We start from the raw sequence: 141,413 nt of genomic DNA on the forward strand, positions 1-141,413 counted from the left end.
CTCTTGCTCTTTTCTTCTGCTAGCGACAGACTAACACAGCTACCCATTGTGATCAACCTCCAGGTGGCAGCTGGAGATCTCCTGCTATTACAACTGATCTCCAGGCGACAGAGGTCAGTTCACCTGGAGAAGATGGCCACTTTTGACGGTGGACTCTATGGCATTCTACCCCATTGAAGTCCCTCCCCAAACTCTGCTCTCCTCAGGCTCCACCCCCAAAATCTCCAGGTATTTCCCTATCCATGAGTCAAGCATGGAACTACCTCGCCCATTTCTCCACTTTCTGAGAAAGTCCTTGTTTAACCTTTTAATTTGGCTAGTACATTTTAATCCCACATGTCCTCCTAGAAGCTCAGGCTATCTACCTGGTTCTCACCTCTTGTGTTTTATCCACACAAAAACCTGGTGAGGTAGGTAGGGTTTGAGGTAGGAGGGGGATTGGGAGTGGCAGTGCCATCTTAAGCAGAGTGGCACCCTTATAACCCCATTGACTTCAGTGGACTTAGAAGGGTGTGACTCTGCTTAGGAGCACACTGTGAGTCCTCAGTGTTAATATGATATAAAGGACTACACTACGGGGATGTTTTGTTGTTGTTTGTTTTATGTGTGTAAAGTGCCGTCAAGTCGCAGCCGACTTATGGCAACCCCTTTTGGGGTTTTCATGGCAAGAGATTAACAGAGGTGGCTTGCCAGTGCCTTCCTCTGCACAGCAACCCTGGTATTCCTTGGTGGTCTCCCATCCAAATACTAACCATGGCCCACCCTGCTTAGCTTCTGAGATCTGATGAGATCAGGCTAGCCTGGGCCATCCAGGTCAGGGCTGTTTGCTTTATACCTGTGCAGATTTACACATGTGATTTTTGTTCATGGACACGTCTATATGATTAACCACCATTGAAGAAGAAGAAGAAGTGTTGGTTTTTATACCCCATTTTCTCTACCTTTAACGAGTCTCAAAGCAGCTTACAATCGCCTTCCTCTCCCCACAACAGGCTCCTTGTGAGGTAGGTGGGGCTGAGAGAGTTCAGAGAGAACTGTGACTGGCCCAAGGTCAACTGGCAGGCTTTGTGTGTAGGAGTGGGGAAACAAATTCAGTTCACCAGATTAGCCTCCGTCGCTCATGTGGAGGAATGAGGAATCAAACCCGGTTCTCCAGATCACCCGGCAGGCTTCATGTGGAGGAATGGGGAATCAAACCCAGTTCTCCAGATTAGGGTTCTTAACTACTACACCACACTGGCTGATTAGCCACCAATGGCTACAGTCCTAGGTACACGTCGCCCCAAGGCACACAAAGTTTTACTATACTTTGTATGATTTAAATTTTAGAAGAAGAAGAAGCGTTGGTTTTTATATGCCGACTTTCACTACTGCTTAAGGAAGAATCAAACTGGCTAACAATCACCTTCCCTCCCCACAACAGACTCCCTGTGAGGTAGGTGGGGCTGAGAGAGTGTGACTAGCCCAAGGTCACCCCGCTGGCTTCATGTGTAGGAGTGGGGAAACAAATCCAGTTCACCAGATTAGCCTCCGCCGCTCATGTGGAGGGGTGGGGACTTAAACCTGGTTCTCCAGATCAGAGTCCACCGCTCCAAACCACCGCTCTTAACCACTAAACCATGCTGGCTCTCTTTAGAACTGCAAGCCACCTTGAGCCAAAAGAGGAAGGTAGGGGCATTCTTATTTCAACAACATAAATTAATTAATTAAAAAGCACTGGAAAGCTGAAATGCCACTGTACATTGTGTACGTAAAAAATAAACCTATCCCCTCAGAAAGCACTGCTCATTTTAAGCAGAGGTAGGCAATCTTTTGTCACCAGTTGTCAGAAAATGACCCAGCAATGGCTCTTGTTGGTGTGCCGGCAAGCAAAAGGAGGGTAGAGAGATAGGGATGTTTATTTATTTAATATTTAGGTCCTAATGGGGCCCTGGAGCAGCTTGCAATATTGTTCTCCCCCGTTTTATCCTCACAACAACATCCCTTTGAGGTAGGCATTGGCCCAAGGTCACGCAGAAAACCTCCACGGCATAGTAGGGATTCCAACCTGGGACTGCCAGATCCTAGTCTAACCACCACATTACTTCTTTATTTGCTTCATAAAATGTATATCTCACCTTTCCGCCCCCCACGAGGGCCAGCAAGGCAGCGAAAAGATTAAAACATACGTGATAAAAATCGCATCTTAACACCCTCACAACTACCACCCCCACCCCGAAAAGCCACACATATGTTAAAACAAAACCAGAGCTAAAATCCATACAAAGGCATAAAAACGTAAGAACATCAGGAAGGTCATGCTGGATCGAAAAAAGGCCCACCAAGTCCAGCAGCCTGTTTGCACAGTGGCCAACCAGGGGCCTCCAGGAAGCCCACAAGCAAGACCACCGCAGCAGCACCATCCTGCCTGTGCTCCACAGCACCTCATATAACAGGTGTGCTCCTCTGATCCTGGAGAGAATAGGAATGCAGCATGACTAGTATTCATTTTGACTAGTAGCCATGGATAGCCCTATATCCTCCGTGAACATGTCCATTCCCATTTAAAGCCTCCCAAGTTCTTCTGTGCAAAACCTGTGCTCTACTGCTGAACTAAGTGCCTTCCCTAAGCAGCTGGAAAGCATTCTGGTATCGCAGTTACACCACTCTTTACCACTACACCACGCTGGCTCTCACAAAGTGCCTGTTTGGGCCAACCAGGGGCCTCCAGGAAGCCCCCAAACAAGACCACCGCAGCAGCACCATCCTGCCTGTGCTCCACAGCACCTAAGATAACAGGCGTGCTCCTCTGATCCTGGAGAGAATAGGTATGCAGCATGACTAGTATCCATTCTGACAAACAGCCATGGATAGCCCTCTCCTCTGTGAACATGTCCGCACCCCTTCTTCCGGACATTGGTCAGGGAGAAGGGGGTCACCGAAGGAACGCCGAACATAACACAAAAGCCTTCACGCCTTGGCAGAAGACGGCAACAGAAGGGGACAGAGGAATCTCCCTGGGGAGAGAGTCCCGCAGTTTGGGGGCCGCGACCGAAATCATGACAGTGTTGTACTTGACCAGGCCGGACACACTAAGGGCCAGCTAAATCCCAGTAGCCCTGCCAGTGTCTCAGGGACTCACCTCAGTCCCTTAGGCGGAGAATTGGTGCTATGGGCTAAGCCAACGTGTGGCCCCGGCTGGCATGTGTCACTTGGAGCGGCCGGCCCTGCTCCAAAGTATTAATATACAGACTGGAAAGTTCGACCACCTCGCTCCTGCCCATGAAAGGGATCTCATAAGGGCTGTCGTAAGAGAGCCAGCATGGCGTAGTGGTTAAGAGTGGTGGTTTGGAGGGGCGGACTCCAACTTGGAAAACCGGGTTTGATTCCCCCACGCCTCCGCATGAGCGGGAGACACTAATCTGGCGAACTAGAGTAGTTTCCCCTCTCCTGCACATGAAGCCAGCTGGGTGACCTTGGGCTAGTCACAGTTCCCTTAGAGCTCTCTCCGCCCCACCTACCTCACAAAGTGTCTGTTGTGGGGAGGGGGAGGGAAGGGGATTGTAAGCAGGTTTGATTCTCCCTTCAGTGGTAGAGAAAGTTGGCACATAAAGACCAACTCTTCTTCTTCTTCTCGTTCTTCTTCTCCTCCTCCTCCTCCTCTTCCTCCTCCTCCTCCTTCTCCTCCTCCTCCTCTTTCTTCTTCTCCTTCTCCTCCTCCTCCTCCTCCCTCCGTATACCTGGGCAACACACCCAGCAACATGCCTGGCCGTTACCCATCAAAGACCTCACAGGCATCCCTGCCCTTGGCATTCAGGCTTCCCCGCCAAAAAGCCAGGGATGGCACGCTGGCTGTCGCCTGGCAAGACCCGGGTGCCGATCCCCACGCAGCTCGGAGGTTCATTTGGGGCCAGGGCTTGTCAGCCTACTTGACAGGGCTGTTGTGAGAGGGGCGGGAAATGGGATAACGGCCATGGACGCAACGCAGAGCTACTTGGAGAAAACTCGGAGTGTAAATGCCAGCAGTACAGTGAGGCCTCCCTTGATCAGTAACGGCTGGGCTTGTTGCGGAAGAGGAGAGGGAGAAAGAAGGGCTAAGCAGAATGGGCGCACGTGGTCTCTTTTTTATTATTAAAACATTTCTATCGTGCCATTCCTTTCACTGGAAAAGGCCCAAGGTGGCTTTTTTAATTCTCGGAAGCTGTTAGTCTTCCATTATTAGTCCAGCGACCGAAAGCAGATTTCGCTTCAGAAATTAGCCTCCTGTACTTAGAGAAAGAGGCAGATGCAGTGGGGAATTTTGACAACCGTCCCCGCTCAGTTCACCAGCATTGCCGTTGCGAGGAAAAGAAGGGACCTGGGATGACCACAACCCCATTTTTTCTCCTTTAATTCTTAACTGTTCAACACGACCATTTTATGAAACTTGGGGTGTTCCTGTGATCGGGTATTACATAGAAAATCCAAAAGCAGAAATAGATATTTCTGGGGAGCTGTCTCTTACAAACACAGACATCACTGACCTTGTAAAAACATCCTTTTCCCCTAAAAGTAAAACGGTTGCCAAGGTTTGTATCTCGATTCAGAGTTGATACGGCTGCCGGAGGCCAGATAAAATCGGGTCAGCCACTATGTTCACTGTTAACCATCTCGGGGGATCCCCCACGCACAGTGTTTGTGAGAAGAGATGAATCATGCCAAATTTCTTTTTAAAAATTCTCTGCGTTTGTTTCACAAGACTCCTGGGCATTACCTAGGGTTGCCTGGTCCCCCCCGGGCCATCAGCAAGGGATGGAGAGGATTAGGCTTGCCAGATCCAGGATGGGAAATTCCTGACAATTTGGGGGTGGCGCCTGGGGAGAAGAAGAAGAAGAAGAAAAAGAAGAGTTGGTTTTCATATGCCGACTTTCTCTACCACTTAAGGAAGAAGCAAACCGGCTTACAATCACCTTCCCCTCCCCACAACAGACACCCTGCGAGGTAGGTGGGGCTGAGAGAGCTCTAAGAGAGCTGCGACTAGCCCAAGGTCACCCAGCTGGCTTCCTGTGTAGGAGTGGGGAAACAAATCCAATTCACCAGATTAGTGTCCGCCGCTCATGTGGAGGAGTGGGGAATCAAACCAGGTTCTCCAGATCAGAGTCCACCGCTTCAAACCACCGCCCTTAACCACTATACCATGCTGGCTCTCTCACAGGGATCTCAGTGGGGTACAATGCCAAAGCATCCGTTTTCTCTGAACTCTGTAGTCTGAAGATGAGCTGTAATTCTGGGGGAACCCCAAAAACCACCTGGGGGCTGTCATCCCTGGCATAACTGCTTTTTGACTGGCAATTGCAATTTAGGGAAGAAATCCGGTTTCCCCAAGACAAACTATAGTGCTCCCAGTGCTGGAAAAAAAAAAAATACACACGCACAGCCTTCAAGGAAACACGTCCGGGCACAGCTGTGCAATGAATGAGTAACAGGCACATTCATTGCATTGGAAAAGTGAAAATCTGGAAAGGCCCATGGACAGCACATTTCACCATGGACAGTGTTCACTGATGCCGCGGAGTCAGGGTTGAACCAGAAGGTCACCAGGTTTACAGAGGCGGGGGGAGCCCCACGAAGACGGCAAAGAACTGCAAGCCGTTCTCTCCAACTGGATGAATGAGCCGTCGGGCAGCAAAGGACATTCAATATGAGTAAAATGCACAGTGATGGGGAGAAGAAGAAGAAGAAAAAGAAGAGTTGGTTTTTATATGCCGATTTTCTCTACCGCTTAAGGAAGAATTAAACCAGTTTTCAATCTCCTTCCCTTCCCCTCCCTGCAACTGACACCCTGTGAGGAAGGTGGGGCTGATAGAGCTCTAAGAGATCTGTGACTATCCTGGGGCACAGATCTGTGCCCCTTTGAGGCACAGAGTCCATACTTTATTTTTTATATATACATTTTGGATGTATGATTATCCTGGAAAGAGACTGTGGTCATGGTGTATCTCCCCCATTCCCCCCACACACGCACACACACTGAAAAAGCAGTGTGGGGAAACAGATTTGGAGCAATTAACAGGGTGGTTAGACTGGCAGATTAGAATCGACAATGGCCAGGTTCAAATCCCCACTGCCCTGAAGCTTCCTGGGTGACCTTGGGCCTTGGGTCGCCAACCTCCAGGTGGTGGCTGGAGATCTGCCATTACAACTGACCTCCAGGCGACAGAGATCAGTTCCCCTGGAGGAAATGGTTCTTTGGCAATTGGACTCTCTGGTATTGAAGTCTCTCCCCTCTCCAAACCCCGCCTTCCTCAGGGGCCACCCCCAAAATCTCCAGGTATTTCCCATCCTGGAGCTGGCAACCCTGCTTGGGCCAGTGACGCTCTCCCAGCCTAACAGCCCACTCACATGTTACAAAGACCTTGTGTCTAGGGTTGATAACTCTGGGCTCAGAAATTACTGGAGATTAGGGGGTGAATCCTGGGGAGGGTGGGGGTAGGGGAGGCACCTCAGCAGGGTATAATGCCATAGAGTCCACCCTTCAGAGCTGCCATTTTCTTTGGGGGAACTGATCTCTGTATTCTGGAGATCAGTACTATTTCATTCCGTCCTTTTGGAGACCTGGATACAAATCTTGCGGTCCCTATGAGACAACACCTACTAAGGCACTTATACATATATTTATTATTGATACAGGTCACCGAAGAAGCCATATGCGAAACGTGGTCCCGATCTAGACGACACGTCTGACATCTTTTTCCTGTGGCTTTGTTCCAATAACTGCAACCTAAAAAGAATTTGAAAGACTCAAAAAAAATTCTAATATCAAATGATACCTTAATTGGTTGAATACCTGAACTTACCTGTTGAATTAGGATCTTTGGCATCCTCTTGATCAGTCATATTTATTGGATTGTTATTGTAAATTTTGTATCTGTTTGTACTCCCTTTGTATATGCTGTATATATTTATTCACTTTGCACTTTATAAAATTCACTTATTTGCTTTATAGTGTTATAGTGCTGTTTTGGGTTGCTCCAACCTCCAGGTACTAGCTGGAGATCTCCCGCTATTACAACTGACCTCCAGCTGATAGAGATCAGTTCACCTGGAGAAAATGGCCGCTTTGGCAATTGGATTCTATGGCATTGAAGTCCCTCCCCTTCCCAAACTCCACCCTCCTCAGGCTCTGCCCCAAAAATATCCCTCCGGTGGCAAAGAGGGACCTGACAACCCTACCTGTCACACCGTGTTCCTAGTGCAAATCAGGGAGCCCTTCGCCTCCGAGAATTAAGTGCCGAGCACAAAACTCCCACAACACGTCTGACTGAAATGGCCCCGGAGGGCATGGGGGGACACAAATGAGGACCTTGTAACATGTCCATCTGCCCCTTAGTTTAGCCTACTTCATAGGGATGCTGCGAATGTTGGAGATATATAAATAGTTAAAAGGAGGGAAGGCAATATATATATGTCAGGCCTTTGCCTTTTAGCTAGAGCAAAGGCACTTGACATGAGTTAGGCCAGGTTCTGGCCCCATGTCAAGTCCTTGGTTCTCATGCCGATGAACGTCTGTGTACAGTTTCGCTCGTCCTGTTTTCTGCAGCTGTGGTAATGTTTAGTCTGTCTTCCTGGGAACCGCTTATCTCGGGGTTGCCTAGCAATGTTTACTTTTTCAGTCCGTAGAGTCTTAAGCATGTAACCTGCCTGTGTTCACCATTACTAGCCTCACCTGCCTGTAGGCAGTCAGTCCTTTAATCTGTCTTTTTGCTCCTAATAAAGTATTACTGCTTCAGAGCTACCTGCCTGGATGAGTTTTGCTTATGGGTTGCTAGGGACAGACGCCTGATCCTGACAGCTGGTTAGTATTTGGATGGGAGACCACCAAGGAAGACCAGGGTTGCTGTGCAGAGGAAGGCACTGGCAAACCACCTCTGTTAGTCGCTTGCCATAAGTCGGCTGCGACTTGATGGCACTTTACACACACACACACACATATATTTACTATGGGCGTATGGCCAGCCAGCCACTGAACATTGTGTACAGTTCTCATTGCTCCATCGTCCAAGGATATTGCAGACATGGGAAAGGAGAGGAGAAAGCGAAACCGAATGTCCCAGTGAATAAGGGTCAAAGTGCTTGGGCTTTTCTGCTAATGTGACTTAAGGGAAGGGAAGACGTGACAGAGGTTCATAGCATAAATGCTGTGGAGAAAGTGAACAGTGACATTTTTTCCCCCTTCCTCTCGCAATACCAGAACTAACCTTGGCCCTTTCATATAACTGACATGCCGAATGGCTTTGGCAATGGCCGCTTGCTTAGATGGCTTTTAAAAGGTGCACGTGGGGATCCATAACAAAATGCTGTGAATTTTTTTTCTGGCTTGCCTGAGGTTGGTATCTAAGTCAGGACTGTTCCCACCTTTACCTGAGGAGGGCTGCTCAGGCTGCCCCCCCATCTCAGTCTTCCCTCCAGCCTCCCCCCACTGCCACTTGCTCCATTAACCCCAGCTCTCTCTTGTTTTTCTCCCCACATCTTTTTCTTTCAGCTCTCAGCGGGCAGACGCCTCTCATTTCAAGTTGCCTCGCCAATCCAGGCTGCCTGCTGAAATCTCCTGATATCCTTTCACAAGATCTCACGCGGCAGGGAATTCTGTTCCTTGTGTTGGTTAAGAGTGGTGTCGTGGTTAAGAGTGGTGGTTTGGAGCGGTGGAGTCTGATCTGGAGAGCCGGGTTTGATTCCCCCACTCCTCCACATGAGTGACGGAGGCTAATCTGGTGAACCGGGTTGGTTTTTCCACTCCTACACATGAAGGCAGCTGGGTGACCTTGGACTAGTCACAGCTCTTAGAGCCCTGTCAGCCCCACCTACCTCACCCTGTGAGGGTGTCTTCCTTAAGTGGTAGAGAATGTCGGCATATAAAAACCAACTCCTCTTCCTCCTCCTCCTCCTCATTTTTCTTCTTCTTCTTCTTCTTCTTCTTCTTCTTCTTCTTCTTCTTCTTCTTCTTCTTCTTCTTCTTCTTCTCCTCCTCCCTTAGAAAGGCAGAGTTCTCAAAGGCAGATACAAGTAGCATAGCGTCATCTGGTTTGTGTGCTGCTATTAATCCAAGTTATACATGGAGCCTCTTTTATCTTTACAAAATCAATATGCTTCCTTTATTGTAAGGAACTCCATTCTAAACAGGATAGGGTAGAGATAGGTTTCTAATCTAGTCTAACTAACTAGGATGGATAGAGATGCGGGATTCTCTGAAGCAACAGAGAACAAGCTAGTTCCCTCATTAATGAAAGGAACAAAGGCGCAGGCGAGTGGGGAGTGTATGGAATTTCTCCTTTTGCACCGGGACCGTGAATAAGCATTTTAAAGGTCTCATTTTTAAAAAGAGCTTTGAGCGAGCGTCAAAATTGACCCTGCATAAATGGCCTATGGCCTTTTACTGGGGTCCCTGACCTCCTCAGGCTCCATCCCCAAATCGCCAGGAGTTTTCCCAACCCGGAGGTGGCAACCTCACGACGCCCCCCCCCCCATCTCTGCCGGTGGCTGTGGGAGGAGCTGGCAACCCTGTACTGAGTTTGACACCCCAACTGGATGTGATTAATTTAGCTAGACTGACTGCTAACCCCTCTATGGTTACGCGGGGCAGAATTTTGAATATACCATATCCAGACAGGACCTGTCCTTGCTCTTCTGGCTCTTTCGATTCATTAGCTCATGCCCTCTTGGAATGCCGCTTTTATGAGGAACTTCGATCACGTTATATCTCTCCCCTTTTAACATATAAATCTAATGCCTTTGTGTCTAACATAATGCCTTTTTTACTAAGTGCCCGGGATCCCAAGGCTACATTATCAGTGGCCAGATTTGTTTCAGTCCTTATATCCCTCCAACATTAGATATATGCTGCTCAAGATCAATGGATCAAGGAGCTTCTAAGGGATAAAGGAAAGGAAAGGATGTGATTAATTTCTGTTACAAAACCACGAATCAAATTGGAAACAGAAATTCAAAGGCGCGTAAAAAGGACGCTGGTCTCTCTGCACACTCAGAGAGGAATTGGAAAGCATTTAGGTTTCTTTTCCAGCAACGCCCCCTCTTCACACACACAACCACACACCCCTTTCCTCCCGACAGGTTAGAAAACACGCTCTTTCCTCGCTCTTGAATCTAGTCAGACCAGCCAGGCTGCCCTCTATGAGCTGTTGAGAAACAATGGGGCGGACAGAAAATGAATCATCCCGAGGGGTGTGAGGTTGCATTTTTTTAAAACAGTTCCAGGAGAGATGGACTGGCAGCCGGTGGTTCTCTGTGGGAAAGAGTTATATAACTTTAAGGACAGTTTATTGGTGCCAGAGTTGCAAAACAGGGTTTAGGCCTGGGTTGTGTGGATTAAGGCTCCTTCCACATGGGGAAGATTCCCCACTGTGGACAGAAATGCCATTGGGAACACAGAGGCGTTCACAGGGGCAATCGAGTGCCCACATATGGGGACACTGCCCATGTTTTCGGCAGGGTTTGGAGAGGGGAGGGACTTCAATGTCATAGAGTCCAATGGCCAAAGTGGCCATTTTCTCCAGGGGAACTGATCTCTGTCACCTGGAGATCAGTTGTAGCAGCAGGAGATCTCCAGCCACCACCTGGAGGTTGGCAACCCTACCCTCGGTCCATCAAAGTCAGTATTATCTACTCAGACCAGCAGTGGCTCTCCAGGTTCTCAGGCAGAGGTCTTTCACATCACCTACTTGCCTAGTCCCTTTAACTGGAGATGCCGGGTATTTCCCAACCTGGAGCTGGCAACCCTGGTTGGTGTCTGAGGTGTCTAAGGTGTCTAAGGTGCTGCCGGACTCGAATCTAGCTCTCTTGGCCTAATCTATCTCATAGGGTAATTGGAGGAGACGAGAACAATGTTGTAAACTCCTTTGGGTCCCCACTGAACGAAAAGGCAGGGTATAAATAAAGAATACCATCCTTAAACAACATTGCTGGTAATGCATATACTTTTGAGCTGATCGTTGACCGTAATTATTCATTCATTTCATCCTTAAACAAATAACTTCCTTATCCTGTTTAAGCAATCCTGCAATATTCACAGCCTAGGTTATTAGAGGGATTTTTTTCCAGGAATATTGAAGCAAAAAGATGATTGTGCTTATGCAAAATCTACCCTGAAGTGGAGGCGGAATAGTCTTTAGTAGGTCATGCTGGGAAGCTAAGTTGGAGGAGTAGAGAATACTTCCACTTTGGGTAGAGAGAGAACTTGCTGACACTGATTCCCCCCCCCAATAAAACCAGAAAATGTCCTATTTTAAAAAACAAATTATTTTTATTTACATGTCAGTGATGTCCCTTTCAAAAACGCCTGACGTTATAGTCTTTAATCATATTGTAAATACCCACTTGCAATTTTACATATACAGGTAGGTCTCATTGTGTTGTTTTGTTTATCAGAACCCAATTTGGATTATAACTGAGTTTGTGCATTAAGAAGAGAAGAAATGAAGAGAAGAAGAGAAGAAAAGAAGACAGGACAAAAAAATGTTGAAAACATCCAATAATTATTTTAATAGGCAATTTTTAATGTATTAGTGAGTTTACCACAACATATTATGTGTGACAAGGAGGGGGGGGGGAGAAGAAATTTTGAATGTATTGTATATCATTCTTTTTTATCTTTTCCTAATTTCCCCCCTCCCCTTTTCTTTTCGAATTTTTTCTCCAAAATAAAAAAAATATATAAAAAGAATGCCTTATATGGAACAAATCGGCGCTTCAGGTGGGATGGAGCTCTTGCTGTCCCTAGCCTGACTGTGGCTCCGAAAGCAGAGTTATCGGACTCGAATGGGATGGAGACCCAAATTGATCCGCTAGTTATTCAGATTCTTCAGACAATCTTAAAGGTTTGTTGAAATACAGGCTTTCTCTGACAACGGCTTTCTTGGGCAGGTGCACAAAACGGATTCTCAAGCAGCCGAAATACATGCACAGCAGAAGGACACAACTGTCGAAAACCTTTTGAATTTCAGAGCCCTTGTTCACGTTTGTTCACCTCTCTGTTCAGTTCCTCCCCCCTTTTCCTCTGATGTTCGCAGGTGGCGAAGAGGGACCTGGCAACCCTAGACAAAAGGGGGTTACTGCCCATGAAAGCTTATGCTTCAATAAATCTATTTTTAAGTCACCCATTTTTTTGTTCTTGCTGCAAGAAGAGTTCGCTCTTATACCCTGCTTTTCTCTACCTTTACGGAGTCTACCACTTAAGGCAGAATCAAACCGGCTTACAATCACCTTCCCTTCCCCTCCCCACAACAGACACCTTGTGAGGGAGGTGGGGCTGAGAGAGCTCTTAATAGAACTGTGACTTGCCCAAGGCCACCCAGCTAGCTTCATGTGGAGAAGTGAGGAAACCAACCTGGTTCACCAAATTAGCATCCGCCGCTCATGTGGAAGAGTTATGGTTGCCAACCTCCAGGTACTAGCTGGAGATCTCCTGTTATTACAACTGATCTCCAGCCGATAGAGATCGGTTCACCTGGAGAAAATGCCCGCTTTAGCAATTTGATTCTATGGCATTGAAGTCCCTCCCTTCCCCAAACCCTGCCCTCCTCAGGCTCTGCCCCAAAAACCTCCCACCGGTGGCGAAGAGGGACCTGGCAACCCTAGGAGAAGTGGGGAATCAAACCTGACCCCCCAGATTAGAGTCCACCACTCCTAACCACTACACCACATTGGCAACAAACTAAACCAGCTAGCCCACTGGAATCTGACTCCAAAAAATGGCTGTTTTTGATGAGGGAGAGAGGGGTTTCACTGGTTGGTTGGGTTTTGCCATCAAGACACAGCTGATTTATGACAACCCCATAGGGTTTCCAAGGCAAGAGACGTTCGGAGGTGGTTAGCCATTGCCAGCCTCACTTCACTTGGTATTCCTTGGAGGTCTCCCATTCAAATACTAGCCAGGGCTGAGCGTGTGGGACTGGCTCAAGGTCGCCCAGCAAGCTTCCATGGCATGAGTGGGGATTCGAACCTGGTTTTCCCAGGTCCTAGTCCGACACCTTAACCAACACACCACGCTGGCTCTTGATCACTGGTTAGCTAGGGTTGTCAACCTCCAGGTACTAGCTGGAGATCTCCTGCTATTACAACTCATCTCCAGCCAATAGAGATCAGTACACCTGGAGAAAATGGCCACTTTGCCTAATTGGACTCTATGGACTCTAGATTAGCGTCCGCCGCTCATGTGGAGGAGTTATGGTTGCCAATCTCCAGGTACATGGTTCCACATTTTCTGGAAAAAGGCCATAGGGACACTGACATGCAGTTTTTTGCAATCTGGCAACTACGTAAGGATAATAACATTGATGTAGAAAGGATATTATGCCAGAAGGAGGCTAGGTTCATTCACTTATTCCAATCGATCCATCCATATGGATTGAATTCTTCTTTGGATTTGTCTAGTATAGTAATTGCTTTATACAATCCTTCAAATAATACAGGCTTAAGCAAATAAGTCTTTAAAGAATTCTTACCATGACACATAGGTGAGAAGGTATTGGAAACACCTGTTATAGATACTTTCCTACATAGTAATCGTACTCTGGGTTAGTAAATTAATGGACCTATAAGTCACATCCCGGGAACTGCAAGATTGCGGTCGGGTGAGTGTAGGATATAATTGCACTTGTATATGATTTAGCTTTAATATTGTATGTGGGCATGTACTTTATTATATACTGTTGCTATTCCAGATAATATGGAAAATACATTCTGAGGAAGCCTACGAAACAAGATAAAACAGGAGTCTTGTCAATTGGGGCGTTTGCCCAGGCTATTATTAAATCAGGGCGTTTGCCCGAGCCATTTTTATAAGGAATATTGCAATGTTTTGGAAACACGGAGCTGAAAAGCGAAGATTTCAAAGAGCTATAGTTTGATTGGCTAAGGCTAACCAGCAAGTGCATCTTCTTCGCGGCGCGTAGGATCCACGCAGCCGTAGTGTGTTTACTGTTTGGAACAGTTTCACAAGTTTTCTTACAATATAGTTCCACTGGACAAGACGGGACTGTAAGAGTATAATCTATCACTGGAGCAAATTTTCCGTGCGTTTGCATTATCCTGTAATTTTGTACAACTGGTTTTTCATAATATGGTTTAACATAAATTATAAGAATGTTTCTTACACAATTCTATGGTGGTTTACCTTGTACTTCGTATATATATTAAGGTTTTTCCTCAAAAGTAGTAAAATATATTTGAATTAAGTGTATTAGTGGCTGCATACTGAATAATTAACCGGTGTTGCATAATCTCCAGGTACTAGCTGGAGATCTCCTGCTATTACAAGTGATCTCCAGCCGATAGATCGGTTCACCTGGAGAAAATGGCCGCTTTGGCAACTGGACTCTATGGCATTGAAGCCCCTCCCCCCCATACCCCGCCCTCCTCAGGCTCTGCCCCAAAAACCTCCCGCCGGTTGCAAAAAAGACCTGGCAATCCGAGGATCAGCTGTAATAGCAGGCGATCTCCAGCTAGTACCTGGAGGTTGGCAACCCTACATTGGACTCTATGGCATTGAAGTCCCTCCCTTCTCCAAACCCTGCCCTCCTCCGATTCCAACCCCAAAATCTCCAGGTATTTCCCAACTTGTTGCGGGCAACCCTAGTCAAGCAAGGCCTAGTCAAGCAAGACCTGGGGGACGGCCGTTTCCCCCAGCTTTTGGATTTATATCTACGATTGGATATCTTGCTGAATTAGTTTTGAAACTCAGAAGAGGACTTTTTTGCCTCCAGATATACACCAATAGATTGTTTCATACTTACCTGTATATTTGTATATAACCAATCACTTAGTTGCTAAGCTTTCATGTTGTACACTAGTCTGTTCTTTCCATCTTCATTACGTATGTGTTTTTTGCAACCTGTTTATGTGCATTTGTGTACCACTTTCCCGTGCTAATTTCCAAACCTATTCGGTATAGGCACGGAGGTGCCTTTATTTTGGTTTTGCTTAGTACCTGGAGGTTGGCAACCCTACATTGGACTCTATGGCATTGAAGTCCCTCCCTTCTCCAAACCCCGCCCTCCTCCGATTCCAACCCCCAAATCTCCAGGTATTTCCCAACTTGTTGCGGGCAACCCTAGTCAAGCAAGGCCCGTCCCCGGCTTGCGTTTTCTTGGTTTTTCAACCTATCATTCCTACTGTCGCGTGATGCTTTAGTGGGGGAATTTTCGCTCCCCGAACAGTGTACCGTCTCATGAGAGATTTCCCCCTCTTGCTGGACCCAACGTACAAATCCCTCGGTGCCCGTCAGCCTGGTGTCGGGGCTGGCCAGCGCGGAATTTTACTTACTCATCGTCATCAGCCCCACATTGCCGGCTGCAGAACATTAAGATCCTGCCGGTAAAAGGCAAGCAGGGGATATTACAGTCTCTTCTTTCACTTCCCCATTGCTTGAGATCTCTGGGCTTTTGTTGGTCAACAATGCAGAAAATGCGCCGCCGGGACTTCCTCCTTCGCAGGGTTCCTTCTGCACCACAACCCAAAGCTCCTCAAGGCCAGGCGTAGGGTTGCCTCTTCGCCACCGGCGGGAGGTTTTTTTGGGTGGAGCCTGAGGAGGGGGGGTTTGGGAGGGGAGGGACTTTAATGCCATAGAGTCCAATTGCCAAAGGGGAACTGATTTCTATCAACTGGAGATCAGTGTCACTTACCTTAATGTGGATTGTGTGGCGGGAATCTCTTGTGTGCCCCCCACCTTCTAGTTCGTTGTGCATGGCCCTCTCTGCCTGCTTCACTTACCAAAAAGCAACCCAGAAAGATTTGGATATAAAAGAACCTTTCATACAGAGTAGCATTCTTACACAGTCATTCTTAAACAGAATTCAAACCATATGAGCAGGAAACCATTCAGTTTTATTGAACTTACAAAAAGAATATGAAGCAAAGGAGAAAGCAATATTTAACATATATGACAGTACTTTAACAAACGTATACATACATTGACAGACACAGATACAGAGACAAACAGATACAGAGGCCCCTGGGTCACTTCCAGAGAGAGAGACAGAGATGGCAACCATTCAAAGGGTCTGTGGTCTCTCAGTGGAAGGACAAAGAACTGGGGTTTTGGGTTGTTCCTTTATAGAGAGGAGAGGGGGTCCCAATGACCCCTCCCTGTCACATTCTTAGGAAATGAGTTTTCTGCAAATCATGACTTAATTGTTTAGAAATATCTTGTTCCATAATAATTCTTTCAATGTCAGTTTTGATATCTGATTGTCCATCAATGTTCCAAAACAATCTTTTCCCTTGATTTGTTGTCTGTTTGTATAACCTTGCATAAATTTTGGGGCATCTGATGTGCTTTGGGTGGTTAATTGCTGGCGATGCAATTACTTATGACCCTTTTAGGTCAGAGTCCTGCTTGGAGCTTATGTCAGCTAATAGCTGCTTTCTGAAAGTCAGGTCTATAGGTGATAATGTATGTGGTCAATTTCAACCCAAACTCTTTTAATATAGATTACTAATATTTTTAATATAAACTAATGATCAATACTGAAAATTCTCGCGACAGATTGCGTATGTCAGCTAAGCACTATTTGTGCATATGTATGTTGGCTAATCATTATTTGTGCATATGAGCCACTAAGTATCACTTCCTTGTTAATTTGTAATAATTGAGAGTTATTGTCATTTATGACCTTGTTCCACATAGGGCAAAAACGCATGGTCGCTTTAGCCTCCTTTAAACCCTGTTTCAACCAGGATTCAGCCAGGATCGAACGCATGCGTTTCACCTAATGTGCGTTCGATCCTGGCTAAAACAGGGATTAAAGGAGGATAAAGTGACCATGCGTTTTCGCCCATAGTGGATTTTTTGATGTGCCCCGTGGCGCAGAGTGGTAAGATGCAGCACTGCAGTCCAAGCTTTGCTCACGACCTGAGTTCCATCCCAACGACCTGAGTTCGATCCCAACGGACGTTGGTTTCAGGTAGCCGTCTCAAGGTTGACTCAGCCTTCCATCCTTCCGAGGTCAGTAAAACGAGTACCCATCTTGCTGGGGGTAAAGGGAAGATGACTGGGAAAGGCACTGGCAAACCACCCCGTAAACAAAGTCTGCCTGGTAAACGTCGGGATGACCCAGAGAGCTTTGCAGCCCATTATGGGAGCAGCAGAAGGGTGATAGAGATCAGTTGTCCTGGAGAAAATGCCTGCTCTGGCCATTGAACTCTATGGCATTGAAGTCCTTCCCCTCTCCAAACCCCACCCTCCTCAGGCTCCACCCCCAAAATCTCCAGGTAATTCCCAACCCGGAGCTGGCTACCCTACCCAACCCAGAGCTGGCAACCTTATAGATAAGCCACTGGTCCAATCCAACATAGCCATCCTTATGCTTGCTTGCTTTCTTCTTCTTCTTCTTCTTCTTCTTCTTCTTCTTCTTCTTCTTCTTCTTCTTCTTCTTCTTCTTCTTCTTCTTCTTCTTGTAAATTTGAGGGCCGACTACACATAACACTGGGATTCTATGACTGGAAATCCTGGTGTATTATTGAGCCTTAAAAAAAACAGCTCCTATGGATATGGATTGGGGTCATTGGGTTGCCAGCAGGCCTGAAGAAAAATGACCTTCAGACTAGCTTAACGGGCTGTTTGCTATTTGCCAGATCATGTTATTTACTTCCATGCCCTGAAAAGCTTAAACTGTCTATTTCCACACATTAAGCCTGTATTAAAGAGACACAGCATTTTTCTGTTGGCTGGAGCTCAGTTGTAATAGCAATAGATCTCTAGCTAGTGCCTAGATCCTGTGCTGGGATCGGGGTGCGGGATAGGTTAACTCTCCTCTTTCCGTGCTGTTTTCCTGGCCAGGTAAAAGCGACATGCCTGGATTGTACCTTGCTGCTTCTTTTCACTGCTTGAGAGACCATGTGCAAAATCATTTTACTAGCTAGTGACCAGGGGGACCAGGGGAGGCTGAAGGCTCCCAGATTTACCCCTGGCACCTTCAGTTTAGGGATCTGACTGGTATCAGGTGTCGGGGAAGCCCTGTCTCTGCCCAAGAGCTGCTGCCAGCCTGAGTAGGCAGTACTGAGCTAGCTAGATCAAGGGTCTGACTCAGTACAAAGGCAACTTTGTATGACTCAAATGCAGTAGGGAGTTGTTTTAAGCGGAGGCCTTTCCTCAGAACACAAAGAAATCCCTCCTTTTACATGATGGAGAAAGTAGGGGTGGGGTAAAAAGGGCACTGAACTTGACATATTTCCTAGGGAACAGAGGTTGTGTTTGCCAACAAAACTGCACAGGCACGCAACAGTATTAGTGACACAACAGCAGCATCATGACCCGAAGCGAAGAACGATACGGATGCTAATGTTGCATCAGGCGTCAAAGTTCAGACCATGGGCTTGCACGTTTTAGACATAACCCAGAACCAGACCCTTCTCCCTTCCACCTTGAGTGAAGGGAACAGAGACCTGAAAATTTGCTAAAGACAGAGTTGCCATTTCGTTCTCTAGGCACACAAGTCACACCCCAAGCCAAGCTCACAACACCAGAATATGCTGTCTTAATTTGTTTAAAGCACATTTTTTTCAATGTTAGCAAATATGTATATATTAAAAGAAATAAAGGGGGCCTGATGTTGGGCACTAAAGAGAGCCAGCGCGGTGTAGTGGTTCAGAGCCGTGGTTTGGAGCGGTGGACTCTCATCTGGAGAACCGGATTTGATTCCCCTCTCCTCCACGTGAGCGGTGGAGGCGGCTGATCTGGTGAACTGGATTGGTTGCCCCACTCCTCTACATGAAGCCAGCTGGGTGACCTTGGGCTAGTCACACTCTCTCAGCCTCACCTACCTCACAGGGTGTCTGTTGTGGGGAGGGGAAGGGAAGGTGATTGTAAGCCGGTTTGATTCTGCCTTAAGTGGTAGAGAAAGTCGGCGTATAAAAACTAACTCCTCCTCCTCCTCCTCCTTCTTCTTCTTCTTCTAAATTCTGCTGTTTGTAGTGACGGATATATATGTGCCAGCTGAACATCAACACTTCAGGCATCAGACAAAGTTGCTTCTGGTTCGTTCAAGTCTATGGCGGTCTTTACGGTGTCACAAACCCCCCGTCAAGCAACAGAGCAACATGCCTACGTCCCTTCTAGAAAGAAACCTCAGTGTGAACTTGAAACCAAGGTGGGGGTGTTGCTGGATCTTACAAATCCCAATATTCAACACAGCTACCAGCTACCCATAATTGTACACAGGCACCCCTCATTTTCTTTCTATATTGAGCAAGCCGCTTACGATTTTTATGGTGTCACAAAACTCTCACCAAGCAACAGAGCAACATGCCTACGTCCCTTCTAGAAAGAAACCTCAGTAGTGTGAACTTGAAACCGAGGTGGGGGTGTTGCTGGATCTTACAAACCCCAATATTCAACACAGCTACCTGCGGGGGCTTGGCGTCACATGGGAGAAGCCGCAATTATACCACCGAAATCAGCCGGGCTCCTGTCTCAACAATGAGCAATGCCAGATTTCCCCAGAGATGAAGCTGGGGCCAGGCAGTGGAGATGGGAAATGCCTGCCCCGTGCGGGTCAAGAATATTTACTCCGGAGCCTGCTTGCAACAGCACAAGCTCTGACGAAATCTGTTCATTATTTTGCGGTTTCTTTTCCGCGATGAATCACAGAGAAAAAGAAAAGTCTCTCCCCTTCTCCCCCCCCCCTGAAATTTGCACTGAAATTCATCTGAAATAATGAGCCCTTCTCCTGGTGCCCAGACCCCCGCCTCAGATCCCTTCACTGGCCTCCCCTCCCTTTCCCTACATCGCACTGACTCTCTGCTCTGAAAGCTTCCTGCAGCAATGCCCCCTTTCGTCGGACCCTTCGTTCCTATGACGTCCCTGCCGATTGTGGGAACCACGCCAAATGGGCCCCGGACATTGATTCCAAAAAGTGTACGTGCAGGAGGAGGCTGGAGGGGTTAAGAATGAGGGCGGGAGGATGTTCTTTTCTGTTCTGAAGACTGAAACGGTAACCACAAGAATGCTGGGGATGCAATTTTTTCGGCGCACGCTGGTTTGGGCTCATCAAAAAAGCACGGTCTTTGAGTAACTAAAGAAAAGCCACCATGGTGTAGTGGTGAAGAGCGTTGGACTCTAATCCGGAGAACCGGGTCCGATACCCCACTCCTCCACATGTACCCTGCTGGGTGACCTGGGTTGCCAGCTCCGGGTTGGGAAACACCTGGAGATATTTGGGGCAGAGCCTGAGGAGGGCGGGGTTTGGGGAGGGGAGGGACTTCATTGCCATAGAGTCCAATTGCCAAAGCAGCCATTTTCTCCCGGGGAACTGATTTCTATTGCCTAGGGTTGCCACAGGTCCCTCTTTGCCACTGGTGGGAGATTTTTGGGGCAGAGCCTGAGGAGGGTGGGATTTGGGGAGGGAATAGGGTTGCCAACTGCCAGGTGACGGCAGGAGATCTGCTTTTACAACTGATCTCCAGCCGACAGAGTTCAGGTCCCCTGGAGAAAATGGCCGCTTTGGCCATTGGACTCTATGGCATTGAAGTCTCTCCCCTCCCCAAACCCCGCCCTCTTCCGGCTCCGCCCCCAAAACCTCCCACCGGTGGCAAAGAGGGACCTGGCAACCCTAGGAGAGGAGGGCCTTCAGTGCCATAGAGTCCAATTGCCAAAGTGACCATTTTCTCCAGGTGAACTGGTCTCTATCGGCTGATCAGTTGTAACAGCAGGAGATCTCCAGCTAGTACCTGGAGGTTGGTAACCCTACTGCTGGGTGACCTTGGCCAGTCACAGTTCTCTCTGAACTCTCTCAGCCCCACCTATCCCACAAGGTGTCTGTTGTGGGGAGGGGAAGGAAAGGAGACCGTAAGCTGCTCTGGGTCTCCTTAAAGGTAGAGGAAAGCGGGGTATAAAAACCAACTCTTCTCCTTCATCTTCTTCTAAGTTCTGAATGTGGGCAGTTCTCTGACTGAGCGTATTGGTTGGGTCTGAGTTTCTCCCTCTCCAATTGCTGCCATAAAAAAGAAAAGTACTTCTAGTGGATCTGATTCCAACTGTTATGTATCTGGTCTCTCGGAGAGAAGGGTTCATTACAAGTCCTCAGTAGCAGAACAACTACTTTATTCAGCCGTCTTGAACATAACCTTCTACCGAGTGAGTACTCTATTGTCCCCTCTGGTATACCAACAAACCGCACCTCTAAAATACATTACGCAACCCCCTGACCCGGGCTAGTATTTGGATGGGAGACCTCCAAGGAATACCAGGGGTGTGGCATGGAGGCAGGCAATGGCAAACCACCTCTGAATGTTTCTTGCCTTGAAAACCCCACCAGGGATCGCCAAAGTCAGGTGTGACTTGATGGCCAAAAAAAAAAAATTACACAAACACAAGGTAAACCTGTTCCTTCCACTCTATGAACTTCTCTCTTCCATCCATCACCTTCAGCAGCCCAGAGTCTATAAACTCATGACTTTCCCTGCCCACCCTTACTCCTCGCTGTGAGTAACGCCTTCCCGAGCACGTACACAACACCACACCTTCCTTCCTTCAAATCCATCCTCAAGCTCTTTCTGTGCAATCTCTTAACTCCAAGATTAAATCTATATAATGGCATTCATACTATTGCCTGCCTTCATTTTCGTTCCCCGTTGCCTGTTTTAGACTGCAAGTTAGAATCTTACAATAGAATCATAGAGTTGAAAGGGACCACAAGGGTCATCTAGTCCAACCCCCTGCACAATGCAGGAAATTTACAACTACCTCCCCCCCACACACACCCAGTGACCCCTACGCTGTTCCCAGAAGATGGCCAAGATGCCCTCCCTCTCATGAGCTGCCTAAGGTCATAGAATCAGCATTGCTGACAGATGGCCATCTAGCCTCGGCTTAAAAACCTCCAGGGAAGGAGAGCTCACCAGCTCCTGAGGAAGCCTGTTCCACTGAGGAACCACTCTGTTAGAAAGTTCTTCCTAATGTTTAGACGGAAACTCTTTTGATTTAATATCAACCTGTTGGTTCTGGTCCGACCTTCTGGGACAACAGAAAACAACTCGGCACTATCCAAATGACAGCCCTTCAAGTACTTGAAGATGATTATCATATCACCTCTCAGTCTTCTCCTCTCCAGGCTAAACATACCCAGCTCCTTCAACCTTTCCTCACAGGACTTGGTCTCCAGACCCCTCACCATCTTTGTTGCCCTCCTCAGGACACGTTCCAGCTTGTCTATGTCCTTCTTAAATTGTGGTGCCCAAAACTTCCTTGCAGGCAGAGACCCGACCCATGAAAGTTGTGATTATTAGCTGGAGGATTGCCTTTTCCCATCTGAATTTGCTCGTCTGCCAAGATCATTGTCCGAGATCCTGCTCTGGGTAGCCCCAACAGGCCTTTTTCTGTGGTGGCACCCCAAATGCAGAACTCCTCATCCCACTACATATGCCCGGCACCTTTATCTTTGTTGCTTCACACGTCAGTGTGCATTAACAGTTCCTTTAAGGAACAGCACATTTATCTAGATCAGGCCACCATGCACCCAACATATATCAAAGTCATTAGCCACTCTCTTTATTTGAAGATTATATATGTACTTACTTTATTTATAGCCCACTTTTCTTGCTGAAACTTAAGGTGGGCTACAGAACAAAAGCAATGCAAAAGACATTGAACAGTGCAACTGTACAGAATTCAAAGACAATGCAAACAACAAACTGCCTAAGGGGGTGCCTTGATAAGGCGAACAGGATTGTAGCCTATTGCAATTGTTATTGTAGGTATTATCTTGCGCTTACTGCAGTAGACCTTGTTAATTCTGCTTAACTACCCTGTCTTTAGCACACCTTGCCCTAGAACAACATTGGGTTGTTGGCATTTGGGGCTATGGAAGGGGGGGAGACAAGGTAAGCCCACTCCACTGATGGAAATCCCTTTTATCAGCAGCGATTTTCTGCAAGTCACAAACTATTGTATCTATCATAGTTTTTTAGAGATCACTGTTAGTTGCTTCGGCTCCTTCAGCCGAAAAGCCAGCGGACTCTAATCTGAAAACCGGGTTTGATTCCCCGCTCCTCCACATGAACGGCGGCTTCTAATCTGGTTAACCGAGTTGGTTTCCCCACTCCTCCACATGAAGCCAGTTGGGTGACCTTGGGCTAGTCACAGTTCCCTGCGAACTCTCTCAGCCCCACCTGCCTCACAAGGTTTCTGTTGTGGGGAGAGGTGGGGAAGGAGATTGTAAGCCAGTTTGATTCTCCTTAAAAAGTAGAGAAAATTGGCATATGAAAGCCAACTCTTCTTCTTCTTCACTGAAGAAAAGGCAGGCTAACATGCTCTCAGTCTTGCAAATGAAGGACTTTGCACTGTTTCTTCGCCTCAGACTTTAAAAAGAAGAAGAAGAGCTGCCCTGGATGATGACACCACCAAGGAAAAAAGAGGAACAGAAGCCATGAATGTTTACCCGAGTCTTGCCAAGGGAATTTTTAAAGGACGAGTGTCGCACAAGCATCTTTGCCTCTTGCTCCATGATAAAGGTTGCGTAGCAGAAGATGCCACAGGAGAGGTATTTCCCGGGGGCGTGGGAAACCAAACTGCTAAACTGCCCCTTTCCCACAGATTTCCACACAGGGACAGGCATGTGAAGTTTCCCTGTTGTTGTTGTGGGTGCCAATGCAGTCCAGTGGCAACAAAGGGCTTCCACACGCCAGGTTACCCCACGGTTTCCCAGTCCCCCGGCAGCTCCATTTGCCATCTGCAGTGCGCCACCGGGGCCTTTTTAGATTTTTAAAAAACTGGCAACTGAATATCATTATATTGATGTAACGTCATAATAGTCGGTGTACCAGGGCCTCCGAATTGCCAGTTTCCTTTAAGAAACAAAGTGGGGAAAGTAAGTCTCTAGCATACGTGGTGTAATGGTCAAGAGCGGTGGTTTGGAGCGGTGGACTCTGACCTGAGAACCGGGTTTGATTCTCCACTCCTCCCCACGAGTGGCGGAGGCTAATCTGGTGAACTGGATTGGTTTCCCCACTCCTCCACATGAAGCCAGCTGGGTGACCTTGGGCTAGTCACACTCTCTCAGCCCCACCTACCTCACAGGGTTTCTGTTGTGGGGAGGGGGAGGGGAGGGGATTGTAAGCCGGTTTGAGTCTCCCTTAGGTGGTAGAGAAAGTTGGCGTATAAAAACCACCACCACCACCACCACCACCACCACCACCACCTTCTCCTCCTCCTCCTCCTCTTCCTCCTTCCTCCTCCTCCTCTGTAATGAAAGGAGCCAGAGACTTACTTAAAAACAAACAAGCATGAAACCTGGGAATTTGGAGAGACTGTAAATTATATTGATATAACGATACTCAGTTTCTGTCTTTAAAAGTCTCCCAGTGGCAGGCAGGAGGGGAATGGCCATTGTGGAGGAACTGGCTGCTACGAACCAAATCTGAAATTTCCCACCCACACAGCAGTCATCCAGGCTTTGATGTGATTCCCCCCCCCCCCCAGACTCTGCAGCAAAGCGGGCTTGGGAAAAGATTGGGGGAAAGCCAGGAAAACCCCGGTAGTGCGTGAATGCGCCACGATGCCGTGGAGAAGCTGGGCAGAAAGCACCATCGCACCTGGACAAAACCTGAGAGGAAATGACCTAAATCAGGGGTGTCAAACGTAAGGCCCGAGGGCTGAATCTGGGCCCTCGAGAGCTCTTATCCAGCCAGCGAGTCAGCCAAGGCAGCCACCCACTCTCGATCTGGGCTGTAGGGTTGATATTGGTGGGCAATCCTCCCAGCTGCTCCAGAGCCGGGGCTGCGTGTGCACGCAGGGGCACGTGCGTGATGGCAGCACTTTTGGTTTTACTTCCGGAAGGGCCCCCATCACCCCGGCTGTTTTAACACTCAAAACCTCCAAATTTGGGGGTTTGAGCGTTAAATTGGCCACGGTGATGCAGCACTTCTGGAAGTAAAACCAGAAGTGCTGTCATCGCAACCTCGTCCAACTTTTGTTATAAGTCGGATTCTTGTACTGTTCCTGTAAAGTCCATCGCTTATTATTTTGTGTCATTACACATGGCTAAGTCCATCCTTCTCTTCATTTTTTACAGGAATCTGGTTATTCCCCTGTTTCGACAATATTTCTTCTTCAGAAAATACTGATGATGTGTAAGGAAACAGACCACAATCTTGCTAGTTCCTTCCCTTTAGAACTCATATGTTCCCATTAGAATTGTCTATGGTCACCATTGCCATGGCCCTCAATTTGCAAGATCTGAGCAAGGCTGTCAAAGATAGGACATTTTGGAGGACTTTCATTCATAGGGTCGCCATGAGTCAGAAGCGACTTGACAGCACTTAACACACACACGTGGTCACCATATTTCTGTAGAAGAAATACTGTCGAAACAGGGGAATAATTGGATCCCTGCAAAAAAGAGGAGAAGAAGGACGGACTTGGCAATGTGTATTTACACAAAATAATAAGCTATGGACTTTACAGGAACAGTACAAGAATCCGACTTATAACAAAAGTCGGACAAGGACTTTAATATTTATAAGGTCTTGCTTATTATTGGTTTGTGAGTTGTGATTGATTCTTTAAAGTGAATACAATTTCTTAGCATTGTTGTATGTAGTAGCCTGATTTGCTGTTTGTTTTCATAAACCTCCAGGTACTAGCTGGACATCTCCTGCTATTACAACAGATCTCCAGCTGATAGAGATCAGTTCCCCTGGAGAAAATGGCCGCTTAGTCAATTGGACTGTATGGCATCGAAGTCCCTCCCCTCCCCAAACTCTGCCCTCCTCAGGCTCTGCCCCAAAAACCTCCAGCCGGTGGGGAAGAGAGACCTGGCAACCCTACATCACACCCCTGCTGAGTGCTCCCCTCAAACTCTGCCCTATGCTGTCTCCAAATAACCAGGAAATTCCTAACTCAGTCAGCAACCCTAGATCTCTTCTGCCCCTCAAAACCATGACCCAAATTTCCCACTGTGATTTTATGTGGCCTCACATTTAGCAAAAATGAGGCCTCATTGACAGAGGTCAAGCAAGGACACTCACTGACCCCACCCAAGGGCACAATCTGCTGGGAAATCTTCCTACACAACCCTCAGGGAAGTGAACAGGAGCTATGCAAGCGCACATCTGGGAAAAGGGATGTGGGTGGGAAGAAACAGAAGTTGGGCGACTGCACCTGACAACTTATTCCCAAGGCTGCCATAAAAGGACAAGCAAGTTTCAAGGCCAGCCAGCCATCCCATTCTGTCTTTGAATACCTGCAGTCTGGAGGGTGTGTTGTATGCTGGAGTTGGCCTTGTTGGTTTGGAAGCCTACTAGGGTTGTCAACCTCCAGGTACCAACTGTAGATCTCCTGCTATTGCAACTGATCTCCAACCGATAGGGGTCGGTTCCCCTGGAGAAAATGGCCGCTTTGGCTATTGGACTCTATGGCATTGAAGTCCCTCCCCTAACCTTGCCCTCTTCAGGCTCTGCCCTGAAAACCTCCCACCAGCGGCGAAAGGGACCTGGCAACCCTAGTTTGGAAGCCTACTGAAGTCATCCAAGGCCACAGGAATTACACAAGGGACGTCAAAGATGCTGGGCTGCTCAGGCCTACCACCTGGTGGGTCAGAGAGGAACTACACATTGACCACCATTTCTGTGTATCACCCTTTTCCTCCAAAACGTGGAAAAGGCAGGCAACTGGCCTTTAGAAAGAACCTTAAATAGAAATTTTATTGCATATTATTTCTCAGCTGATGCCACTTCATGCAATGAACAGCATCAACTGCCCATTTCCACACATCAACCCCCTATTAAAGATACAGGACTTTTTTCAGGCCAACTTAGGGTTGCCAGGTCCCTCTTTACAACCGGTGGGAGATGGTTGGGGCGGAGTCTGAGGAAGGCGGGGTTTGGGGAGGGGAGGGACTTCAATGCCATAGAGTCCGATCGCCAAAGCAGCCATTTTCTCCAGCCGAACTGATCTCTATCGGCTGGAGATCGGTTGTAATAGCAGATCTTCTGCTATTACCTGGAGGTTGGCAACCCTAGGCCAACTAGAAACTCCCGACATGGAGGGTGGGGAAGAAAAACAGTTTTGCCAGTCCCTCCATGATGAAGCGATGAGAATGATCAGGGCCCCGGAGACCAAGTCAGGCGAAGAGGAGGTTGAAGGGGGACATGATTGCTCTCTTTAAGTATTTGAAGGGATTGCACTCAGAGGGCAGGAAGCTGTTCCTGTTGGCAGCAGAGGATAGGACTCGCAATAATGGGTTTAAATTGCAGGCGGAACGGTACCGGCTGGATATTAGGGAAAAAATTTTTATAGTAAGTTGTTCGACAGTGGAATCAGCTACCTTGGGAGGCGGGGAGCTCCCCCTCGCTAGCAGTCTTTAAGGAGACTGCTTAATAAACACCATTAACTGATTGGCAACAGAAGAAGACCACGAAAGCAGGAAGAAACAAGCGGCCTGTTTTCACCTAGTGTTGTTAATCACAGTTTGGCCATAGCATGCTGCTCATGTGGAGGATTGGGGAATCAAACCCGGGGAGCGGAGGCTCATCCGGTGAACTGGATTTGTTTCCCCACTCCTACACGTGAAGCCGGCTGGGTAACCTTGGGCTAGTCACAGCTCTCTTAGAGCGCTCTCAGCCCCACCTACCTCACAGGGTGTCTGTTGTGGGGAGGGGGAGGTGATTGTAAGCCGGTTTGATTCTTCCTTAAGTGGTGGAGAAAGTTGGCATATCAAAACCAGCTCTTCTTCTCAGCCAATCCCACCTAAGAGAGTTGAAATTAAATCAAAAGAGTTTCCATCTAGACATTAGGAAGGATTTTCTAACAGAGCGATTCCTCAGTGGAACAGGCTCCCTCGGGAGGTGGTGAGCTCTCCTTCCCTGGGTTTTTAAGAAGAGGTTAGATGGCCATCTGTCAGCAATACTGATTCTATGACCTTAGGCAGATGATGAGAGGGAGGGCATCTTGGCCATCTTCTGGGCATGGAGTAGGGGTCACTGGGGTGTGTGTTTGTGGAGGAGGTAGTTGTGAATTTCCTGAATAGTGCAAGGGGTTGGACTAGATGACCCTGGTGGTCCCTTCCAACTCTGTGATTCTATGATTCCTGCCGATCAAGAAGGGGGATCTGGCAACCCTAGGGTAGCTGGTAGGGCTGGTGCTATGGTCGCCAGGAGTGCCACCGTCATGACCCCCCCCCCCACATGCATTTCACCATCAGCTCCAGGAAATTAGCAAGGGTGGCGGAGCACTTGTAAGAGAACATAAGAACATAAGAACCCATTTGAATTTCACATCAGGGCTTGGCTCCTGGAGGAAAACCAGCCGCCACTTCAAATATCTTCCCACCCCCGCTCCTGCCAGACTGAGCTGTGCAGGCGACCCCCCTCCTCCAGAAGCCACATTTGTTAGTACTTATTCATCTAAATCAAGGGCTGCTTTCCCGGAGCTAAAAAAAAGCAGCTCACGGAACAACCTCCGAAAGCATCCCAATGCCTAATGAAAAATCAATTCCGACGGTTGAAAACACAGTCTCGTCTCAAGAGTGGCCCCGCGGCACATCAACTGCACATTAAAGAAACCACTGGCGTCACAGGAGGCGACGGAGTGGGTGGAGGCGCACCAGTCCTTTGACCACAGAAACCCGCCAAATGCTAACCGCAAGAGGAATCGTCTGAAGCCACCAGTGGAAAGCCACAGGAGAAGAACCTCCAGCCTCAGGTGGGAGAGGATTCCACAGCGGCCCATCAGAGAACACAATCTGGACTTTGATGGACCCACAGCCAGCTCTGGTATAGAGCAGCTTTAGCAGTTCACATTTTTTTTTTTACAATTCAGGACCTGGTTTTAATTCAGCATTTTTGTCACCTCTGAATTCTTTTTTCATTACCATTTTTATTTGGCTGTAAAAATCTATAAAAGATAATATCAACAAAGTACACCTACTTTTTTTGCCCAAGGCAGCTTATGGGTGCAATAGAAAACTAGGATATGCTCAGCAAGCCAGCCTGGTGAAGCAGTTGGTGAAATGTCGGACTAGGATCTGTGAAACCCGAGTTCTAATCCCCACTCTGCTATGAAACTTGCCAGGCCAGTCATTCTGTCTGTGCCTAGCCTACCTCACAGGGTTCCTGCAAGGGTAAAATGGGGAAGAGGGGACTATTTATATCACTCTTAGCTACTTGAAGGACTGGCAGGATAAGCATATGATCTCCTACATTTCTGAGGCTGGGATGCAGGTAATGGAGAATTCAATGGGGTTGTAATAGAGCAACTTTGGATTTTCCAAGGAAATAGCAAGAGACAAGATGCAGGCAAGAATAAGAAGAGTTAGTTTTTATACCCCACTTTTCTCTACTTTTAAGGAGTCTCAAAGCAGCTTACAATCGCCTTCACCTTCCCACCACAGACATCTTGTGAAGAAAGGAGGCAGAGAGAGTTCGGAGAGAACTGTGACTAGCTCAGGGTCACCCAGCAGGCTGCACGTGGAGGAGTGGGGAAGCAAACCCAATTCTCTGGATTAGAGTCCACCGGTCTTAACCACTCCACCACACTGGCTCAGGCAGGGACAGGGAGGAACTGTGGCTCAGCAAGTGGTCACCCCCATTGTATGCAGAAGGCCACAGGTTCAGAAGGCCAGAACCTCCGCTTTGAGAAGGCTTAAAAGTCATAGGTGATGTGAAAATCCTTGACCCGAGACCCCAGAGATCTGCTGCCAGCCCCCATAGATGATACTAAGTTTGATACACTTGAATAAAGCAGCTTCCCACCCCACATATGTGAACACTTTTACCTATAGTAGTCAAGGCTGTTGTGCTGCAGATCAATCGCAATACTTGGGCTCAACATGGGATATGAAGCATAGACAAACCCCAATGCTTGTACATGGTCCAGGCTTGTACGTGGCATATTGGCCTTCTTTTCTTACATTATTTAAATTTTGCTAATATTATTTAAATGCTATATTTATTTAAATTTGAATCAGAATTTTCCTCCCCAGGAAACCCACATAACTGTTTGCTCCTCTTAGTAGCAGTTGTCACAAAAGAGAAGAGTTGGTTTTTATATGCCAACTTTCTCTACCACTTAAGGAAGAATCAAACCAGCTTACAATCACCTTCCCCTCCCCTTCCCACAACAGACACCCTGTGAGGAAGGTGAGGCTGAGAGAGCTGTGACTAGCCCAAGGTCACCCAGCTGGCTTCATGTGGAGGAGCGGGGAAACAAATCCAGTTCACCAGATGAGCGTCCGCAGCTCATGTGAAGGGAGTGGGGAATCAAACCCAGTTCTCCAGATCAGAGTCCTCTGCTACAAACCACCGCTCTTAACCACTCCACCACGCTGGCTCTTGTAAACCCGACCCCGTCAAGTCATTCCTATTTCCTCTTTCAGTGCTTCTTTGGAAACTCAAAAAAGCCCCCCAGTAAGCCATTTTTAACAGCAGACTTTAGAGTTCTTCCGCCCCCCAACACTCCATTTCCCCCACACTCTCAAAGAGACAAAACTTTATTAACCCACAACAGACAAGAAAGCAAAGGGGGGTCACTTGGCTGCTTCGGCTAGCCGGTTGAAAGCCTGGGATAATGCCGTGACTGTGTCCAAGATCCGGCGGCGATCCCGCTCGGCTAAGCGCGTGCCGCAGCGCTGAACAAACTTGTCCGGATGCCACAAAGCTTGCTGGTGCCGGAGGAAGCGCCGGTAAGCCGCTCTGTCCGTGGGATCCGTGCCGTGGAGTGCCACCGCAGCCATTTCCTCGGCTGTCCCTCTCGGGCACGGCCAGGGGATGTCCGCATAACTCAGAGGGAGGGAACCGTCGGTGGTGAAGACCCGGCTGCAGCCTTTCTCATAACGTGCTCTTTTAGACGCCTTCAGCTCTTCTTCTTTGGCTCGGGCGCGCTTCTCGTAGAGCAGATGCTCCTCCTCTAGAAGCTGCAGCTTCAGGGCAGGCTTTGGGGGTTCATTTTTAGGCTTCTTCCGGTGGTGGTGGGGTTCTTCTGCTTGCTTGCGTTTCTGACTGTATTCACGGGCGATGCGACTAGCCCAATCTTCATAGGTCTCTGGATCGGGACTGGGAGTGTAAAAATCCTCTAGGAAAGGGTGAAAAGAAAGGGGATTATTAAAAGGGGGGTACTGTGTATCACACGCAAACTCACATGAGGCTGCCTTACACTGAATTAGACCAAAGAAGAGCCTTTCTCTTAGCTCGTATGAATGCTTTTCCATCGAAGGTCTTACTAGGTAGATTTAATCACATTCTGTATCAGGAGAGACTCTGCCCCTGTGGTTCAGGATCTCCAGACTCGCTTATGCATATTATGTTGGAATGTCGCCTGGGTGAGGGCCTTCGTAATGACTGTCTATTAGATTTGTTTGATACTGATTTAGTCAATAATAAAAGCCGAATGTTAACTGCTCTACCGTCCGATGGCAAGCCTGAAACAACTGCCTCGGTTGCAAAAATTTTGGTAATATTTCTGAGGCGGGGATCTATGAAGCCTGCCTAATATTTCAAGTTGCTGCTGTGATGTGCTTTATCTAGAGTTTGGTCAATGATGATGATCATCATTGTTTATTATATCACAGTCTGGGTGGATGGTTAGATTATTTTAATCCTTTATTTTAACCTTTTGTTTACTCCCAAAATATGGTACATTTTATATATTTCATACTTAATTGTGTTGTATACTCTGTGGGGGCCCTGGTTTGTTCATCAGGGATTTGTGTGATCTGTTTTCAATTGTGAGAATCTGTATGAGCTGTCTTTTGTACTATGCCTATTAAAGGTAATTGAATTGGACTCTCAATCCATCAAGGTCAGCATTGTCTACTCAGACTGGCAGCAGCTCTCCAAGGTCTCAGGGAAAGGTCTTTCACAGCACCTACTGCCTGATCCTTTTTAACTGGAGATGCTGGGGATTGAAAGTGAGGCCTTTTGCATGTAAAGCAGAGGTTCTTCTACTGAGCTACAATCCCTCCCCATATCAGTTTTGCTGTGACCTATCTTATCTTAGTACAGGTTGCGTAACCCTCATCCGAAAATCCAAAATGATCCGAATTCCAAAACCTTTTTGAACCAGGAAGTCCCTGCTCCGTATCACACCTGAGAACTCACTAGGCCTCAGGCAAGCTTCACACTTTATTGCCCTAGGAAGACGTGAAGTATGTGGAGTTCCAGAAATACGCTACATTGCGGCCGTCTGGCAGATCTGCTCGGTTAAGCCTCTAGGGGCCAACTCAGTGGTTACCCGCCCACCCTCAAGGTCCTAAGAACAGGAGAAACGTGGGCTGCCTGTTGCCGAACTCCTCTGCCTTTCAACCAGAGCCAGCCAATCAGACCAGCCTTCGTTCTGGCCAGCTTTAAATAGCCCAGCATAGGCTGTGCATTCACTGGCTGGTGACTGGGTGCCTTCCTTCTCCAGTCCCAGTCCTTTGGTTCTGAAGAGATGCTCCAGGGCTTGCCCATCTTGCCAAGGCCGGCAGCTTTGCTGGCTGTTGCCATGGAGACGGGCTGGCACGAACCACCTACTTCTGTATCCTTTTGAGGCTGAGGCAGGTGCGGGCAGGATAGCCCCCACACAGAAGCGTGATAATGATAACAATAAAGGTGAAGTGTGTTGTGGGCATTGATACATGTCCACCCAGAAGTAATATCCTCCCAAGATGGGCGAGTTTAGGTGCTTTCATGATGAGATTGTTGGCCATGGCATGATTTTAGCTTGTAATCTGTATTGTACTGTATTGGTATTTTATTGTATTCCTTTGATGTTAGCTCCCCTGAGCTCGGCTTTGCTGGGGGAGGGTGGGGTACAAGTAACTATTATTATTATTATTATTATTACTGCCAACTTGCAACCAAATCATGGTGATCCCATGAAGTTCCACCTTGTGGGGTTTTCCAAGGCAAGGAAGGAACAGAGGTGTTATGTCATTGCTTTCCTCTGCAGAGTCTTCCTTAGTGGTTTCCCATCTGAGTACCGACCTTTCTTAGCTCCAGGCTAGCATGGTGGTGGTTAAGAGCGGTGGTTTGGAGTGGTGGAATCTGATCTGGAGAACTGGGTTTGTTTCCCCGCTCCTCCACAAGAAGCCAGCTGGGTGACCTTGGGCAAGTCACACACCCTCGGCCCCATCTACCTCCCAGGGTGTCTGTTGTGGGGAGGGGAAGGGAAAGTGTTTGTAAGCTGGTTTGATTCTCCCTTAAGTGGTAGAGAAAGTCAGACATATAAAAGCCAACTCTTCTTCTTCTCCTTCTAGTCTGGCTGTTAGGGCTGCGACAAATTATAATACCTGACGACAACCCTGCACGATAGGCTAGTATCATTCCCGTTGCAAGGTTTGAGATAAGATGTGAACCGAGCCCAGTTCACAGCTCATACCTCTCAGTCCTCAAACTGCATTTGCTTCTAACAGCTGTGAACCAGGAAACTCTGGGGGTCCAGTTTCACCTGAGCTATAAATTCACTCAACCCAGCCGGAATGCCCTGCAACTCTAAAGCTTGCCCTCTGGCAACAAACACACTAGACTGCCTACTTGTGATTTAAACAGAAGCATTCCCACCTCTAGAAAAGATTTTGAAGTGTAAGGATGTGTCACTGGCCACCAAGACTAGATTAATTCATGCCATCTTATTCCCTATTACTATGTATGGGTGTGAAAGCTGGACAGTGAAGAAAGCTGATAGGAAGAAAATAGATTCCTTTGAAATGTGGTGTTGGAGGGGAGGGTTACGGATTCCATGGACTGCCCAAAAAAACAAATCAGTGGGTTATAGATCAAATCAAGCCTGAACTGACCCTAGAAGCTAAAATGACTAAACTGAAGCTATTCTATTTTGGTCACGCCATGAGACGACAAGAGTCACTGGAAAAGACAGTCATGCTAGGAAAAGTGGAGGGCAGCAGGAAAAGAGGAAGACCCAACAAGAGATGGATTGACTCAATAAAGGAAGCCACAGGCTTCAATTTGCAGGATCTGAGCAAGGCTGTCAAAGATAGGACATTTTGGAGGACTTCCATTCATAGGGTCGCCATGAGTCAGAAGCGACTTGATGGCACTTAACACACACACACACACCTTGAAATGGGGTGGTGGCGATCCACTAAAGGTAGGAACATGTAGGTTTGGCTGGGGAGGTTGTTAATCTTCCCACTGATCATTACTGTCCCTGCTCTTGTAGCATTTATAGCAGCCCGATATAGTTAAAAAAGGAGGGGGAAGCAAGTAAAGCTTTTCTGCCCTGGCTTGGATAGCCCAGGCTAGCCTGATCTTGTCCGATCTCGGAAGCTAAGCAGGGTTGGCCCTGGTTAATGTTTGGATGGGAGACCACCAAGGAAGCCCAGAGTTGCTACGCAGAAGCAGGCTATAGCAAACCCCCTCTGAATGTCTCTAGCGTGGTGTAGTAGTTTGGATCGGTGGACTCTGATCTGGAGAACCGGGTTTGATTCCCCACTCCTCCACATGGGCAGCGGAGGCTACTCTGGTGAACTGATTTGTTTCCCCGCTCCTACACACGAAGCCAGCTGGGTGACCTTGGGCTAGTCACAGCTCTCTCAGCCCCACCTACCTCACAGAGTGTCTGTTGTGGGGAGGTGAAGGGAAGGTGATTGTAAACTGGTTTGATTCTGCCTTAAGTGGTACAGAAAGTTGGCATATAAAAACCAACTCTTCTTCTTCCTGCCTTGAAAACCCTACGGGGTCACTATAAGCCAGCTGCAATTTGACAGCAATTTTTTTTAAGCTTGTCTTTGTCTGAAAAGAAACGATAGAGGAAGCTTCTTTCAGTGAACCTTGGTGTATCTGACGGCTGTTAATGGCTTAAGAAAAACCCAAGATTGTGGTAATCCTAGGAATTTGTACATCCCGTGGTGACCAACTGTACCTCCTCAAGGAAGCCTAGACAACCCTGTGGCTGCATTCAGGCATAACAAAAAACCACGGTTTGTTGTTATGAGAATGAGCTCTGGAAGTCTAGTGGTTTGAATACTCTTCTGATCACACAGGCTGGCGAGTAGAGGCATTCCTGGTTTGCCACAAACCGCTGTTTGCTGTTAAGCCACTAACTGCTAACTACGGTTTCTTTCTTATCTATGAACGAGGACTCCAAACCAGCATTTGAGCCTGAGGACTTCCAAGGCTCATTCCCACCCTAGATGGGGCCACGGCTCAGTGGCAGAGCATCTGCTTTCCATAGCAAAGGTCCCTGGTTAAATACTCGACACCTCCAGTTAAAAGGACTAGTAGCAGGTGATGTGAAAGACCTCTAACCTGAGGGCCCGGAGAGCAGCTGCCAATCAGAATACACAATGCTGACCGAGCCTAAGGCAGCTTCGTGGGTTTGTTGCTACAGCTGGATGCCGTCTATGGGAACCTAACATATAGGAAACCACACTCTTCTTCACCTTCATAACGCCAGCAGGTCTCCTGATATTCGTCTTCATATTCACCGAGGAGTTTGCGATTCCACTCTCTGTCAGCCTCGCATTCCATCTCGCGGTCCTCCAACATTTCCTGAGGGCACTGTGGAAAAGTGTGGAAACAGTTAAATTGTGGAACTCCCTGCCCCAGGATGTGGTGATGGCTGCCAACTTGGAAGGCTTTAAGAGGGGAGTGGACATGTTCATGGAGGAGAGGGCTATCCATGGCTACTAGTCAAAATGCATACTAGTCATGATGCATACCTATTCTCTCCAAGATCAGAGGAGCATGCCTATCATATTAGGTGCTTTGGAACACAGGCAGGACAATACTGCTGCAGTTGTCTTGTTTGTGGGCTTCCTAGAGGCACCTGGTTGGCCACTGTGTGAACAGACAAGCTGGACTTTATGGGCCCTGGTCTGATCCAGCATGGCTTTTCTTGTGTTCTTATGACTGGATTTCCAAGGTTTGGGAAGAGCACCTCAAATCCAACTCTGTCTGGCACATTCTTTTCCTACCAAGCCCTACTCATACCCATTTGTCTTCTGTCTGTCCCAAAAGGTCCCCCGGCGTCTTTCCATCTCTGTTCCTGATGCTCATGGCTGATGGGCACCGATTTCGCAAAGGAAGGAAAAGGTCTTGGTACACTATGGCACAAAGGAGGAAATGAAATGAGATTAATGATGCCACCTAGTGGTCACTGTGCTAACTGCAGGTAGCTTTTGTAACTCATGGAACTAAAAAAGCCAATGTTTTAACTGAGCAGGGGCTAGTATTTGCTAGCTACTCTAATCCCCGACACATTTCTCGGAGCTAAAAACAAAAAAGGAACCTGTGTTATCTTAAAGACTAACAGATTTATTGAAGCATGACCCTTTGCAAGCTAGAGCCCACTTCAGCCAATCTAGTAAGATTTCTGGACACTGTGAACCTCTGCCTTCTGTCTTCATCCGTTACATATAACGACCTAAACTGTTCAGGTCCCTGACACAAAGAATCACCCCGATTTACGACCATCAGGCCTCTCTTTTCTCAGCTCCTCCCCTTTCCCACTCCTGTTTTTTTTTATTTTCTGAATATGAGGGAAATGGTTTTCTCTCTTTCCATCCATTGAATCCGAAGAAGCGAACTCTGACTCACAAGAGCTCATACTGGATTAATGTTGTTAGCCTTTAAGGTGCCATTGGGTTTCTGTTCTGTCTTGCTACAAAGGCTAATGCAGCTAATGAAAACTGTGACGCCCTGGGGGAAAAAGCTGGAGAGGGAGCTGAGGAAAAAACCTGTGGAAACTTGAAATACATTGACTACATACATGTTTTGGACCTGGACTAGGATTCAGCAGCTTCCTTCAGCAATTCATGTCCTGCAATCAAGTGTATTCCTATTGGTAATATTGGTAAACTATGTGTACATATCCAAGAAAGGTCCAGAACTAACATAGTCTGGACTCTCACTGTACTTTAACATCTTTCTGTACACAGTATTCACCAAACAGGGTCGGCCCTGGTTAGTACTAGGATGGGAGACCACCAAGGAAGTCCAGGGTTGCATGAGAGCCAGCGTGGTGTAGTGGTTAAGAGCAGTGGTTTGGAGAGGTAGAGTCTTATCTGGAGAACCGGGTTTGATTCCCCACTCCTCCACATGAGCGGCGGAGGCTAATCTGGTGAACTGGATTTGTTTCCCCTCTCCTACACACGAAGCCAGCTGGGTGACCTTGGGCAAGTCATTCTCTCTCAGCCTCATCTACCTCACAGGGTGTCTGTTGTGGGGAGGGGAAGGTGATTGTAAGCCGGTTTGAGTCTCCCTTAAATGGTAAAGTCGGCATATAAAAACCAACTCTTCTTCTTCTGTACAGAGGCAGGCAATGCCAAACCACCTGTGTTCATCACTTGCCTTGAAAAAACTAAGGGGTCGCCATAAGTCGCCTGCAACTTGACAGCACTTTCCACCATATTCCTACTGTCACCTCCCCTTGGAAAGGTAAGGAAGAAGGACCGTGCAACCAGAACTCCACGCAAGCTAGGGAGTTCCCAGGTTGTAAAGGTCTGCAGCAGCCAAATGGATGAACCACACCTCCCCATCCCACCTAAGTCAAGTTGCGACAGACCAAGAAGCCATCTCTACGTGATGGACACGCCACCAAAATATGAACTGATAGCAAGGACAGAGAGCCAGTGTGGCATAGTGGTTAAGAGCGGTGGTTTGGAGTGGTGGACTCTGACCTGGAGAACCGGGTTTGATTCCTCACTCCTCCACAGGAGCGGCGGAGGCTGATCTGGTGAACCGAGTTGGTTTCCCCAATCCTACACACGAAGCCAGCTGGGTGACCTAGAGCTAGTCACACTCTCTCAGCCCCACCTATCTCACAGGGTGTCTGTTGTGGGGAGGGGAAGGGAAGGTGATTGTAAGCCGGTTTGATTTTTCCTTAAGTGGCAGAGAAAGTCAGCATATAAAAACCAGTTCTTCTTCTACCGCCCCAGTGCAAATTATCACAGATCCCCACTTGCAGAGTAAGTTGAGGCTTTCACATGCCTACAGGTAAACTGAGGCACGATTCCAATGTCATGACTTACCAGTGCCTCCTTTGCGGGCAACTTTCCGGGCAGCCACATGGAGGGCCGTGTCTCCCCGCTGATCCAAAAGGAAGGGGTCCGCTCCATACTTCATCAAGAGGACGGCGGTCTTGTGGTCCTGTCGGGCACAGGATCGGTGCAGGGGGGTCTGGTCCTTCCGCCCTGCAGCCTCACCCAGGTCCAGCGTTTGCCTGTGGCGCCGCAGCAGCCTGCGCAGCTTGTGGCGGCGGCCAGCCTCAACGTAGCGCCACAGGCGACGTTGGTACCCTGACGCCATGCGGATGGGCATTTAGTCCAAAAGGATGGATGTGGACAGGCTGTGGGGAAGATACAGGTTTAGCGCCGATTCCAGTGGGGGGCAGTAGGGACAGATCTCCACACCGCAAGGTTCCAGCACCTAAGGTTACCAACTCTGGGTTGGGAAATTGGTGGAGATTGGAGTGTGGGGCAGGGTTTGGGGAGGGACCTTGGCAGGGTATAACGCCATAGAGTCTACCCTCCACAGCAGCCATTTTCTCCAGGGGAACTGATCTGTGTCACCTGGAGATCAGATGCAACTCTGAGAGATCTCCTGGCTCCACCTGGTGTTTGACAAACCCTACCAGTGCCCCAGTTTGCTCACCCTTCTCTCTACCAATACCTTAAGTCAGCAGTTCCAAAACTTTTTGAGTCATGGAGCACTTTTCGGGAGAGAAATGTGTCATGGAACACTCATTTTCACCTAGCAACTATATACTAAATCGAATTACAGAAGCATTTTTCTTTTCAATCTCTTCACGGAGCGCTAGGAGATGTTTCACGGAGCACCAAGTGCTCCGTGGAGCACAGTTTGGGAACCACTGCCCTAAGCCCCTTCCTCATTACAGCAGCTCCCTGGTTTGCCTAAACTCCCCATCCTATTTGTGACTATGTTCTTTTTTCAGCCTACTACCTACTTCCAATAAAGGAAGCCACAGCCTTCAATTTGCAAGATCTGAGCAAGGCTGTCAAAGATAGGACATTTTGGAGGACTTTCATTCATAGGGTCGCCATGAGTCGGAAGCGACTTGATGGCACTTAACACACACACACACACACACACACACACCTACTTCCACAATCCTCCAGAATCCTTCGTTCCCGCTTGTCCCTCAGCTGTTCAGTAGACCCTTCTCAATACCTTCCCCATCTTTCCCTGGGAAGCTCTTCCCCGTTTCACGTTTCTCTGCTTCTTACTCTCAGCTCCTTAGTCTTACCTTTTCCCATGTAATCCAACCAGCCAGGCAGCCAGTATAGTTTCAGACTGGAATCTGGGAGACCCAGGTTCGAATCCCCACCCTGTCATGCAGTTGGCTGCATGACTTTGGGCCTTTCACTTTTTCTCAGCCTAATCGACTTTACAGTAGAGCTGCCATCTCTGGGTTGGGAAATACCTGGATATTTTTAGGGCGGAGCCTGAGGAGGGCAGGGTTAGGGGAGAGACTTCAGTGCCATAGAGTCCAACTGCCAAAGTGGCCATTTTCTCCAGGTGAACTGATCTCTATTGGCTGGAGATCAGTTGTAATAGCAGGAGATCTCCAGCTACTACCTGGAGGTTATTCCCAGTGGGTCGCCGTGTTAGTCTGTCTGCAGTAGTAGAAAAGGGCAAGAGTCCAGTAGCACCTTAAAGACGAACAAGAATATTTTCTGGCAGGGTAGGAGCTTTCGTGAGCCACAGCTCACTTCTTCAGATAAAGAAGTGAGCGGTGGCTCACGAAAGCTCCTACCCTGCCAGGAAATATTTTTGTTAGTCTTTAAGGTGCTACTGGACTCTGGCTCTTTTCTACCTGGAGGTTGGGAACCCTAACTTTACAGGGTTATTGTGAGGATAAAATGGAGGAGGGAAGAACCACGCAAAGGTGGGACTTTAAACAAAAGCACTCAATAATAACAATATAATGACTTCTTCCCTCACCCCTTCTCTAGCTGGCCGCCCCAACAGCCCCTCTCTGCCCAAATCCCTCTTTAGCATTACCTTACCAAGCTTCCACGCAGCATCCCGCACACCTGCGTTGCTCTGTGCAATTTGCATAGGGGAAGAGGAAAACGGAACACCGTTGAGTTGCGGGCGGAAGTGGCTTCATTTCACGCACTAAAGCGGAGCGATATTTTTTTTTTGCCCACACTTGGTGCTCAGGGTTTCAGGGCTCGAGTGGGAAACCGGAGCCAGAAAGGAAATTACTATCTTGGACGGACCAAAGAGGCCGTTCCTGCTCTTTTGCAGGGTTGTTGCCATGGTTGCTGAGGTTATGCATGTGCAGCGGTCGAAGGAGCGGCCTTTAACGACTTTTAATAACTGCCGAGCGAGGGAGCTCCCTCTGGGGTTCAGTTTCACTGTGTGTGTGTGTGTGTGTGTGTGTGTGTGTGTGTGTGTGTTAAGTGCCATCAAGTCGCTTCCGACTCATGGCGACCCTATGAATGAAAGTCCTCCAAAATGTCCTTGTCTTTGACAGCCTTGCTCAGATCTTGCACATTGAGGGCTGTGGCTTCCTTTATTGAGTCAACCCATCTCTTGTTGGGTCTTCCTCTTTTCCTGCTGCCCTCAACCTTTCCTAGTCTTTTCCAGGGACTCTTGTCGTCTCACGACGTGACCAAAATACGACAGCCTCAGTTTAGTCATTTTAGCTTCTAGGGTCAGTTCAGGCTTGATTTGATCTAGAACCCACTGATTTGTTTTTTTGGCCGTCCACGGTATCCGTAATACTTTCCTCCAACACCACATTTCAAAGGAATCTATTTTCTTCCTATCAGCTTTCTTCACTGTCCAGCTTTCACACCCATTCATAGTAATAGGGAATACGATGGCATGAATTAATCTAGTCTTGGTGGCCAGTGACACATCCTTACACTTCAAAATCTTTTCTAGCTCCTTCATGGCTGCCCTTCCCAGTCTCAATCTCCTTCTGATTTCTTGGCTGCAGCCTCCCTTTTGGTTGATGGTGGAGCCAAGGAATAGAAAGTCTTGAACAATTTCAATTTCCTCATTGTCAACCTTAAAGTTGTGTAATTCTCCTGTAGTCGTTACTTTTGTTTCACTGGGGAAGGGATAAAACAAGGCACCAAGTGAGGGCGGATGTGACTTCAAGGCCCTTTCTATAGGCTAGTGCCTCCCTTCTCATGCCAATGCTGGGTGGGGGCTGAACGTCTTAAGATGCAAGTCGGTTTTCCAAACTCAGCAGGGTGGTGGGGGAGAAGAGAAGGGGAGCGGGGAGACAGAAGAGGGCTTTTTTATATTATTTAAAGTTGCCTTTCAGTGAATTAGCTTAACTGAATAGCAGTTCAGCGCCTCAAGTCTTTCTTACTGGAGAATAAGCCCCATGGGAGTTGCTTTCGGGCAGAGTGGTAAGCTGCAGTATTGCAGTCCAAGCTCTGCTCACGACCTGAGTTCGATCCCGATGGAAGATGGTTGCAGGTAGCCGGCTCAAGGTTGACTCAGCCTTCCATCCTTCCCAGGTCGGTAAAACGAGTCCCCAGCTTGCTGGGGGTAAAGGGGAGATGGCTGGGGAAGGCACTGGCAAAACCACCCCGTAAACATGTAGTCTGCCTAGTAAACGTTGGGATGTGGCGTCACCCCATGGGTCAGGAATGACCCGGTGCTTGCACAGGGGACTACCTTTACCTTTAAACGTGTTTAAGATTGCACGGCACATCTGGAGTTGCAAGTGTGATCCTGTCCTTGTTTGGGAACTGGCCTCACCGAACGTGTTTAAGATTGCACTGCTCATCTGGAGCTGCAAGTGTGATCCTATCCTTGTTTGGGAACTGGCCTCACCAAACGTGTTTAAGATTGCACTGCACATCTGGAGCTGCAAGTGTGATCCTATCCTTGTTTGGGAACTGGCCTCACCGAACGTGTTTAAGATTGCACTGCTCATCTGGAGCTGCAAGTGTGATCCTATCCTTGTTTGGGAACTGGCCTCACCGAACGTGTTTAAGATTGCACTGCACATCTGGAGCTGCAAGTGTGATCCTATCCTTGTTTGGGAACTGGCCTCACCGAACGTGTTTAAGATTGCGCTGCACATCTGGAGCTGCAAGTGTCATCCTATCCTTGTTTGGGAACTGGCCTCACTGAACATGTTTAGGATTGCACTGCACATCTGGAGTTGCAAGTGTGATCCTATCCTTGTTTGGGAACTGGCCTCACTGAACGTGTTTAAGATTGCACTGCACATCTGGAGCTGCAAGTGTGATCCTATCCTTGTTTGGGAACTGGCCTCACCGAACGTGTTTAAGATTGCACTGCACATCTGGAGCTGCAAGTGTGATCCTATCCTTGTTTGGGAACTGGCCTCACTGAACAGCAGAATGGGGCCAACCTGCGAGGCTCGGATCCAGCTGCCGCGAAGGCATCCAGAACAGACCCTGTCCTGCCTACATTTTCAAAGACGAAACGAATGCAGCAATACAATCCTATGCACGTCTACTCTGATGTAAGTTTCATTAAGTATGACCGGGGCTTGCGGCACAGGGCACACCGACTGAGGGCTGCAGTTTTTAAAACGTCCAGAACAGCGATTAGTTCTTTGCTCAGAGTGGGTCACAGAACCGCAGAGGCAGCGTTGGATATTTGGGGGGAGAACTGCAAACGGAGATTTGCACATTTTTGCAGGAGATTTCCCCCACTCTTGTTTGGGCTGGCAAAGGTTATAAGCAGACCAGAGAGATCAATGCCCGTCGCATCTACCCCGGCTCCATCATTGCTCTCAGGTAGTGGCTTTGGAGAAAGGCGCTGGATTGCCTGGGATCTCTTGGAGGATCTGGCGTTGCCTTAGTCGATCACATGGTGGGAAGCGGAAAACAAGGAACGAGCGACTGTAGGAATTGGAAACCGTGCAAGGTTTTTTTAAATGTTGGGGTTTGGTGAAAGCAGTCCGATTTCATTTATCTAAAAAAAAAAAAAACTTGGAAATTGTACAAGCGATAAAAAAAAGAATCGGTGAGAATCGTCGATGCAGCATCAGCAACTGAGGGATCTGCTGCGCCGGGAAGCAAGTGATCAAATCTGCTGGTGAGAACCGGGTGGGGGAGCCAGAAAAGACCCCTCTCACCCTCGATCGTGCATGTTTCCGGGACGTCTCCCTGGTCATTTCCGTGACAACTAAGTGGAACCTCCACGTATAGTATGTCTCTGATGCTCATATAGGGGCAATCAGTGGGGTGGCCATTATCTTCATAATATGCTGGTGAGCTTCCAGAGGCATCTGCCCATTCTGTGTCCCATTTATTATCAAAAATCAATAAAAATATTTATATAAAAAAAGAAAGAACATAAGAAAGGCCCTGCTGGATCAGACCAAGGTCCATCAAGTCCAGCAGTCTGTTCACACAGTGGCCAACCAGGGGCCTCCAGGAAGCCCCCAAGCAAGACGACTGCAGCAGCACCATCCTGCCCGTGTTCCACCGCACCCAAAATAATAGGCATGCTCCTCTGATACTAGAGAGAATAGGTATGCAGCCTGACTAGTATCCATTCTAACTAACAGCCATGAATACCCCTCTCCTCCATGAATATGTCCACTCCCCTCTTAAAGCCCTCCAAGCTGGCAGCCATCACCCCATCCCGGGGCAGGGAGTTCCACAATTTAACTATGCGTTGTGTGAAAAAATGCTTCCTTTTATCTGTTTTGAACCTCTCGCCCTCCAGCTTTAGCAGATGACCCCGTGTTCTAGTATTATGGGAGAGGGAGAAAAACCTCTCCCTGTCCACTCTCTCCAAACCATGCATAATTTTATAGACCTCTATCATGTCTCCCCTTAGCCGCCTTCTTTCCAAGCTAAACAGCCCCAAGCGTCTTAACCGCTCCCCATAGGACCGTTGCGCCAGTCCCCTAATCATTTTGGTTGCTCTTTTCTCCACTTTCTCAAGCTCTGTAATATCCTTTTTTCGGTGTGGCGACCAGAACTGTACAGAGTATTCCAAGTGTGGTCTCACCATAGATTTGTACAAGGGCAGTTTGATATCAGCAGTTTTATTCAATATCAGCAGTTTTATTTATTAGATTCAGGATGCTGGACCAGATCGATACAGCTCGGCCTGCCATTCTGTTTTTACCTGAAAATGCCATAAGAGGCCAAATGGAAGGGTTTTTTACTCTGTTCTATCTCTTGCAATTCCCTGTTCCGTGTTCTCTATTTGACAGTTCCATAGTTGTTGTTTTTCCTTCTAAGGCACTGGTTTCCAACCGGGGGTCCGTGGACCCCCAGGGGTCCGCGAGAACTAAATTAAGGTCCGCAAAACAAAGTTATAAACCCATAATAAATTAATATTTTCAATTAAAAGTTCTCTGTTATAAAAATATATATTCAAATATTATTCTAAGTTTAATGTTTAACTAACAGTTATGATTAAAGTTTATTTTCAAATTCTCAGAATTTTTATTTTGAACCTTGGGGTCCCTGCACCGAACAAAAAAGTCCTAGTGGTCCCTAGTGGTCAAAAAAAGGTTGGGAACCACTGTTCTAAGGAAATGCACTCCACTCCCTGGACTTGATTTCTTACCAGTTGTCTTTTGTTGTGTGAGGGGAAGCAGAAAGGAAACTCACAAACAGGACAACAATCTGGGTTTGTCCCTGTCATGGACAAGGAGGTTTCACATCCTATCTGAATTTACTTATTTAGATATTTATACCCCAATCTACCACCTTCAAGGATGGCAGAGATCTATAAGACAGGTACCAGAAGATGCTGGTTCTGTAATGAAGACAATGCAGATTTTTTTTCATATGTGGTGGGGTTGCGTAAAGGCATCGATCTTTTGGAAACAGGTTATAAAAATTATGTCAATTGGGTTGAGGAAACAAATTCTGTTTAAGCCAGAAACCTTATTGTTGAACTATCTTCCTGAAATTCCGAGAGACCAACGGATAGTAGTGTTACATTTGTTAACTGTAGCTGGAATGGTCTTTTCCAGGCAGTGGAACCAGAAAACCTCCCCTAAGATACATGATTGGTTGTCAAAAAGAAAAGAGGTGTATATTTTAATGAAGCCAACCGCTTTAAAAAAATGATATTAATAGTGTAGACCTGTTATGAGCAAGAACCATTCAAAGAATGGAAATGTCCATTTTATAGTAAGATATCGTTTTGGTTAAGCGAGAAGGGGCTACGGATGCAGGTTGTAAAGTATTTTATGTGACTCTATGTGATTATGTGACTATTTTTAATTTATGTATATATTTACTGTTGACTGTCCATTTTTATTAATAAAACTATTATCCCCTGCGGGGACACAGAGCAGCTTACAACATTGGTCTCCTCTTCTCTGTTTTATCCTCACAGCAACCCTGTGTGGTAGGTTAGGTTGAGAGAGAGTGGCTGCCCTGAGGTCACCTAGAAAACTTCCACAATTTCACCTGGGCCTGGCAGATAACATAAGAAAGGCCCTGCTGGATCAGACCAAGGCCCATCAAGTCCAGCAGTCTGTTCACACGGTGGCCAACCAGGTGCCTCCAGGAAGCCCCCAAACAAGACGACTGCAGCAGCATTGTCCCACCTGTGTTCCAGAGCACCCAATACATTAGGCATGCTCCTCAGATCTTGGACAGAATAGGGTAATTTCATTCATTGATAAGAACATAAGGAAAGCCCTGCTGGATCAGACCAAGGCCCATCAAGTCCAGCAGGCTGTTCACACAGTGGCCAACCAGGTGCCTCCAGGAAGCCCCCAAACAAGACATCTGCAGCAGCACCATCCTGCATGTGTTCCACCGCACCCAAAATAATAGGCATGCTCCTCTGATACTAGAGAGAATAGGTATGCAGCATGACTAGTATCCATTTTAACTAATAGCCATGAATACCCCTTTCCTCCATGAATATGTCCACTCCCCTCTTAAAGCCTTCCAAGTTGGCAGCCATCACCCCATCCCGGGGCAGGGAGTTCCACAATTTAACTATGCGTTGTGTGAAACAATACTTCCTTTTATCTGTTTTGAATCTGTCACCCTCCAGCTTCAACAGATGACCTCGCGTTCTAGTATTATGGGAGAGGGAGAAAAACCTCTCCCTGTCCACTCTCACCAAACCATGCATAGTTTTATAGACCTCTATCATGTCTCCCCTCAGCCGCCTTCTTTCCAAGCTAAACAGCCCTAAGCGTCTTAACCGCTCCCCATAGGATAGTTGCTCTAGTCCCCTAATCATTTTGGTTGCTCTTTTCTGCACCTTCTCAAGCTCTGTAATATCCTTTTTGGGGTGTGGTGACCAGATACTAGCCTGACACTCTCACCTCTACACCACAGTGTCTCTGAGGCTCTGGAGAGCTGCTGCCAGCCACTAAGGCTGAGCTAGATGGTCAGGGGTCGGATTCAGTACAAGGCAGTTTCATACATTCACATATGCAGTCTCATCTGACATCTTCCACGTTCTTCTTTCTCCCCTCACAGGACATGGGGGGGAAAGTCTGTTGATCCCCTGTGGATCTGGGAAAGGAAAATGGAGGCAGCAGCACCGATTCAGGTATGGTGGTATTGTTGATCTGCAAATACGTTTGTGGTAGAGACAAAGTGTGTTTAGGTGTGAGAGAGAGAAAGTTGGGGAAGAAAACAATTCTTGTCTACCCCATCCCCTGGCCTGGTAGTTTCAAGAACACCGCAATTGTTATTTGCAGATTCTGATTGTGGTATCCGGGCTGTGGGACCGTGGTCTTGGTATTTTCTTTCCTGATACTTTTTGCAGGACAATGATTCAGCTCAAACCCAACCCCTTTCTGACTATATATTACTCTTCCTACACACTTGACACTGAGAGACACTGTCCTTCAGTGTTACTCCTCTGAAGATGCCGGCCACAGCTGCTGGCGAAACGTCAGGAAAGAAAATCCCAAGACCACGGTCACACAGCCCGGATAACCTACAAGAACCAATGAACTCTGACCGCGAAAGCCTTCGACAATATTCTGATTGTGGTATTTGGTATGTGGGAAGGGACAAGGTAGTGGGGTGATTCCAGTAATCTAAATTGCTTCTGTACAGAGAACTTAGATGTTACAGTGACTGATGTGCTGTCCCCCCCCCCCCGAGGTAGCAGCAACGGAGTTAAGACGAATTTGCTTTTCTCTTTCAGGCACAGGTGGCCTTTGAGGATGTAGCTGTATATTTCACAGAAGGGCAGTGGGCTTTGCTGGATCCGAGTCAAAGAGCTTTATACCGGGATGTCATGCAGGAGAATTATGAGAATGTGGCCTCCTTAGGTAAGGAGGAGGAAACGGCTTTCTAACTTTTGCCGTCCCACTGTATTCTCCCTAAGTAAGCCAGTGTGGCGTAGCAGTTAACAGCGGTGGTTTGGAGCAATGGACTCTGATCTGGAGAACCGGGTTTGATTCTCCACTCCTCCACATGAGCGGCGGACTCTAAATCTGGTGAACCAGGTTGGTTTCCCCACTCCTGAACATGAAGCCTGCCGGGTAACCTTGGGCTAGTTACAGTTCTCTCAGAACTCTCGTAGCCCCACCTACCTCACAAGGTATCTGTTGCGGGGAGAGGAAGAGAAGATGATTGTAAGCCGGTTTGAGACTCCTTAAAGGTAGAGAGAAGTGGGGTATAAAAAACAACTCTTCTTCTAAGTTACAAAAATGCTCATACTGTGGTTTACTCAAGGCCAAATGCCTGTGAGCCACCACCCCTTTGGTTCCTGCCCTTCACTTTGTGCCTCTAGCCACAACCGAGCTTTATTCTTGAAAGATGAAGGGAAACAGAAAGCTTAGCCTGGATCTTGTGCAGCGGGCATAGATGTTCCTCCCAAACTCCCACATATGCCGGTTTTTCAGTGCAATAAGCTTGTACACATATTCCAAGTGGATTTCATGGAATTGGACTAGATTCAGCAATCCTGATGTTAAATTTTCATTGCCTCTTTATTCTTTTGCTCTTGAGCAGGGTTTCCTGTTCTCAAACCTGACTTGATCTCCCGGCTTCAGCAAGGGGAAGAGCCATGGGTTTTGGATCAGCCAACCTTGGAAGGAAATGACCTCCCCTCAGATTACGATTTAGGTGAGGCAGGAGCAAGAGAAACAGCTTGCAAGCAAATTGGTAACACCTGGATATACACAGGAACCCAGCCTTATTATAGTCAATTTATTAATTTATGAAACGTTGGTTGCTATAAAAAGATGTACTCAATGTGATACAGGCTATAAAATCAACTAACAATGGAAGAGCAGCCTAATAGCCGGCCTATCCTAATCTCTTCAGATCTTGGAAGCTAAGCATGGCACAGTGATTAAGAGCAGTGGTTTGGAGTGGTGGAGTCTGATCTGGAGAACCGGGTTTGATTCCCCACTCCTCCACGTGAGCTGCGGACCCTAATCTGGTGAACTGGATTTGTTTCCCCACTCCTGCACACGAAGCCAGCTGGGTGACTTTGGGCTAGTCACAGCTCTCTCAGCCCCACCTACCACACAGGGTGTCTGTTGTGGGGAAGGGAAGGTGATCGTAAGCCGGTTTGATTCTTCCTTAAGTGGGAAAGCCAGCGTATAAAAACCAACTCTTCTTCAAATTGAAAACATGGTCTGATACTGTTCCTGATGACAACATCTGCTTATTCTCTTCTTTTCTATATGGCCTATGATCAGGGGTTTCTGATGCAGTGATCAAGGTGGAAACAGAAGAGGATCTTTGGGTTCCAGTTAATCCTGATTCTAAGGAAAGCAGGCCTTCTCCAGGTGAGAATTAAGTTCAAAGAACAACAGTTTGTTAAGCAGTTGTTTCTGTAGTCACACACGTCTGTTGCTTTTCCTTCAAGGATCATTCTGTGGTGGCTAATTTTATACCTGCAGAGGTATAATGCTATATTTTGAATTACACATTGCTTACACCTTTGTTAGAGAGTCACTTTACATGTAAAGTTGGATCACATGTTCTAAGATCAAGCTGAAGAGCTGTCCCTAGTGTCTTAATATTCTGGTCCTAACTATACTAATTTTATAACTGGTAACTCATGCACCATCAAAAGGTCATGATATTATTAAAACTAATTTTATTTATCTAAAATATAATTTGACAAAGAGCACAGGTGAACAATATTTACCAAAGAGCTTATTTTACAAAACTAGAAAAACATATAAGGGTTTGTTTTGCTATCCAAAAAGAGCCAGCGTGGTGTAGTGGTTAAGAGCAGCGGACTCTAATCTGGTGAATTGGGCTGATTTCCCCACTCCTCCACATGAAGCCAGCTGTGTGACCTTGGGCTAGTCACAGTTCTCTTAGAGCTCTCTCAGCCTCACCTACCTCACAAGGTGTCGGTTGTGGGGAGAGAAAAGGAAGGCGATTGTAAACCAGCTTGAGTCTCCTTAAAGGTAGAGAAAATCGGGATATAAACACCGACTCTTCTTCTTCTCTTCCTTGCCTCACCACCCCATGGGAAATCTACAGATGGAAGTCCAGCTGTGCTCCACTTGCAGATCTTTTTTATGAGCTAATACTATTGACAATTTCTAGTCTTTGCCATCTTAATATAACCATAGTTACTTGAAAGGCAGGTTACCCTGAATGTAAGTCAACTCTCTCTAAAAAAATTACACACAGGAAGTTTTTTGTTATTGAACATAACTAACTTGTATGTGAATTGGATCCCCTTTTTTGATGGCATACCTCGAAAAAAACCTAGTCTTGCATTTGAGTAAATACTGTATAATTCACATCCTGCTATTATGTCTCTGATCATGCTTGTGCCAGGAATCTGTTCTGTACTAATATTTTTGATTGTGTTCCCAACACAAAGGGCCTGTGGAGGAGGAGGATCTTCTGTCAGAAGATCTAAAGCAAGTGGAATGCAACGGGCTGTCATTAGGAATTGTCAAAGGGAGAATTTTCAGTTGCCCTGGAAAGGCAGATACCTATGAGGGTCTGTTTTGTGCCGAGGGGCAGGAGGGAATCCATGGGGTGAAGAGACAAGGGAAAATGTTACCTGAGACAAGTGATACTGAAGTTGTGATACAAAAGAGGATTAAAGAGTCTGGGAAGAAGTGCACCTGGGGCTCTGCCACCTGTGTACAGAAAAGAAATCATACAGAAGAGAGATGGTATAAATGCTTTCAATGTGGAAGAAGTTTCCACTGGCAGTCTCTCCTTATTGCCCATGAGAGAAGGCATGCAGAAGAGAAGCCGTACAAGTGTTTTGATTGTGGGAAGCGCTTCAGTCACAGAGCAACCCTCATTAATCATGGAAGAATTCATTCGGGAGAGAAGCCGTATAAATGCTTCGTCTGTGGGAAAAGCTTTAGCCAGACAGCACACCTAACTAAACATGAAAAAATTCATACAGGTGAGAAACCATATACCTGCTCAGTGTGTGGGAAAAGCTTCAGCCAAAGGTCCTACCTTACTAGCCATGAAGGAAGCCATACAGGAGTAAAGCCATTTTCATGCTCAGTCTGTGGGAAAAGCTATTACTGGAGATCGCTTTTTGTTGAACACGAGAGAACCCACATGGGACCAAAGCCATATACATGCTCAGACTGTGGCAAGAGCTTCAATTGGAGAAATCACCTGTTTATTCATAGAAGGATTCATACAGGAGAGAAGCCATATAAATGCTCCCACTGTGGGAAGAGCTTCAATCAGAGTTCAGCCCTTTTTGCGCATGAGAGAACCCACTCGGAAGAGAAACCATATCAGTGCTCACACTGTGGCAAACGCTTCAAAGGGAGATCAAACCTTCTTATTCACGAACGAAGCCATGCAGGAATAAAACCATATACCTGCTCAGTCTGTGGGAAAAGCTTCAGTCAAAGATCAACCCTTCTTACACACATGGGAACCCACACAGGAGAAAAACCACATCCATGTTCAGTTTGTGGGAAAAGCTTCAGCCAAAGAGCAAACTTGATGAGTCATGAAAGGGTACACACAAAAGAAAAACCATACCCATGTTCAATTTGTGGGAAAAGCTTCAATCAGAAATCAAACCTGATCAATCATGAAAGGATCCACACAAAAGAAAAACCACACGTGTGTTCAGTTTGTGGGAAAAGCTTCAGTCAGAGATCAAACCTTATAACACATGGAAAAACCCACACAGCAGAGAAACCATATATGTGCTTGATCTGTGGTAGACATTTCAAACACAGATCAAGTCTTGTTAGTCACGAGAGAATCCACACAGAAGAAAAGCCATACGTTTGTGCAGTCTGTGGTAAAAGTTTTAATCAACGATCAGGGCTGATCACACATGGCCGAATGCACACTGGGGAGAAACCTTATACATGCTCAATCTGTGGTAAATGTTTCAGTCAGAGATCGGGCCTGATTACGCACGAAGGAACGCACACTAGAGAAAAACCTTATATGTGCTTAATCTGTAGGAAAACCTTTGTGCAAAGATCAAGCCTTCTTAGTCATGAGAGAATCCACACCGAAGAAAAACCATTCAGATGCTCAGTCTGTGGTAAAAGCTTCAAGCAGAGATCGAACCTCACGACCCATGAGAGGACTCATACAGGGGAAAAACCGTATGCATGCTCAGTCTGTGGGAAGAGCTTCAGTCAAAGGGCAACTCATTTTAGACATGAAAAAATCCATACAGAGGAAAAACCTCACATGTGCACAGTCTGTGGTAAAAGCTTCAGTCGTAAAACAAACCTTGTTACCCATGAGCAAATCCATTCTGGAGAGAAGCCCTATAAATGCTCCGAATGTGGAAAGCGCTTCAGCGACAGTTCTAGCTTTATTACGCACGGGAGAACCCACACGGGGGAGAAACTGTGTAAATGCTCCAGGTGTGACAAAAACTTTACTAAAAGATCGCAGCTACTTTCCCATGAAAGAACCCATAGTGGGGAGAAGCCGTATAAATGTTCATTCTGTGGTAAAAGCTTCACGCAAACGTCAAACCTGAACAGACATGAGAGGACCCACACTGGAGAGAAACCATACTCGCGCATCGACTGTGGCGAAAGCTTCAGTCATAAGTCAAGCCTCGTTACGCACGGAGGAACCCATACGGGGAAAAACCCATATATGTGCTCAGTCTGTGGTAAAAGCTTCAGTCACAGATCCAGCCTTGTTGCCCATGTGAGAACGCACACTGGAGAGAAACCCTATGAATGTTCAGACTGCAGTGAAAGCTTCAATCAGAGAGCTAACCTCATCAGACACAGGAGAATCCATACAGGAGAGAAACCATATCCGTGCCCAGTCTGTGGGAAAAGTTTCGGTCAGAGTTCGACACTTAAAAGGCATGAACAGATTCACACAGGAGAGAGACCACATTCATGTTCCTCGTGCGGTAAAAGCTTTATTCGTAAAACAGATCTTCTTAGGCATGAGCACATCCACTCAAAACTGGACAGGTTGTAAAAGCTGAGAATGGGGGGGAATCTTCTATTTGAGCTAAAGGTTTTATGGATCATCTGTATTGTGACAAAAGAGGACACAGATTATGAGGAAGATGTCAGTCACACTCTTCTATAAAAGCAGAGAAATTTGTGAGAGAGAAAAATCAAAGATGGTCCCTGATAATACGTTCACGAGAAAGGGACAAATGTACATACAGTGGAATTTTTTTAAATATATATTTTTAGTCTCTATTGACACTAAAACCAAAAACTCCTCAGGATGAGGAGGAAATGAAATCATAAGTTATTTGAGACTCTTGGTGAAATAAATGGAGGGTGGCTAGTTCTGGGTTATCTGTTTGCCAGTGCCGTTGTGATTGATTATTGACTCATGGCCCATCCAAGTTTCTCCCTGGCATTTTTGCCCTTTTCATGCATAAATTCTCCCAGAAAGAAACCTCTGTTTCTCTACTTGGATGGTGATGCTTAAAGGAGGTGAGAGTTAGTTTAAGGCAGTTCTTCCTTATTTAATAGACGATGTTTACTCCAGTCAGGAAAGGGCCGGATAAAAATCGAATCAATAAATAAACATTTGTAGCAATAATGAAGTCCTCCTTTTGTTATTCGGCTATCGGTTTATAGACACTAATGTTGAACGTAGACATGTGGGCTTGGCAACTGGATTTGAGATGTTTACAATTTGGAATGGGATTATTTTATTCTCTATCGCGATAAAGCCATTGAGGCTGCCCTTTCACTTCAAAAAGGGTGCGGGCAGAATCGAGTGGGTGCAGAGGAGAGCGACGAGGATGATCAGGGGCCTGGAGGTCAAGCCCTACGAGGAAAGGCTGAGGGAGTTGGGAGTGTTCAGTCTGGAGAAGAGGAGGTTGAGGGGGGACACGATTGCTCTCTTGAAGTATTTGGAGGGCTGCCACTTAGAGGAGGGCAGGGAGCTGTTCCTGTCGGCAGCAGAGGATAGGACTCGCAGTAATGGGTTTAAATTGATATTACGAAAAAATATTTTACAGTAAGAGTTGTTCGACAGTGGAATCAACTACCTGGGGAGGTGGTGAGCTCCCCATCACTGTCAGTCTTTAAGCAGAGGCTGGACAAACACTTGTCAGGGATGCTCTAGGCCAGGGGTGGGGAACGTCAGGCCCGGGGGCCGTATAAGGCCCTCGAAATCATTTGGTCTGGCCCTTCATGGGTCCTGGTAGATCTCTAGCTCAGAAGGATGCTGCCCTGCCTGAATCTCTTGGGCCCAGCTGGGGACACCAGAGCTCAAAAGCGAGTCGCTCTATGTGGCAGACACTCGGAGCCGTCTCCGGTCGTGCCTCTTGGCTAAATGTTTGACCAAATATAGCAGGCTAATTTTTAAGTTGATAAATTTGTATGGCCCCCGAATGATATTATAAATATCCAAATGGCCCTTGGCAGAAAAAAGGTTCCCCACCCCTGCTCTAGGCTGATCCTGCAGTAAGCAGGGGGTTGGACTAGATGGCCTCTGTATGACTCCTTCCAGCTCTATGATTCTATGGTTCTAGGTAAATGCTGTTACTGTTTGCTGGCGTGCTCAGCAGCAATCATACGACAGAAGCCTCTCCGAGAGTTTTCTTACTGAAGAGACTTATGGAAACGGAAGCAGGAATGCAGGCCCGCAGTTCTCAGGAACGTCCAAATAGGAATTTCTTTATGATCCCACGATTCCAGGCAAGGCCAAAAGAGTAAGAGTTCAGAACCAGGAAGGGGGAAACCATCTAGTTTGTGGTACGCAGCCATTGTCTGATCTCTGGGCAAACTAAATGGGTAATCCAGAGGAGGGCAACAAAGATGGTGAGGGGTTTGGAGACCAAGTCCTATGAGGAAAGGTTGAAGGAGCTGGGTATGTTTAGCCTGAAGAGGAGAAGACTGAGAGGGGATATGATAACCATCGTCAAGTACTTGAAGGGCTGTCATGTAGAGGAGGGTGCCGAGTTATTTTCTGTTGCCCCAGAAGGTCGGACCAGAACCAACAGGTTGAAAATAAATCAGAAGAGTTTCTGTCTAGACGTTAGGAAGAATTTTTAACAGAGCGGTTCCTCAGTGGGACAGGCTTCCTCGGGAGGTGGTGAGCGCTCCTTCCCTGGAGGTTTTTAAGCAGAGGCTAGATGGCCATCTGTCAGCAATGCTGATTCTATGACCTTAGGCAGATCACGAGAGGGAGGACATCTTGGCCATCTTCTGGGCATGAAGTAGGGGTCTCTGGTGTGTGTGTGGGGGAGGTAGTAGTGCAGGGGATTGGACTAAATGACCCCGGTGGTCCCTTCCAACTCTATGATTCTAGGTCTGAACCCTGTACCCCCCACTCACTTCCCTCAACTTCTTCTTCGAGGCACGTTTCTTCCGATGTGGGCATCTGGCTCACAAAATACTGCCTTTAAGGCCCACATTTAACTATGATGCTGGTGGGACAGAACACCTATGCGGTGTTTTATGCCCCTGATGTCCCTACTTGTCCAATCTGTCTTCTGGGAAGGCCCCACCTACTTCCCAGGGTGTCTGTTGTGGGGAGGGGAAGAAAAGGTGATTGTAAGCTGGTTCAATCAACCAATCTTTATTAAAAAAAACCAGTCATAGACCAGCACAGCTCTTCACAATTTACCACTGAAACCCTTAGTATTACACTTGCAAGCTGGTTTGGTTCTTCCTTAAGTGGTAGAGAAAGTCGGCATATAAAAACCAACTCTTCCTCTTGTGTTGCGTGGCGGGCTAGCAGTGCCAGTGAAGTGGCTGAGGGCCGAACTAGATGTGACCGCCGTTTTAGAGAAGAATTGGGCCATTTAAAAATGTTGTGAGGGCCTCATCCTGGTTGGGCCGTGGCACGGTGGGAGCAGGCATCCTTGTCCCCCTTTCCCACACCTTGGCACTTGAAAAGGCACAGGGGCAAACAAGATCGAGCCCTCGTGGGTTTTTTAAATGGCCAAATTCTTTTCTAAAAGGGTGTCTAGTAATGTCTAGTTTGGCCCTGAGATCCCATTTTAAATAAGACACTGGGGTTTTTGGAAGGAATTTTTTATAAAGAAATACACAATTTATTCAGCTATTATTTTAATAAGGGGATGCAAAAGGGAAAAAAAGGGAAGGAGGGAAAGGAGACCATCCAAAATAGAAAAAGCATTTTTCCAAATATATAAGTACATAAACTGAGTTGGATTTGAAGAATTATTAAACAAGCAAATGTAACCATCCAATTTATTTATGTTTAACTAAATAAATGTTTATACTTCTTAAGATATGTTGATCATTTTATCATCCTATATATATTAAATGATTAGCATTTAAGAAAACAATTCAACATAAAAATCAACCAATTATCATTCTAACTGGACTTTATGTAAGTCGCATATGTTTTATGTAAGTCGAATATGTTTGTCTATATATTTTTTCTAGCTTTTTGTGTTACAATAATAATCAATCTGTTGACATATAAGTATAGAATGGTTCCCATTTCTCATTGAACTGTTCTATGGTTTCATTGTAAATAGGATTTGCCATAAAGGTCATTCTGGCCATATTAGCATATTCAAGCATTTTATCTTTCCATTCTTCTATATCAGGAATTTGCATTTGTTTCCAAGTTCTTGCCAATACTGCCCTTGCAGCAGTTGTGGCATATTTAAAAACATCTAAATTGTGTTTTTCTTAATGACAAGGGTGATATGATCTGACACCCCTCTGAGGCAAAAGAGCTGTGTGGGCTGTAGAGTCAGGAAAATAAGTGTAGGTTTATAGATGGCCCCAAAAGTAGTTTAGTGAGCTTATATTCCACCTGTCTGTATGTGTAAAGTGCTGACAAGTCGCAGCTGACTCACGGCGATCCCATAGGATTTTCAAGGCAAGAGATGAACACAGGCAGGTTTGCCATTGCCTGCTTCTGCACAGCTACCCTGGATTTCTTTGGTGGTCTCCCATCCAAGTACTAACCAGAACTGAGCTGACCCTACTTAGCTTCCGAGATCTGACAATATCGGGCTAGCTTGGGCCATCCAGATAGGGACGTTGTACCTCTTACTAGGACTAAAAGTGATAGCCTATGATACAGCCTCACCCAAGGTTCGAGAGTAACAGGATTCCCTAAGAGGGAGTGATGTATAGTAGTTAGGTCAGGGTTCAGGGGACTGCAGCAACATACAGATACCAGGCTTTCTTTCTGAACTTTATTTTTTAAAACACAGCCAAAAAAGGCAAAGAGAGAAGAAGTTAGATGCAATGCTTTGGCAGAAAGGGCTTTATTTTCTTTTTTTTCTTTTTTATTATTTTTCAAATTAGTTCACATTCTGTTGTATCATTCAATTCACATAGTATTTAATATAAACAGTTACTTTCTTATCTAAATGGATGTATATAGTTGACTTCCCCTCTCCCCTCCTCAGTCCATTTAATATCTTTATTTCTCTCTTTGTATTTGATGTCTAATTCATTATAATAAACCATATTTATCATTATCTTAAAATCTAAACTTTAACTTTGGTAACTTAATTACTTCAAACAATTTGAATTAGATCAAACCATATCCCTTAATATTTCCCAAATTAAATTCAGTTACACAGTATGTTATCCATGCCTCCCATTCTCCCATAAATTCAGTGTTTTCTTTTTGATTTATTAATGCAGTAAGTTTTGCCATTTCAGCCAGTTCCATCGTTTTATCTATCCAAGCGGTCTTATCTGGTATCTCGGATGTTTTCCATTTCATTGCATAGACCAGTCTTGCAGCGGTAGTGGCATGTATCAAAAATGATCTCTGAGTCACTATGGAGTCTGGTATTATACTTAACAGCATCATTTCCGGTGTTTTAGGGATATTATGTTGTACTATCAACCTTAGTTCGTTATAAATCATATCCCAGAAATATTCTGAAGTCACTTTTAGAAGAGGCTAACGCGCCATCACACCTGAGTCAATCTTTTTTTTTTATTTAAATTTTATTGGATTTTATAATACAAATTTCCCATATTAACAAACAACAATAATGGTGACATGTAATTCTAAATCCTAACTAGATGTTGTTGTAATTTCTTATATATGTTATAAACTACCAAATAACCGAAAATTTTTCGACTTCCCAATCACCTCCGTCCGCCTCTTAATAAAGTATTCTAACCCATCGTAATTGGCCTGATCTTCTTATATCTCAGTTAAATTTCATATAACGTATTCTATTAGTATAATTAATTATAGTTCTTAATATTAATAGTATCGTTTAGATCAGATTAAAAGGTAGTCTTCCATTTCCCCCAGTCCTAATTCATATTCACAATATTTCATCCAAGCCTCCCATTCCCCCATAAATCGTACATTGTCTTTTTGATTTAAAATGGCTGTAAGTTTTGCCATTTCCACCAGTTCAAACATTTTCAAAATCCAGTCTTTTTTCCCTGGGATTTCTGCCCCTTTCCATTTCACATCTGAGTCCATCTTAACCCACCACGAGTTGACCACTTCAAGACTGATCCCTTTGTTAAGCTAAAGGTTACAAAACTTTATGATAAGCAAAGCCTAGAATGTCGGTACCTGCGACAGCTCAGGAGAATCACAGACCCAGGGCCCAGGTACAGAGCAAAGCACTGAGATCGGATCTTCCGCAGGCCAAAATGCATTCCTCATGGCAACGCTTTCCTTCAGAAGATGACTTGTTGCTGGGGCTGAAACTGCCAGACAATGGAAACGGCTTCCAGATGGCGGGTCTCCCTGCATTTTCCCCACCGCAATAACTGCAGTGGGATCCAACTAACGTCTTGACAGCCCTCCCACCCCAGTAATCGGCACAGCAATGTAACGTGCTGTCATTGTATCATTATGTCAATTACTGGGGAAGAATCCTCCCCAAAAGCCCCCAATAGTGTGGGGGGGGGAGAGGAGAAGGAATGGCGCCCACAGGGACTGGGACAGGTAAAATGGCAGCCGTGTGGGTGGGACAGGGAAAACCCAAGCTTCTGCGCCAAAATGGCAGCCATCCATGCTTTGCTGTGGTCTTTCCCAAAACCTCCCAGCAAAGTAGGTTCGGAAAAGAGAAAAGCCTGGGAAAACCAGGGAGGTACAGGAGTGCAGCATGAAATGGGGGCGGGGAGGAACCACTTCTCAACAAAACCCATGTGGAAAAGGTCCAAATGGCATTCTGCTATTCTGCTGCTCCATTCTTGTTCAGGCTCCTGGCTATCAGCTCCCACCATCCCCGCGTGGATACCTGGTACTGGATTCCATTCTCGGAGCTGATCAAGGTGATCTGATTCTCTCCTTTCCCAGAGACCAATTCAATTGTTTCTCCAGCAGCAATAACTACCATTTTGGCATTCTCCTGGATGCATCTGGGTTCCTTGATGAAGGCTGACAAGGCCACATCAAAGCAGAGATTTATCTCTTCCTTCCAGTTCCCTAGCCTACGCTTCACCATCTTGATGTTCTCCAGCTTCAGTGGCACAATCCCTGCTCGGAGACGCTCTAGGAACATGTTCCAGCTCTTCACTTGGATGTCGTACTCAGGAACGTTGTCCGCTGAGAGGAAGACGGAGATCTCGCAGGATCCTTGGCCAGAGATGAATTCCACCACCCATCCGTCACACTCCACCAGCATCCGGGCATCTTGCTTTACCGTGTTGGGTTCCATCAAGAAACATTTCACAGCTCGGTCAAAGCAAGCCAAGGACAGGGACTTGTCGGATGAACTCCACATTCGCAGCTTGCTACGGGTCTGGAGAAGGTTGCCAAGGGTCAGGGGCTGGGGTTGGGAGCAGAGGCGGGAGAGGTATTGCTCCCACTCAGTCACATAGGTGCAATAGTGGAGTTTGCCTTGACTGTGGAAGACGACGATCTCGCAGTTGCCCTTTCCAGAGATCCACTCTGTCAGGGTTTGATCCGCAGCGATTGTGAGCCGGGCATTCTTTCTCACGCAGGGCGGCTCCAGGCTCAGCTTTTCCAAGGCAAGGTCCAGGCAGGAGAACAGCTCTCCGCCAGGCTCACTTCTCCGAATGGACAGCAAGGATGATAAGCTGAGTTCTCCCATTTGGGAGGCCATTGTTTCCCACAAACCCCTACTGAAGGTTCAGCCACGTTGGTTCCATCTGCACAAGGACAGGGCGGGAGGGGGACAGAGGGGAGGGGAAATGTTAGGGGCATTGTTTGCATGCACGGAGACCTTGGAATTCCTGGAAGAGTACAGCCTCTTATCCACGGTTTTCCTTTTCAAAATACTAAGCAGCTTCCCTTGCTGGCACCAAACAACATAAGGCAGCCCAAGCAACCAAAAAAGTATTTGATCTATGGTCTTCAGGAAAAAAAATACCTTAGCTGTAAGAAGGCTGCTGTAAAAAGCACTGGTTGCTGCTGCTCCGTCACCTTGGAGAATCCCATTGTGGGCTTCCCATAATTATAGGTCTCTTTCTCTGAGAGCAGGTGGATTTCTGCAAATGGGTGCATTAGAGGCGTTGGCACTGCCCTTGCCTCTTTGATTCTGGAAGAATATAGTTTGGGGCGCAACATGCCCAGGGTAATACTGACCACCACTTTGGGATGAGGAAGGGATTTTCCTCCAGGCCAGGTTGGCCAGGGATCCTGGAGGTTTTTTGCCTTCCTCTGGGCATACAGCAGGGGTCACTGGGGGAGTGGAGGGGGAAGGTAGTTGTGAATCTCCTGCATTGTGCATGGGGTTGGACTAGATGGCCCTTGAAGTCCCTTCCAACTCTATGTTTCTATGATATCATGATGTCCATGACATTCCCTGTCCTCAGGATTCATCCCTGAATTGCTTCCCAAGATTGACAGCAGAGTGCTGGCAACGCTACGTCTGAGCACTAACAAGACGACAGCAGGTAGGGAACATTTTTAAAAGGCAGACAAACTGATAAGTCTTTAGAGGAAAGTAACAAGGATAAGGGAGCAGAGGCAACGTAACCAGATGTTACATTTCCTTGGGTTTACTCACGTGTAGCTGCTTGCATGTGAACATCCTTGGAGGAAGGCAGACATCACATATTCCTTACACCCATGCAGGATAATCATGAGTCAACACTTATTGCATCTGTGGCTTCAAAGTAAATCTTCACATCATCCCATGATTCCCTGCTGCTTAGAACATGCTCTGTTCGTTTCTGTTATACCCATTGAGGACACAAGGTGGCATTTAGCTTAGCCTAGAAAAATCTATTGAACTGAGAATATTAAGTATTTGAAACAACTGGTGGAAATTGTACCATTTGGATTGGAGAGAAAAAAAAATCCCTATAAGACAGAGCTCCTACGGTTAAGGAAGAGCCCCGTGGCGCAGAGTGTTAAGCTGCAGTACTGCAGTCAAAAGCTCTGCTCACGACCTGAGTTCGATCCCGACGGAAGTCGGTTTCAGGTAGCCGGCTCAAGGTTGACTCAGCCTTCCATCCTTCCGAGGTCGGTCAAATGAGGACCCAGCTTGCTTGGGGTGAAGGGAAGATGCCTGGGGAAGGCACTGGCAAACCACCCCGCAAACAAAGGCTGCCTTGGAAACGTCGGGATACAGAACTGCTTGTTGATTTCAGTAGCCAAGAATGATGCCATGGGGAAAAGGGAAATGTATCCTTATTGTTAGAAGTCTATAAAGTTTGATCAGTGCTCAATGAAAATGTGATTCTGCAGTACGATTCTTTTGGTTTCAGCTGGAGATATTTGATCCCAGCTTGTACTGTTTAAACTGGTACCATTAAATAGCATAAGCTGTAAAAGTAATTCCTGATCTCCAGTGCGTTATCCTTGAACAGATCTACCTGGGGTAACATTTTCTAGGCACAACGCTACCAGCAAAGCAGAGATACTTCCAAATAAGACTCAATATGGTTGAAGGTTGTGTGAAGAATGGACCTGACAACAAAGTGAATCAGAGTCCTGAATTTCAAAGTTTTTTTATGATTGGGTAGACATGTGGGGATTTTTGGTACCTATTATGTATATTGTTTTCATTACTTAATTTCTACATGTTTGCTATGTTGGCTTGCATGCATGCAGCAATGTGGGAGCGGTGTATTACAGTTCAGAGCAGAAAACAGGCATCTTATATTATCTAGAAAATATCTACTATGCATAGTAGACAGTGGGAGAATTGGAGGTGGGGATACGGGGGAGTGAGTGACATCAGCAATGTTGTTGATATCGCTTCGAAGTACAACCCAGAAGTGACAACAGGTTGCTCTAGGAATTGCTGGAACCTCTATGGTGATCCCTAGAGCTACCCATTGTCCCTTCCGGGTTGTACCTGGAGGTGACATACCGACACAGAATCTGGTGGCAGTTTTTCTTTTCTTTTCCCCAATGCTGCTCAGAGTGGCAGGAAGCCTGGTAAACTCAACTACACCGCTGTTTTTCACATCAACTCTGGATCTCTAACATTGTTTGGTCAGTTCAGTGCTAAGTTTGTTAACCTCTCATTTCCTTTGTGGGGAGCAGTGGACATGTCCAGGGCCATCAAGTAGCTTTTAAAGCAACGATTTTATTTAAAAAGGAGATGTGTCCCTCTGAGGTTGCCAGCCTCCAGGTGCAGCCTGGGTTTCTCCCAGAATTACAGCTAATATCCAGATTACATATATCCATGTCCCCAAAAGAAGTGGAAACTTCAGAGGGAAGAATCTGTGGCATCACATCCCCGCTGAACTCTCTACTCTCCCACAACACTGTCTCCAACTCTCCGGCAATTTCCCACGGTGAAGCTGGCAACCCTAGCTCCCTCGGCCAAAAATTAAACCCACGTTTACTCCACCAACAGTAAACCAAGAGTGAACTGTGCCACCCCATGGTTTGCATCGAGAATAGTAAGGGGACAATAGCAAAAGGTCTCACAGAGCTTTATACTACAGTCTCTGCTGCCTTGGATCCTACATGAGGACATAGGGACACACACCTTGAGAAACTTAAGACTGGACACAGTCTATTTTTTTTGTTTTTGCCATCAAGTCACATCTTATGACAACCGCTGGTAGGGTTTTCAAGGCAAGAGAAATTCGTTGGTGGTTTACCATTGCCCGCCTCCATATAGAATCATAGAGTTAGAAGGGGCCATACAGACCATCTAGTCCAAACCCCTGGTCAATGCAGGATCTGCTTAGAGCATCCCTGACAAGTGTTTGTCCAGCCTCTGCTTAAAGACTGCCAGTGAGGGGGAGCTCACTACCTCCCTAAGGTAGCTGATTCCACTGTCGAACAACTCTTACTGTAAAAAAAAAGTTTCCTAACATCCTGGCAGTACCTCTCCACCTGCAATTTAAACCCATTATTCCGAGTCCTAACCTCTGCTGCCAACAGGAACAGCTCCCTGCCCTCCTCTGAGTGATAGTCCAGGTGTTCCTTGGTGGTCTCCCATCCAAATACTAGCCAGGGTCGACCCTGCTTAGCTTCTGAGATCTGACGAGATCCGGCTAGTTTGGCCGATCCAGGTCAGGGCAGGACACGGGCAATACAGGAAGGAAAAACAGAGCTTGAAAACACGCAAGGCTGATCAGGGTTCCTGAAGCAAGACCCAGAGAGAAAGTCACGTCTAGAAAGAATATCTGGGTGGACTTTTCTATTTTCAAGTTTTCAAAAAGATCTCCGACAGTTGTGGGAAGAGAACTGTAAACTCAATCCACAGAGAAAAGGGCAAGAGACGGGGATATAAAACAGGAGAGCACACTGAGAATTATGCAAAACTTCCAAACAATGTAAGAGTTTGCCCATTTAAACAAGCTCCCTTTGGAAACTGCAACATCTCCTTCCTTCAAAGTGTTAAGGAAACGTTAAGCTGAGTGCTCATCAGAACTGCTTTAGTTAGGAAATATCTCTTTAAACCAGATTAGTGTGCTGCATCCCAAATCTTTGATTGTATACCTCAAACCCAGTGGGCCTGCCTGTCTCCGGTACTTTGGACGCAAGAGAAGATGGCAGCGTCCAATCATTTATGAGCAACTCCTGCCCAACCTGGCCCAAAATCAACCAGTGAATGTCAGAACTGAGTGATAATTCGGACCTGTGATCTGAAACCTTGTGGTGAGGGAGCCTAAGGGGGTGAATCAATGCAGTACTCAATCACAAGTGGCCAGTGTGTTAACAGCTCTTTAATTGAATCATAGGTTATGAAAATGATTTGTAATCAAAGGTATACATTCAATGCGTAGCACTTGCCTGTTTTTCCAGGCTTTTTAACATTGGCTGGCAAGAGCAGCAGGAGCCAGAAAGGGTTTTAGAGCAAGCAGTTGCACAGAATACTGCTTGCATGCTATTCCTTATACCTTGCTATTTTAAAAAAAACGAAAGCCAAACATTCAGAGAAAAGTCTTTAAATGCTCCGAAGGAGGCCATGCTCCCAACCCCCAGTGTCCTGAAAATCTCATCTGTAACATTATGCAGAAGCTAGATAGCCATCGGTCAAGCAATGCTGATTCTGTGAACTTAGGCAGATCATGAGAGGGAGGGCAGGGAGGGTTGCATAAGTGTTTGGCTCTTGTGGCCCTTTCTTGCATGGCCAGAGTAGTGCCAATTGCCACTTTGGGGTCAGGAAGCAATCTTCCTCCAGGCCAGATTGACCAGGGATCCTGAGGGTCCCCCCCCCCCCATCTTCTGGGCATGGCGTAGGGCAGGGATGGGGAACCTCAGGCCCGGGGGCTTTTGTGGCCCTTGGGAGCTCCGGGCCCAGCCACAGAGGCGGGGCGGAGGGTGGCCCTCCCCGAGGGTGTTCCTTGGGCCGCAGCTTACAGGGGCGCTGCAGTGCCCTTTGGACCTCCTCTCGCCTACTGTCAGCTGTTGGTCGGTGAGAGGGGAGGGACGCTTCCCCCAAGGCTGCCCCCTACAGCCGCAGCGTGCAGGAACACCGTGGCACATTGTAAGCCCTTCTCGCTGCCTGTCGGCTGTTGAGAAGCGAGAGGGGGAAGAGGCAGACGGCTCCTGGTGGCAGATCATGCATGTGGGAGCCGATCGGGCTTCAGGGGGGCCTTTTATGGACTCTGGGGTGGGGGAGGGCACGTAGACTGGAGCCCAGTCGCTCAGGGCTCCATGTGCTGCAGGGTGTGTGTGTGTGTGGGGGGGAGGCTTTTCTCTCTTTTCTTCCTCTTTTTCTGTCACTCTTTCTCCTTTATCTCCCTCTTTTTCTCTCTTTGTCTCCCTTCATCCTTTTCTCTTTCCCTCCGTCCTTTTCTTTCTTTCTCCCCCTCTCCATTTCTTTCTCCCTTTCTCTCTTTCTCCCTCTTTCTCTGTTTTCCTTCCTCACTTGCCGATCGACTGCAGGCTGCGCCCCCCTGGCGCCTCATTTGCTAGTGCCCACTGCTGGCTGCCCTCCTGCCTGGGAGGGGGGGAACGGGGGTGCCCTGCAGGCCTTCTCTGTGTGGCCTCCCCTGGGGTTGCCAACCTCCAGGTGGTGGCTGGAGACCTGGCAACCCTAGCCTCTCCCCCCGCACCAGGAAATCTACACCTGGTATGGCCCCCGAATGATGTTATAAATGTGCAAATGGCTCTTGGCAGGAAAAAGGTTCCCCACCCCTGGCGTAGGGGGTCACTGGGGGTTTGGGCAGTAGTTGTGAATTTCTGGCATCGTGCAGGGGGTTGGACTAGATGACCCTGGTGAACCCTTCCAACTCTATGATTCTAATTGTTTCTGCAAGCAGGTTTCTAGGCCTCAGGCCTCCTTGTGTGGCTTGAAAGCGTGTACATGTTGACTGAAATCTGAGAAGCCGAAGGGGTGAGAAGATAACGTTTCCAGGGGCAGGGTGGGGTGGTAGATAGCTCCTTGCAAAAACAGAAACATGCAAATCAGTGAGAATATCCACATCAGGAAATTCATTTAATTTTTAAAAAATGTGGGCCACAGGATTCAGATTACCACAGGAGATAGTTTTAAATTTTTAAGATGGAGAGCTGCCCCTTCACGTCAACACAGACAACTTGTGGTAACCAAATGCAATCATTTTATTCGAAAACTGTTGTGGCCCTTTCTGCTTAGAAAAATTTGAACAGCTTCCTTTTAGCTGTTATATCTGGAGTCGCAGGGGAGCCTCCAGATGGTTTGCCTGGACAAGGGAGAAACGTTTGACCACTATCGCAAAGCCTCAAGACTCCTCCTACTAATTTGACACATTATTTATTGATCCACTTTTAAAGCTTTACACAAAAGCTCCACCCTACGTCAAAGCCACGCAAGGCGATAATCATTCTAGCGCCCCTCCCTGGCTGCCCAAGGGAAGCAGTTCCTGGCATCCTTCTCTTCCAGATCTCTACCAGTCCAATCCCAAGCCTCTAACTTCCTCTGAGGCAAAGGAAGGTGTAACTGGTTCACAACGCTCCGCTGTCCAGCAAGAGTTCAAAGGTCAAGGTTCATGTAAGTGCGGAGGTTGCGTTCCCAAGCCTTAGCTTTGGCCTCCCGGCGCCGAGCCTCCCGTTTCCCCACAGTGGCGGCCCTTTCCGTCCTGGGCCACTGGCCTCTGGGCTGCTCCACAGCGCTTTGGTCATGGGCATCGAAGTGGGTAACCTTTGGCTTGAGGTTGCTGTGAAAGCCCAGGCCCTTCTGATCCCGCTTGAGAACTGTCTGGATCGGGAACTTGCGGCCTGTACCCTCCGGTCCCAAGCCGGCTTTCTGGTCCCAGCCCCCCTTGACCATCAGCTGGAAGCCCACGTTGTTCTCAGGGATGTGGTACCGCGTCGGGGGCAGGGGGTCGCGCCGATTGAAAAGGTGGGCGGTGGAGCGTTCGTGGAGGGCCACGGTGTCCTCGTTGTAGTGAGTCTGGCACACGGCACAGTATTTTCTCTCCGGTGGCATCTGTGAACTGCAGAAAGGAGAGGAAATTGATTGAGGAAAAGTGGCCCACGGGGTAGAAGGGGGAGTTGTTTACATTTGTGAACAACATTGCTAAAAGGAGCCTCCATGTTCAGAAGCACTATGCCTCTGCTGCCAGGGACTGAGCTCAGGGCACGACTATCTCCACCATGTTCTCCTCGAGAGCTTCCCAGGAGCATCCTGGCTGGACACGGTAGGAGAAAGAATGCTAAACATACCCAGCCAGGTGATAAAGCAGTAAAGGAATAAGCAATATCTTTTGAGTAACTGAAAAACCTTATTTATTAACAAGCTGGGGCCCACCAGCAATTGTGGGAAGGGGGAAACCACTTGGAAATCCTACTCAAATCCCCCAAACCTCCCATTCCAGGATTCTGTCATCAGGGTCTTCAGCAGGCCGGTTTCCCATCTCTTGCCCCTTCCCATCCCTTTAACTGACACTCTCTGCTCTCAGCATTCCAAGCCTCCTGAAGTCATGGCCCAGTGGCAGAGCATCTGCTCAGCATGGAAAAAGTCCCAGGTTCAATCCCCGGCATTCCCAATTAAAAAGATCAGACAGTAGCTGATGTGAAAGACCCTAAAGACCTGAGACCCTAGAGGGCCGCTGACAGTCGGAGTAGACAATATGGACTTTGATGGACCAAGGGTCCGATTCAGTATAAGGCACACAACACATAGTTAAATTGTGGAACTCCCTGCCCCAGGATGTGGTGGTGGCTGCCAACTTGGAAGGCTTTAAGAGGGAAGTAGACATGTTCATGGAGAATAGGGCTATCCATGGCTACTAGTCATGATGCATACCTATTCTCTCCAGGATAAGAGGAGTATGCCTATTATATTAGGTGCTGCTGCTGCTGCAGTCGTCTTGTTTGTGGGCTTCCTAGAGGCACCTGGTTGGCTACTGTGTGAACAGACTGCTGGACTTGATGGAACACATGAACACATGAAGCTGCCTTCTACTGAATCAGACCCTTGGTCCATCAAAGTCAGTATTGTCTACTCAGACCGGCAGTGGCTCTCCAGGGTCTCAGGCAGAGGCCTTTCACATCACCTACTTGCCTAGTCCCTTTAACTGGAGATGATGGGGATTGAACCTGGGACCTTCTGCATGCCAAGCAGATGCTCTACCAATGAGCCACAGCCCCTCCCCTTGGTCTGATCCAGCATGGCCTTTCTCATGTTCACTTTCACACATACAAACATATTTCTTCCTCATCACACAGGTTCTTGGCAGCTCAGCACCTTTTCCTTTTGGTTAAACGACAAACCCATGTTTTTCTACATGCACAGGGAGTCCCCTGAGTATAAAGAGGCCCACTATCTCTTCTCAGGATGGTCTGGGTTTTGTGATTAGCACAGGTTCAGGGATAATGGGGGATTTGTAATTTTACTCAAGATTTTCAGCCAAAGGTTAATTCCCCAAAGGAGATCATGGAAACCAAAACCTTATACATATGCCAATCCAAGACAAAATACGTCTTGGGGATGGGGGCTCTTTGAGGTGCTAGCATCCAGGCATGGCGGAGAGGTGCCAAGCTGCTTCTTGCTTGTTTTCTTATACAAGAAGTGCAAAAGAAGTGAAGCTAGTTGGCAGAGGAGCTTGAAGGTGTCAGGAGACCCCAAAGCCTAAATTAAGGAATATTCTGAAATTGGGACATCTGTGGGCTCAAAGTTGTCCCCCACCCACCCTGTTTTAGAAGATGGATATAGACAGAGTTGGAGAGGAATATTAGTCAGGGATATGAAAGGGTTGGGCTACTACCTGCCCACAGCTGTTTGACTGTGCCATCCTAGTTACACCCTTCTAAGCCCACTTGATTTCAATGTTATATTTGCACTGGCAGCAAAGATTTACTTATGAGAAGCCAGGAAGGTGGAAGTAGCACAGATAGGGAGGGTGGAAAATACCCCCATCACAAAACAAAGGGGGTTTAATAACGTAGCTAGCCTATCAAAGCCAGTGAGATCAGCGCAGGGATCAGAACGCCTGACTAGGATCTGGGAGACAAAGGTTAGAATCTCTACTTGCCACAGCAGCTGGCTGGGTGACCTTGAGCCAGTCATACACATTCGGCCTAATCTGCTTCACAGAGTTGCTTTCAACTCTATGGAGGAGGCGAATGATATAACCTGGTTTGGGTCCCGATTGGGGAGAAAAGTAGCGTATAAATCTCTACATAAAACAGGGTAAAGCAACCCTGGATCTACTCTCCATCTAACCTACCTCACAGGGTTGTTGTGAGGATAAAATGGAGGAGAGAACAAAGTAAGCCACTTTGGGTCCCCACTACGGAGAAAGGTAGGGTACAAATGAAGTAAAATAAAAATCAACCAATCTATCAGTGGAATACAGCAAAGCAATTGTCAAAAGTTAGCATAGTGTAGTGGTTAATGCGTTGGACAAAGAGTTCAAATTCCCACTCTGCCCTGTAAGATTTTCTTTTCTTTCTTTCCCCCCTTGAGAAGGCAACTGCTCAGACCTGCAGAAACAAGAAAACTCACCTGGAGGGTTCCTGCTTCACACAGGGCCTTCCGCTTTCCTGGAGGACTTCCACCACTTCCTGGTGCCCCGCTTCTTCCGCCAAATCCACAGCATCCCGGCCTTGCGTCTCACAAACCCCCACCCAGGCAGCGCCGTGGCTCAGAAGGTACCTCACAGCCTCCACCTGCCCAGCATAAGCCGCACACATTGTGGCTGTCCAATAATAATCGTCTCTAAAGTTCACGTCACACCTGTCCTTCTCCACCAATGTCTTCATGGCCTTCAGGTGCCCATCTTGGGCAGCTTTCAAGAGCTGGTTTCCTTTGCGGGTGTCTGTCTGCGCAGGCTGGTGCTGGGTGCAAGGAGCTTCCTGGACTGGCGGGCGCGCAGAACGCACCTTGCGTTTCCTCTGTGAGGCTTTTCCAGGATCACTTGAAAGTAACAGGCTCTCATAGAAGCTACGTGCCGTTTCTCCACCTGTGTTCCCTTCCGCCTGGCCAACAACAGGGGTGACTTGGTGGCTTTTTTTCTGAACGTGCCCATCTCTCCAGAGATCCGATTCCTCCCGGGCACGCGTGAAAGCGATCAGTTGCGGGCCACGGTTCATGGCAATACCGAGTAGGGCTGGCTATGAAATGAAAACTGTAATCATGGGTTTCTCAGCCTGTCAAGGGGGAAGAGAGTCAGAGGTTGATATAGATCTATGCATAGGCAACAAATCCGCAGCACGGCATGGCAAACGGTTGCAGAATTCAGCTTCCGGAAGACTTCAACTTTCATAAAAAAAAATCCTACTGATTAGGGCTGTAAAAGTGGGGTTTAAAGGACGGGAGAAACGTTTGCTGAAATCTCAAATGCTACAGAGGTTGCTGAATTGGATATCTCAGTGGTTGTGGCTTCAGGACCACACATAGTTTCATGTCGTTCCCAGTGAATTGGCAAAACCAGAACTATACAAAATTTAAAGTACTGTGAAATAGGCAATGGAACAGATTGGGACCCCTCTTTTATTCTTGGTGCACACAGATGCATGGCTCTATGATTAAAACAACAACAATGCTTTCCTCTGTATGATGCCACTGCAAACCTGATTTGCACATAACTTAATGTACTAATGGAAAGAGGGAAAGTGTTGTACAGAGCAGAAACCCAGCCCTCTGGTACCTAAAATCCGTCTCTGCCCCCATTTCAGCAATCTGAGACTTCGCCAGGTGAATCTGCACATCTTGAAGCGCCACAACCGTCAGGGCTAGAAATGCTGAGAAATCAAAGCTGCTGAACTTCAGGAAACCATGTCACATTCTGTGTCAGGTGCCCCAGCTGGGTAGGTGCAGAATATTCCCAGCCCTGGGATGGGGGAGGGGAGTCGCCACAAGTTCTCCTGAACATACAGTAATCCAGAGTGGTCATTCGAACCCAGGTCTCTCCAGCCCTAGTCCAGCACTATAATAAATACTCTATAATAATAATAATAATAATAAATTTATAAATATTATAAATACATAATAATAATAATATAATAATAATAAAAACACTATAATAAATACTCACTGTCTGGTCCATTGCGAGTTCAACTGCTAGGCAAAGCCTTGATCACTCAGGAGCCCCCACCCCCGCGAGCCTCCCCAAACATTCCAAAATACCATAGAGAACCAGGCACCGACGATTTCCGGAACCACGACGGAAAAAATCTGAACAGGACTCACCGTTCTTATGACCACTTCCAGCTAAGAAACACACACACACACACCAGGTTTACCAGTTTTCCGGGTCGCGGGTCCAACTGGCCTGACCCAAAGGCGGCGGTCATCTTAACCGGAAGTTTACTCGGTACATCTTGTTTTTCCTCTCTATGGCTTCCGCCCCCAAACGTCACAGCCGACCATCGAGAGGACTCCTCTACGAATGGGCCCGGGAGCGTTGCCTGGTTACAGGCGACAACGCCGCGCATGGGCAGCAGCGTGGCCAGGCGGGTTTGGGCGCTTCGGGAGGCCCCGCCCTCATTTAGCCGCGCGGCAGCTTCCGGAGTAAGTTGACGAATCAACGTGGCCCTAACTGGCCATGAAAGGCGCGGATATCAAATGTACTGGAATGTTTCAAAACGGGGGGGGGGGAGAGAGAGAGAAGAGGGGGTTTCCCTGAGAGGACGGGATTCAGCGCATGCGCGTTGGACGTTAGCGACACTGTACTGTTAGGAAAGCCTCGGTGGCGGCAGAGACGGCGGCGCATGCGCGCTCAGGCAGAAGGGGGGAATTGTATTGTTTTCATCCCTTCTCTGCCGCCTCGTGCACTTTCCCGCTTCCCACCCCCTCCCCCAAGCGGGCGGCGTTCCCGGTGTAACCGTTTTCGCTGCGGCCGTTAATCTAATTTGCATACCCGCGCTTGGCTTCCCCACAGCTCCGCTTTTCTCTGAAGTTCAGGCTTCCCAATGGGATAATTTAGTTTAAAAACGCCTGGCTTGGCCAAAAAAGAGCCCTATGCCCCAGCTACGCTTGTAAGATAATTTCCCCAAGTGATCCAAGTTGTTGCTTTAGTTTTTCATATATAACAGACATCAGGATATGGAAAAATATTATTCCAAATTGCTGTTTGTTTATTTAAAACACATAAATGCTGTGAGCTTAATGCGAAGTTGCTAACTAATCCCGTATACGGATGCATTGGTATAAGAACAATCAATAGATAAAGCAGTTAAAACATCCACACCAGATAAGTAACAAATGAGAAAAAATTAACCGCACAGCAGAGATTTTTAAAAAACTAACAAGACGCACGATGTAAAAAAAAAAAAAAAGAAACCAACAAAGAAACCAACCAAAATTAAATAATATTCTGTACCTTAGTGACATTTGTTGAAAACTAGAAGTAAAATATTCAAAAATGGATATTTGGTGAGAAAGGTCCCACGTGATTTTAGTCATATAATTTGTGTGTGCTCTGTAGGAATATTTATTTTACCTATGCTTTTCCGCAGGCATGGCTAATTGACAGAGGAATCTAAACTACGACAGCCATGCTGAGGACTGTCACTGCAGACAGAATGAGCCGGCGAAGCAGTACCAGCATCAGAGATGGTAACTTACTGGAACAGGGACTAGATATGACTGTAGACCACTCCAAAATAAGGGTGCCAACCTCTGGGTGGGGCCTAGAGGTCTCCCAGAATTACAGCTGATCCCCAGACAACAGAGATCAGTTCCCCTGGAGAAAAGGGCTGGTCTGGAGGGAGGACTATATATAGCATTATACCCTACTGAGGTCCCTCCCCTCCCCAAACCCCGCCCTCCCCAGGCTTCACCCCCAAATCTCCAGGCATTTCCTAACCCAGAGTTGGCAACTCTACTGGCAAAATATATAACTACTCTGCCTTTGCTACAGGGGCCACTTATTGCACTGGTATCACACCTTCTGAAAGCCATCAGGCCATTCCACAGTTGTTTGCTTAGAGAATATGGGCAGAAGTACAAGAACGAAATGCCTCTTATCAGGACCAACTAAATTGACACAAAATATTATGAATCAATCACTAACTCAAGGCACCTTCCCTCAGCCACTCAAAGAGGCGGTTATCCGTCTGCTACTAAAAAACCCCATCCCTACAGATAAATGATATAGCCAGTTATTGCCCTGTCTCTAATTTGCCCTTCCTATAGAGAATGATTGAGAGAGCTGTAGCAGACCAGCTCCAGGTCTCTTTGGATAACTTATCTGCTCTAGACACTTTTTTGTCTGGTTTCAGACCGGGCTATTGGACGGAGATGGCTCTGCTGGTTTTAGTGGATGACTTCCGTCTAGACCAGGGGTCGGCAAACTCATTAGTCAAAAGAGCCAAATATCAACAGTACAACGATTGAGATTTCTTTTGAGAGCCAAATTTCTTAAACTTAAACTATATAGGTAGGTACAGTATTTATTAACTTAATAAACTTTAATTAAAGTTTTAAGTCTTAATTAAACTATAGGTACACTGAATAAAACTTGATATCATACTTAATAGTGATCTTATTTATTGATAAAAATTAAATTGTAAGTCCCTGCCATTTCCCCCTCCCCATCTGGAGTCCTCATCTGGAGGTCTGGTCTATCGCCATAAAAGCCTATTGGTAGACCTGGCCTCCGGCTGAGTCCCATTGGGAGGCCAGGTCTACCCATTGGCTTTCATGGCAGTAGACCTGGCCTCCGGAGGCCCATAGAAGCCAATGGGTAGACCTGGCCTCTGAAGGGGGACTTTTTCCCCTCCTCGGAGTCCAGGTCTGCTGCCAAGAAAGCCAGTGGGTAGACATGGCCTCCCAATGGGACTCAGCCGGAGGCCAGGTCTACCAAAGGAAGCCCGCCCCGCCCAACAGCTGATAGGCGGGGGGGCAGGAACAGCCGAGCCTCCCGCCCAGCAATTGCGCGGCTAGAGGGGAGGGGAGGCTTTAGCCTCCCAACCATTGAGGGCAAGGGAAAGGGGGACCTGGCCATTCTCCACGGCGGTGTGGGGGGGGGGGAGAGACAGCACGCCTGCTCGGCTGCTCTCTCATGCTCTCTCTCTCTCTCAGGTGCGCCGGCTCTGCAGCCCGGCTGCTGGCGCGAGCGGGCGCGAGAGCAGGGGCTCCGAACCAAGTTCGGAGAGCCGCACTCAACGGGCCAAAGAGCCGCATGTGGCTCGGGAGCCGCAGTTTGCAGACCCCTGGTCTAGACATAGACAAAGATCAGGCATCCCTGTTGCTCTTATTGGATTTATCTGCTGCCTCTGACACAGTAGACCATGCCATCTTGTTGAGGCACCTGGAAGGAGAAGTAGGCATCAGGGGTTGTGTGTTGGATTGGTTCAAATAATTCTTCATGGGCTGGACCCAAAGAATTGCCGTTAGAGACCAGTTTTCATCTGTGTGGGATCTATTTTGTGGGGTTCCACAGGGTGCAATCCTATCTCCCATGCTCTTCAATCTTTATGTAAAGGCCTTAGGCCAAATCATTGGTAGTTTTGGGATTGGCTGCCATCAGTATGCTGACGGTACTCAGCTCTATATATCCTTATCCAAATCTCCTGGTGATGCAGAAGACCTAAACTGCTGTTTGGGTGCTGTGGTTAAATGGCTGAGAATTAAAAAAAAAAAAATTAAACCCTGGAAAGACAGAATTAATGCTGGTTGGGAAAGGAGAGGTCTTGAGGGACATTATGTTCCCCACTTTTGATGGGGCTAAGTGGACCCTTGCCGACTCAGTTAAGAGCCTCAGGGTTGTACTGGACCTTACATTATTGCCGGAGAAGCAAGTTAATGCATTTGCAAAAAAGGCTTTCTTCTAACTCAGCCTAGCTTGAAAAATGGGCCCTCAGCTTAAGAAGGCTGATCTGGCCACCTGGATCCAGGCCACAGTGACACTGAGACTAGACTACAGTAATGCACTCTATATTGTTCTCCCTTCAAAATCAGTTCGGAAACTCCAGTTGATGCAGAATGCCACAGCTCGGATATTATTGGGTGCTAGATGGAGCATGCATATTACATCCATCCTGCAGTCTCTCCACTGGCTGGCTGTCAGTTACTGGGCTCAACTTAAAGTATTGGCTATTACATACAAAGCCCTTCATGGCCTTGGACTCTCATATCTGCAAGACTGTCTCTCCCCTTATGCTCTGCCACAATAGCTTTGCTCATCTGAGCAGGGCCTTCTGTTAGGTGCCAACCTGCAAATGGGCAAAATCAACAACTGCCTGTACACGTGCCTTCTCTGTAGTAGCCCCCACCAGTATGCTAACGTTGCACGTGTTGCCGTGCAGTTTAAATGGTAAGGCACGTACAAGGTCATGCTGCAATCAGGTCTGAGTGCAGTAACCTGCCACTGTCCACCCAGCAGGCCTGATCCAGGGAGGTTGTGGACGGGCCCATTCAGTGGCACCCAGTCCCCATTTGCCACCCACAGGACAGGCACAACAAATCACAGGCCTTATACCAGTGACACAGGCAATGGGGGCCCTTGTTATGGAAAACCTCCGTGTCTCCATCGTGCACATTATTCTATTTGCACTCCCTCTGTATGCAGGAGGTGCACAGCCGTCAGGCAGTGTCTGTTCTCTGGGCAGGGGAGAGGGCAGCACCAAGGGGAGGCTTCCAGGGAGATCAGATCAGGATGAGAGGGGGGTGGGTGTCCACAGCCAAAGCTTCATAATTGTGGATGCACCCTGAAGGTGACAAGCTTTAATACAGACAGGACAAAAACTGACCTCAATCAGGGAGAAGGGAGGGGGCTCATTTCAGAGACTTGTTTAAAAACTAGCCTTGTGCATGTGTCTCAATAATTAATTTCCCCCTTTAATTCCTTGCTATCTCATAGATCAATTACACCATCCCCCCTTTTGGGCCCCTACCACTTCCTTAACTGATCTGTTCCTTATAGAAGCAAGATGGGTAGCCTTGTTAGTCTGTCACTAGCAGTAGAAAAGAGCAAGAGTCCAGTAGCACCTTCAAGACTAACAAAATTTGTGGCAGGGTATATGAGCCGTGGCTCAAGAAAGCTCATACCCTGCCAGAAATTTTGTTAGACTTTAAGGTGCTACTGGACTCTTGCTCTTTTCTACTTATAGAAACTTTCTTCCTCTTTTTTCCCTCAACTGTTTGTGTAACTGGTTCCCAGCGAGTCCTTTGCTGGCTATATTAAATACATTCCTTATTCTCTGCCTGCTCTCCAGTAGTCCCCTCTTGACTGCCTCACAGAAGAACAGCCAAGCGTGTTCACCCTCCAGGCGGTTTTGAATCGGTTCCTCCCACCCTCTTTTCTGCCCCTTTCTATGGAGGCAATTGCAATCCTCTATATAATCTGCATCCCTCCAGGACCCTTAGCAATCTCACACACTCATCCACCATAAGACTATAAATGCATCGTCCTCCATCATCCGTTTCCCCCCTCCCACACCCCGAGATCCAGTTTTCATTGATAATCTAACCAAGGCTGAAAAAACTTGATCTTGGACCGCGATGCCCAAAGTAGGGCTCAGTCGCTTCTTTGCTCTTGGATGGTCTTCGCGGCAGGGACTTGACTTTACCTCCTTCGCATGCTAATTAAATTCCTCGGGGTACCCGATTAGCCTTCTCGAAATGGCCTAGTCTGACTTCGGGTCGTTCGTTCATTACAGCTGTCCGGAAACCTCGACTGCTCGTTTCTCCTAAACCCAAACGGCGCTTGGAACACATTTACCGGATGAGCACAATACATACCGAATGACGGTCTGTATGTCTATGGCTAGGATGTCACTGCGGAGCCACCATCTCACTTTGCCTGGGATTTGTAGTTTTGCCGACGCTCGGAACCCTCTTTGCGCAGGCTTTAAGGTGCGCTTGGACTACAAGTCCCAGCGTGCCCCGCAGCCCAATGGCCTTTTGGAATTTCCCTTGCTGTTGCATTGTGGGATTCGTAGTTCTTTTCTCGTTCGCCCACTCTTTCCCTAGCTCGAAGCGCGACGGTCCCCTTTCGTTGGGGGAGAAAGGCGCGTGCGCGGTGGAAACCGGCTGAGGCCTTAGCGGTCCAAAGCTTGGTTGCGTCCCGTGTCCCTCTCCTCGAGGCGATTGAGCCCCCTGGGGTGAGTTATTGGGGTCCAAATCGGGCGATCCGGTCTGCGCAAAGCAAGAGGGTTTTTCGGCCGCGGCGCTTCCGCGACAAGGCGGTGGGAGGGCTGGAGGGGCCTGTTCCAGTGCGCGGAAGTACGAAAGGGAAAAGGGGTGTCCCCGCTTCTGGGTGCACGGGGACCGGGTATGGCCAGAGGCTCACTTGTGATGCAGATTATTTTAGCCCTAACGGGCTGGGGAGTGATCGTTCGAGTATAGCGGGAAAGGTGTGGGATCTGCTTCTGCTGGTGGTCTACACGTACAAACGCGGCAGGGTGGATTTTTTTAAGCACTGGAACAGGGCGGGAGCGAAGTGGCTGACGATCGCTACACCAGGAGAAGTACTTTAAAAAAAATTCAGGGATACTTCCTGGTTTCATTGAGAAAACAGAAATGATTGGGGCGGGGGGAGAGGTTTCGTGGATGCTGATGCCCCTCTCTGTCTCTAGAGGACGGGAAGATGAGTAGTTCTGAGGAGGTGTCCTGGATTTCCTGGTTCTGTGGCTTGCGCGGCAATGAGTTCTTCTGTGAGGTGAGTTGGGCAGAGGGGCTCCCTGGAAGGGGACGTGGGTTTTGCTGCTGATGGGCTGGTCAAGTGTGTTGTCTGAGTGACAGTGAGATTTCCTAGGTTATGTAGTGAGGGTGGGTTGCCGGGGACTGGGTTTCCTGAATGGCCTCATAGGTTAGTGAGAGAACACTTAAGAACTGTTGGCTTTTTGGGAAGTTAGCAGCCAGATCGACTTTTGGAGACACAAATGGGTTGAGCAGGTTTGAGAACTTGAGGAGAGCTAGCATGGTGTAGTGGTTAAGAGCGGTGGACTCTTGATTTGGAGAACCGGGTTTGATTCCCCACTCCTCCACATGAGCGGTGGAGGCTAATCTGGTGAACTGGATTTGTTTCCCCACTCCATGAAGCCAGCTGGGTGACCTTGGGCAAGTCACTCTCTCAACCTCACCGGGTGCCTGTTGTGGGGAGGGGAAGGAAAGGTGATTGTAAGCCATTTTGAGTCTCCCTTAAGTGGTAGAGAAAGTCGGCATATAAAAACCAACTCTTCTAACTTGGTTGATTGAGGATTCCATTACTTTGTATCTCTGTTCTAGGTGGATGAAGATTACATTCAGGACAAATTCAATCTAACTGGTCTCAATGAGCAAGTTCCCCATTATCGCCAGGCCTTGGATATGATACTGGATTTGGAACCAGGTGAGAGACAATGTTATGTAATGTTCTGAAAGTCTGACAAGTTATTTGACCCCAAGGGAGCTTGGAGTTATCCAAAGGGTGTTGAGTATATGGCATACATAACCAGTACAAAAGTTTTGTCATGGACTCTGTTAACTGAACAAAGCAGGCCTGACAAATCCTGCAAATATATGTTCACTTTTTAACAGTTTCAGCAATGTTCTCACTAACACTTGAGAAAGATAACTGTAAATAAATGGCTTTGTGTTCAGAACTAAATCTAAAAATGACCGTATCACAGGTTTGAAACAATGATTTCTATGGGAAATCCATTCTGAGCCTAGAGGCACTTACATCATGCCTTCAGAGGGAACAATTTAAATCGTTTGAATTCAGTCTTGTGAGTTTCACATGAGGGAGCCTATATAAGGTAGCCATAGCCCCTGAATCTTTCAGATCTGAATTGTGTGAGAGAGACTATCTAATCTTTCTGAAAGCGTTTTGGTGAGAATATTGGAAATTGTGTTTTATCTTTTAAATTTAAGATAGGTAGGATAAGGCACAGCTGTATGCTTTTCTGTTTCTAATATCATTGACATATGCAAGTGTTTTTGAATCATTGTGATTCTTTTCTATTTAATCATTTCAAGAGTGATGAAAGAAAAATCTTAAAAGATAGCACGAGTGATCTTTGGCAGAGAATACAAGGTTTTCACTTGACACCTGGAATAAATAAAATACTGACCTCTCTTCAAGTAGAGGCTGATTCACTGTGAGAGACCGGTTACAGGAGAGAATAATCATCTCAGTACAGCCCTGTAGTTTAGGGTTAATGTGTTGCTTGGAAAGGCTGTTCTTAAGATGTCCTTCTATTTATGGGACGGACAGTGCACTAAATTTCCAGTGCTGCTTTTGCTTATCTACCCTGCTGCTGGTATATAATTGGAAATAGGGGGAAATTTTCAGCCACCTTTAGGAGCAACAAGCTGAAGACCCATGAGAGCAGTTTGGAAATCCTCTCCCCATACTTCTAAAACTCTGTCATGCTTGTTGGCTTTCTCCCATTCGCCTTTCTTTTGTTCCTTTAAATGATGCTCAGATGCTCTCAACACTGTTCCTTTGAGAGCACGTTCAAGCCTCATCAGGCAGGCTTTTAGAGGTTTCTCTTTTTGTTCTGGTCGGAGAATCCTATTTTTCTGCACACCCATGAAGCTGCCATTAATATGTACAGACCCCTACCTTATCTGCAAGTAATTTGGCTTTGCCAGTTTACTGTTAAATATAGTGATGATTGTTGAGAATTTGCAAAATGTAGGAATGATATAACTTGTTAAGGATTTGGAACACTTTGTCTTGGAAACTACATATCTCAGGAGTACAATTTTCTGTTGGGGTATGCCAGATTGAAATGTATATAGACTTTGGTGTAAAATATAAAACGTGCATGATATTTGCTTCCCAAAAGTATTATAAACCTTTTAAAATTGGTGAATATTTTTTGTCATTGTTGTATTAAGAATTTAATTAAAATTTGGAAAGCTAAGAAGGAAGCACAAGATGGAAAGACTTGTACTGTATATGATATCCTTGAGGTAGAATTTGGTCTTAGAAAGTGTCAATATTAATATTGTTTCAGTGGTGGCTAGATGAATGTTGTGGGGACTCTTTATTCTTCTCTGTCATTGTATCCGTGGCATCCCTCTATCCCTGTACGGTTCCACTTTCCTTCTTCTTCATGGCCTTCACTTTCTTCCTCTCCTCTTGCAGATGAGGAACTTGAGGACAATCCTAACCAGAGTGACTTGATTGAACAGGCAGCTGAAATGCTGTATGGGCTCATTCACGCCCGCTATATCCTCACAAACCGTGGCATTGCCCAGATGGTATGTATGTTTATTTCTTAAAACGTTTATACCCACCTTTCTTTTTATGCTCAAGGTGACTTACAAACCAAAATTAAAAACATTCTAGCTTGGATCTTGTACCTTGTTCTGCATGCGCGTATCTCTGGGTGCTGTGGAGGCGGCCCTCGGCTCGGGAGTGTGCTTCCTCTGACACTAGACCCTTCCATTTACCAAAGTTTGTCAATGAGTCTTGTTGGAAGGGGACTTCCTGCCCAGCACCTGGAGAGAAGTGGATGTAGTTTAGGATCTGAGCCTCTTAAGTACAAAATCCCTCAAATAATCCCCCAAATTCTTGCATCTTATTCCCCATTACAAGCCCTAGTGAATCAAATAGCCATAAAGCGCCTCCTTCAAAACCTCTGGAGTTGGCTGCCTACTCACCTCAGGGAGCCCATTCCATGGGGTGGGAACTATTATAGGGAAAGCATAGGCTGGGCTTGATGCCAAGCATGCTACCTTAAGTGGGGGAATAGCTTCTAGGTAACAACCTGAAGACTGTACTTGGTGCATGGGAGAGATGGTACTTTATGCTGCCTACAGATCTTTGGAAGAAGGGCAGGATTTAAAAAGAAAAACAACAGTAGACAATATTTGGTGTCTGTGTCAATCTTTATACTTTGTGTAAGGAGTTACTCTATAACTGAATGGTCTCAGAGGCGGCCACTTGAAGTTTAGAGGCAATGAGCCTGAGAAGGGAAAACACCCTTTATCCTATATACCATGATATCAAATTAATAACTGGCTAGTGGCAGCTCGGCTCTGGCACTCCTTGAATGTTTCCCTGGTGATTAAGTGAGTTTACCAGTCCTACCTTGTGGCTGAGTTCCCTTGAAGCAGAGAGGCCCTTCATTGCTGACATTCTTTTTTCTTTTATTCCTAGCTTGAAAAATACCAGCAAGGAGACTTTGGCTACTGTCCTCGGGTTTATTGTGAGAACCAGCCCATGCTGCCTATTGGTAAGTATACACCTGTTGAAGGTGTGAAGGCTGGAAACCTGAGGTGGAACTGAAGTTGGAGGACTACATGTAAGAAGTCTTGAGTCCCTCATGAAGGACTGGATGAGCTAGAGAGGACCTAGGAGGAGAGATGGTAGGGGTCTGGAGGTCCTCAAGTAGGAGGATAAAGTGGGGAGCTGTGAACACTTGTCTCGAGTTCTCTAGGCATGGGCTATTTCAGATTGATACTTTTGAATTCCATTGTTTATAAAGAAGATTGGGGCTAGAAACCATGCTAGTGGTGCTCATCCCAGAAGCTACAGTACCTATTTGGGTAGTCTCTTTGTGAACTTTGCTTCCTCCTTCACTCTTAGGCTTGTCTGATATCCCTGGGGAGGCCATGGTCAAACTGTACTGCCCAAAGTGCATGGATGTCTACACCCCCAAATCTTCCCGCCATCATCATACGGATGGGGCCTATTTTGGGACTGGCTTCCCCCACATGCTGTTCATGGTGCACCCCGAGTACCGGCCGAAACGGCCAGCCAACCAGTTTGTGCCCAGGTAAGCTTCCAAAAGATGGTAGGTGGCTTTGATCCAAGGGAGTATGGGTAATCATTGGCTGAAGGAAGAACCTTGAATTGGCCTCCATAACCTCACTGAATGGGAAAGAAGTTGGAGTTCAGGCTTTGTAGCCACAGAAATGAAGTCCTGCTTCATCATTAGAACAGAAATGACCAGTTGGAGACCTGCCTGTACCTATTCCTCCCTCCCCTAACAGCTGGCAGCTTAGAGGCATCCTTGCCCAGAAGCAGTCTGTCTGTGCTGCTTCCCAAGAGATGGCACAGCCCAGGCTGTGAACGCCAATGTGGTGTAGTGGTTCCTATTGCTGGACTAGGAACTGGGCCACCCTTGTTAAAATCTCTGCTCTCTCGTGAAGCTCTCCAGGTGATCTCAGGCCAGTCTGATTCTCTGTTTTAATCCACACGACTGGGCTTCTGTAAGGATAAAATTAAGGAAGGGGAATCCGTGTTGACTGCCCCTGAGTACCTTGAAGAAAGAGTGAGAGAAAAATGTGTAAAAATGTAAGAGTGTGTCTTACTTGCATGCTGCTTGTAACCTGGGTTGCCCTTCAGCATTTCCAGTGCTTGAAAAACTAAGGGGCAGGCAGCCTTCCAGCTCAGAAGCTGGTGTGTATCTCAGGTGCCTTATGCAGGTTTGGACCGTGCCATTTCCAATAAAAGAAGCCACAGCCTTCAATTTGCAAGATCTGAGCAAGGCTGTCAAAGATAGGACATTTTGGAGGACTTTCATTCATAGGGTCGCCATGAGTCGGAAGCGACTTGACGGCACTTAACACACACACACTTCCTGAGCAAGGCCTTAGAAGCCGCACAACTCAACCTGCACACTTTAGATGCTTCCGAGCCTGCTCTGGAGTCCAGAGGCAAATTCTCTCTCCTTTTTTCTTGTTGAGAGAAGCAAACTCATACAAATGGAGCTTGCTTATACATTGGGAATTAGATCTATAGGATACCTTGCGTGTGGGAAGATTTAATTGTGTTTCCATCTCTGGTGGCCTTTAAACATGGAATATGTTCATCGGCAGATTTTCTTTGTGCCTCTTGAACCCATAGTCCGGCAACCAGCAGGGACCTAACAATTTTTTAAAAAATTAAATATTCTTTGCTGTCCTTAGAACTCTGCAGCCAAAATCTTCTCCATCAACCTTGTAGCTGCAAGCCTTCTGCCACTCCTCCACGGTCATGTCAGTAGCCTTTTAAATAAATATCTGAGACATCCCATCCTTCTTGATGCTCCACTATAGTGGGCACCTTCTTTTAGGGACTAACTCATCCACCCTAACATAGGGATACGTACTGTTTACTGAAATACTGTGGCTGTTTGTGAGTAGGGCTTTCTTCTCTGTCTCTCCTCGCCAGTCTAATCTGCCCTGTTTTTCATTTCAGGCTTTACGGCTTCAAGATCCATCCCATGGCTTACCAGTTGCAGCTTCAGGCCGCCAGTAATTTCAAGAGCCCAGTCAAAACTATCCGTTGATCTTCTCTGTCCAGGTGCCCAGGGTCCTTACCTGTCAACTCCCTTTACCCCCAGTCAGGGCTGCTTATACTTTAATTTTGGTGACGTCCCCTGAGGACTGTTCTTTCAGTCACCTTCCAGCCTGATTTTTAGTCTTACGCTGGTGTGTGGTTTAAACTAATAATAAACAATTTCTGTTAATTCCCAGAAACACAGACTGTGACAGACAAATTCAATAACCAACTTGAATGTCATGACTTTGTGGGACTTTTTTTTCTTTTTAAAAAATAAAATAAATTTAAAAAAGCAAAAAGGATCAGAAGCAAATCTTTTTCCCCCTCCTGTTCTGTGAAGGATGACTAGTTGAAGGGAAATAGGGGTGGGAAACAGGATAAGGTCACAAAAGCCATTAAAAGGTGGGAAGAAAAACACGTGTCTCTGATGATCCCATTAGAAATACACTGCATGTTGGAGATTAGTAGCTGCCAAGCCAAATGTGGTAGATAACATTGTATTTCTTCTGCGGTGCTTCTCAGCTCTGTATTGTGGCTGCACCATAACAGTAATTAAAAAGGCTTTTTATTTACTTCATTTATAGTCCTCCCTTCTCACTGAGGCACAAGGCAGTTTAGATGATCACACAGTGTATTAAGACAGTATAATATATACAAACAGTGGATAAAATCTGGATTAGAGAAGCACAGTAACTAAAGTTATAAAGACATTAATGTGTGTGTAAAATGGTGTCAAGTTGCAGCTGATTTATGGTGACCCTGTAAGGTTTTCAAGGCAAGAGATTAACTGATGGTTTGCCACTGCATTTTCTGTGTATCGACTCTGGCATTCCTTGGTGGTTTCCCATCTAGGTTCTAATCAGAGCCAACTCTGCTTAGCTTCTGAGATCTGATGAGATGAAGCTAACCTGGGCCACCCAGATCAGAGTAAAGATAGTAATGCATATACTAAATAATATAATATAATGGTAATTTACCTTATTCAGATAGGCTTTGCCCATGTGATTTGAAGAAAGTGGATTCATTATCACATATGATGTTGGAATGCCCCCAATACAATTATCGCAATCAATGGATTACTCCTATCTTAATCAAATTACCTGCCACCATAACAAAAGATAAAACAGTCCCCTTTTTGCTGGCAAAAAGAAATCCAAGAACAACATTGGCGATGGCCAAGTATCTCTCCAGCATATTATCTTTAAAGAAATAAAGGCTCCCCATTTACTGCTCAAGACCTTTGGGTCATGGGAGCTTGAAAGAAGGAAGGAAAGGAATGAAAATTGCCTAAAATGTCTACAGACAAACCCTATTATTTTACAAATGCTCTACTGAAAAATTCTATTTTACATATTTAGTGGAGTTTCATTAGAAGAAATCCCTCATGTACCCCCAGTGTGAATTCACTTCCTGTTGTTCTCAACAGCAGTATTTGGAGTCTGACTAGAGCTGTTTTAAGATGCAAGGCTATTATGGCGACATCTGCCTTGAATCCAAAAACTCTTACTAGGTGTAAACGTACAAGTAGCTTTAAAATAATACCCTAGTGCATAATATTGTTTGTAACCAAGAGAATACTCGAATTCCTTTTCTTCTCCAGAGACAGCAAGAAAACTGAAATAAAAATCTCAGCATAGAGGTTGAGAAGAATAAATATAAGTGGAGAATAATTGGTTGAGGAGGTTTACCTTATTTTTCAAGTTGCTACAAAATTTTAACTAAGTGGTGATATTCTGAATTAAGTAATGTGGAAGACACGAGTTGAATCTTAGTTCTACAGCACTGCTCTCCTCTGCCCAGCATACGCAGTCTCGTTAGCCTTGCCATTGGCTCTGTTTTCCATGTACCATGTTCCCTTTTGTTTATGACTTACTAGGAGTTATTTGGATTAATCCGGAAAGATTTAGAACATTAAGAAGAACATTACTGGATCAGGCCAATGATCTGTACAGCCCAGCGTTTTGCTTCCTTCAGTGACCAACCAGATGCCTCAAAAGGCCCACCAGTAGGTATAATGCCAATGAACAAGGAGGCTTCGTCTAGCTATGGTGATTAATTGCGTTGAAGGACCTGTTGCCATTGATGGGAGAGCCAGCATGGTGTAGTGGTTAAGAGCGGTGGTTTGGAGCAGTGGACTCTGATCTGGAGAGCCGGGTTTGATTCCTCACTCCTCCACACGAGTGGCGGAGCCTAATCTGGTGAACTGGGTTGGTTTCCCTGCTCCTCCACATGAAGCCAGCTGGGTGACCTTGGACTAATCACAGCTCTCTCAGCCCCACCTACCTCACAGGGTGTCTGTTGTGGGGAGGGGAAGTGAAGGTGATTGTAAGCCGGTTTGATTTTTCCTTAAGTGGTAGAGAAAGTCAGCATATAAAAACCTACTCTTCTTCTTCTATCCTCTGTGAACATGTCTAATCCCCACTCATAACCATTGATGCTAGTGGTCATCACTGAACCATGTGGCATGGAGTTCCATCATTATGCATTATGTGAATTAGTAATTATATTTATTGTCTTAAGGGAGAAGAAAGTGAGGCAAAACAGTCTCTGATACAGTAGATTACACCACCCTGTTGAGCTGTTTGGAGGTAGGAGTAGGCATCCGGGGATATGCTTTGGATTGGTTTAGATTGTTCCTCTCGGATCAGATTCAGAGGGCTGCTGTTGGAGCTTGGCTGTCCTCAGCGTGGGAGTTGCCTTGTGGGGTTCCAAAGGGTGCAGTCTTAGCCTCCATGCTACTCAACCTCTATATAAAGCCTTTAGGAGAAATTATATCTTTGGCAGTGGATGCTATCGGTATGCTGATGACATCCAGATCTATATCTCTCCATCCAAACCCCCTGGGGATGCAGTATAGGTCTTGTGTCACTGCCTCAGGGCTGTAGTTAAATGGCTGAAAGTAAAAAAATAAATAGAAACTGAACCTAGATAAGATGGAGGTAATGCTGGTTGGAAAGCCTGAGTTATTGAATGACATTGTGCTCAACATTGTGCTTTCCACTTTTGATGGAGTTCAGCTGACCCTTGCTGACTCGGTTAAGAGCCATGGGGTTATTACTGGACCCCCAGCATTGGTGCTGGAGAAGCAAGTTAATGCAGCTGCATCCAAAGGTTTTTCCCCCAATGCAATCAACTTGGATGCTCCAGTTGATGCAGAATGCCACCGCTCCATTATTATCAGGAGCTAGGTGGAACATGCATATTACACCCATTCTGCTGTCACTCCATTGTCTGCCCATCAGTGACTGAGTTCAGTTTAAGGTACTGGCTATCACAAAGCCTTTCCTGGCCTTGGACCCCCATCTCTGGAAGACCACCTCTCCACCTATATGTGGTAGACAGATTTTGAACTGAACCTGGTATCTGATGGGCAGCTAGTGGGCTTAGGAACTGGTAGGGCGGCCAATATAGTGGATTGCAAAAGCAAGGTTGTGGCAAAATTTGAAGAAATTGTCCCCCAGCTCTCTCCAGCCCACTGTGTCACTTACACAGTATTACAATTTGCCGTCGTCGATGCTTGCTGCCAGCACGTTGACTTTGTCAAGGACTGTGAGAAGCATATCAGGGCCATGTTCAGGTTTTACGAGGCGTCCCCCGAAAGGCTGAGAGAGCTGCAGTTGGTGGCTTCTTGTCTAGGCCAGAAGGTTGCCAAGCTGATGGACTTGAACAACGTGCGGTGGGTCACCAGCAAGAGAGGGACCCTAAATGCCCTTCTTGAAAACTTGCCCGCGGTTGTGAAACACCTGGAGCGGCTGTCGAGATCCAGTGGCCACAAGGGTCAGAAAACAAAAGGGACGTTGACGTTCCTAGGAAGTTTCCATTTTGTAAAAATGTCTCACTTCTTGATAGATTTCCTTAATGTTTACAAGCCTCTCTCAGAAGTTTTGCAAAAAGAAAACGTGTTAGGAATGTTAATTCCACTCCAGAAAACACGTACCTCATGCTAGAAAACCTTCTCCAGCAGCCAGGACCGAAAGAGGCAGAGTTTGACACTAACGTGAAGGACGCAGACTTCCGCGGCATCCCCTTGGTGGCGACAGAGACTGGGAATTGCTGATTTCAAATTGATAGAGCAAAGATTATTCTGACAGGAGTGGAATATTTGCACCAAAGGTTTGACTCTGAGAAATCACTACAGGTACTAAAAAACATGGAGGTGTTTGATACCGCTTCTTGGCCTGACTGCTGCCATTTTGCCAGCTTTGGAAATACAGAGATTCTTTCTTTAGCTAAGCATTTTGAGCGCTCTCTAACGTCGAGCTACAGTGAGGATGGACTGGTGAGGGAGTGGTTTGAATTTAAAACTGTCACACAGGACCTTCCCTTCTCAGCCTTGTGCAGAAAGGCCATCGCCGAGCGTCAGAGGTTTCCTGTGCTGAGTAAACTCGCGTCAGTCGCAGCGTGTCTCTGCACCTCCACAGCAAGCTGCCAGCAGGGGTTTGTCATCATGAACCTGATAAGGACTTACGAGAGACTGAAACTTTCCTACAAAGTGGCCAACTCTCTAATGATGGTGGCTGTCAATGGTGTGGGGTACAGGAGTATGACCCCCGGCCTGCGATTGAGCATTGGTACTTGACATCTGGCCGGCGCTGTTAACCATTTGATTGCTGTTATTGCCGCTGTGGTCTCCACTTGGAACTGGGGTCGTACAGATTCTAAATATTTAACACCATCACTTTCTAATGAGCTGCGAAAAACACGCCTCTATCCCTGCCCAGAGGACTTGCCTGCAGATCTTCTTAAAAATGCTAATAGGATTGGGGGTTTGACTGGTAAAATTATGGTCATGTATTTTTTTTTAGTATTCATTTAATTAGAACAAGCAAGACGATATTTTAATCGCTGCAGTATTGTTACACTTAGGGGGGTTCTGACATAGAGGTGTTCAGTCATAATCCCACAGATGGTAGCTTCGCCCCAATGGCTCCTTATGACCGAATCATACTTTAATCGCTGTCAGGTCTGGAATGCTAATTTGAAAAACAAATTAGTTAACTGTAATGCTTGTCAGACTTCCTTGGTGATCTCCCATTGGTTAGTACTTGGATGGGGGACCACCAAGGAAGTCCAGAGTTGCTATGGAGAGGCAGGCAATGGTAAAGTACTTCTATCCCTCTCGTCTTGAAAACCCTACGGCGTCGCCTTAAGTTGGCTGACACTTGATGGCACTTTCCACCACCAGTGGTGAAACAAATTAGTCAACTGTAACGGTGAAACAAACTATAGTGATAACTTTCTAACAATGTGAGGTTTCTATAAATGTGAACAAGTCACCGGACAGTGGTTCTCACAATGGCATTCTTGGCTTAAGGCTTAAATAATAGGTGATCTGTTGACCAATCAATCTGAGAATATTTGACCCGTATGCCAAGCTTAGCTGCTCACTATTTGTCTCGTGATCTATATCAGTGATTAGGGTTGCCAGGTCTAGGATGGGAAGTACCTGGAGATTTTGGGGGTGGAGCCTGGGGACAAAAGTGAATTATGTTCTGTACATAAATATTTTTAAATGGATGAAATAAAGCATTATTATTAAATAAAAAGGCAAAGATTTTCAAATACGTAACTTAATTAAACACCCTGGAGAGCATTTGACCTTGTCAGAAAACCTAAAAGAAATAAAACATGAGATCCTCTAACTAGAAATGCCAGAGATCAAACTTGGGACTTAGAACATAAGAACAGCCATGCTGGCCCATCAGATCCAGCAGTCTGTTCACACAGTGGCCAACCAGGTGCCTCTACGAAGCCAACAAACAAGACGACTGCAGCAGTATTACCCTGCCTCTGTTTCACAGCATCTAATATAATTATAGGAGCCCCGTGGCGAAGAATGATAAGCTGCAATACTGCAGTCCAAGCTCTGCTTATGACCTGAGTTCAATCCCAACGGGAGTTGGTTTCAAGTAGCCGGCTCAAGGTTGACTCAGCCTTCCATCCTTCCAAGGTCGGTAAAATGAGTACCCAGCATGCTGGGGGTAAAGGGAAGATGACTGGGGAAGGCAGTGGCAAACCACCCTGTGAACAAAAAAGTCTGCCTAGGAAACGTCAGGATGTGACATCACCCCATGGGTCAGGAATGACCCGGTGCTTGCACAGGGGACCTTTACCTTTTAATATAATAATATTATAATATAACAGTCCAGATGGCCCATTAAGGCCCATCAAATCCATCAGTCTGTTCACACAGTGGCCAGCCAGGTGCCTCCAGGAAGCCCACAAACAAGATGACTGCAGCAGCACCATCCTGCCTGTGTTCCACCGCACCCAATATAATAGGCATGCTCCTCTGATCCTGGAAAGAATAGGTATGCATCATGACTAGTATTCATTTTGACTAGTAGCCATGGATAGCCCTATATCCTCCGTGAACATGTCCATTCCCATTTAAAGCCTCCCAAGTTCTTCTGTGCAAAACCTGTGCTCTACTGCTTAACTAAGTGCCTTCCCTAAGCAGCTGGAAAGCATTCTGGTATCGCAGTTACACCACTCTTAACCACTACACCTCGCTGGCTCTCACAAAGTGCCTGTTTGGGGGAGGGGGAGGGAAGGTGATTGTAAGCCACTTTGAGATTCCTTAAGGTAGAGTAGCCCCATTCTCCCTGATGTACGGATGTTTTCATTTGCTTTGGGGGGTGGTTTACAGAGAGTAATAAGACTATAACCCTCCCATAGTCCATTCTGTTTCTAGCAAAATGTGCCAGTCACACTTAAGAGAGGTTTGGAAGTGTGTGGGCAACATCTTGTTGTCAGGATCAGGCATCTGTCCCTAGCATCCCATAAGTAAACTCATCCAGGCAGGTAGTCCTGAAGCAGTGATACTTTATTAGGAGCAAACAGACAGCTACAAGAACTGACTGCTTGCATGCAGGTGAGGCTAGTAATGGCGAAACATTGGCAGATTACATGTTTAAAAGCATTACAGGCTACGATGGTAAACACGGCTAAGCATCCCCGAGATAAGCTATTCCCAGGACAGGCAGACTAAACATCAGCGCAGCTGTGGGAGAAAGGAAGAGCGAAACTGTACACAGAGTTTAAAGGCTTGGGAACCAAGGACTTGGTGCGTAGCCAGAAGCTGGCCTGCTCATGTCAAGAGCCTTTACCCCTGCTAGCAGCAAGGCCTGACACTTGTGACTGACGTGACCTGGGGGAAGAGGTGGAGAATTAGAATGGGCTTTTGTGACCAAGGGGTAGGGCCTCAGTCCTCTGTTTTGCTCCTTCCCCCCTCAGGAGACAAGAGGAAGTGAAACAGGCCCAAACCCCACCGTCAACATCCTTTACCCCACTTGCGGAATTCAGCTTAGTTTGCAGCCCTGCTGCGACACGGTGAATTTATTTATAGCCCAGACATATTTATAGCACAGCCCCGAACTCCTCTCCTGCAACTTCTCTAGAAGTGTCCAAGGATACTGAAGTGCCCATGATAAGGGTATTTTACCTGTGGCACTATGATCTGCCCTGTGTACATAAGCAGGTGCAGAAATCCTCCTTTTGGACAGATAAACGCGTGTAGATAAACGCGTGTCAAGAACCCCCCCTTTTCCTCTCTGTCTTTGCTTGCAATTCACTGAGTTTGCATAAATCACACACACTAACATTCCTGAAAGGTTGCAACGAGCAGAGACTGCCAGACACCTCTGCGTTGTTAAGGTTATTGTCTCTGTAATGGGAACATTCATGTCCCAGCTGAATGCACTGGTTTAATGAAGCATTGTTAAGAAGGACAGCTATGGTGTGATTTCAAGAAAAGTATCTTTACTGAGAAAATGAATAAAAGCTACTGCTTGTACAACAGAAAGTTGATTTATTTTTGCAGTTTGATCTTGGGCTGGAGAGATTTTGAATCCCGGCTTGTACTATGTAAACTTTGTACTATTAAATAGTGAGCTGTTTAAACTACTTCTGTGTTGACAATTAAGACTGCACATAGCAAGCAGATTGCAATGATCTGAGTGACAGCCAGGTGATAGGTGGTGTCACATGATCACTCAATGACTGAGCAGAAAATCTGGCCCAAACTGGACTGAGCAAGATAGTCCTGGCAACTAGGCAGCCAACAGTTCATTGGCTGGGAAACTGTGCCAGATGTGTATATATGTGTACTATATGTGTATAGTTGGTGTGGGTTAAGAGAAGGAGGTGCTTTGCGGAGCACTTTGACACTGTGAATAAAAGAGCACTTATTTATATGTGCTGTCTCTGCTGTTTTCACTCGCTGCTGGGATGACTAACAATTCTCACAAATGCCATCAGGGCTATGGGCCCGGTCCAGCTCAGCTCAACTGCGCTACGTCCTGGAGGTTCTGAACGGAGGTTCTATCTGTGGAACAAGGGCTGTGGTGAGCAGAAGGAGCGAGTGAATGTCTGGTGAGGATTCGGACGGAGCAGAGGAGGAGGCAAGCTGGTCTGCTGGCAGTGATTTGGCGGAGGAGGAGAGCGACACGGAGGTCGAGCAGCTGGGTGCTGACGACATGGCACAGGCGGCTACGGCGCTACTTGTTGATAAGTTCAACTCCACTAACTACAATGTCTGGTCGTTGCGGATGCAGCACTACCTCAAGAGAGAGGCGTTGTGGATTTATGTCTCTAACCCCCCCGGACCCGGAGACAGCTCAAGACGTGGCGAAAGATGAAAAGCACTGGCTATCATTGTGCTCAGCGTAGCTGATGATCAACTTGTACACGTCTCAGGTAAGCTGAAAGTGAAAGCAGCATGGGACTCTTTGAGTCAGGTGTACATGCAGAAAACGGCCGGCTCTTTAATAGCCATTACCGGGTGCATGTACAGAACTGTAATGCAACCGGGGGTGCCAATTTGGAAGCATATAAACACTTTAACAGAATGCTTCCAAATGCTTGAACAGAGAAGGGAAACTTTGTTGGAAGAAGACAAAGTGTTTATTATACTAAGCTCTCTGACTGAAGAATATAACATGCTCATTACCGCTTTGGAGTCTGTTGAAACAGATAAGCTGACCTTGGAGTATATCACCGGGTGATTGCTGGAGCATGAGCAAAGACTGAACGTGTCAGTGTTTGGGAAACCTGCCAAGTCAGAGGGAGGCGAGGAAAAGATGCATTGCTTCACCGGCGGGGAGAGAAACACAGAAAGAAAGCCGAAGGGAGATTTTCAGCATGTGGCGTTGAGAGTCAGAAAATGCTTTGTTTGTGGATCTATAAATCACCAAAAGAGAGACTGCCCGGATGTCAAGAAAAGGAGCCGAGGGGAACAGTCTTCAAAGGGTGCAGTCAGAAGGTGTCACTGGTGCTGACTGAGACTAATGACACTACTGCGTTTGGATTCTGGATTCTGGGGCTTCTCAGAACATTTGCCAAAATGAGGAGCTGTTACAGGACGTACACAGTTCCAGCTTGCAGCATGTCAGTTTAGCTGATGGATGTAACTCAGATGTGGCATGTGAGGGAAGTGTGAGGTTTCCTGCACTGAATTATGTGTTTAAAAAGGTGCTGTGTGTACTAACCATTTAAAATAATTTGCTAAGTGTATGTGCTTTGGACAAAGCAGGGTTTACTGTAACATTTGCTGGAAAGTCATGCCTGATAGCTAAGGATGGAGAAGGGGAGGCTGTGTAATAATGTATATGTAGTGGGGAATGTGCATGTGGAGGCTAAAACAGTAATTAATCAAAGTCCACATGACGACTGCTTGCATTTGCTCCATCGGCGCCTCGGCCACGCAGGGTTCGATGCTATAAATAAGACGTTGTCTATACTGGGGAAAGAAAAAGTAAAAAAGTGTGGGAGGTTTCTGGATTGTGAAATCTGCAAATGTGTCGAATCTAAGTCTTACCCAGTGGCTAGACATAGTGACAGGTCAGAAAAAGCTCTACAGCTGGTGCATGGCGATGTAATTAGCCCGTTTAGAGAGAGCCTCTCAGGTAACAAATATGCGTTGATTCTGACGGATGACCATAGCAGATTCACATGGGTGTTTCCCATAAAGAAAAAATCTGAGGTGTTTTAAACTTTTAAGTACTGGGCTAAAAGAGTGCAAAAGCAGCTTGGTCAAGAACTATGTGCTTTGCAGACAGATTTTGGTGGTGAATTCATGTCCAATGGATTTGCTAAGTGGTTGCAGGAACAAGGTGTGCATCACAGGGTGGCAAATGTGGCTGTGCCACAGGAAAATGGGGTAGCCGAACGGCATGGTGGGATGCTACAGACTAAAATGTATGCAATGCTGCAAGATGCAGAATTACCCATGACCTATTGGGCTAAAGCCATCAAGGCAGCCAGCTACTTATCCAACAGGATCTGGACTAGGTCCATAGACAATATACCATACAGGGCACTGTATAACAAAGACCCTAGACTGAGCTATCTAAGGGTTTGTTTGTTTGGAGTGAAGGCCTGGGTAAATGTTCCTTTAACCCAAAGGAGGAAAGGAGGAGCAAGAGCCAAAAAGCTAACTTTCCTGGGTTACCAAACAGGAATGAAGGCCTATAGGTTGGCAAATGAGCAGATTTCCTTGAGTTACAGTAGATCTGCCAACTTTTGCGAGAGCAGTAACTGGGATAGAATTCATGGACAGAAGGTGTCACAGCAAGTACTTCCTTTGACTGATATCTCTCAGGATGGAAATGGGGTGAAACAGGAGGGATCTCCTAGTAGGGCCTCATCAGAGAGTGCAAAGTGAAAGGCAGATACCTAAAGTGTCCAGCAGGAGTACCAAAGGAATTCCTCCTGTGAGGTTTGGTTTTGAAACTAATGATGTGAACCATGTGTGTATAAAAGAACCGAAGTTATCAGGAGGTGATGTCTTTTGAAGGGAGAGAAAAGGAGGGTTGGCTAGAAGCCATGAAATCAGAGTTTGACTCTCTCCAAGAGAATGAAGTGTTTTCATTGACTCACCTACCGGCACAAAGAAATGCTATTGGTTGCAGATGGCTGTACAAAGTCAAATATCTTCCTGATGGGAAAATACTTAGGAAGGCCAGGCTCGTGGCCAAGGGTTATTCTCAGAAGGAGGGACAGGATTTTGACTAGATTTTTGCCCCCACTCTAAAGTCTGAGACATTAAAAGCTGCATTATGCAAGGCTGCAAGAGACAGAATGCTTGTACACCACTTTGATTTTACCACGGCATACTTGAATGCAAGTCTCAATGAGGAATTGTACATGGAGCAGATTCCTGATTTTGAAAGTAAGAACAAGCAGGGGGTGCTGAGACTACATAAGGCAATCTATGGTTTAAAGCAGAGTGCTCGTGTGTGGTCACAACGCCTTAGCAAGGCTTTAACCAATCTTGGTTGTATTTTTTTATTTTATAATAATTTTATTGGTTTTTATAATACAAATTTTCCATGATAGTAAACAACAATAAAAGCAATATGAAATTCAAAATCAAAATTCTAACTCTATGTTGTTATAATTTCTTGAATTCATAACAAAAAAAACAAATTAGAGGAAAATTTATGACTTCCCCATCACCTCTCTCCGCCTCTTAATAAAATATTCATCCCATCGTAATTGGTCTGATCTTAACTGTTATAAATTCATTTAACTTTCATAGAACATTTTCTATTAATCTAAATGATTATAACTCTTACTATTAATTGTATCTTCTAGATCAGATTAATAAATATTCTTCCATTTTCCCCAGTTTTAATTCATATTCACAGTATTTCATCCAATCCTCCCATTCAAATGTAACCGGATTGTGATCAGAGAAAGTTCTTGGTAAAATATGTATTTTACGTAGTTGCGTAAAAATTGATTTACTAGACCAAATCATGTCTATTCTGGAGTGTGAGTCATGTCTCGCTGAATAAAAGGTATATTCTTTGGCTGTAGTATTCATTGTTCTCCAGATGTCTTGTAATTCCAATTCTGTAGCCATGGTGAAGAAAGTTTTAGGTAAACATCCTTCATTTTCGTCTTTTGCTTTTGATTTTTTATCCAAAATTGGGAGAATAACGCCATTTAAGTCACCCATCAATAAAATCTGGTCATTAGCATACTGAGAGATCAGTTCATGCAACTGTCCATAAAATTTTGTTTTTCCTTCATTGGGAGCATATATTCCTACTACAATCGTCTTTTGCCCCAATATTTTGGTTTTTATAATTACAATTCTCCCTTCGTTGTCTTTATATAGTAGTTCAGGACTAAGGCTAGAATGAGCATATATTACTACTCCCTTAGTTTTTGTTTCGGCCGATGCCACAAATGCTTGTCCAAGCATTTGCCTATCCAAATATTTTTTGTGTTTTTTTGCTATATGAGTCTCTTGTAAACAAATTAGGGAGTATTTATACTTCTGTAGATATTTAAAAATTCTAGCCCTTTTAGTTTTTTCATTCAAACCATTCACATTCCAAGAAATTACTTTTGCCATGGTACAATGATTATTGAAGCAAAATATGCAGTCTATAATTTAGTTCCTCCTGCTGCTCCCTGTGGTTCTTCTTCTTCTTCTTGTTCTTCTTCCTCTTCCTTTTGATCCCCAGTTAATCCTTTAAGATCTGATTTATATTTTCTCAGAAATTTTCCCACATCTGCTGTAGATGTAATTGTCATTTTCATTTCTTTGTAGGTAAAAGCCAAGCCTTGTGGCATAATCCAGCGATATTTGATACCATTAGCTTTCAAAACAGACACAAATTCTTTGTAATTATTCCTCTGTGAGAGTAAATGTCTTGGTATGTCCTTTAATAAAATTAGAGGAATGTCTCCTGCTGACACCGGGTTGTCATAATGCATCTTCATGATCTTATCCTTAATCCTAGTGTCATAGAACACTATCATCAAGTCTCTTGGCTTAGATCTTTTCATTCTAGCAGGTAATGGTATTCTGTATACTCTGTTAATAGCTTGGTTCAATTCTTGTTGATCCATCTGAAACAGGTAAGCCAGATTTTGGATTACAGTTTCTTTGTTGTCTCCCATCATATCTGGAAGGTTGCACAGACGAAGGTTGGTCTCTCTCACTCTCATCTCCATCATTGCTATTTGATCTTTTACAGTTATCTGATTTAATTATATTGTTTCAATCTGTTTTTCTTGGCTTACTAATTTTTTCTTTGTATCCTTATGCTCTTCCATCACTTTCTTTATTGATAAGTCCATTGTTTGCATATCTGACTGCATAATGCTCATTTGGGTTTTTACTTCTTTAAGATCTCCTGTTATCACACCCAATTTGTGATCAATAGCTTGAGATGCTTGACCTAGGTTTGTCATCATAGAAGTTAACTGTGCCATCTGTGTAGACATCTGTTCAAGCTGCTTATTTGTTGCCTCTGTTTGTTTGGCTAGCATATCTTGTAATTTCTTATCCATGGCTAAGACTTGTACTGAGTCCTTCAGTTTAGTATAGGCAGGGCTATGCAATGAGCCAGAACGGGGTCGAGTTCCAGACATTTACATTGGAATAAGACTGGTAAAAGTCATGTCTTCAGACAGGGCCCTCCAGGTGGTAGTTAATAGAAGGTAGTTCAATGATCAGCTTGATAATTTTTTCGGGTTGAAAAGAGCTAAATTTGGCTTTAAAACAGCTTAATAAAGTTTTGAAATACCAACGAGTTTTATTGGACGCTCTAGGTCGGGTCTACCAGGAAGTATTCCGGAAGTTGTATTTGCCGTGGACCTTCTACCGCCTCATCTTGATGGTTGTTTCCTTTAGGAACTATTTCTGTGTAACTCAAGTGCGACGCGTATCCGGTCCTCCAGCTTGCTTCCTGTTGTTGTGACTCAGATGATAGAGAGGGTGGTATAGAGGGGCTTCCGGTCTGATGAATCCCTTGCTGCTAACGTGGCAGGAAACTCTTTTTCACCAGAAAATCAGGAAGAAATTCACCCTCCCCTTCCCTCGAAGTTGCTTCTCATTGGTGGAAATTTTAGTCCATCATCTAAGCGTCCTTCCAACTCTTTGTTTTGATTTAAGCTGATCTGTCTGATAAGGCTCCTGCCGCTAATCCTGATGGAATTTACGAATCAAACTTTCCCGATTGAGATAAGGGAGGAGCAGGGGCACTGGGAATATCTTCATCTACCCCCCAGTTATACGGTGATGCCAGTAAAAAACGAAGGGTTCTTTGTACTCACTTGGGCATCGAGAGGTGAGGTTCTTTTCTTAAAATAGTCCTTGTGTTGGTGTTAAGGTGGTGGAGGGTAGAGCCTTGTGCCAAAGCTGCGTTTTGGCGATTCCTTTCCCTAATTGCCCTCGCAGGACCGGCGTCCAGAGCTCTGGGGGACTTATAAAAGCTCCCTCAGAGTCTTTGGGAGGTCAAACTGCGTTTGCGGGCTGCAGGGAATTCCTGCTGTCCGACCCACTTGCAAGGGTCGGATTGGGGTGCATATATCACCCCTAAATTAGCGCAAACTTGGATTTCTCTCAGGACAGCCTGAGAGAACGTCGTACTCATCCCAGCACACCACCGGAAGTCAACCAATCTTGGTTTTCAGCAAGGAGTGGCTGACCCTTGCATGTTCACAAAACGTGTAGGTGACACAGAATGTGTGCTCGACGTGTACGTGGACAATATCTGCTTTATGTTCCACACAGAGGAACAATTACAGTGGTTCAAGAAGGCTGCCGGAGGCTTGTTCAAAATAAAGCACTTGGGGAATATTCAAAATTATCTGGGGGTGGAAATAACCAGGAACCCAGAGGGATATTTTGAATTAAGCCAAGAAAAGAAAATTGTACAGCTGTGAATAACATTTGGAATGAGAAGGGCTAAATGTACAGACACTCCCATGGCAACAGGGTATGCAAAGAAGGTGGATGACCAGGTGTTCCACAATAAGGTTTTGTATCAGTCCCTGGTGGGATCTTTGCTGTATTTGTCATGTTGAACCAGACCTGACATATGTATAGTTGTACATTTGATATGCCAGAAGTGTGTGTGTCCTTATGCCAAGGATTGGACAGCAGCAAAGAGGGTGCTGTGGTATTTGAAGGGCACAGCTTCAGCTAAACTGAGTCTCAAAACTGATGAGGAGGAGCCAGTCACTGTTTAGTGATGCTAGTTGGGGAGACAGGGAAGACGGGAAGTCCACTACTGGATATGCGGTGTATTTGCATGGAGCCCTAATCATGTGGAAGTCATTAAAGCAGACCCATGTCTCGACTAGTACTTGTGAGGCTGAGTACTCCGCACTAAGCGATTGTGAAATACAGTTGGAATGGCTACAGCAACTGGTAAAAGATCTAAGCCTAAAATGGAACTTGCCTGTGTGTATATGATGAACTTGGATGAACTTCTTAAGTCAGACCATTCGTTTAGGGGCAAAACTATTCTTCCACTTTTGTTAGCTCTGTTGGCAAGAGAAGTCAATGCAGGAAAAACCTGGGGGAGAATGGGAAACAGATTTTCCTCACTTGTACAAAATTCCTTTTTTTTAGGACCAAGCGACCTCATTAGGTTGGCTTTTTTTGTGTTTGTTTTTTTGCTTTGGAATAGTGGGCTGCCAGCAACTTCCTCACCTTGGTGACTTCACGTTGTTGGAAGGGAAATTCTGACTTCAGTTGCCCTTCACGCCACTCTCCACCCGCCACAGAATTTCACATGATTGTCCTGGTGTCTCTGTGACTAATACGAGGGGAAGTTAAATATCAGATGGGAGCTATCCTGGCACAAGCTTAGGGCCAAACTAGTGAACTAGTGTTCAACAACACACGTCCATAGCATCCTCTTTCTCCCACTCTTGACAATGTCTGGATTACACAATGCTCAAAGGAAGGGGGTCATGGGGTCTCTCCCCCCACCCAATATAGCATAAATGCTAGGACCTGACTGCATTTTCCACTACCACGGCTAGGAATGTCATCTGTTTTAATGAAGTCCCATATATGCTTATTTTCCTCTGTTCAATCTGAGCAAGCACAGCCGAGAGAAGAGTTGGGAGGCTGACCTTTTGAACCTGCTTGCATTTTCCCCATCTACCCACTCTCTGACACTTTTACTTCCTTTCCCCAAGGGCAGGATGTCCTGACCACAAAGGCTGGGCGCTCCGTCTTCTTCCCCTTCTCATGCCATTTCTATGAAAACATCCCTGGAAGAAAGTTTTGAAAGATGGAGAATGAAAATGGATATGAGACAGGAAGCCGCCGAGGAAGGAGGATAGCTACAGGAGCACCCCCAAAGAAGACCCACGGTACTGGTTTGAAATGTCATTGTGATCCTTCCTCTTTTAACTTCTGGTTCAAACGTTTTATTTCACAGGCTTGGAGAAAAGGGCTGCTTCTACACAAGCCATTTAATCTAGAAGAGACGCCAGTAATTTACCCAGTTTTTACCGAGAATACAGATGTTAGCCGAAATGCTCTTTAAATGGGGAAATTAGCTGAGCAATCAGTAACTATAATATTTATAAAACGGGATACAACCAACTATACCAGAGCCCGTATTTTGTGACCTTTAGAATAACGACAGAGACCAGGGAATCCGAATTAAGAGAGTTTATGTTTTCAAGCATTCAATGGTGCAACACAACACATACAGAGAATCTAGGAATTCAAAAGGGAGGAGGGAGAGCGACAGTCGCCAATTTGGCTGGAGTTCGTTGACTGGCTATACAATACTTTTCCTGTAGAGGAGTTGTCCAGAGTTCCAATAGACTAAGATACAGAGAAATATAGAGAGAGGCGAGGGATAGGGGTTCCCGTGGACTCGGCCAGCGAGGCGGGAGGGATCATGGCTAGGCTGCGCAAAACCTAGACCAACAGAGTAACAGCAAATATGCCAGGGAAAGACCTAAGGTAACATTATGGGTATGGGCGACCCCAGATATACTGTTTCTTTGGGGGCGGGGTGATTGGATTACCCCTCCGTGGTTCCCAGGTGACAAAAGGTGACAAAAGGATTAATGGTCGGCTGCCGGGGTGGGGTTGTGAGAATTTGGAAATCTATTCTGATTCCAGTGACTTGTGCAACCCAGGAGGAACCGGGAGATTCTTGGTGATGAGCTTAATGGTCTGAAACAATAGGCACGATATTGTCGAAGGCTTTCACGGTCAGAGTTCATTGGTTCTTGTAGGTTATCCGGGCTGTGTAACCGTGGTCTTGGAATTTTCTTTCCTGACGTTTCGCCAGCAACTGTGGCAGGCATCTTCAGAGTAGTAACACTGAAGGAGAGACACTGTCCTTCAGTGTTACTACTCTGAAGATGCCTGCCACAGTTGCTGGCGAAACGTCAGGAAAGAAAATTCCAAGACCACGGTTACACAGCCCGGATAACCTACAAGAACCAATAGGCACGATCTTGCTAACGTCCAGGGATCGCTGCTTCGCATAGCTAGAGGAATGAATCATTCGTTATCTTAATGTCTCTGAATGGCTTAATCAGTTCAATGTTGCAAGGGGGGGTGAGCAGATGCAGCCTACGTGCTTGTGCGCTTTCTCTGACATGGCTTCTGCTGGAACAGAGATGCACAGGAACATGGAGGTTCTCTGGCTTGCTGGAGAGGTTGACCTGGCCTCGGTTGCTCAGCTGCCGGTGGCTCGGGACACACAGGAGCGGTCGTGTCAGTTTCGCTGGCGTGCGCGCGAAAACCTTCCCTGTAGTGTTTGGGGCCAGTGCGCGGCTGGAACAGGGCGCACACGTATGCTGTTTGGGGTTGCCATAACCAGTCCGGGAGATTGGCACCCGTGGGGCTTACACAGATGTTGTTAAATTTTCCTCCTCCCTTTATTGCTTCTGCCTTAGGGTTGCCAGCTCCGTGTTGGGAAATAACTGGAGATTTCCTGGGTTGGGGAATACCAGAGGAGGGCAGGGTTTGGGGAGGGGAGGGACTTAAATGCCATAGAGTCCAATTGCCAAAGCAGCCATTTTCTCCAGGTGAACTGATCTCTATCAGCAGGAGATCAGTTGTAATAGCGGGAGGTCTCCAGCCACCACCTGGAGGTTAAGTATATATATGTTATAGCCGTTTGGCTACATTGAAACACATTTGAAGTATATAGCCCTTTGCTTGTTCAGAGGTTGTTCAGAGGTGCTGCCTTAAGCCCTGCGAGGCAAATTGTGTGATGTTAACACTTCTACCTCTTACTTTGGTTTGCTGGTTTATTCTTGTATGTTTTTATTTGAATAAATTAGCCCTTGGTTTTGCTTTGAATTGAATGAATATTGAGCCACGTGCTGTCTTCCTACTTAGCATTCACTATTTCCAGCATAGGTTTTTTCACTTCTTAGTTTACCACCTGGAGGTTGGCAACCCTATGCTGCCTCTTAATTTAATTAATTACTTAAGACTGTCCGGGGCGGGGGGACACCATTGTTGAACAGATCCTTAGCTCCTTAGAGGGATGATTGGGGTGCTATTTCCCCTTGCAGCAGACTTAGTAAGGTTTCTTTCTTTTTTGTGTGACTGTGCAGCTACAGTTTTAACTTCAAAATTAAAGTAGTTTTGGGGGGCTACAAAGAGAACTGTCGTCCTTATATACAACACATCCTTGAACAAGAACTGAAAGTACTGATTCAAGAATGCTGTGGCCACTGTCAGTAAACAGGAAGTAAGTTAACGAAGCTGAAGTTTCCAAATGATTGTGGAAGAGAAGAAGAAGAGTTGGTTTTTATATGGTTTTGATTCTCCACTTAAGGGAGACTCAAACCGGCTTACAATCACCTTCCCTTCCCCTCCCCACAACAGACACCCTGTGAGGTAGGTGGGGCTGAGAGAGTGTGACTAACCCAAGTTTACCCAGCTGGCTTCATGTGTAGGAGTGGGGAAACAAATCCAGTTCACCAGATTAGCCTCCGGCTCTCATGTGTAGGAGTGGGGAATCAAACCCGGTTCTCCAGATCAGATTCCACCACTCCAAACCACAGCTCTTAACCACTACACCACACTGGCTCTCCTTCAGCAGTGTAACCATGGATAGTTATGAGAACGCAGATGGGAAAGGGTGGTATAGAAGTCTACTAAAATAATAATAATAATCAACCCAGCAATGGGATTTCCCACCTTGCCAAGAAAAGCTCCAAATGCCTCTTTATACACATTAGCCCTCTATTAAAGGGGCAGCACTAAACTGAGGCTATCATATTTTGGTCACATCATGAGACGACAAGAGTCACTGGAAAAGACAGTCATGCTAGGAAAAGTTGAGGGCAGCAGGAAAAGAGGAAGATCCAACGAGAGACGGATTGACCCAATAAAGGAAGCCACAGTTTTCAATTTGCAAGATCTGAGCAAGGCTGTCAAAGATAGGACATTTTGGAGGACTTTCATTCATAGAGTCGTCATGAGTCGGAAGCGACTTGACGGCACTTAACACACACACACACACACACACACACACACACACACACACACCCTCCTCCTGACTTGTTGGCAAACCACGCTGTAACATGTAGCATTACCCTGGGCATGTAAGAAAAGATCACGAGAGCCAAGCACTGACTCCTTCCTTCCTGCCTGGGTTGCCAACCTCCAGGTATTCCCCAAAAGCACACAGAAACAGTTCCGTAGTAGATTCTATATAAGTCTGTGATAAATACACAAAATTCCAATACAAAATCCAATGTAACCATAGTATACAGAAAACTACAAATACAAGAAGGTAAGTACAAAAGTAGCAATGTATCAAAAGCATATAACTCTAACAATATCTTTTCTTATTCACAGCATCAATAGGTAGTACGGTATGAAGTCACAAGTAAGTCTCAAGGTTGAAGAGGATCAGTTCCCCTGGAGGAAATGGCCGCTTTGGCAATCGGACTCTATGACATTGAAGCCCCTCCCCAGGCTCTGCCCCAAAAATCTCCCGGCAGTGGCAAAGAGGGACCTGCCAACCCTACTTCCTGCCCTCCCTCTCATGAGCTGCCTGAGTTCACAGCATCAGCGTTGCTGTCAGATGGCTATCTAGGGTGATCAGGCTAGCCTGGGCCATCCAGGTCAGGGCATTGTTTTTAGGACCTGACTGAGACTTGGTTAGGGCAGAGATGACGCTCCCATGAGGCAATTTGAGGCAGCGACTTCTGGGGGCAGATCTGAGCTATCGCTAAGGGTGGCATTATGTGAGACTGGCTGATCAGAGCCTGAGGGGTATGGTTCACTGAGACATCCTCATTCAAGTGAACAAGAGCTCTTGCACTGCTGCTGTTCCTGTCAAGAAGCGCTGCACAGGATGACATCCTGGGGAATCATCTTCTGTGTTAATTTGGGAGGGACTGCCATGCCATAGAGTCCAATGGATCTCTATCGGCTGAAGATCAGTTGTGATAGCAGGAGATCGGCAGTTATTACCTGGAGGTTGGAAATCCTCCATCCAGGAAACAAGGACTATGGGACTGTTCCATTTGGCTGCAGACTTGCGTAAAAGCCACATACCCCTCCTCCCGATTTTCACTACGAATTTTAATTCTACAGGCCTTACTCCAAATCTCTGCGGATGGAAGATAATCTTGGCGGTTCTTCTGGCGTCGAGCGTCGCTCTGAAACTGTCTCTCCTTTTCCTCCTGCTTCAGCCAGGTACTTTTCTTCTCGGCTTTAACTCATTAAATATCTGTGATGCATACCCCCTCTTGTGCTAGTCATCCCACGGTTGCCTCTGGTAAATGGGTTTCACAGGTTATTGTCTCGCTTTGAAAAGTTGCAAAGCCTATTTGACCAAAAACAACGGAGGGTGTGTATGCAATATAAGCATACACCTTTTGTCAGATGTCGAGGGCTACTTTCAGAAGGAAGTGATGAAGTACATGTAACCCTAGGGTTGCCAACCTCCAGGTACTAGCTGGAGATCTCCTGCTATTTACAACTGATCTCTAGCCGACAGAGATCAGTTGTAAATAGAGTGCTCACCTGGAGAAAACGGCCGCTTTGGCAATTGGACTCTATGGATTTGAAGTCCCCTCCTCGAACCCTGCCCTCCTGAGGCTCCGCCCCAAAAACCTCCCGCTGGTGGTAAACGGGGGCCTGGCAACCCTATTTATCCCCCACCCACTAGAATTGTCTGCCTATGTGTTCTGTTGGCACTCTTAATTCCCTCTTTTTGTTTCACAGTTGTCAGTTGGCATCTCTCAGGTGGGAGGGCAGATTTGGCTCAGGAGTTGCTGATTGTTACAACATACATGCATGGATACACCTGGGATATAATTTCTAGTGCTGTGAGGAAGCATTACCATTAGAACTGCTACTCAGTGTGACATTACTAAGCCCTGCCTTTTGAGTCTCAGGATTTGGGATGCTGGCAAATCCTAACGTAGAACATAGGGACATAAGAAAGGCCCTGCTGGATCAGACCGAGGCACATCAAGTCCAGCAGTCTGTTCACATAGTGGCCAACCAGGTGCCTGTAGGAAGCCCATAAGCAAGACGACTGCAGCAACATTGTCCTGCCTGTGTTCCACAGCACCTAATATATTAGGCATGCTCCTCTGATCCTGGAGAGAACCTGGACCTAAATATTGTGTCAGAACAAAACAGTGGTGTTTGTCTAACTGAAGATGTTTACAAGTTTTTCAGGAAAGCCCTTCAGAAATTGACTTCGGTTCTGCAGTCTCATTTCGTTCCTGTGAATTGGCCCATCGCAACTTAACAGGTAATCTTGGCTTCCTCTTAGAGCAGCAGTCCCCAACGTGGTACCTACTGACACCCTTCCCGGTGCTCACCACATGTTTTTAGAAATGGGGGGGTGGGCGCAGGTAGAGCTTTTGCCTAACAGGGCTTCTGGTTGCCTCTGCAGATTTTTAAAAAGGTTGCTTCAGCAGCCTCTGTCACCATAGCACGAGGATCTTGATTGAATATAAGCTGTGTATATTCAAGAAGATATTTTAAAACCATATGTTCATTTTCAAAGGCATCTTGTTAAACATCCCTTCTGGCTGAAATGCTGAAGAGTTACCGTTAGAGTTACGCATGACCTCACTCCCTGACATTTTATGGTTGGTTTAATCGGCTGTGGTAGCCATTTTATACGGTTGCCAACCTCCAGGTGGGGCCTGGAGACTTCCTGGAATTAAAACTGATCCCCAGGTGACAGAAACCATTTCCCCTGGAGGAATTGGCTGCTTTTGAGGGTGAACTCAATGGCATCATACCCCACTGAGGTCCTGCCCCTCCCCAAACCCCTTCCTGCCCAGGCACCACCCCAAAGTCTCCAGGTGTTTCCCAGTCCAGAGTTGGCATCCCTACCATTTTGTAATTGCGCCGTCTCCTGTGGTAGTAGGGATGCCAACCTCCAGGCCATCCAAAATAACACCACAAGTGCTGGCTGCTTGAAGTTACCAAAAGATTACAGCACACTGGCTCACAAATATATTGCTGCTGCTGTAATATGTTTATATGTATATTACTTCAAATGTTCAATCACAATATTTACAACCGATATTACAACTTCATATCATAATACAAATATTCACCCATCTCCAAAATCAAAACTAACCACTATTGTAAATGTTCATGGCGCATTCACATTCACTCTAAATAGTTGCACTGCCAAAAAAGGGCAAGTATATTATAATAAACATAAAGCAAATTCATATTCCATGAAATTCAGCAGGTCATAGCTGGAGGGCTATTATATTTTGGTCACATCATGAGACGACAAGAGTCACTGAAAAAGACAGTCGTGCCAGGAAAAGTTGAGGGCAGCAGGAAAAGAGGAAGACCCAACAAGAGATGGATGGACTCAATAAAGGAAGCCACAGCCTTCAATTTGCAAGATCTGAGCAAGGCTGTCAAAGACAGGACATTTTGGAGGACTTTCATTCATAGGGTCGCCATGAGTCGGAAGCGACTTGACGGCACTTAACACACACATGGCTGGAGATCTCCTGGGATTACAACTGATCTCCAGGTGACAGAGATCAGTTCACCTGGAGAAAATGACTGCTTTGGAAGGTGGAGTCTGTGGCATTATACTCCACGGAAGTCCCTCCCTTCCCCAAATTCCACTGTCTGGAGCTAGCGACCCTATGTGGCCTTGAAGTCCCTCCCCTCCCCACATCCTGCCCTCCTTAGGCTCCGCCCCCAAATTTCTCCCGCTGGTGGCAAAGAGGGACCTGGCAACCCTGTCTTTCAGCGATCAAGCTCACCGGGGGCTAGTCACTTTCTCAGCCAAGCCTACCTCACAAGGTTGTCGCAGGGATAAAATGGAGGAGGGGAGAATCACATCTACTACCCTGAGTGCTTTGGAGAAAAGGTGGGATGGTAATGTAATCGACTGTGGAGTTCTGCTGGGGGTTTGGGATTGCTTATGAGACTCAGTAAAGTGTGATTCCCCCACCCTAGCCTCGGCCCTTGATTCCTCTCAGGGAGAAAAGGTACTCTGTATGTGCTCAGCAGAAACAATGGTCCTTACTCCCATTTAAACAAACAAACAGAAGCTGTTACCGCACTAGGTATCCCCAGCGACGCATCAAGAGTTTGGAAATGTTATAAAAAATTCTGTTCGCACTTTCAATGTATTCCCACTGATTTATTAAGAGTTTGAAATGGTTGTAAAAAATACTGTTGGCACTTACTTTGGCCCCTTCAGCTGTGAAGATGTCTTCCAACCATTTATTAGCCGTGGTATCCAAAAACCCCTTTAAAGCGATGTTTTGTATAACATTTTCAAACTCTTAATACATCGCTGGGAATACAAAGTGCGGTAACCCCAAAAGCTAGCTCTCTTCAGACAGGAAGAACGCTCTGTATATGCACACTAGTGTTTTGTCAGCAGGCTTTTTTCCCTCACCTCTTCCCCCTTCCTGGCAAAAGCAAGCTTGCACAGGCTCAGGTGCATTGTGTCTTCAGCACCAGAATCTCTGAAACCAAAAAGTTACACCCTTTGGTTGTTCTGAGCCACATCAACATGCCTGTCATCCAAGACCCATCTTTCCTTCTGGTGAACCATGTGACCCCCCCTTTCCCCTTTTGTTTTTTTTCCCAGAGAACCTGACTTTGGATCCCAATACTGCCCATTACCAGCTGGTTCTGTCAAAGGATGGCAAAAGAGTGTGGCGGGGAGACAGTGCGGTGGAGACGTTACCCTGGAACATAAAGAGATTTGACCATCTCCTCAGTGTCCTGACTCATGAGGGATTCACCTCAGGGAAACACTGCTGGAAGGTGGATACCGGCAATGGGATATACTGGGCGATGGGGGTCGCCAGAGAGAGCGTGAGGAGAAAGGGAAGGTTCAACATTAGTCCCGAGGAAGGGATCTGGGCAATTCAAGAGTGGGCTGGTGAATACCAGGTTCTCACTTCCCCTATGTTGGTACTCTCTCTGAGCAATGTTCCCAGCATGATCTGGGTATATTTGGACTACGAGGAGAAGGTGGCATTTTTCAACGCTAGGACTAAAAGCCCTGTTTTCACTTTTCCAAAGGCTTCCTTTTCTGGAGAAAGAGTTTTCCCCTGGTTTACAGTATGGGCTTCGGGTTTCCACCTCACTCTGATGCCCTGAGATACCAAGAGACAGGCCTCTACAGATCACAGGGCCCCGGTCTTCATGGTTCTCAAAGGGCATGTAGAGTATTATAAAGGTGCAGGAGGAGTAGCGTTGCCAGCTGACCAGGAGAAAAAATGTCCCGACCCTTTAATAGAGGCTTGCTGTGTGTGGAAATCTGGTATTTACTACTGGTAAAACTGATATAAAAGTTGGCAGTCATACTGTGCTGTAGAGATTTTTGAAGCCAAATTATTAATTGGCAGCTCGGCACACCCTCGCCATTTTAATATTGGTTCCACAGAACCCTGATTCTTGCCATATTGAAATATTGGTTATCACAAACTCTAGGTCTCTGGAAAGCTCCCGGCCAAAGTCCACTTTCAATACTGGTCACGTAGTATGACCTCCTTACCTCAGTGGAGCAACCTTAAAGGGATTAGCAACCTTAAAGGGATTAAAGTCTACTAAGCTCATCATTCTATGTAACAGACAGCCAGTGTTTGCTTAAGGAATGCTGTCCTCAGAAAGGAATGTTTCATTGTCTTCTCTATGCCTTGTTTTAGTTCCATTGTGTAATCACTGACTGACCTTTGCTATCCATTGTATTATCGCTTAATAAACTGAGAGATCACTGGGGCAATTCAGATTGATCTCTGGAACTCAAGACACTGTATGTGTTCTTCCCTCAAAGCACCATGCGTGCTTTCCCCAAGGCACTTTCGGGGTGCCTTCCCTTCACCGTGCGTTCCTGAGGGGGGGGCAAGTCCTCTTAGGAGGCGGCGTGACCTCGCCGCCAGCGTAAGTGCGTCTTATCACAGGACAAGACACACTTACGCTGGCGGCGAGGGCAGTTATGCTGGCACTTAGCTGGCGCCTTGCCCCTCTGCCCCTCCCTCTGCCTTTTCAACCCTGGCTGCCGCCGGCCAGAACAGTGTTGCTGTGCCTGCTTTTTAGCAGGCGCAGCCTCACTGTTTTCAATGGGGCTTTTAGCCCCGATGAAAACGAAAAAAGGACTTTTAAAGGCTTTTTTTGTCCTGGCGGCGTGCGGGAAACAGCTTTGGAGGAAACGCGGCTGCACCTCTTCCCCATCGTCTCCACACACCGGCATCTCAGGAATGCACGGATAGTCACTTGAATACTAAAAAAGGCAAAACAGGTATAGGTGACTTGCTCTAGATTACAAGGCAATTCGTAGATTTTGACCACTACTAATATCTCTTTCAATTAATTGCCGCCAAAACATACAAATCCTACTGGGTTTTCCACAAACTAATTTTAGATATGGATTTCTCAAAATACATTTTCCTTTAAATTCAATTTATCCCAAAATACTCTGACTCAGTGTGGTGGGAGCAATGAAAAAGACAAACTCCGTGCTGGCAATTATTGGGGAAGGGACTGAAAATAAAATATCCAATGCTAACTAAAGGAAACCTCCGTATTCAGAGGCAGCAAACTTCTGACTACCAACAGGGAAGAGGCATAAGAACATAAGAAACATTGGAGGCAGCCTTGGCCTCTGTTCCCTATTGGTTGGCTCTCCAGGGCAACTGGTTGGCTGCTATGTGAAACAGGATACTGGCCTTTAAGACTAGATGGGCCACTGGTCTCATCATTCCTCTTACAGTTAGGGTTGCCGGGTGCCTTTTTGCCACCAATGGGAGGTTTTTGGGGTGGAGCCTGAAGAGGGCAGGGTTTGGTAAGGGGAGGGACTTCAATGCCAAAGCGGCCATTTTCTCCAGGGGAACTGATCTCTAGCCGATAGAGATCAGTTGTAATAGCAGGAGATCTCCAGCTGGTACCTGGAAGCTGGCAACCCTACTTACAGTCTTGCATTTTGTTTACTGAGTTCCCCTCCTGCTTTCATTAACCTTCCTCAGCTTTGAACATTTTTCTGTTTCCAGCTTAAAGAGAATAGAGTAGGTATCCAAACAACAGGTTTGAACACATGAACACATGAAGCTGTCTTATACTGAATCAGACCCTCAGTCCATCAAAGTCAGTATTGTCTACTCAGACCGGCAGTCGCTCTCCAGGGGCTCAGGCAGAGTTCTTTCACATCACCTATTTGCCTAGTCTCTTTAACTGGAGATGCTGGGGATTGAACCTGGGACCTTCTGCATGCCAAGCGGATGCTCTACCACTGAGCCACGGCCCCTCCCCAGGTTGCCGAGAACCACTGCAGCCTCCTAGGCAATGGTCCTCTCACCCCCCTCATGCCGCCCAGACCTAAGCCAAACTTTGCACAGAATGCAAATCACACAACTCTCCCAGCCACATAAACACATGAAGCTGCCTTCTACTGAGTCAGGCCATTGACTTATCAAAGGCGGTATTGTCTACTATGACTGGCAGCAGCTCTTCACGCCACATCACCTACCACCTGATCTTTTTAACTAAAGATACTGGGAGTTACCTGCATATAGAATCATAGAATCATAGAGTTGGAAGGGACCACCAGGGTCATCTAGTCCAACCCCCTGCACAATGCAGGACATTCACAACTACCTCCTCCCCACACACACACCCAGTGACCAGAAGATGGCAAAAGAAATAAAGCAGATGCTCTTCCCCTGAGCCATTGCCCATCCCTCTCTGGGTCTTAGTACTTTTGTTCCCCTTAGACACCCTTTCTGGGTGACTCTGCCAACTAACAGCCATACCCCAGAGCCTGGATAGCAGCCTGTCTCTTCCAATGCTGAACCTTTCTTTATAAACTTCTGAACTTCTTCTTTTTCACACTAAGCGATAGCCTGGCTACCTTTTTTCTTTTTGAAAAAACTTTTAGCTTAGCTGCATCTTCTCCTGGATGGCCCAGGCTAGTCTGTTCTTGTTGGAAGCTGGGTACTACTTGGATGGGAGACCACCAGGGTGGTCCAGGGTTGCTATGCGAGGTTGGAAAGGTTGAAGGAGCTGGGTATGTTTAGCCTGAAGAGGAGAAGACTGAGAAGGGATATGATAACCATGTTCAAGTACTCGAGGGGCTGTCATATAGAGGAGGGTGCCAAGTTGTTTTCTGTTGCTCAAAAAGGTTGGACCAGAACCAACGGGTTGAAATTAAATCAAAAGAGTTTCTGTCCAGACATTAGGAAGAATTTTCTAACAGAGCGGTTCCTCAGTGGAACAGGCTTCCTCGGGAGGTGGTAAGCTCTCCTTCCCTGGAGGTTTTTAAGAAGAGGTTAGATGGGCATCTGTCAGCAATGCTGATTCTGTGACCTTAGGCAGATGATGAGAGGGAGGGCATCTTGGCCATCTTCTGGTCACTAGGGGTGTGGAGGGGGGAGGTGGTTGTGAATTTCCTGCATTGTGCAGGGGGTTGGACTTGATGGCCCTGGTGGTCCCTTCCAACTCTATGATTCTAGGTGGGCAATGGCCAAACATCTCTGTTCATCTCCTATCTTGAAAGCCCCGTGGGGTCATGATAAATCAGCTGTGACCTGATGGCATCTTCCACCGCCCATTTTCTTAGCTACAAGGGCAGCAGGTTAATCCAGAAAACCTTTTTTTAAAAAAAGTTTTTCAAAATGCACCAACAACAGGGAGCTTTAATCTCATCTGCCTTATTTTAAACGTTTTTTTTTTAAAACATGGAATCCTCTCTCCATCGTGAGTTAAGATCTAAGACTATTCAAGAAACTCTAAGAAATAATACAAGGCTACCTGATAAAATCTGTATCCAACGACTACTGGAAGATAGTAACACACAAACTTCGAGATGCGTGGCCAAATTTTGTGCTGCTATATATAAGGCCTGAAAGGATGTAATGTACAAATAGGTACAATTTGATAGATAAACGTTTTAGAGGCTAGCTTGCTTACCTTTTAAGATATGGGATTTTATTGATATATTTTATTTTGTGGACTTTTCAATTGACTGATACTGTTTTATTACAAATTTATGTTACTCTTGATTAGATGTATTCTATTTTTGGTCAAATGACCGTAAAATAAAGATTGATTGATTGAACATGGAATCCTATGCATTTTCACTGCCTCAACACTGCAGGTGAAAGATTCTGATTGGCACAATAAGAACAATAATAATTTTATTTATTACCTGGAGCCCACCCAAGTGGGCTCAGTGGCAAACCACCTCTGATCATCTGTTGCCTTGAAAAACCTGTGGGTTCCCCATAAATTGGCTGCTACAAACAAAACCTTCCATATCCAGTAGATGGTGGTAGCGTATCACAGATAGGGTTGCCAAAAATGAATGAAAAAATGCCTTGACCCTTTAACAGAAGCTTAATGGGATATTACATTACAGGTGACACCATTTACCTCCATGCCCTGAAAAGCTTCACCTGCCCATTGCCATTAAGCCCTCATTAAAATCTCTTCAACATCAGCTCAATCTGAGGTGAATACCAGGTGATGTTATTGTACTCCATGGAGAGCTTCACCTGCCTATTTCCACACATTAAGCTCCTGTTAAAGAGACAGGAGATTGTTGGCAACCCTGCTGGAGGAATTTAGCTGAAGTAACACTCTGAGGTACATGTTTAGAAATATTGTGAGGCCGATCCATTCCTTTGACTGCACCCCTTCAGGATAGAATCATAGGGCGAAAACGCATGGTCGCTTTATCCTCCTTTAATCCCTGTTTTAGCCAGGATCGAACACACATTAGGCGAAATGCATGGGTTCGATCCTGGCTGAATCCTGTTGAATCCATGCGTTTTCGCCCATAGAGTTGGAAGGGACCACCAGGGTCATCAAGTCCAACCCACTGCACAATGGAGGCAATTCACAACTACCTCCCCCCCACACCCCCAGTGACCAGAAGATGGCCAAGATGCCCTCTCTCTCGTCATCTGCCAAAGGTCACAGAATCAGCATTGCTGACAGATGGCCATCTAACCTCTTCTTAAAAACCTCCAGGGAAGGAGAGCTTACCACCTCCCGAGGAAGCGTGTTCCACTGAGGAACCGCTCTAACTGTTAGAAAATTCTTCCTAATGTCTAGACGGAAACTCTTTTGATTTAATTTCAACCCGTTGGTTCTGGTCCGTCCTTCTTGGGCAACAGAAAACAACTCAGCACCCTCCTCTATATGACAGCCCCTCAAGTACTTGAACATGGTTATCGTATCCCCTCTCAGTTTTCTCCTTTTCAGGCTAAACATACCCAGCTCCTTTAACCTTTCCTCATAGGACTTGGTCTCCAGACCCCTCACCATCTTTGTTGCCCTCCTCTGGACACGTTCCAGCTTGTCTACATCTTACTTAAATTGTGGTGCCCAAAACTGAACATAGTACTCGAGGTGAGGTCTAACCAGAGGTCTAACCAGGAGACAGGAATTGCCCTGGGAGATCTCCCTGCTAGGTCTCCTCATAACCAGCTTTCCACAGCCCAGAGGTGTCTGGTTCCTGTTGCGGGCAGAGACCTCCATCTGCTGGATGGACTTTTATCTGACTCAGCATAAATCTTACAATTTGGGAAATAAAAGGGAAGCGGGGGTCCCAGGTTGAGCAGTAAGTTATTTGATGATCCCTTAGCACAGGGAAAACTTATGATTTCACACACATCCTTGGTTGAGATGGGGACTCGGGGTCAACAAACAAACAACCCTACCTGTTAAACACAACACAACAGAAATTGACTGTGAAATTACCTGGGGCTTCTTCACGGTGGCAGAGACGACATGAACTAATGTGGTATAATGGTTAGAGTGTCAGATTAGGATCCAGGAGATCCAAGTTTTAACCTCCACTGCCATGGAAAATTGCTGGGTGACCCTGGGCCAACTCACTTTCCCCCCACCTAACCTATTTCACACACTGGTTGTGACGATAAAATGGAGAAAGGAAAAAAATGTCATAAGATGATCTGGAATAGAACTGGGGAAGAGAAGCGGGGTATAAATGCCTAAATAATTATAGGGTTTTTGCTTATCTTTCTCTTTCTTTGGACTAATGGTCCTTCCTGCAACATTGTATCTGTTTTGGAAACAGTCTATAGTAGGGGTGTCGAACTCAACTGTTACGAGGGCTGGACACGACATAAATGCCACTTGGTTGGGCCAGGCCTAGGGTTGCCAACCTCCAGGTACTAGCTGGAGATCTCCTGCTATTACAACTGATCTCCAGCCGATAAGAGATCAGTTCCCCTGGAGGAAATGGCCGCTTTGGCAATTGGACTCTATAGCATGGAAGTCCCTCCCCAAACCCCACCCTCCTCAGGCCCCATCCCCAAAACCTCCCACCGGTGGGGAAGAGGGACCTGTCTTGCCAGCCCAGATTGGGAGTGGAGGGTGTCAGGCCTCGCTCCCTGTAATAGGAGTGAAGGCTCTTGACATGAGTTAGGCCAGTTCCTGGCTTTGCGTCAAGCCCTGGTTATCATGCCAGCAGCATCTGTGTACAGTTTCGTTCGCCTTGTTTGCCCCACAGCTGTGCTGATGTTTAGTCTCTCTTTCCTGGGAACCGCTTAACTCGGGGCTGCTTGCCCATGTTTACTTTCTCAGCCTGTATTGCATTTAAACTTGTAACCTGTCTATGTTTCCCCTTTACCAGCCTCACCTGAGTATAAGCAGTCAGTTCTTTCTTCTGTCTTTTTGCTCCTAATAAAGTATTACTGCTTCAGGAATACCTGCCTGGATGAGTTTGCTTATGGGATGCTAGGGACAGACACCTGATCCTGACAGAGGGGATGGCTGCCTCAGCTGGCTCTCGGGCTGGATAAAAGCTCTCAAGGGGCTGGATCCGGCCCTCAGGCCTTATGTTTGACACCCCTGGTCTATAGGTACCAAGAAGCTGTCCCTGATTTTCCCCTCCACCATTTTGGGCACCTGCAATGGATCTCACCATGAGGTGGCCTCATTACAACGCCAGCTTCTGCTTCCATAGGCTAGACTAGACTATGGAATAGGAGAGGCAATCCTGGAAAGAAAAAGGGAAGCTTCAATCGGGCCACAAGTATTGCCCATTTTGTTACGGTTGCCAACCTCCAGGTGGCAACCAAATCAGACACCTCTATACACTTATCATAAGATGAGAAATTCAGTATAGGAATAGCTATGAGCAATGCCAACAATATTCTGGCTATATATTCACAGTACGTGGTAATATACCCACCAATGACATATATTCCCAACAAGCATATGTATTTATTTCTTTTCCATGTAAAATTTCCCCAAAGCACAAGTTCACAACAATTCCTATGTAAGGTAAGTATGGAATAGTCAATTGAAATGTCTTTAAAGATGTACTTCTTTTCTTTGCAGCAGTTGATTAATTGCAGGAGAAGACGATCGTTTCAAGGCACACAGCCCAATTCTTCCTCAGTTCTTCAAGATTATATTGTGTGCAATTATTCATCATCATCCATAGTCTCAGGTTTCAACCGAATAACCCATTTATGAATAAAATATACTATACTTCCCCAACAGAGGTAAGTAGAAGGATACCATCCATTACAGGTAAGGATCCTAGTGGCATCTCCAGGTGGCGGCTGGAGATACCCTGCTATTACAACTGATCTCCAGCTGACAGAGATCAGCTCACCTGGAGCAAATGGCGGCTTTGGCAATTGGGCTCTATGGCATTGAAGTCCCTCCCCTCCCCAAACCCCGCCCTCCTCAGGCTCCGCCCCCAAAATCTCCAGGTATTTCTCAACCTGGAGCTGGCAACGCTACGTTTTGTCCAATGGGAACTGGCAGAGGACCCCCTCCGCCCCCTCCCAGAAGCAGAGCCCTCTTCTCTGTGAAAAGAACCAATCGTTGCCTGCCGGACTACGGTTCCCATGAGGCTGCTCTGAAACTCTGCAAGCAAAAGAGATAGGAACAGGGGGAGCACAGCCTTTTGGGAACTGTAGTGCAACGTTCTTGGAAGGGCGTGGCCAGGTGGTTATGGGAGGGCTATATATCTCATGAGAGCCAGGTGTTGGTAAGTGATTGCGAAGAGGTTTCTTCTGCGGTTTGGTGGGTAATTCCCTATTTCTGGTACTATAGCTATTCTGAATTGGAGGGCTCCCTTTGCAGGGTTGCAATCTGAATTGGCTGTCAATTGCCTGTGTGGTCAACCTGCGCCCCCCCCCCCGTCAGTTTTTCTTGGTATTGCCATGGTGTGTAGACTTGGGTAAGGTGTGGTACTTCCTGTTGGCAGCTAAAAATGCCAAAAAGGCTAGTCCAGTGGTTCCCAACCTTTTTTTGACCAGGGACCACTAGGACTTTTTTGTTCGGTGCAGGGACCCCAGAGGTTCAAAATAAAAATTCCGGGAATTTGAAAATAAACTTTAATCATAACTGTTAGTTAAACATTAAACTTAGAATAATATTTGAATATATATATTTTATAATAGAGAACTTTTAATTGAAAATATTAATTTATTCTGGGTTTATAACTTTGTTTCGCGGGCCTTAATTTAGTTCTCGCGGACCCCTGGTTGGGAACCAGTGGGCTAGTCTGTTTGCTCGTGCTTGGCTCTACCACAAGAACAGAGTGTAGATTTTGTACCGATGAATAAGCATCATTTAGGCAAGGCAAGCGCATCATTTAGCTGGGGCAAGACTAGGATTGGGCGGGGCTTTTAAGACTTAATTGGTGTCAATGCAGAAACTTAAAACCTGTCTTTAATACTGTAGCTTTGCCTTGGTACAATCAATAACCTATTTTATGCCTTCAGTATGCATAATGACTGGTAATGGGGAAAGCTTCTTGACATGAACAGAGAGCCTCTTTAAAAACAAAAAACAAATTTCCCAGTGCCCTTTTCTCAATAATATTTAGTGGTTTAACAAACACAAGGTTCAGTCCAGTTGGGGTTTGTGTGTGCAAAATTGCTCATTTGTTTCTTCAGCTCCTCTGGGCTTCCTTCCCCTCCTCTTCCTGTGTATATTATTCCCTGTTGGTAGTAGGTACCGGAGGCATTTTTAATGTTTCTCTAGGTAGGGTTGCCAACGTCCAGGTGGTGCCTAAAGATCTCCTGCTATTACAACTGATCTCCAGCTGATAGACATCAGTTCACCAGGAGAAAATGGCCGCTTCAGCATTTGGACTCTATGGCATTGAAGTCCCTCCCCTTTCCAATCCCCATCCTCCTCTGGCTCTGTCCCTAGAATCTCCAGGTATTTCCCAACCCAGAGCTGGCAACCCTATCTCTAGGGCTTCAGGTAGAGCAACCTTCCTGTGTCGAATAGTAGACCCGAAATTGAAAAAGTCAGAAAGTAGACGTGAATATGAATCTCTCCACAGAAACCTTTAGTAAAAGGCAAAAGAATCTCTCCCTCTAAATGTGCGTAGAGTTCTGCCAGTGAGTAGCCACACCCTAATAGTAAGACTGTAGTAACAGCAAGACTGACTGGCTTGTTCTGGTTTTTAGAGAAACAAGACTACCCCCCCCCCCTCCCTGGATCTCTAAATTCTGCTGGTGTCATCTTACCATGCTACACCAGCTCTGGTACCGCATGACGGGGAACTTCAGTACATCAGAGGCTGTGGGCTCTTCTGAGTAGTATTGCCAGCCTCCAGGTGTTGGATGCAAAAGCCAGACCCCGTTCAATGACACAGACCCACCAAAAACAGGGACGACTCCGGTTCTTTTAGAAGCAAGAGGTAATTTATTATGCCGGCAGGGAGAGTGTGTCTCGCGACAGCCAATAACACTCCTCCAAATGTCCTTACAACATTTAGGAATATTTATACAATTTTGGAGTTTTGTCTACTTTATTTGGACTCTACGTTTACTTCATGACCTCACCTTATGCACGCCCCGTGATGCATTTTGTACACACCCCATGAGCTTACCTTACCAATTAGCTTAATTGGTGCTACTCTTTGGCCTTTGGCCTTATCTCTATTTTCATGCCAACCTTCTATACGTTTGAACCTGGCTAGATATCCATGTTAGCTCATCCTGCTTTAGATATGCGAGGCCTACTCTCAATTTGGCATGCCTTTTCCCAATTAAGCTGTTATCTTGGCCTGCCTTCACCGTATGTTCTAATCCTTGGAGCGATTTTTAAACTTCTGTATTATCTAGTGAACTTTTGCACTCTTGCTGAGTTCTTTTACTTCAAGGAGAGTCAGATCCCTCCTGGCCTATACATTTAAAGCTTATACATGCATCCCTTTAAGTGCTTCAGTGAAGTATTTTTCATACATTTTTAACATACTTCAGTGAAATGGTACTATTATATGGTGATATTTTTAATATGTGTGCTCATATAATCATAAGTTTACACTATGGTGAATAACTTGTCTTTCTTACAAATTAAGTCTTCAGCTTGTGTGCTTACAAACTGGGATTCTTGCTTGTGCTTAATAGATTCTAGTCTATGTGTGTACACAACTCATAACTATTAAAATCCATACATGTTGAGATTTTACACTTCCTTCACAGGTGGGGTTTTGGAGATCTTCCGGATTTACAACTGCTCTCCAGACTACAGAGACCAGTTCCCCTGGAGAAAATAGCTGCTTTGGAGGGTGGAGTCTATGGTATTATACATAGGATTGCCAACCTCCAGGTAATAGCTGGAGATCTCCTGCTATTACAATTGATCTCCAGTCGATAGAGATCAGTTCACCTGGAGAAAATGGCCGCTTTGGCCATTGGACTCTATGGCAATGAAGTCCCTCCCCTCCCCAAATCCTGCCCTCCTCAGGCTCCTCCCCAAAAATCTCCAAGTATTTCCCAACCTGGAGTTGACAACCCTACTTTATAAATCTGATTAGCAGTCACATATAAAGTCCGCTGCTTAAAGTTGGGTCATGGCAACGAGATTATTTTTTTTTAATTTTTCTTTTAATATTTAGTGAATTTTAGTTTCTTAATTATTAGACAAGAATTTTAACCAGGTACTGCCTTTTTAAAATCTAGGTAACCTTTTATCTCATGTACCGATGATACAAACGTTTTACTGGCCTACGCCGTACGAATAAATCTGATTCTGATTCTGAACCCTACTTCTGAGGCTTTTAAAGGGTATAACGGCACCCACTTTTTTCTCCTCTTATCTTCAAGACTGCTAGAAGTGGTTCCTCTCAAGCTGTTCCTGGTGACCTCTGCAGTCGAGAGTTACTCGTGCTCCGGACAGCGACCTTAACCTCTGTTGCTAGACCATGGATCCGGACCTTCTCAAGTCAAAGCTTCGGGAGGAAGCCACCTGCTCCGTCTGCTTGGACTACTTCACCGAGCCCGTCGTCCTGGACTGCGGGCACAATTTCTGCCGCGACTGCATTGCCAGGTGCTGGACGGAGTTCCCTTCGAACACGGCCTGCCCTCAGTGCAGGAAGGCGGTCCTGTCGAAGAACTGCAGGCCGAACAGGCCGTTGGCCAACGTGGTCGGGATACTCAAGCAGCTAAATCACCAGGAGAAGGACAAGAGTGGAGAGATATTCTGCAGCAAGCACCCAGAGCCCTCGGAAGTGGTCTTTTGCAAAGAAGATCACGTCTCGGTATGCCTGGTGTGTGAGGGACCTGAGCAGCACAAAGACCATCACGTGGTTCCTCTGGAGGAAGCTGCCCAGGAGTATAAGGTGGGTTAGGTAAAGCAGGACGTTGGCTGAGGAGGAGAGTCGAGGGAAAGAGTTGCACGTTAGGAGGTGGCTGCAGTTGGGTCGCTGAGGTAGTCCTAAAGGGTGCCCAGATAGGAGAAATAATTTTTCCTCTTTTTCGCTTTTGAAGAAGAGTTGGTTTTTATATGCCGACTTTCTCTACCACTTAAGGAAGAATCAAACCGGCTTACAATCGCCTTCCCTTCCCCACAGCAGACACCCTGTGTGGTAGGCTGAGAGATAGGGTTGCCGGGTCCCTCTTCGCCACTGGCACGAGGTTTTTGGGGGGCCGAGCCTGAGGAGGGTGGGGTTTGGGGAGGGACTTCAATGCCACAGAGTCCAATTGCCAAAGCGGCCAGGTGGACTGATCTCTACCTGCTGGAGATCAGTTGTAATGGCGGGAGATCTCCAGCTACTACCTGGAGGTTGAGCTGCTGAGGGAAATATGCACTAGTACTAACAAGTCTGGCTGAGGAAACAATAGTACAAGGCTCAATCAATCATTTGCAAAAACATATATTGGACAATTACAATAGTGAAAGTGCAGAAGGTGCTAAAAAGGAAACTTATCTACAAATCTAATGATGATCTTAAAAGTTAATAAATATCATTCATTGAAAGGTCAGTAAGACTCTACAAAAGTTCATAATAAATATATTCTTTGCTTGTTACCTTTCAATGAATGATATTTATTAACTTTTAAGATCATCGTTGTTAGATTTGTAGATAAGTTTCCTTTTTAGCGCCTTCTGCACTTTCACTATTGTAATTGTCCAATATATGTTTTTGCAAATGATTGATTGAGCCTTGTACTATTGTTTCCACTACCTGGAGGTTGGCAACCCTACTGAGGGAGTTCGGAGCGAACTGTGACTAGCCCAAGGTCACCCAGCCGGCTTCATGTGGAGGAGGGAGGAATCGAACCCGGTTCACAAGATTAACCACTCCACCACGCTGTGTGAGTGTTCAGGGGCAGTGACCCAGCACAATGTCTGCCTCAGTGCATTTTGTGGTCCCTACTTGCTTCTTGAGACTGGGGATAAAATCTAAAGAGTCTTGAATGAGGCTTTTCAGATTGCTTTTTGCTAGTCAGTTACCTGGAGCCGGGAGCTCCCCACAAGCAAGGGTGTCAGGTCACAGCTGTGTATCGTTGGCTTACTCATAGACAGAGGCTTTTTGTGCCTCTGGGCCGGGAAGCTCTTTCAGTGGAGGCTGTTCCAGGAGCGAGGCCGAACACCTGCATGGTGTAGTGGTTAAGAGCAGTGGTTTGGAGCGGCTGAGTCTGATCTGGAGAACCGGGTTTGATTCCCCACTCCTCCACATGAGCGGCGGAGGCTAATCCGGTGAACTGGATTTGTTTCCCCACTCCTACACACGAAGCCAGCTGGGTGACCTTGGGCTAGTCACAGCTCTCTCAGTCCCACCTACCTCACAGGGTGTCTGTGGTGGGGAGGGGAACGGAAGGTGATTGTAAGCTGGTTTGATTCTCCTTTAAGTGGCAGTGCAAAGTAGGCAATAGTCAAGACGTTGGAGCTTGAGGGAAGGGTGGAAAGCGGGAGGGACCTTGAGAAAGAAGCCAGAGGTGAAACTAAAACTAACCTTGACCTACTCTGTTCTTTTGGCTACAGGCCTCCAGTGCTTAATAAGCTAACGCAGACACATGCTTTCCCCCCTTTCTCAGGATCGTTTTGCTAGATGCATCGAGGTCCTAAAGAATGAGAAGGAAGAGATTGTAAGTCATAAAGTAAATGTTATAAAGGAAAGCGATGACTTGATGGTAGGTGTCTATTTCTAGGAACTGATGAATGAATGTTGAGGTGGGTGGAGGTAGGGTTGCCAACCTCCAGGTACTAGCTGGAGATCTCCTGCTATTATAGCTGATCTCCAGCCGATAGAGATCAGTTTCCCTGGAGAAAATGGCCGCTTTGACAATTGGACTCTATGGCATTGAAGTCCCTCCCAGCTCCAAACCCTGCCCTCCTCGGGCTCTGCCCCCAAAATCTCCAGGTATTTCCCAATTTGGAACTGGCAACCCTATCCCCCCACCTTTTAATATACAGATGATGTGTTTAGTAGGGTTACCAACATCCAGGTGGTGGCTGGAGATCTCCTGCTATTACAACTGATCTCTAGCCGATAGAGATCAGTTCACCTGGAGAAAATGGCCACTTTGGCAATTGGATTCTGTGGCATTGAAGTCCCTCCCCAAACCCTGCCCTCCTTAGGCTCCGCCCCAAAAATCTCCAGTTCAAAGTGAAGAACCTGTTTATTGGTAGGAAATACAGGGTTTTCACTTTGAAACTGTAACAAATAAATAAGACTCAACCTGGGGAGGGGCTGTGGCTCAGTGGTAGAGCATCTGCAGAAGGTCCCAGGTTCAATCCCCATCATTTCCAGTTAAAGGGACTAGGCAAGTAGGTGATGTAAAAGACCCCTGCCTGAGACCCTGGAGAGCCACCGCCGGTCAGAGTAGACAATAATGATTTTGATGGAACAAGGGTCTGATTTGGTATAAGGCAGCTTCATGTGTTCAACCTCTCCCTTAGAGGTGGGGGGCTGTGCCCTGCCTGCATAGGTTGCATGCTTTAAGGGAGCGTTTGATTACTAAGCAGCACTGTGTGTGTGTGTGTGTGTTAAGTGCCGTCAAGTCGCTTCCGACTCATGGCGACCCTATGAATGAAAGTCCTCTAAAATGTCCTATCTTTGACTGCCTTGCTCAGATCTTGCAAATTGAAGACTATGGCTTCCTTTATTGAGTCCATCCATCTCTTGTTGGGTCGTCCTCTTTTCCTGCTGCCCTCAACTTTTCCTAGCATGACTTTTCCAGTGACAGCACTGTGATCTAGTGGTTAATGCGTTGCTTTAATTCAGTCAAAGAAGTTTTGATTGGCCGCTGGTTGGCCACTGTGTGAACAGACTGCTGGACTTGATGGGCCTTGGCTTTTCTTATGTTCTTATGATTACCACGTAGCTCTTTAAAGTAATGCCCCCCTCACATGTGGGTCTAAGCGACTGCCACACTCTAAATGTGCAGGGAGATCATAAGAAAAGCCCTGCTGGATCAGACCTAGGCCCATCAAGTCCAGCAGTCTGTTCACACTGTGGCCAACCAGGGGCCTCCAGGAAGCCCCCAAACAAGACGGCTGCAGCAACATTATTCTGCCTGTGTTCCACAGCACCTAATAGAATAGGCATGCTCCCCTGATACTGGGGAGATCATCTTTTACATCTTTTTATAAAAAATATTTTGTTTTTGAAACCCAAACACAACACAAACACATCACACTCATGATTTATAGTCCTCTTACAATACTTCTTGCTAGGAACAAGATCTTCAAATGTCGAATATAGGTGGAGCTGTTTTATTTATCTATTAGACTTGTAACCAGCCCTCCCCAGCAAGCCGGCTCAGGGCGGGTAACATCATTTTAAAAATACAACAATATAAATATACAGTTAAATCCATAATAAAACCATCAATAACATTCTAAAAACCTAACCTGGTGGCACACAAGTCTAAAAGCTGTAGGGGACCTTACAGGTGGCAACCCTTTGCTATTTGTTTTTCCCACTAAGGGGAAAAGTGGCGGGGGGTGGGGGGGAGGCCAGTAGATGGTATAAATAATATGAGCAAATATAGGCAGCTGTCCTCAGTTGTAGGCCAGGTAGAAAAGCTCCGTCTTGTTTCTTACTAATCTAATCCAGTCTAATATTACTCTTTTAATACTTTCCTTACAAATATCTCTTTGATTAATCACTAATTTAAGCCTATTAGTCTGCAATCTTTATCCACTCTATATATTTGTAAGCTTACCGTATATACTCGCGTATAAGCCGAGTTTTTCAGCCCAAAAAAAGGGCTGAAAAAGCCGAACTCGGCTTATACGCAGGTCAATACGGTAGAGGGGGGAGGGAGCCTGCGGCTGCAAAAAGGCCCCCCCACCGGGCCCGCGCCGCTTCCCGCCACCAGGAGCCCGGTCAGGTAAGCCTGCGGGGTGGGGGAGGGGTTATAAGCCGACCCTTGGCTTATACTCGGGTGCCTAATTTTTCCCCATTTTGGGGGAGAAATTAGGCACCTCGGCTTATACGCAGGTCGGCTTATACACGGGTATATACGGTATTCAATTTTAATTATAACTTTTATTTATGCCTTCAAATTTACGTTTTCTAGATATTAATTCTACACCCCCCAATCAATGCTTCTTGGTTATTAATATTAATACTTTACCTTTCTTTTTACCTACTAAGATACCATATTTCTATTATATCAAAAATCCATTTTTATCTACTCAATTTACTTTTTTAAAAAAGATTAAAATACTTATGCTTCTTCTAGTTTATCGTATAATTTTCTAACTGTCTTATTGATCTACATATTTTCTACACTTTAATTATTTTGCTACATATTAAAAATACAACCAGTTTTTCTGAAATTCCTCCATCGGTCTTCTGTTGACTGTGCTTGTCAGTTTGGCCATTATTGGTAGGCTGACCATATTTTCTTGAGACAAAAAATGGACATTGGGATGGCAAAAACAGGGCGGGGGTTATGTAGTATTAGTGTAACCCGATCAGAGCACTTTGGTTCTTGTAGGTTATCCGGGCTGTGTGACCGTGGTCTTGGTATTTTCTTTCCTGACGTTTCGCCAGCAGCTGTGGCAACTTTTCTATGAGAATTTACCCAGCCATGTCGCCATGCAGCATAAGAAATGTCAGAAGTGAAGGAAACAAACGTTGGAAGTGTAATGAGGTGCAAAATGGGACAAAATTGACATTTTAATTAAAAAGTCGGGACAGCTGGGAAATATGATAAAAATGGGACTGTCCCTTTCAAATCGGTATGTATGGTCAGCCTAATTATTGCGTATTCAGCTATTTTTTCTAACTAGTTGTCAACTGATGGAATTGCTTCTGATTTCCAGTTAGCATCTTTATACATCTCAACTGCAGGGCTGGTCTCCTTTCTTGTCCGTGACGTGTTGTTCCCCCCTCTCCTCCAATCCTTGCAGAAACGTACCGAAACAGAGAAACAAAAGACAATGGCAGAATTCAGGGAATTTCACCAATACCTGGTCGATCAAGAGAACTTCCTGCTGGCCAAGATACAAGCTATAGCCAGAGACGTGACGAAAAAAAGGAACGAGATCCTGTGCAAACTCTCTGCGGAGCTCTTTGTCATTCAGAATAACGTCCGGCAGTTGGTGGACAAAAGCCACGGATCCCTTAAGGAATTCTTGCAGGTGAGACCAGGGGCTGTTTCTATCAGGCTCTTCTCCAGGTGAGAGCCGGAACCAAAACTTGCAGAACCCTCCTTAGTTAACCATCCATCCCACCGGTGAAGGAAGCCAACAAACAGTAAATGCATTTCAGGCTGCCAACGGGAGGGACTCCCGAGTAGCGCTGCTTGTGGCAGAATGCAGAATAAGCTGCTCTGAAGCTGTTGTATAATACTGCTTTGGCAACTGGACTCTAGGGCATTGAAGTCCCTCCCCTTCCCAAACCCCACCCGCCTCAGGCTTCGCCCAAAAAAACCTCCCGCCGGTGGCGAAGAGGGACCTGGCAACCCTATTATGAGTGTTAGAGCTGTTGGAGTAAGTGACGCAGCATGCCTGGACATTGGGGGGCGCTGCATCACTCTAAGTGTGTATAAGTGTTATCTCCTTGAATGGGCTGCTTTTCTTTGTCTTAACCTAGGAGCTGCCCTCTGACCCCTCTTTCTCTCTGTGTGCTCTTTGTTTTGCCCCGTTCTCCATATGGCTCTTCAAGGAGTCACACATCTCTACAAGTCCCTCCTGCAGAAACTGTGCTCTCATACTTCTATACACATGACACTGGATTATCTGGCCACTTGTAATAAGGATAGTACTCTTTAGATTAGGCTTCTCTTTCGCTCCTTTCAACTCCAACACGAATGTGAACTGAATCTACTTGAATCAATGCAAGTTTTACTTTTGCAAAATATTTCTGGGAGATTTCTTTACTGCATGCAATATCACGCTTCTCTGACTGGGCAGCCTGTGACAGACCCTGAACTTTCTTTCTCCTCTTCAGGTTGCTGAAAAGACCTTGGAAAAGTAAGTAAAACTTAGTTTCCTGTGCTGTGTCTAGGCAAATGTGTACAAATGTGTAAGAATCTTAAAGAATAGTTTAGATAACAGCTGCTTCCACATGGGGTGGTGGGAAAAAAACACTCTCGCTGTGGAAGCAGCAGCAAAAGGGCTGGAGGCATGTGTGGGAAAAAGAAAGGATTGGCCCTCTGGTTAAAACTGGGGGAAGTAGTGTTGGATTTCACACCATTAATACCTGCAGGAAAGTATTATAAAATGTAGTTTGCCAGAATGGACTTCCTTGGACTTCTAAAGATCCAGTTAAATGGTGGCACTCCCTCCCCTAGGATGTGATGGCTGCCTACTTGGGAAGGCTTTAAGAGGGGAGTGGACATGTTCATGGAGAAGTGGACATGTCCATGGCTACTAGTCAAAATGGATACTAGTCATGATGCATACCTATTCTCTCCAGAAGAGCATGCCTATTGTATTAGGTGGTGTGGAACACAGGCAAAAGAATGCTGCTGCAGTTGTCTTGCTTGAGGCCTTCCTGGAGGCCCCTGGTTGGCCACTGTGCGAACAGACTGCTGGACTTGATGGACCTTGGTCTGATCCAGCATGGCCTTTCTTGTGTTCTTGTGAAAGTCCAGAGCAATAAACTTGGGCGTTGGGTATTAGCCGCATCCTGGGTAATGGCTCTGGATCTATGGAACAGGCATTTCTCAACTTCTTCTCATCTGATCAAAGAGAAGAGTCTGCAGCAATGCCTGGAAGTTTGTCACAGGTGTGTTCAAGTACGTAGTTGAACGATAACTGATTTGTTCCCGGCAGTTCCATTTAGGGTTGCCAGCCTCCAGGAAGGACCTGGAGATCTCTTGGAATTACCACTGATCTCTAGAGTAGAAGGATCAGTTCCTATGGAAGAAATCTTGGGATCTTGGGCTGTATCAACAGAAGAAAAGTGTGCAGGTCACACAAAGTGATGGTATCGCTTTACTGTGCTCTGCTTAGACCTCACCTAGAGTACTGTGTTCAGTTTTGGGCACTGCAATTTAAGAAGGATATAGACAAGCTGAAACATGTCCAGAGGAGGGCAACAAAGATGGTGAGGGGTCTGGAGACCAAGTCCCTCCCCTGGGTATGTTTAGCCTGAAAAGGAGAAGACTGAGAGGGGATATGTTAACCATCTTCAAGTACTTGAATGGCTGTCATATAGAGGATGGTGCTGAGTTGTTTTCTGTTGCTCCAGAAGGTTGGACCAGAACCAACGGGTTGAAATTAAATCAAAAGAGTTTTCGTCTAGACATTAGGAAGAACTTTCTAATTGTTAGAGTGGTTTCTCAGTGGAACAGGCTTCCTCAGGAGGTGGTAAACTCTCCTTCCCTGGAGGTTTTTAAGCAGACGCTAGATGGCAATGCTGATTCTATGACCTTAGGCAGACCATGTGAGGGAGGGCATCTTGGCCATCTTCTGGGCATGAAGTAGGGGGTCACTGGGTGTGTGTGTGTGGAGAAGGTAGTTGTGAATTTCCTGCATTGTGCAGGGGGTTGGACTAGATGATCCTGGTGGTCTCTTCCAACTCTGTGATTCTGTGAAATGGCAGCTTCGGCTTTGTGGCATCAAATCCTTGTTGAACTTTCTCCCCAGGCTCCACCCTCAAACCTGCAGGACTTTCTCAGTGCAGAGGTGGCAACTCCATTGTAGGTTCAGAGTAGGTTGAAGTCTCCAGTCCCTTGCATCAGAAAAACTGCAGTTTCTGCTTCCCAGGCATTCATCCTGGTTTCTCTGAATCGGCATGGGGACTTTCTCCTCTCTTCTTGCTTCCTCATTCGAACTGGCCTAGCCTAATATGTAATGCAAGCGATTGTCCCGAGAGCGGGTGCTTGAGAGGGAATACTAGCATTCCAGACTCTCACAGATGCTGTTGTCCTGAACTTTTGGGGTGAAGATGTACCCTATCCCTAGTGACTTTTCCCAGAAACAGCCCTTTCTTCTCCACTCCACTTGGAGAGCCAGTGTGGGGTAGTGATTAAGAGTGATGGACTCTGATCTGGAGTATGGGGTTTGGTTCCCCACTTCTCCAAATGAGCGGCGGACGCTAATCTGGTGAACTGGGTTGGTTTCCCCATTCCTCCACATGAAGCTAGCTGGGCGACCTTGGGCTGGTCACAGTTCTCTCAGGACTCTCTCAGCCCCACCTACCTCACAAGGTGCCTGTTGTGGGGAGAGGAAGGGAAGGCGATTGTAATTCGCTTTGAGACTCCGGAAAGTAGAGAAAAGCAGGGTATAAAAACCTGCTGTTCTTCTTCTAACCGAAGGGGGATACTACCCCTCTTTGGTTCTTGTAGGTTATCCGGGCTGTGTAAGCGTGGTCTTGGTATTTTCGCCAGCAGCTGTGGCAGGCATCTTCAGAGGAGTAACACTGAAGGACAGTGTTACTGTCCTTCACTGTCCTTCATTGTTACTCCTCTGAAGATGCCTGCCTCAGCTGCTGGCAAAACGTCAGGAAAGAAAATACCAAGACCACGGTTACACAGCCCGGATAACCTACAAGAACCAATGAACTCTGACCGTGAAAGCCTTCGACAATACTACCCCTCTTTGCTTATCTAGGTCCTGCTTTGGGAGGGCATAGAAGTGGGCGGGACTTGTGTGTGTGTTGATAGAGCTACAGTATTGCTTGAGCAGGTCTTGTTCTTCATTCCTTTTTTTGTCTGTTCCTGGGACTTCTGGATGGTCATGGAGTGTCAATTGTTTCTTTCTAGGTGTGAGAAAAGACCGAAGTTTAAACTTTCCGAGGCTTTTCCGCTTGGGCTGAAATGGGAGATTTGGGATCTGCGTGATTTAAATGTCCTTCTGGAAGGTGCAGCAAAGCATTTCAAAGGTAGGAGGGGGAAAAATTAGGGTTGCCAGGTCCCTTTTCGCCACCGGTGGGAGGTTTTTGGGGGTGAGGCCTGAGGAGGGTGGGGTTTGGGGAGGGGAGGGTCCTCAGCAGAATATAAGGCCATAGAGTTTACCCTCCCTAGGCAGCAGACCCTAAGTGGTAGTCATCTCCCACACAGTGGGTCACTGGGTTCCCCTCACATGGAACTGAAGTGTGTTTGTGTGGGCAACAATCTGGAAGGGCCCTAAATCCAACATTATCCACAAATGCCATGATCCCCCCCCCCGACAATGGGGCCTTGAATATTTACAAGCCCGTTGACCATCTCTGAACCTCTTCAGCTTGTGGTGAGCGCACATGAACACATGAAGCTGCCTTACACTGAATCAGACCTTTGGTCCATCAAAGTCAGTATTGTCTACTCAGACCAGCAACGGCCCTCCAGGATCTCAGGCTGGGGTCTTTCGCATCACCTACTTGCTTAGTCCCAGGGGATTGGACCTGGGACCTTCTGCATGCCAAGCAGATGCTCGACCACTGAGCTGCAGCCCCTCCCCCTCTTCACTTGAAATGATAACTTTTTTAAAAATTTCAGTGTGAGAAATGAATTTCTTAAACCATAGTATGGTGCTTAATCCCTGCTGTCTTCTCTTCAGGTCTTCTGCAAGAGGGGTATCCGCTGAAACAAGGTAGGTTTCTGGGGCTGATGGAGAACCAAACTGATGTGGGGGGGGGCAGTGGACTGTAGTTTCTTTGGGCAAAAACGCGTGGTCACTTTAGCCTCCTTTATTCCCTGTTTCAGCCAGGATTCATCCAGGATGGAACGCACGTTCAGCGAAAACGCATGCGTTCGATTCTGGCTGAATCCTGGCTGAAACAGGGAATAAAGGAGGCTAAAGCGACCGTGCACTTTCGCCCTTTGTCATCCCGTGATTCTGTCCTGCGATTCTGGCATTGAACAGGGATCGACAAATGAATTGTGAGCCTCGACGGTGAGGGGGAAGAAGCTCCAGCCTTACCTAGGTTCATTCTTGGTTGGCCAAATACCTTAGTTCAGAACTGCGGCTGACAGAAGGCCTCTAACCCCCAAGCTGCCCTATGTGTCCGCCCTCCTCTTTCCCATAACTGTATGTCATTGTGCTGGGAGTCTGATTGCTGTGTCAGCTTTAGGCATTCCCTCAACTTGGAAAGTCTAGGGGGGAAACTGAGCACCCCAATCTTACATGAATCAGTATTGCACTGTAATGCCCATAGTTGGAGCTGGTTTTAGTGTAAGAAGAAGAAGAAGAGTTGGTTTTTATATGCCGACTTGCTCTACCACTTAAGGAAGAATTAAACTGGCTTACAATCGCCTTTCCATCCCCTCAAAATCAGCCGCTTCAGAGGGCAAACTCTATGGTATACCGTAGACTCTAGGTGAGATCCCATTTCCTCCCCAAATTTTACCCTCCACAGGAACCACCCCAAATCTCTAGGAATTTTCCAGGCCAGAGTTGGCCGGCCCCTTAGAGGAAACCAAAGGGGTTGAGCTAAACACTTATGTGCTATAACAAAAAAATACAGTTATTTTATTATAGTTGTATTTAAAAACATTTTTTAAATACACAGTTGTATTTAAAAACACAGGGCCTAAAATAAGGCTTCCGAAAAAGCCCAGAAATGTTTACAAATATTACCCACACATATACAGTTGATGTTAGTACATACAATGACCAAAATAAAACCAGGCGCTTTTCAGCCCTTTAGAGGCCTTCTTCAGTGGTCATACTTGCATAATTTTACAATACACATCCGGACATTTACACAGACACTAATACAAGGTAAAAAAAGATATAAAATCCTATTATTCTGTGTGCCCTTATATAAAAATATTTAGTCCATGTGTCTTAAAACATGGCTCACAGCTCACACCTTGTAAGAGGTATCCAGAATTTCAGGATGGGTATTACATCAACCCTGCCCCTTAGCCAAGTAGGGTTGCCAGGTCCCGCTTTGCTACCGGCGGGAGGTTTTTGGGGCGGAGCCTGAGGAGGGCGGGGTTTGGGGAAGGGAGGGACTTCAATGCCACAGAGTCCAGTAGCCAAAGCGGCACTTTTATCCAGGTTAACTTATCTCTATTGGCTGGAGAGCAGTTGTAATAGCAGGAGATCTCCAGCTGTTACCTGGAGGTTGGCAACCCTATAGCCAAGAGCTCCCAAGATGGCCGCACTCCTGCTTCACCTCCCTTCCTTCCATCTGCAGTTGGAGGAATGGTAATACTGACCTACTCTGCAGGGCCTACTTTACAGCTTATGCATGAAATGCCTTGAACCCACACCCCGTGATGCATGTATTGTCAGCATTTATGTCTGGGGTCAAGATATGTGGCCACCGCCTCTGACTTCTCTCTCCTCTCCCCAGCCAATGTGACTTTGGATCCAGAAACGGCTCACCCCCAGCTCCTTCTGTCTAACACCTTGAAAAACGTGAGCTGGACAGAGACGCCCCAAGATGTGCCCAAGACGTTCACAAGATTCGAGAAGCATTATTGTGTCATGGGGTGCCAGGAGTTCACAGCAGGCCGACACTACTGGGATGTCATTGTGGAAGGTGACAAGGACTGGGCGGTGGGGGTCGCCTCCAGCTACGTGAGGAGGGCGGGCCATTTTGCATTGACTGCCGAAGCAGGGTTCTTTGCGATGGGAAAGGGGGCGAAGTATTGCAGGACTCACAGAATCCCAGAGCACAATGAGGAGCACAATGAGGAGATCAGGAAGATCCGGGTCTCTCTGAACTGTGCCGGAGGGCAGGTGGTATTTTATGATGCGGAGAGGGCCAAGAAGGTCTTCGCTTTCACTCAAGCTTCCTTCCATAAAGAGACCCTCCTCCCCTTCTTCTGGCTGAGGGGGAAGACCCAACTCAACATTTTGACCCACTGAAGCCCCCTCCTACCTGCTTTTCAGCCCCTCTTAGTCCTCCTCCCCCTCCCACCTTTTTCCTGCCCATCTTCTATAAGCAGTAGAGAAACAGATTGTGAAAAATCCATAGCTCAGTGTTACTTGGAGGGGCTTGTGTGATACTCATGGCAAAATCATGATATGCAACATGGTGTCTTTCTTGTTACTGAATGGATTTCCTTAAGCTTTACCTGTTGCAGTGCAGTAAAGAGGGGAGTGAGATCTAGTTGATCCATTCCTGGGGATGTTAATCCAAAGGGCGGAAGGGTAGGATACTCTGATTCATAGATGTTTCATACAAATTGCATAAATCTACAGGAGCTCAGCTGATAAACCTATTTTGTCTGCTGTGTTTTTTTAATAATTACAATAAAGTTTTTACTCTTGCTTTTGTGTGTTTCATATGTCCTGATGCAACTGCTGATGTTGTAGTTGTGCCTCTACTTATTCTTGTGTGTCATTGTTTTCTGTTCATGGGGGAAATAACCCAAGAGGAGGTTAGGTTCTAAGATAGGGCTTGCCTCCGTAAGCTATTGAGCTTTGTGGCTGGACAGGGGTTGGAATCCAGGGTCTTTCATGCATGGCGGTTTCACTCGCTGACACCCCTCCAACGACTTCAGGTCTTTGTCTGGATTATGCATGCCCTTTCCGACTCTCAGAGGTTGCCTAGCTCTCCCCCTGTGTTTCCTCTCGTTTTGCCCATGTTTTCAAATTTGAGATAAAATAGGTCTCTGAAAACACTGGCAAAACACAAGGGAGAGCAAGGTGACCTCTGACAGTCAGAAACGGCATGCATAATCAACACAAAGAGTTGAAGTCGGTGGAGGGGTGATGGTGATTGAAACAGCCACGCATAAAAGACCCAGGTTTCCAAGTCCAGCACTGCATCTAACTGTCTTAGGCCTTTTCTACTCAGCAATGATTTCCCTTGGAAACTAGAATCATAGAGTTGGAATGTATCTCTAGGGTCATCTAGTCCAACCCCCTGCACAATGCAGGAAATTCACAACTACCTCCCCCCCACATCCCCAGTGACCCCCTACGTACCCAGAAGATGGCAAAAAAACCCCAAAAAAACACCCCTCCAGAATCCCTGGCCAAATGTGGCCTGGAGGAAAATTGGTTCCTGACCCCAGGATGTCCATCGGCACTACCCCATAGTATGTTAGAAAGGGCCAAGAGAGCCGAACACTGATGCAAATCTTCTGGTCCTCCCTCTCATGATCTGCCTATGGTCATAGAATCAGCATTGCTGACAGATGGCCATCTAACCTCTGCTTAAAAACCTCAAAAGAAGGAGAGCCCACCACCTCCCGAGGAAGCTTGTTCCACTGAGGAACCGCTCTAACTGTCAGAAAGATCTTCCTAATGTTTAGCCAGAAACTCATTATTTAGTTACAACCCAATGGTTCTGGTCCGACCTTCTGGGGCAACAGAGAACAACTCAGCACCCTCCTCTATATGACAGCCCTTCAAGTACTTGAAGATGGTTACCATATCAACTCTCAGTCCTCTCCTCTCCAGGCTAAACATGCCCAGCGCCTTCAATGTTTCCTCATAGGACTTGGTCTCCAGACTCCTCACCGTCTTCATTGCCCTCCTCTGGACATGTTTCAGCTTGTCTACATCCTTCTTAAATTGTGGTGCCCAAAACTGAACACAGTAGGTGAGGTCTAACCAGAGCAAAGTAAAGCAACACCATCATTTTGCATGATCTGGACACTATACTTCTGTTGATGCAGCCCAAAATCGCATTTGCCTTTTTATCTACCACATCACACTGCTGACTCATGTTCAGTGTTTGGTCTACTAAGACCCCAAGATCCTTTTTTGCACACACTACTGCTAAGACAAGTCTCCCCCATCCGATAATTATGCATTTGATTTTTCCTACCTAAATGCAGAACTTTACATTTATCTCTGTTGAAATGCATTTTATTGGTTTTAGCCCAATTCTGCAGCCTGTCAAGATCATCCTGTATCCTAGCTCTGTCTTCTACCATATTTGCTACCCCTCCCAATTTTGTATCATCTGCAAATTTAATAAGCATCCCCTCTATTCCTTCATCCAAATCATTTATAAAGATGTTGAACAACAAAGGGCCCAGGACAGATCCCTGTGGCACTCCACAGGTCACTCCTCTCCAAGTGGATGAGGAACCATTAACAAGCACTCTTTGGAATGTTAACCCTGTGCGGAAACCAGAGAGTAGGGTTGCCAACCTCCAGGTACTAGCTGGAGATCTCCTGCTATTAAAACTGATCTCCAGCCGATAGAGATCAGTTCACCTGGAGAAAATGGCCGCTTTGGCAATTGGACTCTATGGCATTGAAGTCCCTCCCCAAACCCTGCCCTCCTCAGGCTCCGCCCCAAAAACATCCCGCCGGTAGCAAAGAGGGACCAGGCAACCCTAATCCTTAAAAGTCCCACCTCTCCTCCAGGGCTCTGAACCAATCACCGTCATTTACACCTTATGCAAATCCAAGCAATTGTCAGGCATTCAGAGCCCATGGATGGGAGGAGTTGAGCCAGCCTCAGTTTAAGGCAAGGGAAGAAAAAATGTTTTCTATTGAGAGGGATTTTTTGTCTCTGGAAAAAAGCGTCAACTTAGCCAGGCTTTTATTTGGCTTTTAGTTAGGGTTTAGGGTTAGGGTTAGGGAAGATAGTTTATATTAGTGTGACAAATACCCAATGGCGTCTTGAAACTCACGTCAGGGAGCAGATGTTTCCGATTGGTAGGAAGAATTCTTTTAGCTTGATCACTAGAATGATAGCTCACTACCGCTGGAGAGAAAGATTGCGCACACTCTCACTCCCTTTTTTGGGGGGGAGTTTCAAGATGCAATTGGATAAGCAATATTGCCACTTAGTTCATAATCTTTCTAGATTTATTGTTATAATTTGAATTTACTATGAAGGATCTATACCATGTTGTACATCGTTACTTTCATTTTCTGCCATAAAGCAATTACCAGCAGCATTGAACGCAATTCGCCCTTGAATGCTTGAAAAATATTTCAAAGGAGCTGATGAAGCATGTTACCTTTGATACTTTTTGTAGGACAATGATTCAGCTCAAACCCAACCCCTTTCTGACTATATATTACTCTTCCTACACACTTGACACTGAGAGACACTGTCCTTCAGTGTTACTCCTCTGAAGATGCCTGCCACAGCTGCTGGCGAAACGTCAGGAAAGAAAATACCAAGAGACCACGGTCACACAGCCCGGATAACCTACAAGAACCAATGAGCTGATGAAGCTTTTGTGAAACGCAATACGACTGGTCCTGCGTCCTCTTTGTTTATTCCTTTCGCCTTGAATTCTCCAAGGCCTTTCTTGCACCCGACAGCTATGCCTCTGCGGACCACGAAAGGTCCTTGTTCGGATGCTTTCACAACTTACTTTGAGGCTTTGTGCCTATGAACGATTGTTGTGCTGTTAATGAATTGCAATTCTACACTCTGTAATTTTGTTGTTATATAGTATGCATGTGTTTTCCTGGACTTTGCATTTGATTTATTTCTAGGCATGAAGTTAATGCCCAGTAAATATTGATTGTTTCTTTACACACCGCATATGTCTGTTTCTGTACCGTGATTTATATTGAGCCTTCGGGCTGTCTATTTCCTAAGGTATCCTATTACAGCACAGGCTACTTGTTTGATTAGCCTCCAGGTACTAGCTGGAGACCTCCTGCTATTACAACTGATCTCCAGCCGATAGAGATCAGTTCCCCGGGAGAAAATGGCCGCTTTGGCCATTGGACTCTATGGCATTGAAGTCCCTCCCCTCCCCAAACCCTGCCCTCCTCAGCCCCCCCCCCAAATCCCACCAATAGCAAAGAAGGACCTGGCAACCCTAAGGCCCAACCAGGACTTTTCCTAGTGGCCTTCATAGCCAGATTGCCCCAAACCCAGAGCCTGTGAGCTCCTTTGGACTGGCTGCTGGGATGGGAACCTGCCCAATCTTGAAGAGGAGATCCCAAGGCCCTTTTTTACAGGGGGCCCTTTTTTCACAAGGCCCCTTTTCTTAGTCAAAGGGGGGGGGAAGAGGGTCCTGGAGAAAGGGACTGGGGTTGGGGGCAGCATCTCGGGGACAGGATGTTGGATTTAACGCTGGAGCCTAGTTTGATTGGCAGGGGGCTCTGTGCTCCTGTGGAGTCGGCCCCTCCCTTCAGGTGGCAGGTAGTTCTAACGGACTCTGCCGACGGTCAGATGCACCCAGTATTTCACTCTGGTTAGATTCTGTAACTCACTTAATTAATCTGCTACCATTCAGAGTGATGGATCTTGGATTTTGGCTTATTGAAAATAAGGGTCCGTCACACACAAAAATACCACAGAGTCGTTTTCTTAATCAAATCAGTTCTTTACTAACTAATCTCAAGGGTAAGGTACATGGGTTAAACAATAAACCTCCTACACAACTTAAGTTCCCTAGCCTTGCTAGGCTCCTCTAGCAGTTACTACACTTACTCGCGAGTAGCCATTCTCACAGGGAGAATGTGCTCTTCCATGCTTGCAGGTCGGTAACTAAAAAGTAACTGGGCAGCGGTTTCTCTTTCAAACAAAGGATATACTAAGGCAGTAAAATGTAGATTACTTTGCCTACGTGACCATATGACATTAAAGCAGTGGTTCCCAACCTTTTTTTTACCAGGGACCACTAGGACTTTTTTGTTCGGTGCAGGGACCCCAAGGTTCAAAATAAAAATTCCAAGAATTTGAAAATAAACTTTAATCATAACTGTCAGTTAAACATTAAACTCAGAATAATATTTGAATATATATATTTTATAATAGAGAACTTTCAATTGAAAATATTAATTTATTATGGGTTCATAACTTTGTTTCGCGGACCTTAATTTAGTTCTCGCGGACCCCTGGGGGTCCACGGACCCCTGGTTGGGAACCAGTGCATTAAAGCAATGGCGATCTGCTCTTCCTGACCATTTGGCTAATTAACCCTTGACTGTCTGACATGTAACGAATCGCGCTATCTAAGACCCAACAACTCTGTCCGAAGTCAGTCTAAGAAGTCTCTCTGAAGTTAGAAGTCTCTCTGTATAGCTATGTGTTCGCTCTCTGCCTCACACACAACGAATAAGTAGTAACAATGTTTCAGATGAATATAAGAATAGTATGTGTGTGTGTGTGTGTGTGTGTGTAAAGTGCCGTCAAGTCGCAGCCGACTTATGGCGACCCCATTTTGGGGTTTTCATGGCAAGAGACTAGCAGAGGTGGTTTGCCAGTGCCTTCCTCAGCACAGCAACCCTGGCCTTCCTCGGTGGTCTCCCATCCAAATACTAACCAGGGCTGACCCTGCTTTGCTTCTTCTTCTTCTTCTTCTTCTTTTTTTCGTGATCGCAAAAGGTTATTTATTCATTCCAGTAAAACATTACAGCCTTTTAAAAGGAACCGTTGAGAATTCAAATACTCACTTTTAAACAATTTACACATTTGAACAAACTCTAAAATGAGTAATTTAACCAAACTCTTAAATATTTTAACCTGCAAAAAGAAAGCATACTCCAAATATATGTGCACACAATAGTGTCAAATAATTGCACTAATTTAAAAAGCTGAACTCATTGAAACAATAGCAACACATACGCCCACAAAAATCCTAAACTTCTACTGTCGCTTTAAGATACATGCTTAGCTTCTGAGATCTGACGAGATCAGGCTAGCCTGGGCCACCCAGGTCAGGGCAGGAGAATAGTACAAGCCTCTTAACGAGAGAATGTTGTTTATTTACTGAACCTTATAGTCTTTTTATTAAATACAGTTTTCTTTTATCGTACATACGCGAGCTGTTTATATTCCTCCACTTACCTTTTGGCTGTTTTCTGTTTTTGTTTTTACTCTGGTGACTTACAAGGGTGGTGTATCCCACAACAAGTGAGTGTCGGGATATTGCCCCACATAAGGAAAAGGATTAACCTCCATTTCCCCCCTACACAGAATCCCTTCTCCACTCCTTTTTTTTAAATGAATTTTTATTAATTTTTATAACACACATAACATAAAACAAATACAATAAAATTAAAATAAAATAAATTAATACAAAAATATATAAAACAGTATCTTTATATACGAATTATTACATTCATGATTACTAAATTTATAAAATCCAAAAAGATATCCCTTCACCCTCCACCCACCTTAAAAAAGTGACCCTTCACCCGACTTCCGAAGAAGTGTCTAAACAGTTTTTATAATGATATTAACCATATAATATAAAGATGTTAAACTAGTTTCTATAACTCGCTAAATAATAGAGTAAAATCAATTTTTGCCAGTTTATCCCAATATGAGGCGGCCTTTAACAATGTTTTTTTAAATTCTTCCATGTCCTTTCCATGTAGGAATTCCGTTAATTTGGCCATCCTCATATATATCCATAATTTCTCTCTCCAGTCAGCAATTGAAGGTTTATTCACTCACTTCCAAACTTTAGCTATCATAATGCTCGCAGCAGCAAAACTATATTGGCAGATAACCCTGTCATTATTACTCATATTTTTTGGTGGAATTCCCAATAAACAAAATACCGGCTTCCTTTTTACTCTACCATTAATCAAATTATTAGTTTCCCTAAGTACTTTTTTCCAAAAACTTTTAATTTTTTTACATAACCACCATACATGCATATATGTACCTCTTTCCTTTCCACATTTCCAACATAATCCCATATCTCCTCTATTCATTTTAGATATCATCACAGGAGTGATATGCCATCTATAAAACATTTTATATAGGTTTTCTCTAATTTCATTGGTTATTGTGAATTTAAATTCTCTCTTCCATAAATTTTCCCAAGTTTCCAATTGATTGTTAAATCCTAACTCCTTGGCTAGATATTGGGAGAGGCGGGGGGGGGGGGAGGCTCCCTCTGCTCCATGGTCTATTCCTACCATGAGAGCCAGCGTGGTGTGGTGGTTAAGTGCGGTGGTTTGGAGTGGTGGGCTCTGATCTGGAGAACCGGGTTCGATTCTCCACTCCTCCACATGAGTGGCGGAGGCTAATCTGGTGAACCGGGTTGGTTTCCCCACTCCTCCACATGCAGCCAGCTGGGTGACCTTGGGCCAGTCACAGTTCTCTCTGATCTCTCTCGGCCTCGCCTACCTCACAAGGTGCCCGTTGTGTGTATGTGGGGTGGGGTGGGGGGAGGGAAGGGGATTGTAAAATGCTTTGAGACTCCTTTTGGTAGAAAAAGGCGGGATATAAAAGCCAACTCTTCTTCTTCTTCCAGAGATCCTGGCCTGGTGCCTCCTCTTGAACAGAAGTGGTTGGATTTGCCCACCCTTCAGATGGGATTCCACGATCTGCTTTTGTGTCTGCTTGCTGTATTCTGGCTTTGTCTTCCTGGGTGACTTTGGGGGTTTGCTTTGGTTGGGCTGCAGCTTAAGCCATTCCCTTCCAAGAGAGTAATTCTTGCTCTGAGGATTTCTGTGCACTGCTAAGGAAGGCCAGAGAGCCCAAATCCTTGTCTGTGGGGGTGGAGAGAGGGGGCAAGTGAGTGACTGTGGGGCTGGAGCAGCCCTGCTAGAGTCCACAGGGTGCCGAACACCACTGTTTTCACCCTTCATTTAGCACAGCACATCATGGTTGATTCATTCTTCCACCTGACAAGGAAATTCGTCTTGATGATGAATGCCATCAGTAACCCCGGTCTGTGTCCCTTTAAGGGAATGTTTCCTCAAGGCAGCCAGAGGGAGGGGAGGTGTGAGAGGAGAAGAGGGGGGAAATGGGAGGGGGGGAAGTTGCAGATAAATGAGCAGAAAGATCCAAATTAAGAGATCCAACAGTCTATGAATAGAAGTGGCTGCCCTGTTTGCCTGCTCAAGGATTCTTGGGCTCAAGACAGAGAAGTGGACTGGAGTTAGGGTTGCCACCAGCGGGAGGCTTTTGGGGCATAGCCTGAGGAGGGTGGGGTTTGGGGAGGGGAGGGACTTCAATGCCACAGAGCCCAATGGCCAAAGTGGCCATTTTCTTCAGGGGAACAGATCCCTGTCAGCTGGAGATCAGTTGTAATGAAGTGCCTGGTTGTCTTATAGAGTCCAATGATAGACCACAAGGAGGAGGTTAAGTTAAAAGCAACAGTTCTTTATTTAGCTAAACACAGACCTGGGGTGAAATAACCACAGATAAGATGCAGGGTTACTCACCAGAGAACAAAGAAAAGTCAGTATCATTTATGCATTTGAATGGGGCAGGCCCATAGCTGCTGACAAGCAGATTGATACACAAAAGCACCAATACACGTTAGGTGTCTACTCCACGCTAATTAGCATAGCCTATAGATATTGCCCGAAGGCGTCACTGCGTGCTTGATCTTGTGAGCTTGTAACCAGAAACCACATTCCTAAGGATAGAGGTAATTCAGAGACAGCTTTCTCTACTGGTGAGAGGCAGTACCAAGCAGAGTGTATGATTTCTTGGCTCAAAGACTTCTGGATGCCAACTTCCCCAAAGCTTCCATGTGTGTGCATATGAGTACATAGTATTTTATACCAGCCCTTATATCTGGGCATTACAGTAATAGCTGGAGAACTCCAGCTAGTACCTGGAGGTTGGCAGCCCTAACTGGAGTGGAGATTTTGGCTCCCTCTCCACCCCAGCAAATGCCCCAAACTCATTTGAGCACTTCGCTTGGCCCTGAGAGAAACACAGCCAGAGAGTCTGCGGATCCCACAGCCCTCTTCTCCTTTCCTCCTGACTGGTGTCTTTTGGGTTTCACTGCTTCTTCCCCCCAGTCAGTGTGTGGTCCTGTGGTCTTGGTAGGGTTGCCAGCCTCCAAGTACTAGCGGGAGATCTGTTATTAAAACCGATCTCCAGCCGATGGAGATCAGTTCACCTGAAGAAAATGGCTGCTTTGGCTATTGGACTCTATGGCATTGAAGCCCCTCCCCTCCCCAAACCCTACCTTCCTCAGGCTCCACTCCAAAAACCTCCTGCTGGTGGCAAAGAGGGACCTGTCAACACTAAGACTTAACAAAGCCTTGGCCTTTGTGTGTGTGGGGGGGTTACATGGCTCTGATATCTGGTTTCTAATCCCTCCTGCACCCTGAAGAGTCAAATCCTTTCCACTCCATCTTGCCAGTCACTTCCAGCCACCTTTCAGCTTGGAAGCCAAATAGTCCATCATGGTTTGGCTGTTCAGGAGGTCCTGACCTGGAGACCTGGAAAGCCAGGTACGCTTCATTTGGACCCCCTTTTCAAGATCAGGGCATAGATGCCTGCCGGTCATGCAGCACCTGGGACAGGGTCTGCTCTGCACTGTGGAGAACTCAGCGTGAGGCAGAAATGTCTTCCTTAGGCCAGCAGGAAGAGGCCTGGGTAGGGTTGTGACTGGAGATCTCCCGCTATTACAGCTGATCTCCAGGAGATAGAAATCAGTTCCCCTGGAGAAATTGACTGCTTGGGCAATTGGACTCTGCTGTCACTCAGTGAAGTCCCTGCCCTCCTCAGACCCCAAAAATCTCCAGGTGTTTCCCAACCCGAAGCTGGCAACCCTAGGCCTGGAAGAATGGGGTCATGACAGCAGACCATGCCTTCAAGGCTTCTCCAGCCTACTTGGGGTGCAATCTAGCCACCTACCCCCTGGATCCCCTCTGCAAGACAAAGCAGATGAGAGGCTGAGGGATGCTCCCACAGCTCTGCATCTGGTGGGACTCCTTGAAGTGTGTGGGAGAAAAGATGGCGGAGTGCGCAAGGAAGGGACAATCCGTTGGGTTCCCTCCACCGCACCCTTGACCACTCTAGAACTCCCTGCCACATGAACTGCCCCTTGGCCATTGCACCAGGAAGGGTTCCTGGAAGCACACCCTGTTCTGTCCTGGAATCTCAGGGCCGGTTTCTAGCATGGTCAAACCATGTACGGGCTGGATATCTGTGGGCTACAGGTGGGAGAATGGGCCTTTTGCGGCTTGACCCATCCTAAGACGTCTCTGGGTATGGCACAGGAACTTGTTCAAGGGGAAGTTGGCTCCTTGCTTGGTTCCCAACAAATTGCTCAGGCATTCCTCAATGGCCTTCTTCCCCCACTGCCCCAACCTGAGGACACCATCTCAGGATGGATGCAGACAGCTATTTCACAGGAGCAGAACCCCCTCAGAATCCCGAGAGGGTTTCTGTGCAGAGGAGGAAAGTCCTCAGCGGGCACAGCTGTTGGCACTGAGCTCGGGGTCTGATTCTGAGATGCTGCTTCTTTCCACAGCGTGTCTCCTACTGGATGCAGAACAGACAGGCCCAGGTCCGCTCCAAGATGGTCTCTCTCAGCAGTTCCCTGCCGCACTTTACTCGTTGCCTGCCCTCTTCTGAGGCAAGGGCCCCCAGTCCACCCACACCTGGGATTTGGAAGGAGCAGCAGAGTCCTGAATAAACGGGGGTCTTCTTTCTCTCGCTTGCAAAGGTCTGTGCCCGAAAATGTTTTGCCCAGGTTTTCAAATCTGAGATAAAACAGGTCCCTGAAAATGCGAGCAAAATGCAGGGGGAGAGCGAGGTGACCTCTTGGCGGTCGGAAACGACATGCATCATCAAAACAAGGACCTGAAGTCGTCAGAGGGGTGGCCGCAAGGGAAACAGCCATGCATAAAAAGACCAGAGTCAAGCCCAGGGAGTTTCCTCCAAGGGAGGAGTTTCCAAATCAGGACGGGAGGGAAGGAGGTTTGGTAGGTGGAGAGAAGGTGTCTGCAAGGCAGTGTGAAGGCCTCTTCCGTACACACCGACATGCCCTCAGAGTTCCTCGCAAAGATGGTTGGGGAGTAAATTCTCTTGATGGGATCTGTCCTGGGACGGAGCAGAGGATTCAGAGCGACAGGGCTCCCTGTGGATTCGCAAAAGACGCCTCTTCTTTTCCTCCCCTCCAGAACACCTCTGAGCTTCACTTTGGCCATCTGGTGGCCCAGCAGATGGTCTCCCCAGGGGACGCTGAAGCAGAGATTCGGGAACGGGCCAGGGAGATGGTGCTGTGCCGGTGGGGTCTCAAGAAAAGGTCCCGGGCGAAGGGTGTCTTTATTCTCCTCCACATCCAAAAAGCGTGAGAGCCACCGGCAGGAATTCTTTGGACAGTGATGCGAAAAGACTCACAGACTTAGAACTCTCCCTTTGCATTCTTCCATTTTTACTGATTACATGTCATCATCCAGTCACCTTGCCGATACAGAACAGCAAGAAGAGTTAAGATGAATCTCCACTCCAAGGATCTTCCAGTTGGACAGTCGAGAGAGGGGAGGCAGAAGCCAGGGTCTCCCTGCCTTAAGGAGCTTCCAATCTATTTTGAAAAGGGGTGAGCCCCGGGAAATAGCAGAGGCAGAAGCCAGGCTCTCCAGAGAAGCAGGCCCAGGGGCAGCTTTCCTTTTTTTCTGGAATGAGAGCATCCTGAAAAGAGTGTCTTGTTGGTTTTAGGTGTTCAGGGCACACTTCACTCCTGCTCAAGAAGCCAAGTCTCCTGGGAGACCATCATGTGCCTGGACCAGGAGTTGGCAAGGCTGGGAGGCCTCTTCCTCTTCTTCTCACTCCTG

At 46.4% G+C, this 141,413-nt stretch overlaps 8 protein-coding genes across 8 annotated transcripts; 6 read left to right on the top strand and 2 right to left on the bottom strand.

Moving 5' to 3' along the window:
* Positions 1 to 30,488: 30,488 nt before the first annotated feature.
* On the bottom strand, positions 30,489 to 38,220 carry NFKBIL1 (NFKB inhibitor like 1). Its single transcript, XM_056865646.1, has 4 exons — positions 37,932 to 38,220; positions 35,893 to 36,005; positions 35,343 to 35,460; positions 30,489 to 31,033 (listed from the first exon to the last, which is right to left on the bottom strand). Exons 1-4 carry the CDS (start codon positions 38,218 to 38,220, stop codon positions 30,489 to 30,491), a joined length of 1,065 nt encoding a protein of 354 aa, XP_056721624.1.
* Positions 38,221 to 46,360: 8,140 nt separating this feature from the next.
* On the top strand, positions 46,361 to 48,713 carry LOC130473153 (zinc finger protein 707-like). The gene is made up of 4 exons (XM_056844686.1): positions 46,361 to 46,410; positions 47,017 to 47,143; positions 47,829 to 47,942; positions 48,694 to 48,713. Exons 1-4 carry the CDS (start codon positions 46,387 to 46,389, stop codon positions 48,711 to 48,713), a joined length of 285 nt encoding a protein of 94 aa, XP_056700664.1. The 5' UTR covers positions 46,361 to 46,386.
* Positions 48,714 to 50,243: 1,530 nt separating this feature from the next.
* LOC130473163 (zinc finger protein 300-like) lies at positions 50,244 to 52,247 on the top strand. The gene is made up of 3 exons (XM_056844696.1): positions 50,244 to 50,566; positions 51,323 to 51,585; positions 51,919 to 52,247. Exons 1-3 carry the CDS (start codon positions 50,379 to 50,381, stop codon positions 52,245 to 52,247), a joined length of 780 nt encoding a protein of 259 aa, XP_056700674.1. The 5' UTR covers positions 50,244 to 50,378.
* A 13,255-nt stretch (positions 52,248 to 65,502) lies between these two features.
* Positions 65,503 to 69,136, bottom strand: GPANK1 (G-patch domain and ankyrin repeats 1). The gene is made up of 2 exons (XM_056867098.1): positions 68,524 to 69,136; positions 65,503 to 66,010 (listed from the first exon to the last, which is right to left on the bottom strand). The coding sequence occupies exons 1-2, from the start codon at positions 69,108 to 69,110 to the stop codon at positions 65,548 to 65,550; spliced, it is 1,050 nt and encodes a 349-aa protein (XP_056723076.1). The 5' UTR covers positions 69,111 to 69,136; the 3' UTR covers positions 65,503 to 65,547.
* Positions 69,137 to 75,994: 6,858 nt separating this feature from the next.
* CSNK2B (casein kinase 2 beta) lies at positions 75,995 to 82,467 on the top strand. Its single transcript, XM_056867099.1, has 7 exons — positions 75,995 to 76,067; positions 76,542 to 76,624; positions 77,194 to 77,296; positions 79,043 to 79,158; positions 80,060 to 80,135; positions 80,489 to 80,678; positions 82,085 to 82,467. Exons 2-7 carry the CDS (start codon positions 76,553 to 76,555, stop codon positions 82,173 to 82,175), a joined length of 648 nt encoding a protein of 215 aa, XP_056723077.1. The 5' UTR covers positions 75,995 to 76,067; positions 76,542 to 76,552; the 3' UTR covers positions 82,176 to 82,467.
* A 2,634-nt stretch (positions 82,468 to 85,101) lies between these two features.
* LOC130473175 (zinc finger protein 862-like) lies at positions 85,102 to 86,767 on the top strand. Its single transcript, XM_056844707.1, is given in 4 exon segments — positions 85,102 to 85,279; positions 85,661 to 85,844; positions 86,240 to 86,697; positions 86,700 to 86,767. Coding segments are annotated over 4 exon segments (888 nt in total).
* Positions 86,768 to 90,841: 4,074 nt separating this feature from the next.
* LOC130473186 (E3 ubiquitin-protein ligase TRIM38-like) lies at positions 90,842 to 106,535 on the top strand. The gene is made up of 3 exons (XM_056844718.1): positions 90,842 to 90,865; positions 103,608 to 103,683; positions 106,018 to 106,535. The coding sequence occupies exons 1-3, from the start codon at positions 90,842 to 90,844 to the stop codon at positions 106,533 to 106,535; spliced, it is 618 nt and encodes a 205-aa protein (XP_056700696.1).
* An 11,044-nt stretch (positions 106,536 to 117,579) lies between these two features.
* On the top strand, positions 117,580 to 129,863 carry LOC130473196 (E3 ubiquitin-protein ligase TRIM7-like). Its single transcript, XM_056844728.1, has 7 exons — positions 117,580 to 117,996; positions 119,696 to 119,746; positions 123,024 to 123,254; positions 124,066 to 124,088; positions 126,827 to 126,945; positions 127,602 to 127,634; positions 129,346 to 129,863. The coding sequence occupies exons 1-7, from the start codon at positions 117,580 to 117,582 to the stop codon at positions 129,861 to 129,863; spliced, it is 1,392 nt and encodes a 463-aa protein (XP_056700706.1).
* The last annotated feature ends 11,550 nt before the right edge of the window (positions 129,864 to 141,413 follow it).

The sequence above is a fragment of the Euleptes europaea genome, chromosome 1 (assembly GCF_029931775.1).
Source record: "Euleptes europaea isolate rEulEur1 chromosome 1, rEulEur1.hap1, whole genome shotgun sequence".
In the NCBI taxonomy this organism is placed as follows: Eukaryota; Metazoa; Chordata; class Lepidosauria; order Squamata; family Sphaerodactylidae; genus Euleptes; species Euleptes europaea.

Coding starts and splice junctions, on each gene's coding strand:
- LOC130473196 (XM_056844728.1), top strand. CDS start 117,580: ATGGATCCGGACCTTCTCAAGTCAAAGCTTCGGGAGGAAGCCACCTGC. Junction 119,747..123,023: donor AGAATGAGAAGGAAGAGATT/GTAAGTCATAAA, acceptor CAATCCTTGCAG/AAACGTACCGAAACAGAGAA. Junction 124,089..126,826: donor GCTGAAAAGACCTTGGAAAA/GTAAGTAAAACT, acceptor GTTTCTTTCTAG/GTGTGAGAAAAGACCGAAGT.
- LOC130473153 (XM_056844686.1), top strand. CDS start 46,387: ATGGAGGCAGCAGCACCGATTCAG. Junction 46,411..47,016: donor AGGCAGCAGCACCGATTCAG/GTATGGTGGTAT, acceptor TTTCTCTTTCAG/GCACAGGTGGCCTTTGAGGA. Junction 47,943..48,693: donor CCCCTCAGATTACGATTTAG/GTGAGGCAGGAG, acceptor TTTTCCTTCAAG/GATCATTCTGTGGTGGCTAA.
- GPANK1 (XM_056867098.1), bottom strand. CDS start 69,110: ATGAACCGTGGCCCGCAACTGATCGCTTTCACGCGTGCCCGGGAGGAA. Junction 66,011..68,523: donor GTGAAGCAGGAACCCTCCAG/GTGAGTTTTCTT, acceptor TCCTTTCTGCAG/TTCACAGATGCCACCGGAGA.
- LOC130473163 (XM_056844696.1), top strand. CDS start 50,379: ATGGGACCAAAGCCATATACATGCTCAGACTGTGGCAAGAGCTTCAAT. Junction 50,567..51,322: donor TCGGAAGAGAAACCATATCA/GTGCTCACACTG, acceptor AAAACCATTCAG/ATGCTCAGTCTGTGGTAAAA. Junction 51,586..51,918: donor GCCCTATAAATGCTCCGAAT/GTGGAAAGCGCT, acceptor ATATGTGCTCAG/TCTGTGGTAAAAGCTTCAGT.
- NFKBIL1 (XM_056865646.1), bottom strand. CDS start 38,220: ATGCCCATCCGCATGGCGTCAGGGTACCAACGTCGCCTGTGGCGCTAC. Junction 35,461..35,892: donor GACAGACAGAAGACAAATGG/GTATGAGTAGGG, acceptor ACTTTTCCACAG/TGCCCTCAGGAAATGTTGGA. Junction 31,034..35,342: donor GACCTGCTGGCGTTATGAAG/GTGAAGAAGAGT, acceptor ACCCTTTCCTAG/AGGATTTTTACACTCCCAGT.
- LOC130473186 (XM_056844718.1), top strand. CDS start 90,842: ATGATCAACTTGTACACGTCTCAG. Junction 90,866..103,607: donor TCAACTTGTACACGTCTCAG/GTAAGCTGAAAG, acceptor CAAGTTTTTCAG/GAAAGCCCTTCAGAAATTGA. Junction 103,684..106,017: donor GGCCCATCGCAACTTAACAG/GTAATCTTGGCT, acceptor TTTTTTTCCCAG/AGAACCTGACTTTGGATCCC.
- CSNK2B (XM_056867099.1), top strand. CDS start 76,553: ATGAGTAGTTCTGAGGAGGTGTCCTGGATTTCCTGGTTCTGTGGCTTG. Junction 77,297..79,042: donor GATACTGGATTTGGAACCAG/GTGAGAGACAAT, acceptor CTCCTCTTGCAG/ATGAGGAACTTGAGGACAAT. Junction 80,136..80,488: donor CCAGCCCATGCTGCCTATTG/GTAAGTATACAC, acceptor CTTCACTCTTAG/GCTTGTCTGATATCCCTGGG.